At 45.4% G+C, this 141381-nt stretch overlaps 8 protein-coding genes across 10 annotated transcripts; 4 read left to right on the top strand and 4 right to left on the bottom strand.

The window, feature by feature from the left end:
* The first annotated feature begins 21677 nt into the window (after positions 1-21677).
* COX6A1 (cytochrome c oxidase subunit 6A1) lies at positions 21678-25040 on the top strand. Its single transcript, XM_081338793.1, has 3 exons — positions 21678-21833; positions 23225-23364; positions 24796-25040. The coding sequence occupies exons 1-3, from the start codon at positions 21734-21736 to the stop codon at positions 24874-24876; spliced, it is 321 nt and encodes a 106-aa protein (XP_081194919.1). The 5' UTR covers positions 21678-21733; the 3' UTR covers positions 24877-25040.
* Positions 25041-28229: 3189 nt separating this feature from the next.
* Positions 28230-32082, bottom strand: TRIAP1 (TP53 regulated inhibitor of apoptosis 1; the record flags this gene model as incomplete). Its single annotated transcript, XM_081339161.1, is given in 3 exon segments — positions 28230-30909; positions 31851-32031; positions 32033-32082. Coding segments are annotated over 3 exon segments (315 nt in total). The 3' UTR covers positions 28230-30825.
* On the top strand, positions 32005-34772 carry GATC (glutamyl-tRNA amidotransferase subunit C). The gene is made up of 4 exons (XM_081339160.1): positions 32005-32179; positions 32414-32580; positions 32937-33040; positions 33927-34772. The coding sequence occupies exons 1-4, from the start codon at positions 32081-32083 to the stop codon at positions 33986-33988; spliced, it is 432 nt and encodes a 143-aa protein (XP_081195286.1). The 5' UTR covers positions 32005-32080; the 3' UTR covers positions 33989-34772.
* A 976-nt stretch (positions 34773-35748) lies between these two features.
* On the bottom strand, positions 35749-45271 carry SRSF9 (serine and arginine rich splicing factor 9). The gene is made up of 4 exons (XM_081339157.1): positions 45005-45271; positions 39553-39722; positions 37940-38112; positions 35749-36702 (listed from the first exon to the last, which is right to left on the bottom strand). Exons 1-4 carry the CDS (start codon positions 45244-45246, stop codon positions 36559-36561), a joined length of 729 nt encoding a protein of 242 aa, XP_081195283.1. The 5' UTR covers positions 45247-45271; the 3' UTR covers positions 35749-36558.
* Positions 45272-52754: 7483 nt separating this feature from the next.
* On the top strand, positions 52755-59833 carry DYNLL1 (dynein light chain LC8-type 1). The gene is made up of 3 exons (XM_081339321.1): positions 52755-52947; positions 55646-55783; positions 57579-59833. The coding sequence occupies exons 2-3, from the start codon at positions 55652-55654 to the stop codon at positions 57714-57716; spliced, it is 270 nt and encodes an 89-aa protein (XP_081195447.1). The 5' UTR covers positions 52755-52947; positions 55646-55651; the 3' UTR covers positions 57717-59833.
* An 879-nt stretch (positions 59834-60712) lies between these two features.
* On the bottom strand, positions 60713-68754 carry COQ5 (coenzyme Q5, methyltransferase). Its single transcript, XM_081339238.1, has 7 exons — positions 68601-68754; positions 66300-66449; positions 65564-65788; positions 63748-63854; positions 62822-62910; positions 61290-61401; positions 60713-61137 (listed from the first exon to the last, which is right to left on the bottom strand). The coding sequence occupies exons 1-7, from the start codon at positions 68749-68751 to the stop codon at positions 61036-61038; spliced, it is 936 nt and encodes a 311-aa protein (XP_081195364.1). The 5' UTR covers positions 68752-68754; the 3' UTR covers positions 60713-61035.
* A 2855-nt stretch (positions 68755-71609) lies between these two features.
* RNF10 (ring finger protein 10) lies at positions 71610-99322 on the top strand. Of its 3 annotated transcripts, none has more exons than XM_081339345.1 (17): positions 71610-72174; positions 79329-79534; positions 80929-81128; positions 81731-81821; positions 85221-85405; positions 85509-85645; positions 86090-86250; positions 88584-88703; positions 89555-89807; positions 94002-94135; positions 94360-94477; positions 95143-95244; positions 95771-95908; positions 96395-96492; positions 96734-96794; positions 97257-97415; positions 98368-99322. In XM_081339345.1, the coding sequence occupies exons 1-17, from the start codon at positions 72048-72050 to the stop codon at positions 98439-98441; spliced, it is 2364 nt and encodes a 787-aa protein (XP_081195471.1). In that variant the 5' UTR covers positions 71610-72047; the 3' UTR covers positions 98442-99322. The 3 variants fall into 3 exon arrangements, with proteins under 3 accessions (XP_081195471.1, XP_081195470.1, XP_081195472.1); XM_081339344.1 differs by having other exon boundaries at positions 97254-97415; XM_081339346.1 differs by lacking the exon at positions 71610-72174 and adding an exon at positions 77430-77447 and having other exon boundaries at positions 97254-97415.
* Positions 99323-101245: 1923 nt separating this feature from the next.
* On the bottom strand, positions 101246-108596 carry POP5 (POP5 homolog, ribonuclease P/MRP subunit). Its single transcript, XM_081339418.1, has 5 exons — positions 108556-108596; positions 107395-107537; positions 106842-106991; positions 103416-103499; positions 101246-102080 (listed from the first exon to the last, which is right to left on the bottom strand). Exons 1-5 carry the CDS (start codon positions 108573-108575, stop codon positions 101974-101976), a joined length of 504 nt encoding a protein of 167 aa, XP_081195544.1. The 5' UTR covers positions 108576-108596; the 3' UTR covers positions 101246-101973.
* Between the last annotated feature and the right edge of the window lie 32785 nt (positions 108597-141381).

The following is a 141381-nucleotide window of genomic DNA, read 5'->3' as shown; positions in this document are numbered from 1 at the left end:
GCCTCTCAGGGCTGAAGCCACGCCAGGAAGAAGCGAGAGCCGGCGGAGGGCTGCTTCAGGAGGGCGGTCGGAGCTGCGGCCTGGGCTGGGGTCCTGGAGGCCACAAAGAACCAGCTCCCCCTTGCTCCTCCTGAACGCCCGGGACACCCCTCCACTCTCCTGCTCTGGGGAAGGGGCTCCGAAGGACGCCCTAAAGTGATGTCCAAGCAAAATGGCTTGCTTGGTGCCACCTGCTCAGAGTTCAAAGCTGCTTATTCTGATTTCCACCCAAGTAGATCTCAGCTGCAGCCTGCCAACAACCTTGCAAGGGAGACCCCCACCCCCCACCAATAAACACAGCTTCTTTGGCCTCCCCCCCTTCCTTCCCACGGTCTCCTCCTCTCTCGCTTGTCCTGCTTCGGTTTGAGTCCCAGGCCCGCAGCCAAGGGCAGCCTCAGAGGAGTTTCAGGTAGAAAAGCAGGGAAACCCCCCCACCCAAAAAAAATTCTGTTCTGCTGAAAGGCTGCACCTTTCCATTCAGGTGAGCATAAAGAGGCCCCTTTCTCTCCTCCCGCGGCCTGGGAGGCTTCGGGGCCAGCTGCGCGGTGAAAGCGCCGCCCGGGCTGCAATTAAAAACTTTCCCCAGAAAGGCAAAGAAAGGCGAGGGAGGGGCGCGCTCGGACCCCGCAATTACCGCTCTTGGCTTCGAGGCGCGGAGAGGGGGGCGATCCGGAATTCTCACTCTGAATTTGGAATGGCATAGGGTGTCTTGCCTGAGCAGGGGGTTGGACTAGAAGACCTCCAAGGTCCCTTCCAACTCTGCTGCTGTTGTTGTTACCGAAGTCGCCCCGCTCCCCGGACTCCGCGGGCCACTTGGCATCACCGGGCAGAGCCCCGCAGGCAGCAGCGGACGGGACCCCCAAGCCTCAGAGGGGTGCAGCTGGGTGTCCGGATGGGGCTCTGCTCGGCCACTGCCCCCCACCCCCGGTTGCCGGCAGGCTGCTCCTCCTGCGCCTTGGACCCCCGCTTGGCCAAGGGACCGTGCAGGTGGGAAGAGCCGCTCAACGCGGGGGGGGGGTTTCCGCGCGATGTCGGCCAGAGCAAGGCTGAGCTCCAAGTGGGGATGGAAAAGCGGTGGGGTCAGCCAGGTCACTTTCTCTTTCGCCCTTTCTCTTTTGGGAGGAGTTTTATTTTAGGCTGGCCCTACAGGTTTCCCAGGAGTTCTCTGCCTGAAAAGCGACAGGCACCGTCATCCTGGGTTTCCAGCAAATCTGTCCGGGGAAATGGGTGCTGGGGGCAGAGCTGCAGCACACACCGACAAGGGGGCCTTTGGTCGCACGCTCTCCCCTTTATCCTTTCTTCCCTGCCGATGCCTTTTGGGGTGGCTTTCTGACCCACTAATTTTTCTGCTTGGTGCCCATCGTGGTCCCTGACTTGGTCTATTTTCTGAGCGGCTCTGCTGGGGGTCAAATTTTGTTCCCTTCTCAAGCTCTACAACATCCCTTCGTGGATGAGCAGTAACTGCGAGAGAGACCTTGGAACTGCCGACGTGGGTATGACCGCCATCTTACCCTTGGGAATCCTTTCCTGTGGAATGACTTGTCCCCAGAACTAAGTTCACAGAATAGGCTAAGCCCTAAAACCCAGCATAGAAATACAGTTGCTGTTTCATATAATCCGTCATGCCTAGACAGACGGGCCCTTAGACGGTTTAGCACAATGGATTCACAGGACTCCAGAAATTTAACTACTATCCAGTCCATGTGGCTGAGAGTCTGTGCGTTGTGCAAGCCCAGCTAAAACATTAACATAGTTTAGTTGAAATGGGGCTGAAACAGAAATGGTCATATGAATCACTGTACCCCAAACAGCCAACCCCAGTTGATCTGAACTCCTAGTTCAGCATGTCATGTAATTCAAAAATTGGATTAATTCAGCAAACCACAGCCGACTTAACCAGCGGCAAACTTAACAGGTACAGCATGCAACTCCTGGGTGATGACAATTCTTCTTCCATTCAATGTTGTCGCAGTGAATTTTCTCATTAGGTTACTTCATCGGAATTAACTGTCAAAATATTGTCAAGAGATATTTACTGCAGGCTTCATGTTGTCAGAGTGTTCTTCTCCATTAATCAATTTAAAACACACTGCCTGAGTAAATCAGGACCTAAATTAATGGAAAATACCCAACAGTGAAAAACATACAAAGGAGTAAGAGCGAAGTTGCCAGACTGGAGGCTGAGAGATGCGGGCAGGCAGGACCCTTTGGGGAGGTGGATGGACTAGGAGCGAACACACACACACAAATGCACAGGTGACATATACACACACATTCTGCTGGACTCCAACTGTGAGAGGGATCGTGGAGTCCTTGTAGACAGTTACTTAAATATGAGCCAGCATATTTTTGGCAGCAGCCAGAAAAGCCCATACAATCCTAGGCTGCACTAACGGATGGATAGAATCAAGATGACATGAAATTCTAGTACACTTTACAATGCCTTGGTAAGACCACAGTTGGAATATTGCATCCACTTTGGGTCACCGCAATATAAAAAAGATGCTGGGACCTTAGAACAGACATGTCAAACACAAGGCCCAGGGGCCGGATCCAGCCCGCGAAGTGGTTTCATGCGGCCCGCGAAGCCATCCTGGAAACAGTGAGGGAACGGCCCCCACTGCCTTGGCCCTGGCCCAGAGACCCTCCTTCTGCCAGAGACCCTCAGATCTGTCCCACTCCTGCCCAGGCCCCCATAGGCACCCTTGATGCCAACGATGTAGAGCTGGCCACACCCACCCAGTAGGCCATACGCACTCTAGCCACGCCCACCCAGTAGGCCACGCCCACGCTGGCCACACCCACCTGGCCCCCTGAGGGCAACCGCAATGCTGATGCAGCCCTCAATGAAATTGAGTTTGACACCCCTGCCTTAGGAAGTATGCAGAGAAGAGCAACAAAGATGATTAGCGGGCTGGAAGCTAAAACATATTGTATAAAGAATTGGGTTTCTGGAATTGGGTATGTCTAGCGACAAGAAGGACTAGGACTGATGGGATAGCAGTGTTCCAGTATTTGAGGGGCTGCCACAAAGAAGCGGGCATTCAATCTATTCTCCAAAGCACCCGAAGGCAGGACAAGAAGCAACAGATGGAGAATAATCAAGGAGAGAAGCAACCTGGAACTGAGGAGGAATTTCCTGACCGTAAGAACAATCAATCAATAGTACGGCTTTCAGAAATTGTGGGTGCTCCAACACTGGAGCTTTTTAAGAAGGGATTGGACAGCCATTCGTCTGGAATGGTACAGGATCTCCTGCTCGAGCAGGAGGTTGGACTAGATAGAAGACCTCCAAGGTCCCTTCCAGCTCTGTTATTTTGTCGTCCTAACAAATATCTCCAGCATATCCCATCCACCAAATGCTCACTACTGCCTTCCATGATGCAAGGTAAGCACCATCATATGCTGTCCTGGCTCCTCACACAAATTTCTGCTTGCAGGTTGCAGATTTTCAAGGTACCATCAAACCTCCAGAACCTCTCTTAAAAACCACAAGCACAGAGACCATTTTTTGAAGTGTGGCCCTTGGTGATCTCCAAAAGCTCGTCGTGGGCCTTGAGCTCCTGGGAATGGTCTATTAATTTAAAGAAGTAATGGGCACCTCTGAAGAAAGAAAGAAAGAAAGAAAGAAAGAAAGAAAGAAAGAAAGAAAGAAAGAAAGAAAGAAAGAAAGAAAGAAAGAAAGAAAGAAAGAAAGAAAGAAAGAAAGATAGGAAGATAAAAAAGAAAGGAGAGAGAGAGAGAGAGATTTTTAAAAAATTTTTTAAAAAATTCCATTTATATCCTGCCCTTCTCCGAAGACTCAGGGCGGCTTACAAGCTTAGCAGTAGCCTTCATTCTATGTATATGCCTGCTTATTAGGGCTTTCACACACACACACAGCGGCATTATTACAAAGTCAGCTTAATTGCCCCCAACAACCTGGGTCCTCATTTTACCTACCTCGGAAGGATGGAAGGCTGAGTCAACCTTGAGCCTGGTGGGACTCGAACCTGCACTAATTGCAGGCAGCTGGTGTTACTTAAGGAGGCATTAGCCCACTGCTCCACCAAGGCTCAATAAATGGTGATCTGCAGTTCTCCACCTGAACCATGAACTTCAGCCCCACAGACTCTTTTCCCTGTCTGGGGGTGGGGAGAGCATCAGGGTGCACAGGGGGGAGAGCAGGACTTGTTTGTGACCATCCAGGTAACTTTGGAAATTAATGGGGTCCCTCCAAGGATACCTCATCTTCCCTCTCCAGCTTGCCAACACAGCCAAGTCCTCCTTGACTTGATTTCTGTATGAGATGCCCAGCCATCTTTTCTCCAGTGGTTGCAGACGATGTGCTGGAGACTTTTCCTCTGGGGGACAACCTGAGAGGGACGCCAGGCCAAGAGAGAGCTTCCGTGTCCAGCCCTTTCTCGACCTTCATTCCTCGCCCTGAGAGGCCTTTGCCGGCAGCTCTGCCGCGGCCTCCCTTCCCAGCTTGGGCTAATACTATAGTTACAAGCTTCGTGCTGGCCACAATTAATTTTTTTATATCCCGTTTTATTCCTTTTGACTAGAAAAGTAAGGCAGTTAATGCAGCGAGCCAGAGAAGTCTACTTTGAAGCCCAAAAGAATGTATTACTTTTTATAATAAAGTGCTTCCACTGTAATAGCTGAAGTAATTTCTCACTGCTGAGAAAGCTGACTTTAAACTGTTCATAATCCCTTCAACGGACAAATGAGTTTTAGCACCTTGAACAATTTATTTTAGACTAGAAATTCCCAATTGTAAAGGAACAAGGAGACGGGCGGAAGGCTAAGCTAAATAACTAAACTAAAAACCTAAATTAAACCCATCAAATCCTCCTAAGCCGAACAGGCTCCTGTTGTCTCTCTGCTGCTGACCAGTCCACCATTGTTTTCTTCCAGTCTCCTCCAAAGAGGACAATCTGTATTTCTGGTTTGCCATCCCGGTCTATTTATTTTAATTCTTCTTTCTTTTTGGGGTGCCTTTAGGTCTCCCTCTTAACAGTTTTTTAAGGCAGCTAGACCGGGAGGCCAGAGGGGGCAGCAAGCAGTCAGAGGAAGGCAGCTGTGCACTCTGCTGCCATCTATTGGTTGGTGGCTGCTCTCGCCAACAGAATGCAGGAAGAACCTTGGGGAGAGGGGGAAGAGCTGCTGCCTAGGAAACAATCAGAAAAGAGAGGAGCAATCAGTAGAAAGGGGGGGGGTACCTTCAGTTTTGCGAGGTTCTGTTAATGTAGCTTAGCAATAAAGTAGAATTAGCGCTTCTGGTTCTGTCTCTTGTTTACTTGGGTGGACATCAATCTTGCTAGTCTAATAGTACGAACTTCCCGGTGCCACTTGTAACTAACCCAGTTTCTTCCTCTTCCTAAGTTTCTTCCTCTGACTATTAACTAACTGGGGGGGGCTGCCTTTCTTCTCTGTTTCCTAGGCACCATCTTTCCCCTCTTGTCGCCCAAAGTCATCCATAGAGTCCATTACACAACTCCTGGTTTGGGGGTGCTGCTATTAAGTGCACAAGCACCAAACAAGGTGGTAGTGGGGGAGGGGGGGAGGGATAGATTCAAAACTCCCACAGACCAAAACCTCTGATAGGCTGGGATTGTGCCACATGTTAACCCAGGGCAGGGGTGTCAAACTCAATTTCAATGAGGGCCGCATGAGCATTGTGGTTACCCTCAGGGGGCCGGGTGGGTATGGCCAGGGTGGGCGTGGCCTACTGGGTGGGCGTGGCTAGAGTGCCTATGGCCTACTGGGTGGGCGTGGCCAGCTCTACATCGTTCACATCAAGGGTGCCTATGGGGGCCTGGGCAGAAGTGGGACAGATCTGGGGGTCTCTGGCAGAAGGAGGGTCTCTGGGCCAGGGCCAAGGCAGTGGGGGCCGTTCCCTCACTGTTTCCAGGATGGCTTCGCGGGCCGCATGAAACCACTTCGCGGGCCGGATCTGGCTCCCGAGCCTTGTGTTTGACATGTCTGACCCAGGGTAAATTCAACCCTGGGTCAGTTAATGGAGCCAACATACTGGACCATAGACCAACTCAACAGGGCTGAGATGTTATTGTGATCCAGTGGGTCATCTGAATGCAGCTGCTGAATGGCAATTTGGCCAATTACTGTCTCTCAGCCAAACTTAACTGAAGAAGAGAAAGATGCGATTGAATGTAGAGCACACCTGGAATACTGCAGCCAATTTTGGTCACCATACTACAAAAAAGATGTTGAGACTTTGGAAAAAGTTCAGAAAAGAGCAACTAAGATGATCCAAGGCCTGGAGACTAAAACATATGAAGAACGGCCGCAGGACTTGAGTTTGGCTAGTCTAAAGAAAAGGAGAAATAGGGGTGACGTGATAGCAGTGTTCCAGTATTTGAGGGGCTGCCACAAAGAAGAGGGGGACACGTTATTCTGCAAAGCACCAGAGGGAAGGATGAGAAACAATGATTGGAAACTGACAAAAGAGAGAAACGACCTGGAATTAAGGAGAAACTTCCTAATAGTGAGGACAATTAACCAGAGGAACAGCTTGCCTCCAGAAGTTTGTGGGTGCTCCATCACTGGAGATTTTTAAGAAAAGACTGGACAATCACTTGTCTGACATGGTATAGGTTCTCCTACTTGAGCAGAAGACCTCCAAGGTTCTGTTCTATTCTATTCCATTCCATTCCATTCCATTCCATTCCATTCCATTCCATTCCATTCCATTCCATTCCATATTCTATGCTATGCTATGCTATGCTGTTGTTTGAGAATAAGAGAGAAGACTTGCAAAAGTACAAAATCAGCCACACATTTTTATCTTTTCCAAAAACTTGAAACCCACAATGTGGTGCATTGCTGAACCCTATAGCTTTAGTGGATCATCAGCATTTGATCAAGAGTACATTGGAACATGCAGGCATATTCATTGCCCCACGAGTGAGAAAGCAGACATAAGAGCCTTGGTGGAGCAGTGAGCTAATGCCTCCTTAAGTAACACCAGCTGCCTGCAATTAGTGCAGGTTCGCATCCCACCAGGCTCAAGGTTGACTCAGCCTTCCATCCTTCCCAGGTAGGTAAAATGAGGACCCAGATTGTTGGGGGCAATAAGCTGACTTTGTAATAATGCCGCTTGGGGTGTGTGTGTGAAAGCCCTAATAAGCAGGCATATACATAGAATGAAGGCTACTGCTAAGCTTGTAAGCCGCCCTGAGTCTTCGGAGAAGGGCGGGATATAAATGGAATTAAAATAAAAATAAAAATAAAAGTGAACAAGCAATATTCCTTGCACCAAGATGCACTCACTGGGGCAAGGAATATGCCTGCTAGGAGGAGGAGGAGGAGGAGGAGGAGGAGGAGGAGGAGGAGGAGGAGGAGGAGGAGGAGGAGGAGGAGGAGGACCCTCCAAATGGATGGATGTTCCTGGGAGCTCCTGTAACACAGCCAGTGCATGCTTCTGCGATAGGAGAAATGGTAGCGTTGGAAATATTTGCTCAATGCATTTGCACTTCACTCTCCAGAGCAACTTACAAATGGATAACTGTACTCGGACGTACAGTTTTGGAAGATACCACACAAAAGGAGCAGAAAAGGAAAAATATGTGACACCTGTTTTGGTTCTCCTAAGAGATTGAGATTGAGATTTATTAAACTTATATGCCGCCCTTCTCCCCAAGGACTCAGGGCGGCTCAGGGGAAGTGGGGGCAGAAAAGGCCAGCTGCTTGTTCTCACCAGGTTGCTGATTCAGAGGGCACGGAGAAGAGGCAGCCGGAGGAAGCAAGATGGCAAGCCTTTAGCAAAGTGGTGCCAAGTAATTCAAGACCTCATGAATAATCTCATCAATGAAAGGTGCCATTCAGGTGTGCAAAGTTAAACCACTTCTTTGACTGCCCAGAACAATTTCTTCCTTGTTGCTTACTGTCAGTTGTGGCACTTCTCAGAGACAGACGAGGAAGACGAGATATAAAAGTCTCTCCACCTGTTTCCTCCATCTGGGATTTCATCTCTTCATTGTTTCCAGAGATGTCTGTGGGAGACGGTCAAAAGAATCAACCTGGCAGTGCAATTCTCCCTCTTTAGCTTTGAATTGCCATAAAGCTGATGGATCAGTTTATCTGGAGTTGCTATACCTCAACGTAACAACCTTTCACTTAAGTTTGAAGTTACAACAGAGTTGAAAAAAATGATTTATGACCATTTGCCGCATGAACTTTGCAGCATTCCCAATAATCACGTGCTTAAAATTCGGACGCTGGTAACTGGTTCACACTTATGACGTGTTTTTTTTAAATTCCATTTATATCCCGCCCTTCTCCGAAGACTCAGGGCGGCTTACAAACTTAGCAGTAGCCTTCATTCTATGTATATGCCTGCTTATAAGGGCTTTCACACACACACACACACACACACACACACACACACACACACACCCCAAGCGGCATTATTACAAAGTCAGCTTAATTGCCCCCAACAATCTGGGTCCTCATTTTACCTACCTGGGAAGGATGGAAGGCTGAGTCAACCTTGAGCCTGGTAGGACTCGAACCTGCACTAATTGCAGGCAGCTGGTGTTACTTAAGGAGGCATTAGCCCACTGCTCCACCAAGAGGCATGGGATGCCCTTTTATGACAAAAATCAATGGGGGAGGCAGATTCACTTAACAACTGCGTTACCATAGCTGTTAAGTGAATCCCTGCAGTTGTTATTAATCTAACAACTGCAAGTGATTTACTTAACAGCTGTGGTAAGAAAGGTTGTAAAATGGGGCAAAACTCACTTAACAGCTGTCTTGCTTATCAACGGAAATTTTAGGGTCAGTTGTGGTTCTAAATTGAGGACCACCCATATTGAATGAATCCAGATTGGAGCAGCTTGATTGTAATTTAACTTAATTGTTAAATTTTTACCACCAGAAGGGGTAAAATTAGGAAGTCAAGAAAAAGAAGTTAACTGTTGAAGGAAAAGTCTTCATCAGGGTCCAGTCCAAGCCGGGAATAATCAAACCATGGAGGCTGCTTTAGGAAGAAGGTTGCAGTTTATTGAAGAGGAGAGCCAGACAGAAAGATGGCTCCAGAAAAACTGATCACGTGTAGCAGAGATGGTGAACCTTTGAGAGACCAAGTGCCCAAAAACTGCCCCACCCCTCCCACACCCACCCCGCACCCCGCCACCCACCGCCTCCAGGGCCCACCACAGCAGATCACCCAGGCAGCCCAGCTGCGCTGTGGTGGCCAAGCCCTCTGCCTGCGCCCCGCAGCATCATCTGTGTGTGACGGGGCGCGAGGGCAGAGTCTTGTCCCTGCTGCCCGGCTGCCATGTCCTTGGCTGCACTGCTCTGCATGGGCCACGCCCGGGGGCAACTCTCCACCAAGGGGGCTGCAGAGAGAGGCGGGGCTGGGGCAACAGCACACAGGCCCACAGAGAGGGCGCTGAGTGCCACCTCTGGCACGCCTGCCATAGGTTCGCCACCAATGTTCTGAGGCTCTTGAGGTTGTTTTCTGTTCTTGGCCCCAACCTTCCTGGATTATTGAATTTGCATTTCTAAAAGCTGGCCTTTGCCTAGTTGGAGGGGGGGGCTGGGGCTGATTTCTGGGGGCTGGTTTCTGTCTTTTTTAAAGATCTTCTCTATTATTCCTTTGGGGAACTATATTCTGCCTTTTTAATATTTCCCAAAATATTTCTTTCTCTGCATTCTTCCCACAAAAGACCATAATGTGTTTGTGTGTGTGTGTGGGAGGCGCAGCACCATACTCTGGTTTCAGAGTATAGATAGATAGATAACCTTTATTGTCATTTTTCACTGTGGGCACACTGGCACACGTTAAAAATGAAATTTTGTTGCTTGCTCTCAAAAGTGTACACATACACAACACACATTTGATCATGCTATATACCGTAATAATAATAAACCTTTATTGTCAAAGTACAACATGTGTACATTGAGATTAGCTGAGCCTCCCCCCGTGCTCCCTCCCCCCAACACACAGTGACAACAAACCCTCCATCCCACCACACCATGTGAACCAACTACACCACACACCGGCCTCCCAAGTCAATTCTGCATAAGATTATGTCCCATTTAAAAGCCTAACAGCCCACATGCTATATACAACATATGTATAACCTACATCCTATTCCTTACATGATAACATATAAATATTAATCACTGCCCATCTTGAACACGTGGTGGAAAGAGGAAGAGTACACAAGGTCAATACCGTATGGAACAAAACTGTGACTGAATAAAGGGCAGCTTCTAAAAAAAGGCTCTCTCAGCCTTGGCAAGTTTAAGACAAGTGGACTTCAGCTCCCAGAATTCTATGCAGTCTAGAGAATTCTGGGAGTTGAAGTCTGCCTGTCTTAAACTTGCCAAGGTCGAGAGACCCTCTTCTAACTATTAGCAGTAAAAAAAAAAGCATGAATAAGGGAATCTGAGGGACAAATGCTAAAAAACGAAGAGGCAGACTCCTGAATCTTGGCAGGCTCTAAATTCTTCTCGCCCTTTCCCGGCATTTGGACAGGCAAAGTTGACCAAGCAGTGAATCCATCCTCCTTTCCCTTCCTTCTTCTCCTTCCGCCTTTGCCTTTTGAACAGGACACATTTCTAGCCCACCGGAAGAAATTTGGCAGGCTGGCAGAGGGACACCAAGCAGGGCATCACGGCAGGCTTGTAAGGAGTAGTTTCATAGATCCCCCTGGCTTCATTTTGGGGGCTGCCGTTTCCTGGGAGATACCTGGGGCCAGAAGACAACAGTGCCACAACTGTGATGTTTTCCTGCTTTACAGATCTGTGTTTTGTTTTTGTTTTTAGGAAAAAGCAAACAAACAAGTCAATTTCCTAGAGGGTTGTTGTTGTTGTTACTTTTCCCTGGATAGTTTAGTCTAGAGGGTTTTTTCCCTGCCAAAAAGGGATTCTTTTAAAACCATAAGGAGATAGGAAGAAGAAACAATTGGAGAATATTATCATTGTGCAGAAAACCTGTTCCCTTGCAAAAGTGAGATGGGCTGTTTCATCTCTCTCTCTCTCTCTCTCTCTCTCTCTCTCTCTCTCTCTCTCTCTCTCTCTGTCACACACACAGACAGACACACACACACACACACACACACACAGAGAGAGAGAGAGAGAGAGAGAGAGAGAGAGAGAGAGAGAGAGAGAGAGAGAGAGAGAGAGAGCAACCCTCTTCTCCTGAGGTTATGAATTAAAGTTATCCTGATTGAGATATTTCAAGGGAAATCCAAACCAGCTTCAGAGGAAGAAAAAACAACAAAAAAAATCTTTTCTTCTACATGACGTGGTTGCACCCTGTAATATTCAAGATCCTCAGCAATCTTTATGGACTACAAAATATTGCATTTGGCTACAAACTCAATCCTTTTGTTCTCCAGCACGCCTCTTAACCCTAACCCTAACCCTTCCCCTGCCTCTCTCCTCTCCTCTCCCTTCCCTTCCCTTCCCTTCCCTCCCCTCAAACTACAGGATCTGGGGAAGAGGTTTTAAACAATCCAACTTTCCCCAGAAAACTAGTCCTGGGATTCCATTACTGGGTCTCTTCAGCCACCTGTAAACAGGAAGGAACTGGGGCTGTCCCATCACAGCCCAATCAACGATGTCAGTTTTCTCTTTTACTCTGGACAGGAAAAGAGGGGGATTTCAAGGTAACCAGGATAGAATTAAGGTCAACACGGTCTGCCTTTGTCCTTCTTCGCTTAAGAGATCAGTGTGGAAGATAATTTTTCGCAATGGCCACAACGATGGCTGATGCAGGGTCACTGTTCATCCTATGACTGGGGAGAAGGCTGTTTGCTTTTTTCAGATCTCTGCTTCCGCAAGAGAACTTCTTCTGAAGAGGCAGGTCTCTATTCCCGGAAGATGTTTCCAACATTTTCTGTAATTTTTGGATCTTTGAGCAGCTCTGTTCCACCAGCACTTGTGGACCACTGCTAAGCCCAAAGGCTAAAGATTTTATGCTCTTCAAAGCATCAGCCAAAGATCTCCAGACCAGACCTGCCAGCCTGGCACAAGAGTGCCCTCTTGTGTGTCTGTGTCATGTGTCACAAGCTGCTTTCTCAACTCAAAGCCTGACAAAGAGGTTGGACCACACCCTGCAAAACTTTTCCATGCAGCTTTGAAGCTGATGGTGGGAAGTGTCTCCAGGCCACACCTTTTCCATAGCCACCTGCTTCCATTTTCTCCTCCAGCAAGTCCCCCTGAGGTCCAAGGTGCCTCCTTCATTGCCCTACAATGTCCTCCCCCCAACATAAGAAACCCCCACCCCCATATCCTAATATTCTTCTGCCAGCTTTGTTCTCAGCAGCTCAGCCAACCATTAGCAAGGGCCTTCCTTGACATTAGAGCAAAACATGAAGCCATTCTGCCAGCCCAGCCCAGCCCAGCTGAACACCAGCTCCGGTCTTGCAAAGATGAGCCGTCCTTAGCCTCAAGGGAATCTCTCTCTTCCATCTGCCAGCTTTAAACCCAGGTCAGCAGTCCTTAAGAAAAGCAAGAGACGGGAAGGATTTGCTTCCTTTCAGCGCACAAGGCTGCCTGACGTGAACTTCTTGCAAAAAGTGGTCAGGAAAACTACAACTTGCCTTTCTTATTTTTCTGACTGCTCGTCAGAGAAGGAAAGGAGAGGCCGGTGAAAAAAATGGAGAATGTGGGTGGCACATTGGCCTGCCCAGAAAGTTGTTTGTGGCCTGTGACTGAATGGCCATTAGAGATGTCACTTAATTCCTTTAGGCCAGGGCTTCTCAACCTTACAGACTTTAAGAAATATGGACTTCAACTCCCAGAGAGGGAGTTGAAGTCCATGCATCTTAAAGTTGCCAAGGTTAAGACGCTGCTCTGGATCTTATCAGCCATTCTGCAAGGAGAAAACCAGCCAGCTCATCTCAGAGCATGGGCCTTCAAAGCAATCTCTCTGCTTCAGCATTATCAACCAGGTCTCCTCCAGCCTCTGCTTTTCTGGGACTTAAGGTTGACTTCCACCATCTCCGATTCAGCCTTCTTTGTGTGGCTCTGTGTGTTTCAAGGCAGATTGGCAAACCTGTCTGCTAAAGTGCATTAATTTCTCCAGCCCAATGAGGCCACCGAAGGGAAGACAGCAACTGGGAAGCGGGAGGACAGTTACTTTTCAATTGATTTTTGCATGAACAGGTCAAGGTTTGGTGTCATCTCTCCTTCTGAGAACAAATTCCTGGGCTTAACTAGGGATTCTAACCTTTAGGGCAAATATCCAGGCAGGCTGGGCTAAGCAGGTCCTAAACAGAGTGAATTATAAAGATGTATATCTACACAGGGAGCTCTTATAAGAATCTGAAAAGCAAATCTAAGAATAACAGAGTTGGAAGGGACCTTGGAGGTCTTCTAGTCCAACCCCTTGCCCAAGCAGGAGACCCTACATCATTTCAGACAAATGGTTGTCCCATCTCTTCTTAAAGACCTCCATTGATGGAACACCCACAACTTCTGGTGGCAAGCCGTTCCACTGGTTAATTGCTCTCACCGTCAGGAAATTCCAACATGTTCTAACTACACCATCCAGCCTCTGCCCCCTGCCCCCATCTGGGTAGCTGATTTTGATGTTCTAGTAAAAGAAAAACAACAAGCAGAATAGGCTAGAGAAGACTAGGTTTCTCAGTTATTCTAAGAATACCAGAAAGACCGGAGCTCAGACGGCACGGGGTCAATTCTAGGCTTAGTAAGGTCAGGCTGGTGGGCTTCCCAAGAGTAAAGGAGGCTTCGGAATGTCCCCTTTGATCCTCTTTTGTTTCACTCCCGGCTGAATAGACACCGGTAACCAGAAGGAGTGTACACACCCACACATCCGCCATGGGTGGCGTTCTCTTTGAAAAGGGAGCAGTGCAAAGCAAAGAGCTCAGCCTGAATTGCTCCTGAAGTGGCCTGCCAAAGATCTCCCTCCTGCCCTCCACCCCCCCCCCCCCCGGCCTCTCCCCCTCCTCTCTGGAGACCCAGTTCCCAGGATCTTCCAATAAAGATTTGCATAAGATGCCCAGATTGTTCTTTAGAGAGGGACAATGGCATTCCACCCTCCCTCCCCTCCCTGGCAAAGGCATGGAGTGGTTTGTCAAAAGAAGGGGACTGGCGGGGGGGGGGGAGGGGGAGAGGACACAATGGGATGGAAGACATGCAAGAGTTTCCAAGAGGGGAGAAGGGGGATGTGGGGGGTGGGGGGGGAAAGAGATGCGGCCATGCCTGGTCCTCTCCTTTGCTCTGCCTGGTTCGGCAGCAAGGCAGATTAACGGCTGCAAACGGACCATTGAGTTTCTTCTTCTTCTTTGGTCAGCGTTGAAAGCAGCAGCGTGGGAGGTAGGCCTCCCCATGGGGTCTTCTCACACACCACCCTCACCTCTGGTCAAAAAGACTTTGCCCGATTTGCTTCTGGCTTTGTAAATCTTCCCGAGCAGAGACAAAAGGGAAGGCAAAGATGCAGAGTGACTTCATCCCAAATTACAGCAGCCCATTATGTGAGTTGCAAAGGAGGGAGCCACTGCGTGTTCCAGATCTGTTTCAGCACCAGATACATCCAAAGCAGAGAGAAATAATAGAGCAGAGTATTTATTAGAGGGCTGGAAGAGACTTTGCAGGTCTTTTGGAAATCTCCAGTGAAAATCTCCAGCACCCACAAGCCAGGGAAGCACATTGTTCTATTGATTCATTGTTCTCACACTCTCCCTCTCTCCCCCAGGTATCTCTTTCAAGGTCCACAAAGATTAAATCAATCAGAATCTATCAGAATAGACCTGAAAGGGACCTTGGAGGTCTTCTAGTCCAACCCCTTGCCCAAGCAGGAGACCCTATACCAGGGGTAGGCAACCTCGGCTCTTTTATGACTCATGGACTTCAACTCCCAGAATTCCTGAGTCAGCAATAGCTGACTCAGGAATTCTGGGAGTTGAAGTCCATGAGTCATAAAAGAGCCGAGGTTGCCTATTTTATTTATTTTTTTTATTTTAATTCCATTTATATCCCGCCCTTCTCCGAAGACTCAGGGCGGCTTACAAGCTTAGCAGTAGCCTTCATTCTATGTATATGCCTGCTTATTAGGGCTTTCACACACCCCCAAGCGGCATTATTACAAAGTCACCTTAATTGCCCCCAACAATCTGGGTCCTCATTTTACCTACCTCGGAAGGATGGAAGGCTGAGTCAACCTTGAGCCTGGTGGGACTCGAACCTGCACTAATTGCAGGCAGCTGGTGTTCCTTAAGGAGGCATTAGCCCACTGCTCCACCAAGGTTGCCTACCCCTGCCCTATCCCATTTCAGACAAATGGCTGTCTGGTCTTTTCTTAAAGAGCTCCAGTGATGAAGGCAGGTTGGTCCACTGGTTAATTGTCCTCCCTGTCAGGAAGTTTCTCCTTCGTTCCAGGTTGCTTCTCTCCTTGATTCGTTTCCATCCGTTGTTTCTTGTCCTGCTTTCTGTGGCTTTGGAAAATAAGTTGACACCCCCTCTTCTTTGTGGCAGCCCCTCAAATATTGGAACATTGCTACCATGTCACTCCTGGTCTTTCTTTTCTCTAGACTATCCATACGCAGTTCCTGCAACCATTCTTCATATATTTTTGTCTCCAGTCCTCGTTTTGTTGCTCTCCTTTGCACTTTTTCCAAAGTCTCAAATGGGGTCATTCCTGGGATACGTGAAGCTAACGCACACATTGGTGTGTGTCTGATAGTTACTCTGCTAGTCTTTCACAGGGGTGTTCAAAACGTGCGTTGAAAAAGATGCCAGCTGTGATTGTGCAATCGAAGTTCTGCTTGCTCTTTTTTATGTGCAGCCACCATCTGGAGCTTTCTGTCCATATCCTGAGGACACCCCTGGATTCTTCAAGGTGCCAGAATAATAATAATAATAATAATAATAATAATAATAATAATAATAATAATAATAATAATAATAATAATAATAATAATAATAATAATAATAATAATAATAATTTAATTTTTATACCGCCCTTCTCCCGAAGGACTCAGGGCGGTGTACAGGGCAATACAATAAAATACAATATAAAAAAGTTAAAAAAAATTAAATACTGCAGCTCAAATCCAATAAATTAGTACAATAATATTTAAAATACCCCAAACCCATCAGACCAGGCCGGCTTGTTCAAATAAATATGTTTTTAGGTCACGTCGGAAGGAGCGAAGATCGGGAGCCATCCGGAGCTCCACCGGTAAACGGTTCCAAAGGTCTGGCGCGCCCACAGAGAATGCCCTCCCCCTGGGGGCCGTCAGTCGACACTCTTTGACCGCCGGCACCCTAAGGAGGCCCTCTCTGTGGGAGCGCACTGGACGAAGGGAAGTTGATGCTGGCCGCAGGTGCTCCCGTAAGTAGGGTGTTGGGTGGCTTTGCTCATCCTTCAAAAACTCCTGCCTTTTTCTCACATTTTTTGGGCCAATTCTTGCCTCCAGAAGGGGTTTGAGGAATGGCTGCTGAGGCTGCTGTCGGAGCAGGGCTGACTACAGAATCTGAGTTTACACTCTAAGACAGTGTTTCTCAACCTTGGCAGCTTGAAGCTGTGTGGACTTCCAGAATCCACCAGTCAACAAAGCTGGGAGTTGAAGTCCACACAGCTTCAAGTTGCCAAGGTTGAGAAACACTACTCTAGGATTTTCTGCCAATATCTGCAGAGAGGAACATCAAAAGCAGCCAAATCTTGGAAGCTGGTCCTTGCAGGGTTCAGCAATCCACGTGGTTGGTGCAATTTTGTTTATCCAAAAAGCAGCTGCAAAGTCCCTGGGATGGGAGAACAAAGAGGAATGTTAACTTCTTAGCTATTTGCCTTGATAAGTAGATGGGCTCTAGTTCAAGAGAAAGTCCCATCTGCACTCCAAGAAACTTTTCTCTAATAGCAGCATCAAGAAAAGAGGTTTTGTCCAGAAAGAGAAAGAATGATGTTCTCACGCCTAAGCTATATATTCCAACGATAAATGTGACGGTAAAGTAGGTTCCAGAAAGAGCAGGAGACAGATGAACCACTGATGACTGTTCCTTTGTCTTTGATGTAACCTACAACAAATAATAAAAAAAAACATGTAAAGCAAATTACAACGGACTTCTGGTAAGTCAAAATAAACTGAAATATCAGTTCTTCCTTCATCCATCTGTTACACTCACCTCACTACATTTGTGGACTTCTCTCTGCTTCCCTCCCCCCCCTCTCACCCCTTATCCACTTCTTCATCCCTTCTCCTCCCTACAACTTTTACAACATTGCCTCATTGTCCTCCAAAATGGAGGAGCAGGATAACTGCTATCTTCTGTTGACTGTCCCTCCTTGGTGGAGAAGCTGGTTCTGCTCCGTTCTTGGGCCCAGCTCCTTTCTGGTTGCAGGAATCAATCCAGTTCTGGAAAACAGTCATCCCAGAACTGGGGGTTTGCTTTAGAAGGCCTTGCATGGCGCTTCTCCCATTGTGGCTTCTGCAGTTTGGTGTTCTAGCACAGCCTCTTGGCCCACGTATGCACCACCAATATGGCCCCTCCTTTCTATAGATTCCCAACACTCAGACAGATTTTTCTGACGATGCTGATAAATTCTTGCTGGGGTCACAAACATGAGAAGGACCAGGACCCTGTTGTGGGAAAGCAGCCTGAGCAGTTGGTGGCTCCTGGACCACTGTTTTGAACTGAAATACTGTGCGTTTCTTTGGGTGTTGCAAGTTATGTGAAGATGGGTGTGACGTTTTCTTCAGCTGGCTTTGATAACCCTTTTCTTGGCTCAGCAGCAAGAAATTAAAGGTCAACGTCTTATTCCACCTCTTAGATATTGAAACCTAATCCAGAAGCTTCCTTTAATAGCAACATCCTACTGTTAACATGCTGTAGGTAACAAAATTTATAAAATGTAACTTGCAGTTACATTTTATGCAGTTCATCTGTTCAGTCATCAGCTTCTTCCTTTTTAACCCTCACCCTTAATCTTAGAGAGAGTGAGAAACTGTTTCTAAGCAATTTGCCATTCAAATTAAGAGTGCAGTTTGCCGAAAGCCATCCCACCAAATTCCAGTTGCAAAGGGGAAGTCATGGCAACCTCGCAAGGAAGCCAGCCAGCTGCCTGCCCCATCTTGAAGGGAGAGTTTGGGAAGCATTTATTTAAATTCTAACAAACAAACAAACAAACAAACTTAAACAGTCTTTACTTGCTGCCCAGACTAGGAAGGAGACAACAACTGGAATATCTCACAGGGCTTTGCAGCCTGTGCGCCCCCCCCCCCAACCTGGAGTTGGATCAGAGTCCACCTGCGGAGAAAAACTGCAGGGCACCGAGGGCAATGTGGTTCTTTCAGGACTTGCAGACAGATGGACCATCAGATCCCCACACCGTAAGATTATCTGGGACACTACACATCCTCTTCACGCCCTGTTTTCCTTGTTACCTTCTGGGGGGATTGGGGCTCTGTGGTATCCGCAGCAGAACATCCAGATTCAGCCACAGTTTCATTCCATGCAGCATTAACCTTGTGAACTCTCAGGCTTCCTCCTTCCGTTATGTATTCAAGATGGACAGTATTTAATATTCATTTGTTATGTATATGTAGGGGTGTGGGTCTATACCAGTGGTGGCGAACCTATGGCACGGGTGCCAGAGGCGGCACTCTGAGCCCTCTCTGTGGGCACCCGCACCATGCCTCAGAGGTGGCAACTGTCTCTCTTCAACCAGCCACATGCTAACTTGCTGAGGTTCCACGTGGCTGGATGCATCCCAGCATGGCTGGTTTCCCTCCCCCCCCCACCCCGACCCTTTCCCAGGCACGACCCACTGCATCGCCGCCTCAGCTGTCGGCCGACCATCCATCTCGGAGGCGGCTTCTTTGAACTGCTGGCGATGGGCTGTGGAGCCCCAGAGTGCACCGATTGAGGGGCTGGCAGGCTGTGGCTATTGATAGACACTGTCGGCCCCCATGCGCTCGCTGGCTTCTGTGTGCGAGAGCCGATGGTGTCAGGCAGCAGCCGCCCCATCGCAATGGTAACCCCGCCCTACTTCGCTTTGTCCCACAGGATGAGCCTCCTGCCTACCGCCACACCTACCAGAGACCCCCTGGATCTCCCCCAACCCTGCCCCCCCACAGGTGTCCCTCCCCACGTGCGACATTGAGGTGACCACACCCACCTTGGCCACACCCACCCAATCTGCCATGACCATCACAGCCACACCCACCCAGTAGGCCACGCTCACCTGGCACCCAGCGATAAATAAGTGGGTTTTGGGTTGCAGTTTGGGCACTCGGTCTCTAAAAGGTTCGCCATCACTGGTCTGTACATATGTTGTATATAGTATGTTTAGGTGTGTATCGTGTATGTGTTTCACTTTGAGAGCAGGCAACTAAATTTCATTTTTGATGTGTGCCGTTGTGCCCACAATAAAAACAAATGACAATAAAGGTTATCTTATCTTATCTTATCTTATCTTATCTTATTTTATTTTATCTTATCTTATCTTATCTTATCATTTCCTTAGCCCCCTTTCTGCCTCATCCTGAATCACTGCAGACCCCAAATGTATATTTCATTCACAGCACTTTTGGACATCTCGAGAACGACATTCTCTGAGCAGAATACAAATCGGAAAAAAGGCACCTTTTGACTGAGTGCTGGTGAAGTGACATCAATAAAAATATCAAATTGCAATGAAGCAAAATCGGATGTCTTGATACAAATTCAATGCTCTTTCTATGGAAGTTTCAACACTCAGAGATCTGTGCCCCCGATATTCCAGCATTCTTCTATGCTGTTTTTGTCTTCTAAGTCTCTTTTATTGATCTTTTTACTTATTTCCCATATCTCTGCTGTTGGAAAGGCTGTGTTTTTATATGCTTGTTTGTTTATCTCCCATTGTTGCACTAATATAGAAATTAATTCGAGGTATTGTACTTGGATTAACCATAGAATCGTAGAATACTGAGACTGGAAGGGACTTTACAGGTCATCTAGTTCTGTCCCCTCCCAAGCTAGGAACTCCTGAAGTACAGGCAGTTCTCATTTAGTGACTGCCTCATTTAGCAAACATTTGCAGTTGTGACCGTCATGAAAAAGCAACTTTACTTCCAATTCTTTCATGTATGACCTTCACATGTCTGCAAAGCTAAAGTAAGATCATAAGCAGCACGTCACAGTTTCATTTAGTAATTGCTTCACTTAAGGAACACGTTGCCAGCCCCAGTTGTGGTTGCTGAGAACTACCTGTAGGATTGGTGAGATGAGCACTCTCTGTCTTGGCTCTGTGGCCTGATGTCTCCTGTCTAAGTGCACAACTCTACATTTCTCACAACTGAACTGCATATTGTTGGATAGGGGCCAATATTCAAGGGCCTTCTGAGCCCGTTTTCTGACTCGTTAGCAATCCCCTTCCTACTTTTTTTGTCTGGAAATTTGACGAGCATCACTTCTGTGCCATTGGCTAGTCATTTATGAAAATGCTGAAAAGAAAAAGGCAGAGAACAGATGTTTTCCTCCATGCAGACCAAGATCTATTAAGGTTGATTGAGCAACCAGGAATCGATCTGGCTGTGGGACCATCAGGGCTTTTTTTGTCATAGAAGGCTCAGAACGGAGTTCCGGCACCTTTTTTGGATGGAACCTTGTAGGGTAGGCAAGGCAGGTTGTATGACATGTGTGAGTTCCGGCACCTTTTTCTTTTACACAAAAAGCACTGGGGACCATCCATTCCACACGGTTCCCAAATGCCTTACTGAAGTCTAAGTACACCACATCCCCAGCATCCCTTTGGTCTACAAATGTATTTACTTTGGGAAAAAAATACAAGTCTGGTATGATCTATTTTTAATAAACCACTCTGTCTTTTAGCAATCCCTTTGTTCCTTTGCAAGGGACTTGCTTGCAAATCTACTGTTTGATATTCTGTTCTAGAACCTTCCCAGGCATTACTGTTAAGCTCATTTCCTGGTTCCATTTCCCCCCCCCCTTTTTAAAAGACTGGAACAATATTGGTTCTTCTCCCTTTTTCTGCCTCTGCTCCTGCATTCCAGGAGCTCACAGGTCACTGTCAGTATCCCCTGCCAACCCCCAGTTCTTTTAGAGGCACCCTGGGATGCAATCCAGCGAGTTGAATTCATTCCGGGGTTCTCTCACCGCTTCCTTGCCTATTTTGATCTGCCTTTTCCTTCTGCCCCCCGGCCCAGCTTCTGATAGGCTCAGCCACATTTGTGAAAAGGCAGATGCAAAGTTGGAATTAAACAGTTTGGCTTTCTCCTAATTGTCTCTTTCACCATCTCCTACCAGGGACTTTCTTCTTGCTCAGCACATCCTTCAAGAATCCTCTGAAAATGTTTTGGTGTTTGCTGCGAGCCTCGGCTCATTCTGGGGCCTTGATCTTCCTGACAACATGCCCCACCCATGACCATTATCTGACATTCTGCTTTTGTTCTATGTCCCTCTGCCCATTTTCCAAATTTGTTCTTTGGGTTTCTCAGTTTAGCAGAGCGATCAAGCAGACTCTACGCCAGGGGTCTTCAAACTTGGCCCTTTTATGACTTGTGGACTTCAACTCCCAGAATTCCTCAGCCAGCCCAGCCGCCCTCGAGAGGGACCCGGAAGCACCCCGCATGCGCGCGACTCTTCTTGGAAAGTCTACGCCTGCTGCGGGGCGCGTCTTTTCGGCGGGGCCGTGACGTCACCGCCCGTCCGCCCGCCCCTCTATTTCCGCTTCCGGGCGACCCTCCTGAGGACGCGGGAGAAGGTGGCAATGGCGGCGCTCGGCGGTCTCTCCCGGCGGCTGAGGGCCGGGCCGGGCTGGAAGCGGGCAATGTCGGCGGCGGCGGAGCCGGAGAAGCACCACGCGACCGGTGCGTGGAGACGGGCGGGTTGACCGGGTGACCTTGCGCTTGTTCCCTCTCCTCGTACCGGGGCCTTGGCCGGCGGGGCGCGGTAGGCCAGGCGCCCCCCTCCCCGAGAAGCTTGGACGGCCACTCGCACGGCCCAGGATCCCCGCTGGGCGAACCGCGGCCGGAGATTCCGCTCGCCGCCTCCCGGAGGCAGCCCTTGGGCGACGCCCAGCGGGCTCGGTGCTGCCTGGGACTAGAGCAGGGGTCGGCAACCTCGGCTCTTTTATGACTCGTGGACTTCAACTCCCAGAATTCCTGAGCCAGCATAGCTGGCTCAGGAATTCTGGGAGTTGAAGTCCACGAGTCATAAAAGAGCCGAGGTTGCCGACCCCTGGACTAGAGGGGCAGCCTGTGGACGATGCGCTGAACGTGGTCAGCTCTTCACGACTTGGCACGTTTGTGCAAACTGAGCCCGTGGAGCTAGTCCGTGGTTGAGGGGATTTTATTTATTTTTATTTTAATCCCATTTATATCCCGCCCTTCTCCGAAGACTCAGGGCGGCTTACAATCTAAAGCACAATGTGCTTAGCACATTGAATCTGGGGAACGGGTTAATGCAGTAAACCAGTTCGGTGAGGGTGTGTGTGTGTGTGAATATAGCCGTGGCTATATTCTTGTGTTATATTTACACAGCTGTTTAGGGCCTCCCCCCCCCAAAAAAACCCCCCTCATTAAAACAGGAAGCATTTTCACAGCACGCGCTGCAGACTATTTGGGAGTGGGCTGGCTCTAAGAAATCTAAATAACGTAAAATGGGGGAAATGTGAGACGCTAAATTACACAGATAAAGATGTTAGTGATTCCAGTTATCTTTATTCCAGAAATTACTATTTTGAGACTGATCTTTAGGACATCTATTTGTAAAATACCGACACTAACCCTAACTCTTTACCTGGATTTCTCTTGCTGATAATATTCTGGAAATGGTAAGGGAAAGGAGGGGCTGGGGTGGAGAAAAAATTATCTTCGCATTAAGCAGGAAGTTAATGCAGCAGTGGCTTGAGCTTTGAACTTCCTGGTCTAGATATGTTTTTGTTGAATTGCCATGTGGGAACTAAAAATAGGTCCTGGCCAAGTCATAGAAAATGCTAAAGCACAAAGCAGCCCAATTTTAGCTTAACACCTTTTTCTGAATTGGGCCGCTCTATAATCAAAAAGTAACTCCAAACTAATAAGCATCTTGCACTTTTTCCTCCTACTGGAAAGTTATGCTATCCTGCAGCACTTTTTCATTGCACTGTCTGTAAATTGAATTAAAAGGCTCAGATAGTTGATTCTATTGGTCCTGTATTTTCATTCATTGCAAAGAACATTCCTTGACTTTCTGCTTGTGTTTGAATTCAATCAATTAGATCGTTTATGGAAAATCTTGTCTTTTGTGGTTGCTCTTCCTTCCGTTGCTATCTGCCAGCTAAATTGTTACCTGAAAAGAGAAACGCATCATGAAAGGCCAGAATTTATTCCTTACAAGCATCTTTACATCCGGACCAAGGTACTGAATTTGCATTGTTTCTAGACTTCTTCTGTGCTGACTGTTGAGAGTCATTTGCAGACAGTTGCAAAAACTGAGGTTTAGATGGGTTGGATCAGATCCCAAAAGCATGGCCTAGACCAGGGGTAGGCAACCTCTGCTCTTGTATGACTCATGGACCTAGACGTCCATTGTTTCTCATCTAATACAGGTAGTTCTGAACTTACAACCATAATTGAGCCCAAGACTACTGTTGCTAAGTGAGATGTTTGTTAAGTGAGTTTAGCTCCATTTTAAGACCTTTCTTGCTACAGTTCTTAAGTGAATCACTGCAGTTAACGTGGTTGTTAAACGAATCCGGCTTCAATGTTGACTTTGCTTGTCAGAAGGTTACAAAAGGTGATCACAGGACACCCTGGGACAGTGCGACTGTCATAAGCATGAGTCAGTTGCCATGTGTCTGAACTGTGATCATGTGTCCATGGGGGTACTGAAAGTAACTGTGAACAATGGTCATAAGTCACTTTTTGTGCCGTTGTAACTTCAGATGGTCACTAAATGAACAGTTGTAAGTTGAGGACTACTCGTATTTCCCTTCTTATAACAGTCTCTCCTACACTTGGGTTTTGAAGTAGGGTGAGAATTACATTGCCTATCTATTGGGAAACTGGTTATAGTTATTTATAGTATCCTGAACTCTTATTGGCTCACAACAAATTTTAAGGGTGAGGCAAATATATAAAGTTCACAACTAAATTTTGATGAGAAGTGAGCTTCATTTCAACTACAGAAAAATCAGTTTCTCATCCAGTTTGTTGATTTATTGTACATTCAGTCCTTGTGCATGATCTTCATTGGACCAATTGCTGTCTGAGCCACATTGACAAAAATAGAAAAAGTTCCACTTATTTCTGATATATACCACAGTGGATGCCAAATTAAAAAAAATCCTTCCATTATTGCCAAACAAAACTATTGTTCTGCACATTCAGCTTGCCAACATCTTCAAGAATTGATGTTTGAAAATTATTTTTAAAAATCACCTACCATACTTAAGGCTCCCTGGTAATCTCTTGAAAATATCCATGCAGGTTTCTTGGCCGCATTGTGGAAGTAGTTTGCCTTCTGATCTCTCTCTCTTTTCTCTCTCTCTCTCTCTCTCTCTCTCTCTCTCTCTCTCTCTCTCTCTCTCTCTCTCTCTCTCTCTCTCTCTCTCTCACACACACACACACACACACACACACACACCGCCACTTTGACTTCTCAGCCTAGTCTACAACCTGGGATTTTTCTAGTGGTCCCCCACCTCTCTACTATTTACATCTGACCAAGTTTAGCTTTTTGAGATAATATTGGCTGGCTGCTGCCACTTTGCTGGTCAAAAAGCCATCACAGAGATCTTAATTTATGTAATTTAGGAAGCTAAAACTACCACCTCTTTTTTCTTCGCAGCCCTTCCCTTGGGGTGATGGGAACCATACTCTTTTCCATAATCCACATGTCAATGCACTTCCAACTGGCTATGAAGAGTGACCATTAGGCAAGTGGACCACAGCCACAGCATGGACCATTAAAGGTAGCTGGACCAGAATTGAAGCTGGGACCATAATCTGCATATGCTACATTGTTTATTCTGACTTCTCACAGTTGATGTTCTTCCTGTAGAAGTCTCCTGAAATAAAAATATTCTAGCCAAATCTTTCATTGATTTTTTTTTAAAAAACTTTGTATCAATGCCTATTATCCTATCACAAAGGGGGGGCATTGTTGAGCTTCATAGATTAAAAATTAAGTAGCACTGTTTTTGCGGGAAAGCAGCGGGCTCAAGTTTGTTAAGATAAGTGATACAAACGGATACCGGTCAAGATTGCTTGGTATTAGAACAAATTATTTTCTGAAGAAGTACGTTTCCAGAAAGGAAACTGACAAGATAATGAGTAACCTGTCATTTTAGTGAAAGCAGAATGATTCATCTTGCGATGGTTAATTCTTTCAGCAATATTTAGACCTGACTTGTGTAGTGCAGCTACTAAGGGGCAAGCGCTGTTTTGAGATGCAATAACAGGAACATAGAATTCACATTGCAGAAGTCCCTGCTCTTCTCTTAGAATAGTCTTCCCAGTTTAGGCGCTCCAATTTAAAACACAAACTGAAAACTGGAGTAAGTTCAGAGGAGAGCTGCCAAGCCTTTGGAATAGTTGAAAGACCTAGGTGAGTTTATCTTAAAGAAAAGAAAGAAAATTGAGGTAAAATACGATAGGAGGCTTCAGAGTTGTAAACCATTGTCATATAAAAGAGGGGCCAGACTTGAAGTTTGATAGCCTTGAGCTCAGAACCAGAATCAGTATGTTGAAAACTAGATTCTGAGTAAGTACATTTGATTAGATACCAGGAGGAATTTCTCGATGGTCACAGCTATCAGCCAATCTAATAGTTTTTTTTAAGTTTCCCTTCGCCAGAAGTCTTCAGAGAGCGAAGAACCCTTTGTCCAAAATTGTTTTGCAAATCAAGCAGATAAACTTCAAGATCCCTGAAGTCACTTTCAAATCTGTGATCCAGTACTGCTTGAAAAAATTCACAATGTGATAAATAGCTGTAGAGTGTGACTGCATCCTATAGCGATCTTGGTGGTGGGATATCCAGTGAGGGGAAAAAAATATTTGACCACCTGCTGATTTTGTACATTTGCCCACTGACAAATGATCAGTCTATAATTGTAATGGTAGGTTTGTTTTAACAGTGAGAGACAGAATAACAACAAAATACATTTCAAAAAAGTTATAAATTGATTTCCATTTTAATGAGTGAAATATTTGATCCCCCTATCAGTCAGCAAGATTTCTGGCTCCCAGGTGTCTTTTATAAAGGTAACAAGCTGAGATTAGGAGCAGTCTCTTAAAGGGAGTGCTCCTAATCTCAGCTTGTTACCTGTATAAAAGACACCTGTCCACAGAAGCAATCAATCAGACTAAACTCTCCACCATGGCCAAGACCAAAGAGCTTCTCCAAGGATGTCAGGGACAAGATTGTAGACCTACACAAGGCTGGAATGGGCTACAAGACTATCACCAAGCAGCTTGCTGAGAAGGTGACAACAGTTGGTGCAATTATTTGCAAATGGAAGAAACAGAATAACTGTCACTCTCCTTCGGTCTGGGGTTCCATGCAAGATCTCATCTTGTGGAGTTTCAATGACCATGGGAATGGTGAGGAATCAGCTCAGAACTTCATGGGAGGATCTTGTCAATGGTCACAAGGCAGCTGGGACCATAGTCACCAAAAAAACAATTGGTAACACTACGCCATGAAGGACTGAAATCCTGCAGTGCCCGCAAGGTCCCCTCGTTGAAGAAAGCACATGTACAGGCCTGTCTGAAGTTTGCCCCACCGTCAAACATGGAGGTGGAAACGTTATGCTTTGGTGTGTTTTTCTGCTAAGAGGACAAAACAATTTCACGACATCAAAGGGACGATGGACGGGGACCAAGTACCATCAAATTTTGGGTGAGAACCTCCTTCCCTCAGCCAGGGCATTGAAAATGGGTCATGGATGGGTATTCCAGCACGACAATGACCCAAAACACACGGCCAAGGCAACAAAGTATGGCTCAAGGAGAAGCATATTAAGGTCCTGTGGTGGACTATTTTATTTATTTTTATTTTTATTTTAATCCCATTTATATCCCGCCCTTCTCCGAAGACTCAGGGCGGCTTACAATTTAAGCACAAACCAATGTGCTTAGCAATAGCCAGTCTCCAGACCGTAACCCCATAGAAAATCTGTGGAGAAGCTGAAGGTTTGAGCTGCCAAATATCAGCCTTGAGACCTTAATGACTTGGAGAAAATCTGCAAAGAGGAGTGGGACAAAATCCCTCCTGAGATGTGTACAAACCTGGTGGCCAACTACAAGAAATGTCTGACAGCTGTGATTGCCAACAAGTACTAAGTCATGTTTTGTGAAGGGGTCAAATACCTATTTCACTCATTTTGAACTTTTTTGAAATGCGTTTTTCTGGATTTTTGTTGTTATTCTGTTTCTCACTGTTAAACTTACCATTACAATTATAGACTGATCATTTCTTTGTCAGTGGGCAAATCAGCAGGGGATCAAATATTTTCCCCTCATTGTATTATCTGTAACCAAAGTGCAGTATCAGTATTATTTATTTATTTATTTATTATATTTTTATACCGCCCTTCTCCCAAAGGACTCAGGGCGGTGTACAGGGCAATAAATATCAAAGCAGAATACAAAAGTTAAAAAACGATTAAATATAGTGCCCAAATTTAAAACAATAATTAAAAACATATTAAAACCCCTGCCCTAACCCATCAAACCAGGTCGGATTGCTCAAATAAATACGTTTTTAGATCGCACCGGAAGGAGCGAAGGTCGGGGGCCATCCGGAGCTCAACCGGCAAGCGGTTCCACAGGTCTGGCGCGCCCACAGAGAACGCCCTCCCCCTGGGGGCCACCAATCGACATTCTTTGATTGGAGGCACCCTGAGGAGGCCCTCTCTGTGGGAGCGCACTGGACGGAGGGAAGTTGACGCTGGCCGCAGGTGTTGCCGTAGGTAATCCGGACCCATGCCATGTAGGGCTTTGTAAGTCATTACCAACACCTTGAATCTCACCCGGAGGACAACCGGCAGCCAATGCAGCTCGCGGAGCAAAGGTGTAACATGGGAGTATCTGTAACCAAAGTGCAGTATCAGTATGTGGCTGTACTGTTGGCCTGTGCGAGGGATCTTTATACCAAGGGTATCTTGTCTTTGTGGCACCTTCAGAGGGCTTGAGGGCATCCACACAGCCTTAGCCAGACAGATGGGAGCGCTCCTTCTTTTTATTCAGACAGGCAGAATTCTTCAAGAGAGGCAACTGATCCAGGAGTTCACAACACTTCTACCTGCCCCCTCCGAAGTGTTCATTTTATTTATTATTGGGACATAACACGTTGGAATTGCAAGCTACAAATTGTCTACAAGCACAGCACACACACATACACACCCAAAATATGTTGCTTAGCCTTGATCCACCTGCCTTGGCCAATACAGGGAAGGTGATGAGCTACAGTCATGTGAAAAAGTAAATATACCCCATGTAGTTATGTGGACATGCCAATATTTTATCTTCAAACAATAGATGGATGATTTAATTGAACAAAATAGCCTATGAAAAATGGACTTTGCCATCATTTCTGCAATAATTAGCAGATACGGCCATTTCCTTGTGGGAAAAAGGAACTTCTCCCACCACCCACCACCCCCACAGCTCCAAGGCCCACCACTAACCCCTTTGGCAGACATTCCCTCAAGTGGGCATTTCTACCCGTCTCTAAGGTGGATGGATTTCTTTCCACTCCTCCATGCAGAATTTTTTCAGCTGGGGATGTTGGAGGGTTTCCTGCATGCAGAGCCAAGCTCAAACCGCCCCCCCCACTCAGCATCTTGGTGGGATTCAGATCCAGGTTTTGACTTGGCCACTTCAGAAACCCCCCAATTTCTCCCTTTCTCCAGGTATTCCATGGGGTTTAGGCTCACGGTCACATTGCATGGTCCAGTTGAGCCCTAACCTTCTGAGAGACACTCTCGCATGACCCTCAAGTGTCCAGAGTTCATGGGGAGCTGCTCGGGCCCGATGCAGCCCCAAACCGGAAGGTTTCTCCCACCGTGCTTTACAGTCGGTGTTGGGTTCTTGTGAAATTTTAACTTTGTGAATTATTCAGACAGGCAGCTATAAAAATGAACAAATAGTTGCTGTCCTTTGTTATTTGTTATTCACCACATTTCTTCATCCGTTTTATTATTTTCATTTTCATTTCATTTGTTATTCACGTTTCTTCATCCCAGTTTTATTATTTTCATAAATAACTCAAGGTGGTGAACGTGCCTTCAGCATTTTCCCCACTATACCAAACTCTTTTTGCTATGTCGTCTTCTACTGAAGCCAAATAACACTATCTGGACAATAATGGTCCAGAGGAAATTGTTCCATAAATTCTTTTCTTTGCCTAATGTTCCATTTTGGGTTCCAAAGACACACAGAGTTGCTTGGTGATAAGCAATTTACCTCAGCAGACAAAAATAACATAAATCAGGGTCTTTGAAGATAAAACTCGCCTAAGTAGCCTCACTCCACAGGACAGGCTAGAGCAAGATTCAGTCCAGAGGTCTGAGTAAATCAAGCTCTTCAGCCAGTCCTAGGGTTTCAGATTTCTTACATGAGCAAAAGACACAGGAATAACAGAGCAGGAAACCAGAGTTGTTTCCGTGAGTCAGAGCCGCCTGTTAAGCTAGGCTGCAGCCAACTACTTTTAATTAAGGCATACCCATTTGAGAAGGAGCCTTATTGAGCTCCGCTGTCTGCTCTACTTGCCAAGTGTTTGATGGAGGAGCACACCTCATGATTTGACTGCTCCAGTTAGTTGGATACTTTTGAACAGGCTTAGACTATTCCTGGGTTGCTGTCTCCTCAGGCTGACATTCCACTGGTTGAGTTGGAGCAGCTTGTTTAGACTTTAGTTGTCTAAAGTTGTCCAAGCCGCAGGCCACAACATCTAGGTATTTATGAGGAAAATAGTCTTGTCCTAATGGTGTTTCTGGAGGGCAAAGGTTTCCTGGCACACTTCCCATATAGATTTAATTTGTGCAGCTTCATTCTAATGGTAGTGCCATACACTTTAACATCAATAGTGAAGAGTTACCTGTTGGTCATGTGATAAAATTCTGAGGTTCTTAGGGATTTCTTTCAGGGTCTTGCATTTGCACTTGGGGTGAAGCTAAAAGGGACACCCTAGGCTGGACAATGAGTCATTTCATTTGGTCACTGACCACCAAAGGCCTGGCCAAATTGGCTGTTTTTGAAATCTTCTCCACCTGTGGATAATCATTGGCATGATTGCTGCTCAATTGTTTGGTGATCTCTGAAAACCCTTTCCAGGCTCAATGGCTTCTATAACCTTTTGGAAGGCCTCTGAGAATTCTTTCAAGGTAGGCAAGGTGACGCCACACATTTCAGCAACACAGGGTGTTGCTTTAAAAAGACAGGTTCCTCCAAGATTCCAACAACGTTCTACTCAAACCCTATTTTTAGGCATTTGAGGTAGTGATAAAGAGGGGTATACTTTTTCTACATGCAAAATTTGCATTTATATTTATTTAAATTCACAACGGTCCAAAAGATTTAAATAGCGCATGATATATATTATATTGTGTCCTTGGTCAAACATTTCAATAGGGGCATTTACTTTCTCACGTGACTGTACACAGGCAATCGTGATAAAACCTTTCCCAGTAACAATGGAAACGAAGCAGCTGTCACTAGATTGATGAGACAAACCTTGCAAGGAAACAGCACCCTGTATCTCCCCACCCACATTAGCAATATTAATGTGAGTTCCTTGTTTGGCAGCCAGTTCATTTTAGTTTGCCTCTTTCATAGTCTTTGGGGTGGGGGGAGGAGGTTGCATGTGTCATCAGATTTATGAAGAGTTCTCGGACTTTTCTTTGCTGGAGCCCATGAATTCCAAGCCTTCGATGGGTATGTCCTTCTCCTTAATAGCTTTCTGAAAGGGAAATAAATGAAAGATATTCTTAAGATGCCAAGGAGGTTCAAACAAACATATAGTAAACACTAAAAGGAGCCTTGGTGGAGCAGTGGGCTAATGCCTCCTTAAGTTAACACCAGCTGCCTGCAATTAGTGCAGGTTCGCATCCCACCAGGCTCAAGGTTGACTCAGCCTTCCATCCTTCCGAGGTAGGTAAAATGAGGACCCAGATTGTTGGGGGCAATTAAGCTGACTTTGTAATAATGCCGCTTGGGGGTGGGGGCGAAAGCCCTAATAAGCAGGCATATACATAGAACGAAGGCTATTGCTAAGCACATTGGTTTGTGCTTTGAGTGTAAGCCGCCCTGAGTCTTCGGAGAAGGGCGGGATATAAATGGGATTAAAATTAAAAAAAAATTAAAAAATTAAATTAAAAGTCCGGGACAACCTCAAGATAAATGACCAAACTGCAGAAAAGGAGCATAATTTGTTTTCGCATCTGCAAACAGAGCCCTCCCTAGTTCCCCTTTTCACGAGGCATTTGGCAACCTTTTAATAACCGCTCCCCGAAGCGGGTGGGCAGGACAGGATGAGCCACCGGCCCCCAACCCCATTTCAGCCTAGTTCAGAAACCTCCAGCTGAGACTCAGGGAAGCCCGTCGTGCAGCAGCCCAACCAGGCAGCCTCTGCTTGTCCGGTTCCCCGCTAGCCAAGCCAAAGCGCCCGGCTGCAGCCTCTCTCCCCGAGGCGCTCGCTGGAAAGGCCGCTCCCGCCCGCTGAAGAGGCTCGGCGGAGCTTCTCTCAGCCTCGCTCACTTGCTGGCCGGGGAATTCTGGGAGTTGAAGTCCGCCCGTCTTCCAGCGAGCAAGGTCGAGGGACGCCGGGCTCCGCTCTCCCTCGGCGGGGAAGCCTCCCCGGAGCAGCCCCGGCCTCTCTTCCGCCAGCGAGGCCCGCCTCACCTGGACGCAGAGCTGGTAGCGCTTGAAGAGCTGCACGCAGGGGTCTCCCCCGGCGCCGGCCTCGCCCTTCAGGAACTTCTCGGCGAACCAGCGGTTGAAGCACTGGTCGTAGTCGCGCTTCAGCTCCGTGCAGGCCTCGCCGACGCTGTTCATGGCGGACTGACGCAGCGCCCCGCGGGCCACCCTCGTCACTTCCGCCTCGGCGCCGGAAGCGGAAGCGGCGCGTCCCCATGCTGGCCGCCAGCTGGGCCCGGAGGGGCTGGAGCGCCTGGCGCGCTGCGCTCGGGCCGAGGGGCGCCTCTTCGGCGGGGGACGCCGGATCCGGCCGGGTGAGCGAGCGGGGCGGCGGGAGGGCGCAGCTAGGCCGTCCCCTCTGCCGCTTCGGGGCTGCGGCGGCACCCGCGGCGGGGCTTCTCCTCGGGGCTCTCCCGGCGGAATGAAAGGCGTCCCCGCCAATCCCCCTCCCTCCCCTTTCTAAGCGCCCGGCAGTCCAAGCGCGGCCCCGTAGCTTGCCGGGATTTCTTTGCGCCGTTTGAAAAAAAAACCAAAAATGTGTCCGGCAGACCAAAATTACTTTGGAGTTGCTGGATCACCTGGAGCGGCTGGCGCTGGTGGACTTCCGCGACTGGGAGGGCGTCCGGCGTTTGGAGAGCGCGGTGGCCTTTGCCGAACAGCTTCAAGCCGTGAACACCGAGGGGGTCGAGCCCATGGAGTCGGTGCTGGAAGGCAGGTGACTATCGGGAGCCCCCCGGCCGTGCCCCCTTGGCGGCTTTCCGGTTTGTCCAACGCACCGGGACGGCCAGGCGGATTTGGCCTTCTCGGGAAGCCGTTTAGGTCCGTTCGTCGCCCCTTCAGAAGCAGCGGAGTTTTTTTTGCAGGCGAAAGGCCGGCGAAGCGAGGCTGTCGTTCCTGCTGAATCCTTCCCCGTTCTGATGAAAAGCGGGCCCGCCTTGCGCCCGCGGCTCCTGCTAGGCTTGGCAAGCTGCGTAATTTCTCCTGGCCTCGCAGGGGGAAACGTGGTAGAGCTGCCGGGTTTCTAAGCTTCCCGGCAGGCTGATTGATGGCGAATGATTTTGTGTTCCTCAGGCATCTCTACCTCAGGGAAGACGGTGTCTCGGAAGGGAATTGCGCGGAGGAACTCCTAAATAACGCTGCCAAGACGGTCGAAGGATATTTCACCGCTCCACCAGGTAACGTTTTGCAGGGCGTGGGCAGGGAAGTCCACCTTGTAGAATTTTAAACGCTTTGTTCACGGTGTGAATGCAGAAGTACGTTAGAGAATTTAGCATCCAATTTCATTATATAGGAGGCAGTAATGGTGGGTATAAAAGGACACGGTGGCTCAGTGGGTTAGGATGCTGAGCTTGTGGATCAGAAGGTCGGCAGTTTGGCGGGTCGAATCCTGAGTGTCGCGTAACAGAGTGAGCGCCTGTTACTCGTCCCAGCTTCTGCCAACCTAGCAGTTCAAAAGCACGTAAAAATGCAAGTAGAAAAATAGGGACCGCTACGGTGGGAAGGTAACAGCGTTCCGTGCGCCTTTGGCGTCTAGTCATGCCGGCCACATGACCACGGAGACGTCCTTGGGCAAGCGCTGGCTCTTCGGCTTTGAAACGGAGATGAGCACCGGCCCCTAGAGTCGGAAACGACTAGCACCCGTGTGCGGGGGAACCTTTACCTAATGGTGGGTATATTGTATCTCTGCTAAGAAATACCATTCTGGATTTTGGGAACTTGCCTAAATTATTGAATTCAATATTGCGTGTTCTTAATTTCAGTTATTTTGCAGAGTATAATTGGGTCAGTAGTATGTTTGAAGCAACACAAAGAACTGTGCAATGAACATCCTTGAAAGCTGACATTTTCCGTTTAAAATTTGTAAGGTGTTGAAGTTCATTTTTACAATTAAGAGCACAATTGAAGCTTGTTTCTTTGGAAACAAGTCCTTTTTCCTTCATAAAATAATATATTCGGTAGCTGAATGATATATCGGATAATATGACCATCAATTTTTATTTCTAATAGAAAATACCAAAACTATCAAAGTATTTTATTCCTGCCAATTTTTGTTTGTACTAGGTAACATCCCTCTGCCAAAGGTAGAAGAGAGAAATAGTTTTCTTCACAAGGAAGACGCTTAATAGAAGATTCGACTTGAAATGCCATCACCAACTGCTTTTAGACACATTGTGCATTGTTATCTAGATCAAATTTTTATATCAGGTACCTCATGTAATGGGGGGGGGGCAGAACAGGAACTGAAATGACTGGTGTTGCTTAGCTGAGACAAAAATACTAATTACAGAGCTGTATGGTGTGAACATGTCTAGAACTTCTTTTAAACATCATACAAGAATTCTGATCACATTAAAATTTTGCACAAGTTTACTGGTACATTTTATGGTGTTTAAATATTTTAATCACTGAATCTCCATCAGCAAATTCCAATTTCTTTTCACCAAAAGAGACACATAATTGTGAAGAGACCATGATCAAAAGTCATGAAATGGGGAAGTTCATAGGCCCAAACCTCTAGAAAGTTTGGGAAACCGAATATAGAGGCAACACTGGCCATAACTGCAACAATTCCTCTATAAACTGAATTGCTGTGAGCAAATAATGACCAGCACTGCTCAGTCAGTCCAGGAGGAACATGAAAAGTATCCAGAACTGTTGTAGCTTAAAGCTTAAGTATAAAACTATTGAAATAGAGGTCTGAGTCAGCTACAGCTGGCAGACATTAATAAACAAAACATGTACTATCTTTGAACAAAAATCCTAACACAAAAGGACCACGTATTACTGAGGGCAGAACGTTCTGCAAAAAGGAATTCAAAAATTTGCTTTGTGAATTCAAATACAGTTGTTCAGTCATGAAACAAAATATTTTCCAGGAAAACTGAATAAAATGTATAATTGCTTTTATACTGTTTTTAATTACTGCAGAAGAAAAGGTATGGTACTGTGTATTAAGATATGATACAGCATTTAAATTTGTGAGGAACAATTTTCATGGTCTTTAGAGCAGTCTTCCAGAAGGGAATTAGTTGCTACAGAAGTGTAGCCCTTTTTTAGATGAAGGATGATGTTTAGGCTAACCTCTCTACTCATGTCTAGGACATACAATATTTTGTGCGCCCAGTAACAGCGTTTTATGGTTAGTATGGCATCTAAAGGCCCAAAAATGGCCAGCTAGTTTTTTTGTGCTTTATGGAGAGCAGGTAGAGGCATTTAAACCTTGCATAGAAAAGAGTCCAATTCAGGAGAGACGTTTATTTTAAAAGGAAATTGGCGTGTTAAGTCTTAAATCTCATCTCCCCTCAATAAAATCCATGTAATGCTATTCTGCAGGATGCAAAATAAGTGCAGACAAACCACATTAAGGGTATCTAATCACTAAGCCACAAACAAGCCATGTTTTTTTTAACTCGTCGCATTTGGAACTCCAGCCACTCTTTAGTAAGCAAAGCAGACTTTCTGACAAATATGCCACATTTGATTTTGCAATGGACATATACTGCTGTGTTTTTCTAGCCAAATGTTGCTACATACTTATTTTATTATTGTACATAAATTGTATTTCATATACAACACAAGCAGCTTAAGCCATTTGATACCAAAATGGTATTATTTTTATTCTCCCATTTATTCTCCCACTGTTCATATGACTGCAGCTATTAATATGATGCAATAAGGTATTAATTCAATAGAAGACCTGGGACTAGATCTTTGCAGCCATTCATATGAGCAAAATCTCAAAATATGATTCTCAAAGCCTAGATTGGCAGCATTTCCCCTAAACTAGCAAGCTGGCTAAAACAAATCTTTCCTTATAAGCTCTTAATATGTTGACAGTTACGGACACAGAATTCAAATAAAACATCTCATTTTACAAGTTAACTAAGCACAAAACCACTGAAATCCATTTTATTTTATGGATCAAATTAACGATGGGACTTCCATAAAACTTCCAAGAAATGCTAAAATTGGACATATTTTGCAATTAGTGAGAAGCACGGAACACACCCTCCTTAGTACATTTCCCAAAATTTTTAGCTTCTGCTTTTAAGTCATTAAATTGTATTAAACCTGGTCTCTCAATCCTTCCAGGCTTGATAAAAAAATTTCTGAAACTACATATTAAAACAACCAGTAAAAGTAATTGCACTGGCGTTATAGTAGAACAGCTTAAACATCTCTCTGATGTTTCCAGTATGACACCTGCAGAGAGCAAAAACTTTTTAAAAGCTTCTTTAACGTAGTAAGAAAGTAACTTTAAAACCAGGGTCAGCTGTTTTATCTTCACTTTCTACCCTGACTATGCAAAAAGACAGCCTCCCACTTATGAGTTACAGAAACACTGGAATATATTTCAAAACACCACCAACAGTCCTTGCTCTGCTGTTTTTAAAGCCCATCCAGCAGACAAACTATTAACATGTATGAGTCCCTTCACTGAGAAGGAAAGCAAAAACAACTTACATTTTTCAAATAAAATGCATTTTAAGTGGCAATGGTTCATAATACTTCATTACCAACACTTCCCTAGTAAAAACAGTTGTCATAAAAAAAAGATTTTATTGAATAGAAAGAAAAACAAAAACCAAAAAGCTTCCTACGAAAGACTATATCCATCCGTTTTGGAATGTAAACTCTTTGAGCAGAAATGACAAGCTCAGTTCACATTGTTACGAGTCCCTATTGGGTGCGATCAGAATGGCCTAAAGGGCGAAGAATAGCGCGGTGATCCCCTGCTTTGGTATGGAGAGTCGCGACTCCTTGAACCAGAACGGGAGCGCGAGTAGCCGTAGCTGATGCTTCTTTCGGGACAAACTCTGATATAGGCTGTTTCACCCTGGAATTCAGAACAGAGAAAATCCAAAGATTGGCACAACATCCTGCGGTCAGTGTTATGAATAAATGAATGCCAAAAATGAAGACGAGAAACCAATGCACAAAGTGGCTCAGAACTGAAGAGTTTTCGTATACAGGCAGGTTAAATCCTATTGCTGCCGTAGGCCAATTCAGATGTGGCCCATCAGGTCTGCAGAGAGAGTTTGTTACAGAACAGCTAGGCTGCGTAGGCCATCACAGGCAGGAGAAGGATTTTGAGTACTTCTCAGGTTATTGCATTAACCTTGCGAAAAATAATTACAGATAGTCCTTGTTGAACAACCCTCTTACAGCAACTGTTCAAAGTTTTGACAGAACTGAACAAGGGGATTTTATGACTGCTCCTAGTAATTGTGGCCATTGCAGTGCCCTTGTGGTCACATGATCGCTATTTGGGTGCTTGGCAATAAGCTAGCAATTATTGTTGCAGTGTTCTGTAACTAAGAAGGGTGATGATGTCAGGTTCCAAAGTTAATCTATCAGAAGGAGAGGATGCAGGCTAGTGAAGTCCTTCAGCACAATTAGGAAAGGTCTTGGTGAACTCTCACCAGTCCATCTTAACTTAATTCTGTTTCTGCAGTTCAGATTCTTGAAGAAAATTCCATAACAAACAGCCTCCATCTGTGATTGACTGGGTGGTTGAAGATCAAGCCAGCCACTAGGTGGTGGTTGCAAGCGTAGTAGCAATGCCCCAAGAATAATAACCTGGTTTATAGTAGAGATCAAACCACCTTAAGTAGGAAGATCCAAGCACTGGTGGGGAAGATTACTATTAAGTAAGCCACAGAGCTACACAGCTGCTCCTCTGGGAAATACCATTTCAGCTTGCCAATAGAAGGCAAGCTTATTGAAACAATCAGCTGGTAAGCCATCTTTGTTCACCCGCTGGCTGTCAATGGGAGAATGACAAATGAAATCAACTTGCTCAGATGTTAAAAGCAAGTAATCCAAATGCTCATTTTCCAGGAATAAAGCACAAAACCTAATTTCTGCTTCAGTGTTTTTAACCATACCGTCATGGGGTAGGTTTCAGACAGCCTTGGCAACCCTTAATCTTATAAAGTTTAAGCCACCATTTCCAAGACTACTGCTAGACTGTGCTCAGAAGCCTCTTGAGAAAGCATCACAAAAGGACAGGTTAACGTATGTTCCTCCATGACTGGCACACGCACATGCTCTTCACCCAGGCAGGAACCCACCTCATGAGATCGGAATTTGGTGTCATCCAGTTTACGCAGTGCGTATTCCATATCTTCTTTGCGAAGAAACTCAACCACCCCCATTCCATCTTTCTGAACATCTGCATAACATACATCACCAGCTTCACGCATATGATCCTTCAGGTCCTGCCAGCTGCCTGATGGAGGAAGCCCTGAGCAGTGAGAACACAAAACACAAGAGATTGTGTAAAGAGATGTCACTAGTTGCTGAGGCTACGCCAGGCATGGCTGTGCTCCACCATTTCCACAGAGTTTCTGTTCATTCCTGAGAGTCAGTGCTACAATTAGGGTCCGCAGAACAGCAATAAGTTCCACTCCAAAGGGTGAGCCCTCCGTGTCAGCAAGGCAGTCTCCTAGGTAGGTCTAGGATTCAAAGTACTGGGTAGTCAGAGGAATCCTCCTATTTGTCCAGTGTAAACTTAATGTCACCCCTAACTCTGACTGGATAGATTGTACTCCATGTACTCAAAATTAGATTCCCATCCAAGAATGAGGGTCCCACTCTAAGAGTGTTTGGGTCCTTAGATTCCAATAGCTTATCCTTGGGCAGCGAAGCAAGGATACCTGTGTTAACTATCCACAAGTTTGCTGTAAAGATAAAGGGAAGTGAGTTCCCTGTTCCACAGCATATTCAGAAGAAACTATAGCATGCTGCTGCTTCCTGGCAGTTTTCAAGAACGCTTCACAACACTCTCTAGTAAGGCAAGGTCTCCCCTTCAAGCCAACAGCCAGGGCAGATGTCCTCCCTGCCCTCCCAGGCTTACACCTGGGGTTGAGCCTTTCCGTCTCCAGGTCCTGCCGCAAAATTGAAGGGACTGCCATTCAGCCATTTCCTCACCGAGAATACTCCTATTTCTAGCCACGATGCCACAGTAACATGCAGACTTCTTGGCATTTTAGTTTAGTTTTTAGCAATATTTTTATGGGTTAAGTGGCCATTCCATATGTTTGGCCACAGCGTGCTGAATTCTCTTCAGAGATTTGATCACCATGGCAAAACCTCCAAAATACTTCCATTCCTTTCCAGTGAGATTAAGACTTTTTCCATTTGTCTCCCAACTCACTAGACACAGGCACCTATTCCAGGTATATCAAGGTTGTTTTGAGGAATCCATAAGGCTCTGAATAGAGGGGATCTAATTTCGGGTCAATTGCCTTTCATAAAGGACACAAATATTGTGCAGCTGTATTCACAGGTTTTAATAAGACACATTTTGATTGCACAGCACCATCTAAGGCCTGTTCCTTCTGGCGTGAACACTATAAAACTGATCTCTAGTTTTTCTTCCTTCCCTTTGCCCGCCCATATAGTGGTCCCTTTTTGCATCCGAGAGTTCAACTCCTGCCTCCATCTGGAGACGTTTTTGCTCACCATTCACCATGACGACTCCATAAGCAAGACGTCCTCCGTGGATTGAATCGGAATAGTGTCCTTTTGCAGTTCTAAAAAGCTCCTCCATAGGGACCGGTTCCGTATTAAGAAAGAAACCATATAATATGGTAACAGCAAGATAATCTTCTCTCCAGTACAACTGGAGATTGCATCGGAGGGATTCCAGTCACTATGAAGTCACTTCTAAAAGGGAACCTACCTGAAACAAGGACTCGAAATTCAGATCGTCGTGAGGGAGGGCCGTTCCTCCCACGAGGCCCCCCACCAAAGCCTCCACCCCGACCTCTGGAAGGTTTGGGAAACTCGACACGCAGACGACACTCGCCGTAATCGTAACCATTCCTCCCATAAACGGCATCTTCTGCATCTCTGTGAACAAACAATATGTAGCCATGTTTACCACTATCCCTCATTCTGAGGAAAACGTGAAGGGTTTTGAAAATGTTGCAGCTTAAGACTTAAAGTGCAAAATGCTGAAATACAAGCTTAAAAGAGCTAGAAGCTGGTAGTTTTTAAGCTGGTAGGCATCAGCAAATGCTCAAATTTATCTGATTAAATCAAAAATGGTTTTAAGATTAAAGTTTGCAGTTTTAGAAATATCACAAAAATATGAACTTCAGAGTTGTCAGGATTTTAGAAATAAGCCAAACATGTGAAATTGATAAATGACAGAATTGCTTCTCTTGTTCAACAAAAACCATAGCATAAAAGAGGGATTGTAAATATTATACATCCTCAATGCAGATTATTCTTCAAAAAAGAACTGAGAAATTTGGGGCTTTAAAAGTACATAATCACAGAAGCTGCTGTTAGTTTTACGAATATCAGCAGTTGCTACACTATTGTCTCTTGTGTATTCAAGAAGATAATACTTTAGCAAAATGTAATATTTAAGGTATAACTGCCTCAGGAATTACAATAGCTTCTCTATAAATCTACTTTAATGTGCTGTGTATGAGTGGGTGGCTACATAAATATGTTTAATAAATTAAATGACATTTTCAAAAGAAGTGCATGGAAACAATCATCATCAAATTTATGAAGAAGACAATCAGCTCAATTAATACTGCCTCCACAGAGAAAAACATTCAAATTTACCTCTGGATGGGGTAGAAAGGAAAACGACATTCACTAGAGATAACCACAGAACTCATCATTTAAGTTAAAAATGGGAGACAATGATTATATATTCCATAAATTGGAATGAACTGACCTAAATATAGTTATAAATAAAAAAGAATCAAATACTTATAATTAAATGTAAGCTAAACAAAGTTCAAAATTACAACGGAGATGGACAAAAAGAACCAGTGCAAATTTCAATTTGCTTTAATAGATCCCAATACTCAAGGCCCAAATTTAATAATTCTGCTTTATTTTATGAGATCTGGAATAGAAATCTCTCCCTTTTCACAGCTTGGTCAGGAGCACAATTAACAGTTTCATTATCTCTAAATCCTAAACTTTGCTGAAAAAATTAGAAGAGACTTCTTGATACTAAGAACAGAGACTTCTGATCCCAAGATGGATGGCCATCCATTTAGGTTTGTTCTGGGTGCCCAGCTGGAGTAAAAGGACTGCTAGGCCCCTTGAACTCTCGTTCTATAAATCATTCTGTCAGAATCCATTTATATCACAGTCATAAATGTATGTTTAAAAGATTATGCCCCCCTCCCATGGATTCTGCCATCTCCAGAGGAAGGAGGAGCGGATGTGGATTCAGCCTGCCTTAGGTTATTTCAAAGACCAAGGGAAACCTTTTGAACTGGGGGGATCAAAAGGGAGGGTTAGAGAAGAAGGTATCTGGGTTGTGTCTTCTTTTAATTCTGGAGAGGAAGAAGGCAATAACCATAAAGATTCGAAGTCCCCTTTTTTCCCTTTCCCACGAAAGCAATGACACAAAGTAGAAGGATGGGGGCTGACCAAATGGGGTTGAGGGAAGGGGGGTTGAACCGGGTACCCTTTATAAAATTTCAATTTTTCATTCTATAAAGCCTTCATAGAATGAAGGCTACTGCTAAGCTTGTAAGCCGCCCTGAGTCTTTGGAGAAGGGCGGGATATAAATGGAATTAAAATAAAATAAATAAAAATAAATTTGTAAAACAATACTAAGTCCTGTCTTGTATTCCCACAACCAAGCATGTCCTAGTAAAGATTCCTTTTGGACTAGAACTGACTCCAAGAGTTTTTGTCTTCCTAAGACGTGGTCTGGGGTGGGTCCCGACACATTCTAAACTTTTTTATTGAGATGCCAATACTACTAATTTTTCAAGGCTACTTTTATCAAATGTATGATCTTTATTCCAATTTCAGGGTGACGGTGGTGTTTGGTCATTCTTTGTTCTTAGTTTTGCCATGTTATAGATAGAGTGGCTTTTTTATCTGGCTCCGTCCATTCCATTTTTTCACTCAGAAAATCCAAGATCTTCATCTGCAGAGAATCTTTGTTTTTTTGCAGCTTATATCTGTCCATCTCCCTCAGAAAGGGTGGTGTGTAATAAAATGTTAAAATATAAAAACAGCATAGAAAATTTAAAAATTTAGAATTTAAAAAGCGGCAAGGATGCTTAAAATGTTAGAAATTAGTTTAAAAGTCAAAGGGGGGGGAACACTAACCAGCCCCTCAGTTGTGTGCTCCTCTGCACTCCCCACTTGAGGCCGTAGAGCCCCATTTCAATGCCTTTTTAGAAGTCCAGAATAAGGGCTTATCTCCCTTGGGGGGTGGGGGTGGGCTGCTGTGGTGTTGAGTAACAAATGGTATTTAAACCATTCAAATATAGAATTGGATTCAAATCTGGAATTGAATAAACTTCTACATTTGAAGTATAATGACATTACCTACTAAAAAATATTCAGTCAGAAAGCTGTATCTTTCAAAGCAAATTTAATACATACTGGTGAATCCACGTCCACGTTTCTGCTACACCTACATAGCAAAACTTGTCAGTACAGGTAATCCTCAACTTACAACCATTCATTCAGTGACCGCTCAAAGTTACAATGGCAGTGAAAAAAGTGACTTACGAATGTCCTCACACGACCATTACAGCATCTCTTCGGTCTCATGATCAAAATTTGGATACTTGGCAATTGTTATGTATTCTGGGGTCACGCGATCACTTTTTGCGATCCTCTGACAAGCAGTCAACGGGGAAGCCAAATTCGCTTAACAATCGTGTTACTAACTTAACAAGCACAGCGATTCACTTTGCAATTATGCCAAGGTCATAAAATGGGACAAAATTCACTTAACTATCTTGCTTAGCAACAGAGTTTGGGCTCAATTGTGGTCGTAAGTTGAGGACTACCTGCAAGTCAGTTAAACTGAATCCCTATCCACTCTAGCCACTGTTATCAGAGATTTAAAAGGAAAAAGATTTTTAATTAAAAATTGGCCACAGTATTTCCATTACTTTTTCATTGGGTGGAATCCAAATCATATTATCCTATTTTGATATCAAGTACTCTGTAAGTGATTAGAATGTACCAGATCAACAGACACTCCAAACAATAATCAAAACTAAATCCAGACCTCTATCTGTACAGAATTAGCAACAAATGGGCCATATTATATTTGTTTTTCTCTGACTGACCATGACCAAGGTAGAAATGACATATTTAGTCTGTATTTTCTTTAACTTGTAGCCTAAAAAGGAAACACTATTTTAACACTCTTATCATTGCAAGTTAAAAGCTACGGAATGTATTTCAGAATATGAGGAATAGAAAGAAGCAACTTCTGTAAGGTAACTGTTGTTATAAGTTCTTTATCCCACCTGTTTATATGTAAGTGAAGGCAGCAAACATACCTAACACTGCTGCTTCCCATTTTTTTGTTTCTTGAGTGGAAAAACATTGTGGTGAAAGAGTGGCAGCTCTTTCATTTCAAAACTACAGGATGCTAAGAGAGAATACTGCAGCATACAAATTATACTGCTAGGTACTTTTTTTCTGAAAAAGCTAGTTTCTAAGTAGAATATAGCTTTTAACAACAAGATGAGGCATGCTGTACAAAGAAAACTATCCTTTTCAGAGAAGTAGAAGACAAGCACATAGGAAATGCAACATACAATTCCCATTTTGAATGAGTTGTTTAAGCAATCTCACAAGGAAAAAAAGTGAGGGGGCATTTAAGGTTCAAGAATGGAAACTTCAGTGTCTCTGAGGAGGGCATGTCAAGGCAAGGTGGATGTGGGCAAAAACATCTGCTCTTATAATGAATAGACTATAGGGACTGTTTTCCTTGCCTGGGTCAAACTGTGAAGATAGTGGAAAAAGAACAGCACAGCCATTATAAATGTACACAGGACTGTGTTAAAATGTCCAAGGTTATTATTTCATATAAGCAGTATATTTCAACAGAATTAACTTTGTTTTTTTTAAAAAAAAAATCACTATGCTTGTATTATAAACATGGGCCAAAGAAGTCCTTTGTTAAAGGGCACAGAAGACTTCATGCTTCTGGCACAAGACTTACTAGACTGAACCCATGAGCTGCTTACTTGTGCAAGATGCTCCTGTAAAACAAAGAAACACCACTACATCACCATTATTATCATTATTACTCTAGAAGAGTCAAAGCACCTAGCTGGTCCAGAGAAAGGTAAGCAGAATCAATGGAGTCAAATCTGTTCAGTTCTTGGAAGACAGACCATCCCAAAACTCCCCAAAAAGGTCAATGGCAAATCAAGCTTAGCCTGGAAGATTGTCTACCACCACTACTTTTTAAGATTGTTCCAAGGACTGCAAAATAATCTGGGGTTAAATACATTGTATATTCCGCTGCATTACGCAGTACAAATGCCCATTAGCATCTTATTCTATCTCTATTGATTGTTGAAGGTTGATTGAATATACAGGTTTTTTCCCCCCCATAACCACCCTGCCAAACTGATATTGAATGATAGGTAACATATTTACTGTATGTAAAAACCACCCTACCCAATTAAAAATGCAGATACTGAGAATACATCAAAAAGTGAACGTCTGCCACAATCGGCTTTTGCAGCATTGCAATACAGATCAAAACAAGATGCAAAGATCCCCAAACTATTTTGGGAGCCAGGCCGTATTTCCTCCCAAGGAATTAGGGCTTCCCTAATTTTAGAATTCCTGTCAATCACCTGAAGGGATGGGAAAAGTGATATACATGTGTGTGTGTGTGTGTGTGTGTGTGCGCGTGTACACACACACACACACACAGACAGTCGGCCTATATTTGGAAAAGGATCGATGGCCTCGCTGCCTTTGGGGACGGAGCTTAAATGCCGGCTTTACTGCATTTTCCAGAGCCGCTTCCATGCACGCTGCCAGACGGCGAGCAGCCCCAGAGGCGGGCAGATTTAAAGCGCGCCCCTCCTCCGCTGAGCCTTCTCGGCGGGCCCTTCGTCCGCCATCCCGGCGGATTCCCCACCGCCCTCGGGTTCCCGGGCTGGCGGCCGACTCTCAGGCGAGGCTTCACCCGGGGCCCAGAGCAGCCGGCTGCAGCCCCGCTCGACCTCCCCCCACGCCCGCCCGGCTGAGGAGGAGGATGGGCGGCGCAGCCCGGGCCCGACGGGGGCCGCCCCCTCCCTCCCTCCCTCCCTCCCTCAGCCCTGAGGCGGGCAGCGGCGGGCGGGAAAGGCCGCCCCTCCCCCCCTCACGCACGCACCGCGGGTCCTCGAAGCGCACGAAGGCGAAGGGCACCAGGCCGCGCTTGCTCTTCAGCTCGATGTCGCGGATGCGGCCGTACTTGTAGAAGAGCTCCTCCAGGTCCTTCTCGCGCACGTCGGGCGGCAGGTTGCCCACGTAGATGCGCCCGTCGGCCCCGGCGCTGCCTCCCCCGCGCCCGCCGCCGGACATCCCGGGCCCGCCCCCGTAATCCATCATGTCCCGGCCCCAGCCCCCGGACATCGCGCCCGCTCGCCTCCCGCGCTCAGCCACCGCACCCGCCCGCGCGGCCTTCCCTCGCAGCCGCCTGACGGAGGGCAGAAAAGAGGAACGCGGCGCCCGCCTTAAAGGGGAGGAGGGAGCGGCCGCGCGCCGGAAGCAGGCCCTGCCTCCTCGGCCCCGGCCTGGCGGGCAGGCTCAGAGGGCGCATGCTCGGAGGAGCGCGCGCCCATCTCGCCCGAAAACAATGGGGGAATTGGCGCCGGGCCCGCTCGGCCGAGGGACGTCACTTCCGGGCCGGCTGGCTGCCTGAGCTGCGCGATGGGCCCGGCGGGGCCGCTCAGCCAAGCCACCGCCTGGAACCGCAGCCGCCCGAGGATGGTGGGAGACCGAGGCTCGGGCGTCGGTTTAGGGCAGGGCTCCACAACCTTATTAGCAACTTTGAAGACATGTGGACTTCCAACTTCCAGACGGCTGAGGAATTCTGGGAATTGAAGTCCACGAGTCTTAAGAGTTGCCAAGGTTGGAGACGGGAAGCCCTTGGACCCGCTCCGCCAGCCCTGCGTTTAGGCTCTGCCTCTTCCCGGCTCTTGCTTCTCTTGGGGACGCAGCCTGGGATCCCTGGGAAGGCAGCTTCCCTTTGGGGAGCGACATGAGAAAGTCGTTCAGATTGACTTCTTCGTGGGCTTGGTCCTCTCTGCATTTTGTCCATTAACAGAATGAGTATTACAGTCTGTAAGTTTAATGGCAATAATTGCAGCACAAAGATAACCGCTAACTTGCTGTCGCCAAGTATGTGGTTTAAGGGCAGGGGTAGGCAACCTCGGCTCTTTTATGACTCATGGACTTCAACTCCCAGAATTCCTGAGTCAGCATAGCTGACTCAGGAATTCTGGGAGTTGAAGTCCATGAGTCATAAAAAGCCGAGGTTGCCTACCCCTGTTTAAGGGGGTTGGCTGGTTCACACAACACACCAAACTAAAATGTACGTCACACAATGCAGAGTAGCAAAAGTAGCCTATTTGGCAGTTCTTGAATCACGTATTGGCTGTACGTATTTCACCCTATGCAGTCTGTAAATGGAGCGTAGGTGATTAATGTTTAACAACCAGAGGTGTGCTAATTAGTAGCTGTGTTTGTATGGCCGTAAATTAAAGATGTACAGTTTTCATTAGCAGCTTGACGGCTTGACTGTATAATGTTGTGACAGCTGTGCTCCAAAAATGAATGAAGCCAGTCAAATGTTTAAAGCATACCTCGTACTTTTTAAAATTAAACCATTCTGACTCATAATCACATACACACACACCAAGAATACGTTTTTGGCCTGGAGCCATATATTTTATACCATTTGTTAGCTACAAATTCTAGCTAACCAATCAGAACTGCTATTTTCATACTCCATTGTAAAATAAAATCTAGAAATCACATTATGACTGATGGGATCACTCAACTCATTATGTAGTTTGTTTGGATTTGGTATAGCCATAAAGATAATTAACCACAGTTTATTGTTCATAGCTTTGTAAATATTATTTTGGAAACATACTGGTAGTTGCCCATCTCAGCGAGTAACTCTGGTTGGCAAACATATTAAATAAAATCTAGACCTAGATTTAAATAAACCTAAATTTAGACATCTAGGAGTCCTAATGGACAATCTCTTAAGTATGAGCCAGAAGTGTACTGCAACTGCCAAAAAAGCCAATGCAGTCTTAGGCTACATCAGGGGTGTCAAACTTGCAACGTCATGTGATGTGTCACGACATATCGCAACTTTTTCCTCATTGCCGGCAATGGAGTGGGCGCAGTTTTGGCATGATACATCCGGCCCATGGGTTTGATGCCCCTGGCGCTACGTCAACAGAAGGATAGTATTAGGATCACATGAACTGTTAGTACCGCTTTATATCGCACTGGTAATACCACACTTGAAATATCGCATCCAGTTTTGGTCGCCACAATACAAAAAAAGATGCTGAGACACTAGAAAAAAAGTGCAGAGAACAGCAGCAAAGATCATTAGGGGGCAACTAAACTACCGTATTTTCCGGCGTATAAGACGACTGGGCGTATAAGACAACCCCCGACTTTTGAGAAGATTTTCATGGGTTAAAAAGTTGTCTTATACGCCAGAAAATACGGTATATGATGAATGATTGAGGGAATTAGGTATGTACAGTATAGTTTAAGAGGGGCTGTCAGACAGAAGGGGGTTAATCTCTTCTCCAGAGCACTTGAGGGCAAGACAAGAAGTAACAGGTGCTGAGAGATCCAACCTAGAATTAAAGAGAGATTTCTTGTCAGTGAGAACAATTAAAACAGTGGAAGGACTTGCTTCCAGAAATTGTGGGTGCTCCATCACTGGACTTCCTTGTTTTTCTTTGAAGACGTTTCTCTTCTTATCCAAGAAGCTTCTTCAGCTCTAACTGGATGGTGGGGAATGGAAGGATTTATACTCCTTGCAGATAGCTGGTCATTTGCATTCTTTTAGCAAGTTGTTGAAGCCCCTGGAGGCTTATTTGTGTCATCAAAGAGGCCATCTATGTAAAAATTGAACAGCCCTCTCAGGTAGAATAGAATGGAATAGGACAGGACAACGACATCATTGATCTCCAGTCTACAACACAGTCCTTTCAACAATTCCAAGAAGGCTCCACACCCATTTGTGGAGGTGACCCTGACAACACAGATAAGCTTCTTGGATGAGAAGAGAAAAGTCTTGAAAGAAAAACAAGAAAATCCAGTTGCCTTCTGAAAAAAGCACCTTTGGGACAACCACGACCTGGATGACTAAGAACCTCCATAGACATCCATCACGGGAGGTTTTTAAGAAGAGATTAGATAGCCATTTGTTTGAAATGGTACAGGGTTACCTGCTTGAGCAGGGGGTTGGACTAGAAAACCTCCAAGGTCCCTTCCAACTCTGTTATTCTGTAATTGATCAATAATAAAAACAACTGCAGTCATAAATACAAAAATGCATAGCAGCTGAGGAAAATATCACAGCCAGCAGCGTTAATCCAGCTAGGAGACAGGTCCCTTCACACAGTCAGGAGACCAGACCTGGGCCCAGGTCTTTTGGCTTCATGAAAGGCCAAAAAAGGTCAGGGTCATTCTAATCTCTGGTGGGACAATGTTCCATAGGGCAGGTTCTATGATAGAAAAGTCATGAAAAGACCTTAGCAATCAGCATTCTTAGACTAATGGGACCTGAAGCATGCCCACCTGCTGGATTGGATAGAATGAGCAGAAAAAACCATGGAGAAATGGTTGCTGAAGCAACCCAAGTTCCAATTTACTGTGTATAAACAGAGAGCAAATGCACACACGCATAGACCGATGATGACACCTAATTGGGTAATCAAACATCTGCAACCAAATCAAGCTCAGAGAGCACCAAGGATTCCACAACTAGCACTCTGAACCACATCTGGAAGCAAACCAGCAACCAGTACAGCTTGGAAAGCACAGGGCATGGACATACTGAGCCATGCCCATTACTGTTCGCACCACAGCATTCTGGAATTCAAGCTAAGGCGTTCGTAAATAGCCCATGTAGAATGTGTTGCAGTAGTTCAGTGACTAGGCCATGAGTGACATTCTGAAGGGCCTCCGATCTAGGAAAGGCCACAACTTGCTGCCAGATGGGGTTGTGCAAAAGGCCTTCCAGACCACAACTGACATTTGCTATTGAAGCCACAGCTGTGACTATAGGAAGACTCCCAGCTCGTGTGCCAATGTTGAAGGGGAACTGTGCTATCATCCAAGTTCAGAGAGAGAATTCTTAAAGTTTCTTTGCATTGCTTAATTTCCTTGCAGTGGCTCAAAAACTGCCACTGTTAATCCCCAACTTACAACCATAAATGAGTCTGGAATTTTGGTCATAGGTTATTGCAGTCATTAAATGAGATGCCCCTGTGACTACTCGGTGACTGCAGTCCCAGCTCTCCCAGTTGTGGTTGTTAAGCAGTTGTGCAGGTTGTTAAGCAGATGGAGCTAAAGAGCTGCCTGCCAAAGGAGTGCAGGCTTGCATGGAAGGGAACTCCCGCGCTGGCCTGGAGAAAAAAGCTTGGATCTTTAAGATGTGAGCTTCCTTTCGCCAACCTTTTGCAAAAATTCCCTTTCCCTCCACGTGCAGAAGAGAACTGCTACGCTGGGCTGGAGAAAGGAAGCTTGGATCTTTGGAATCCGAGCTTCCTTTCTGCAGCCCACCTCAGGACCTTCTGGGTTCACCTTTCTACCCTTCAGAAACATCACATTCATTTGCTTTCTGGCTACAGAGCCAGAGAACGCCACGTTTTGGAAGGGTAGAATTGCTGGCACATGGAGAGGAGGGGAACTGGCACTCTTGCAATGTTTCTGAAGGCTAGGAAGGGCCTCTTCAGAAACGTCAGGCTGTCAGGCTGTACCTTGGACTGGTTGCACACACCTGTCAGCAACTACACAAAAAGGCAAGTGGACCCGGGCAAGGTGAGGTATGGTGAAGGCCTGGGCGTGTTGGGGTGAGGAGCCGGCCCTGGACTTCCTGATATGGTGGGGCAAGAAGCACGCCAAGGATTCCACAGCTGTAGATGCTCTGCATATCCTGGTGGACCAAGTGGATAATAGAGATGGGGAGGGAAAAGGGGGTGGGCGGGTGCACTGCCAAGTGCCAGAATTTTGATCATGTGATCACAGGAGTTCTGCAACCACAATAGCTTCAGGCAGGAGTCGTAATTCTCTTTGTTCAGCGCCTGTCAAGCCCAGCCCAGGAACAACATAGTACAATTCACCCAAACTTCAGTTATTTATTTGCTTACATCTAGTAAACAGAAGCTTACGAGACTGTAAACCTTTATTATTCTCACTCAAATGGATGTACCCTGGGAGATTCCTACGAGTGGCTATCCCAGGGGTAGACAACCTTGGCTCTTTTATGACTCGTGGAGTTCAACTCCCAGAATTCAAGAGCCAGCCATGCTGGCTCAGGAATTCTGGGAGTTGAAGTCCACGAGTCATTAAAGAGCCAAGGTTGCCTACCCCTGGGTTATCCTGACGCTCTTCCTCCAACTCCTATCCATCTCCGAGCTGTGTTACCTCTTTTCTAACCTCTCTCCTGGGAAACCACCGCTTCACTGTACAGGTAGTCCTCAACTTACAACCATACATTTAGTAACCATTCAAAGTTACAGCAGCACTGGAAAAATGACTTATGACCATTTTTCACACTTACCACCCTCATAGCATCCCCATGGTCACAGGATAAAAATTCAGACAAGACGCTTAGCAACTGGTTCATGTTTATGACCGTCACAGTGTCCCAGGGTCACATGATTCCCTTTTGTGAACTTCTGACAAGCAAAGTCCATGGGGAAGCTTGATTCACTTAACAACCATGTTGCTAATTTATCAACTGCAGGGATTCCCTTAACAACTGTGGCAAGAAAGGCCATAAAATGGTGCAAAACTCGCTTAACAACGGAAATTTTGGGCTCAATTGTGGTTATAAGTCGGCCGCCTGTATTTCATCACACACATCTTCACAGATACGGCGCCATCATAATTGAGAACAGTCACTGAACACATGATCGTAAGTTGAAGACTACCCACACTGCAGATATTGTACAGATAAAACTATTAAAATGCAGACATCACTCTTGAGAACAAACGCCCATGTTGTCATGTTGCCTTTAAAACTCAAGTTTTGCATTGAATTGATAAACACTTAATTCCTGAATTTGGGAAAGAGACTAACTTTGCAAAGAGGCTTTTTCACCCCTCCTGCCAGCACGAATCTACTTCAGGCAAAGAAAAGCATTTATTAAGGAAGGTTAAGTCTTTAAATAAAGTAGAAAAACAAATGCTCCTTACATTCACTTTATGTGATGCATCAGAAAGCAACAAGTCAAACAAGATTAATTGGATACAATAATTAGACAATAGAAAATATTAATCTCAGATTACATTTCTCAAGGGGCAAATTCATGAATTACATCACCCTCTTTCCTAGTCAGGTTTCTATCTTTCTTAGTGCTTGCAGGTATACTCAAAGACATCCAGAATAGTTCCCTGTTGTTTCAGAATACAAAAGAAGAGTGTTAGAAGGGACCTTGGTGGTCTTCTAGTCCAACCTCATGCCCAGAGCAGGAGACCCTATACCAGGGGTAGGCAACCTCGGCTCTTTTATGACTCATGGACTTCAACTCCCAGAATTCCTGAGTCAGCATAGCATAGCTTAGCTGACTCATGAATTCTGGGAGTTGAAGTCCATGAGTCATAAAAGAGCCGAGGTTGCCTACCCCTGCCCTATACCAGGGGTAGGCAACCTCGGCTCTTTTATGATTCATGGACTTCAACTCCCAGAATTCCTGAGTCAGCTGCAGTCACCTGCCCTATACCATTCCACTATACCTATACCATTCCAGAAAATGGCTGTCCAATCTCTCCTTAAAAATCTCTAGAGATGGACCAGCCACAACTTGGGGGGGGGGGGGAAGACCTTCCGCTCCTTAATTGTTCAGTCAGGAAATTTCTCCTTAGTTTTAGGTTGATTTTCTCCTTGATTAGCTTCCCCCTGTTACTTCTTATCCTGCCCTCAGGTATTTTGGATAATAGATTGACCCCCTTTTTGTGGGTACCCCTCAAATGTTGGAAGACTAATGTCACCCCCCATTCCTTCTCCTTGTTAGACTATATACCGTATACCCGGTTCCTGCAACCGTTTGTGTTGCGGCTGGCTGGTTTAGTTTATGAGTGGATAGTTTTGCATTTAAAGAAAAATGCTTCTGGCTAGTTTCCTGAAGTTGAAGGGAAAGCATGAATGCCATGCTCAAATGCCAATATCACTTTAATTTTAAATATGATAAAGCCTAAAATTCCACTGACACCCACAGATCTTCAACTGAAAATTTTAACTGGGGTTTTATTTTCAGGGATAATTTAAACTTTTAATTCTTTTAACTTTGTATTTTCTATTGATGTGATTTTAAAATGCCCCGTAAACCGCCCTGAGTCCTTCGGGAAAGGGCGGTATATAAATCTAATAAAATCTAACATCTAAACTTGCTGAGGTTGAGAAGCACTGACCTAGAGAAGGACCTGGCGAAACTCATTGGGAGACCTTTCTCCGAGGAGGGGAATCTCTGCCTACGCTCCGAGAAACTCTACCTCTGGTATCGAATTTCTTTTTCGTATAACACGGCTGACAGATGGCTCACCAAAAAGGTAGAGGTGACCCAAAATAAAAGGAATTCCTTTTGAAGTATTGGTTTCGTGAGGATTCCATTCCGTTTCGTTCAACCGGTTCGCTCGGCGGCAACTCGGCCGCCACGTGCCCGGACAGGCTCTGGAACCGCCTGGCCCCGTCGCCACGGCAACGGACGCCGGCGCGGTGCATGCCGGCCCGCAATAAAATGCCACAATAAAACCCGGAGGGAGGCGGGGGCGCTCCAGCCAATGGGCCGCGAGGCGTATTGTTGCCGCCAATGACCGTTGCCTGCGGGACGGTGCGCGGCGCGTCGGGCGTGGCCGCGGGCCGGAGGGGGGGAGGGGCGAGGCCGGCGGCCGGGCGGCATTCGAGGCGGGCAGGGCTGCCGAGCGCGCGCGCGGGCTTTTCCTCAGGGCGACGGGGGAGCCGGAGGAGCGCCCAGCTGCCAGCTTGCTCAGCGGCTCCACCGACGTCCCTTCCCGCTCTCCTCAGAAGCAGCCCGGCAGCAGCAGCAGCGGCGGCCGCACCAGCGCACGGTGAGGGGAGCAGGGCGCGGTGAGGGCCTCCGGCGGAGTCTGGGGACGCTGGTCGCTCCGCTCAGATCCGCGGGGCCCTCTCGACACGCGGGGAACGTTTTCGCCGGTTGGGAGCGAGCGGATGAGGCCGGCCGGTGCCCGCTGCGAGGAGCTGGAGCGGGGGGGGCCTCCGCCGGAACCCGGCAGAAGCGCCTCCAACTCGGCCTCCCTCCCTGCCCGCCTGCCCGCCTGGCGGACGGTTTGGGGCTGCCCCCCCCCCCCGCAAAAAAAATCTGTGTGGAGCGCCGCGTTATTTTGCCCGGCACCCCCAGAGAAACGTATTGGGTTGCAAGGCATCTGCGGCTGTCCTGCGTGTTGGCCTCGTGGAGGAAGCGCGAGGGGTTTTTTTGTGGGGGGGAGGCGTATGGGGGGCAGTGATTTAATTTAAGAGCCTTGGTGGAGCAGTGGGCTAATGCCTCCTTAGGTAACACCAGCTGCCTGCAATTAGTGCAGGTTCGAGTCCCACCAGGCTCAAGGTTGACTCAGCCTTCCATCCTTCCCAGGTAGGTAAAATGAGGACCCAGATTGTTGGGGGCAATTAAGCTGACTTTGTAATAATGCCGCTTGGGGGGGGGGTGAAAGCCCTAATAAGCAGGCAGATACATAGAATGAAGGCTATTGCTAAGCACATTGATTTGTGCTTTGAGTGTAAGCCGCCCTGAGTCTTCGGAGAAGGGCGGGATATAAATGGGATTAAAATAAATAAAAATAAATAAAAATTCGGGGGCAAAGAATGGTCGTGCCCGCGCTAGAAGATCCTTGCAGGGGAACGAAGGGGAAGGAGGAGAAATGGTGCAGAGGGGGAAACAAATCTGAAGGGATTTGGGAAAGGGGATGGGTGGCCTGATAGCTCCTCAGCTGTTCTACCTAATGGCTAGATTTTGATGGGCAGTTTTGAAGCGTTCCTTGTGTCTAATCTGAGGCTTTGTCGTTTTTCTTAATAAAATATAGCTTTATTGTTTTATATAAATGGGTTCATAGTGCCTAGGTAGAAATAATCTTTATATAGTGCCTAAAGAATCTAGAGCTTTTCAGTAATAACATTCTGGTTTACAGTGTAATAACTGGTAACAAATCACTGACCAAATCAACACCAGGGTTGAGAGCCAGTTAGGTGACTGAGGAGGGAATCCTACTGAGGCAGCCTACTGCTAATACTAAAATAACAAGGTTTCTCCCCACTTCTTTCAAGGAATATTGAAATGGTGGGTGCTCATCCGTAGAAGGAAAGAATATTTGGGTTTGAAGGGAGTATTGGTGGGTGGTGGTTTGTGGCGTCGAAAATTAAGATACTTTTTGTGGGGGATAATAGCGGTTGAACAGTGAGGTAGGTCCATTAGGTTAGGAGACACGTTGCTAGATGGATTTGGTATGAAAGAGTTAACATTTGGGATATAGCACTGCAGGGGTTATTGAAATAATGGAGAATTGTATCTCTGGCGAGCCTGACCAACCAGCCTTTTTGTGCAAAAGGTAACTGCTCACCTGCAAGTGGGTGGAGTAAAAAAAAGACCCCCATGAGCAGTCAGATTCTGCTTATTACAAGGCAATGCATGAAACAAAAAGATACCTGTGCTTATTTTAGTAGTGTATAGGTTGTAGCTATGGTAGCAAGGAGAGGTAAAGAAGTCTCAACATCTCTGAGCACATAGACCACGGGTGTGAAACCCGCGGCCTGCAGGCCGGTTTCATCCACCCCATTGCCGGCAATGCAAAAAAGAGTTGCGATATGTCACGACACATCATGTGACGTGTCGAGTTTGACACCTGTGACATACACAGTCTGCTTTCTTACAGAAAGTGCATGTTTCAAACTTCCCAGGCTAGTCTACAGATGATATATCCTGGTGGTCTCCCATCATACGGAAATGAAATCCAACCATGCTTTTGATGTGAATGTTTTGTATATTGATCCTTTCCAGGAGAAGGATTCTGAGTACTTGTCAGGTTGTTGCATATTTTAAGCTTGCCAAAAATAATTACAGATAGTCCTTGTTGAACAACCCTCTTACAGCAACTGTTCAAAGTTTTGATAGAACTGAACAAGGGAATTTTATGACTGTTCCTAGTAATTGTGGCCATTGCAGTGCCCTTGTGGTCACATGATCGCTATTTGGGTGCTTGGGAATAAGCTAGCAATTATTGTTGCAGTGTTCTGTACTCACATAATAGCCATTTGCAACCTTCACTGCTGGCTTCTTGCAAGCAAATAGAATGAGGTCAGCAGCAGATCGCAAGTGATAAATCATGACCATGGGACACTGCAACTATGCTGGATTCAACACCTGGGAACTGCCGTAACTTGTCATAAATTGGCAGTCATGTGATATCATATTTTATGACCACATCACTTAGTGCAGGGGTGTCAAACTGGCCCAAGGGCTGGTTGCATCATGCGGAGGCTGCGCCCACCCCAGTTCCCGCAGTGCAGAAAAAGTTGTGATGTGTTGCAACATGTCACATGACATGGCGAGTTTGACTCCCATGACTTAGTGTATCATTAAACAATGACTGCTAAATATGAGTAGGTTTGTTTTTCTCTCTGGGCTAAACCTTTGTATTTTAAAAAAGACCCTATCACTGCTTCTAAAAATTAAGCTTTTGAACAATATTGTTTGCAGGACAGATGAATTAAATAATCATTTCTCATTCTTTGTAGGTAATCATGAGTGATCGAAAGGCAGTGATCAAAAATGCAGATATGTCTGAAGAGATGCAGCAGGACTCTGTGGAGTGTGCTACACAGGCCTTGGAAAAATATAACATTGAGAAAGATATTGCTGCTCACATAAAGAAGGTAGTTCTGAACCATCATCTCATACTACTAGCTTAGAATTTTAATTTAGAAAAGGAATTGTCAAGAATATAATCTAAACTGAGATTATAAATATTGAAGTAATACCAAGTCCTAGCTGGCAAAAAAGATATTACTTGAGTGAATAGAAAGAAATTTGTTGCACCATGTTGCACCATGCCAGATGTGTAACAGAATTTGCAGGGTGGGTTTGGTGACTTCAGGAAGTAAAATTCTCTGCACAGAAATTATTTGCTGCATTCTTATCCTGGACCATACAAGCCTGTTTCAAGGCCGGACAACTCTCAGTATATTTCAAGTTTGGGGTATTTACTTCCAGATACTTGGAAACTGTCTGTTGAATGACAAGGTCCTGAGGATGTTTGACATAAACCTAGAGGGAGGATGGAAGTTTCTGAACAAGTTCTTCAGAAAATTTGGTTCCCAAATTGGTGGGTTTTGTATAACTACACAGCTACAATCTTCTGCATTTAGCTGACTAGTAAGAGTCTAAGCATAGAAAAATACTAAGTGATGAAATCTTTAAACTTAATGCCTTAACAACTAGCAATGTAAATATTTTTTTTATTATCCAATGTAATATCCCAGGATGCATAGATTAATATGAGATAGTAGGTTTTTGTAAAAGATCAATTGAGTGAAAAGGTATGCGGGTACTCATAAAAATCAATTTAATGATGCTAGTCCTTTGTAACAAGGGACGCGGTGGCTCAATGGGTTAGGACGCTGAGCTTGTCAATCAGGTCGGCAGTTTGGCGGGTCGAATCCCGAGTGCCACATAACAGAGTGAGCGCCTGTTACTCGTCCCAGCTTCTGCCAACCTAGCAGTTCGAAAGCACGTAAAAATGCAAGTAGAAAAATAGGGACCACTACGGTGGGAAGGTAACAGCGTTCCGTGCGCCTTTGGCGTCTAGTCATGCCGGCCACATGACCACGGAGACGTCCTCGGACAAGCGCTGACTCTTCGGCTTTGAAAGGGAGATGAGCACCGGCCCCTAGAGTCGGAAACGACTAGCACGCATGTGCGAGGGAACCTTTACCTTTAGTCCTTTGTAAGCAAGATTCTCTGGTTCAGTGCATCAGTCATGGCTTTCAGTGATAATGAATGAATCTTTATTGTCAAAGTACAACTATGTATACATTGAGATTAGCTGAGCCTCCCTTTGTCGAGTCCTAGCCCTACTGTTACTCCTCTATGCTTTTTTGGTATATACAAATCCTGCCACTGTGGGATTACAACCTTTTCAACTCAACTATATTCAGCTGCTCTTCTGAACTATGCTGCTCCAGAACTGATCCCTGGTTTTCCAGACACATATCCTCAGAACCAAATGGGCCACTTCCAGTTCAGAAAATTGCTCCTGGATCAGGGTGGCCCAAAGGCATGGAAGATACCAGGATGTCCCAGAACCATAAGAGTTTGCATCTCTAATATTTTACATAAAGCTGAAAGTGTTATCAGTAGCACATACTGATTTAATTACTGGAAAAAATAATGCATAGATGCCTTTATAAAGTTTCCCTAGAAACTGCAGAATTGGCTAACATGGTCATATGAGTTCTTGCATTTTATTATCACTTCAAATGTTTAAGGGCTTGGGGTTGTCACCTTTTGTCTACACACCAAAAAAAAGGAATTGGTGAAGGATATGCTGGAACTAAAACTTGCTCAAGAGTTAGGTCAGTAACTTTGAATTAAGACATCCTTTCCAGTATAATGGAGTGAATGAAAATATTAACATCTATGATGCTAAGATTTTAAGGGATTCTCTTCCAGGAGTTTGACAAGAAATACAATCCTACTTGGCACTGCATTGTGGGAAGAAATTTTGGCAGCTATGTGACTCACGAGACCAAACACTTCATCTACTTTTACCTGGGCCAAGTTGCTATTCTCCTTTTCAAATCTGGTTAGAATTATGGGACTTTTTCACCCAAATATGCATTCGGATACAGGACTGCACGCTAATTCCAAATAGACTGAAGTCTTCAGCCTTCCCCAGGGAACATACTTTGATCTTCAAGCCTTTTGTTTTAATGACAGGTACTCCTATGTACCAATTTGTGTTTTTGTTGTGGCCATAAAAAATAGCCAAAACGTAAGCTTGTATGTATTTTCTTTCTAAAACAATCCATCCACGTTTTCTAATAAAACTGTTGGGTATTTATCCTTTAATATTTCTATATTTGGGGTAGCTCTTCCATAGAACTAGTGGAGTTCTACATTACACTGAAGCTGAAAATTGTTTAGCTTAAGCAACTAGTGTTTTCCAAGCTCAGCTCCAAAGTTTGGTAGGCTCAGTCAAATTATATTTGAGTTAAAATTTGAAAATGCTTTCTTGTATCAGCTAACATATCCAGGTTTCTTGCATTTAATTTTATCGGCTTCAAATGCTTTTTAAACACAGCTGTTAAGAGAGCACAAAATAGAATTCTTCTAACTCAAGACTTACTTTAGAAGCACATCTGTGCAAGAGAATGTCCTGTAATGGGATGATTTAAAAAATATTTGAAATCCTCCATATGCAGTTTATGAATGCTTAATTAGAGCATTTTTGGTTAAATATCTCTATATGTTAGATAAGCAAAATTGTACAGAGCTTGTTGCCTCTATACAGCTTCAGCTTTAAGTATTATTAACCTTACGTGCTAGATAGCTCAGTACAGTAATTGTGTATATTAACACAGTACTTAATAAAGACCTGAGGTTGAAAGAAAGTCTAGCAGATTATCTCAGGAAATGAGTGCTGAATGTTTCAGTACATTTTAAGGACTAGACTAGAGCATTCCACACTTGGAAAAACATGCTTCTCGCTTGATGAGAGGGATCTAATTGTCCTGCTTATACACCTCCGTAATGGATTAGTTGACATGTTGCAGCATCCAGCTCTGCTTCAGGTTGGGACAGACAAATAGCAGGTTTAATTGAGTACCAAGTTTTTCCTTCGTCACTGAAAGTTTATGGTCCAAAAGCAATGTGTATGAAGGAAGCACTAATGGAAATAATATGCATTTGTTAGATAAAGTTCAAATAGTACATGGGATATCCTTAAGTATCAAAGAGGGGATAACACCGATAGTGAATTAACCATGGAAATATTTTATGCCTTTTAAATGTAAAAATGTTTGTTACCAGTAGTTTTAAAAAGTTTTTTAAAACTAAAACAGCTTTTTTATCCTAGAGATTTGCTGGTTTATTCCTTCCTCCGTAGGTATATTGTGCTTGGAAGCAAGTTACCCTGCAGTAAACTTTTAACACTCTTAAACCAATGTAACAGTTTATATTAGAGGAACTTGGTGCATGATAGTACCCAACACGACACTGTCATATTATTAAACTGTGTGTATGTTCCAGGCTTCATACAAACCTTGTAATTAGCTTTTGTAAACCATGATTTATAACCAAATGTATGTGCTTGACCTCAGAAAGTGACAGCTCTCAGCTTGCTACCCAGAAGCTAAGTAAGATCACACTTGGTCTGTACCTGGACGATAGAATTCCAGGGTGGTAGACTGGAGAATTGCAAAAAAATATCCCAGAAAGCAGCAATGGCAAATCTGCATTGTTGCAAGGAAGCTGCGTGGATGTGCTCATGGAATCTATTACCTCAACTTGAAGGAGACTGCGTGTTAAAGTTAATCTTGGTTTGGTACCATGCAATTGGGTCATAAACCTCTTAGAGTTTTAACAGTGCATATCCCACTGAGCTAAGCTAGTTTTTCAGCTTGAGTGAAAGCTCAGCAGCATTACACCAGGATAAATCACTTGCTAAAACATTCTCTAAACCAGGGCTTTTCAACCTTTTCACCTATTGTACCACTTTTACGATATGGCAACATCCGAGTTCCACCAGTGACCTAGCAAGGTGTCAAAAACTTGATGACCAAAAAAAGAGGAAAAAAGTGATGACGTACATGTAGTCCTTGACTTACAGCAGTTGGCTTAGTGACTGTTCAGTTACAATGGCACTGAAAAAAGTGCCCCCCAAGCCACAGCCGAGCAAGACGCCTGCCTGCCCGCCTGGTGGCGCTCTTCCTCCTGTCCAAGGTTTTCATTGTTGTGAGCATTTCTGTTGAGGATTGGCAGCGGGGGTGGGGTTGTTTGGTTTTTATTCCCCCCCCCCCCCCCCGCTGGGTGGTTGCAGCAGGTTTTGGTCACTTCACATGACCCTGGGACACTGTGACCATCATAAATATGAATCAGTTGCCAAGCATCTGAATGTAGGACTTAGGACTGCCCCCAACCTTCGTTCATTCCGCCGGGACCTGAAGACCTGGCTGTTTGAGCTTTCTGGCCCAGGCTGAGAATTTTTAACTGGGGTTTTTATTTTAAGGGATAATTTAATCTTTTTAAATTGTTTTTTAACTTTTGTATTTTGTATTGCTGATTTTAAATACCCTGTAAACCGCCCTGAGTCCTTCGGGAAAGGGCGGTATATAAATCTAATTAAATTAAATTAAATTAAAATTAAATCACAAGACCTTGGAGATGCTGCCACATTCCAGCTGATTGGCGCTTCTTGGCTCAGCAGAAGCACCAGGATCAGCGCCGAGCTCCAGCTGGAACCTGGCACTGATCCTGGCACTTCCGCTGAGCCCTGACAGCCCTGCAGCTCCAGCCGTCTCTCGCTCAGGCTTGTGCGGTGCTGCCACCGGTTCAGCTCATTCCCTTCCCCCGCTACCACTTTTCTAGGATGATCGCGTACCACCTGCCAAGTGCCAATGTACCACAGGTGGTACCTGTACCACTGGTTGGAAAGCCCTGCTCTAAACTGTGTAGATGATGAGAGACTATTCAGTGGTTTGCAAACTTCCCAGTAATTGGCTTACAACTGCTACCACTAGAATGTGAAATTTCATTTTTTTTCTTGAAGACGCCTCATAATATAAAACATCCTGCACTTCAGAAAACAAAGATAAACAATTGAAAATTTAAATACTAATTCTAATACATCAAGTAATCCTACATCTCTTGATAGAAGGCTGGACCTTTAAAACAGTAAACGTGGCTTCCATTCACTTCTTCCATCTCTTCGGCCACAACATAGTTGGGTGACATGATTGAAACATTTCTGAAGGCTGCACAGTACTTCAATGGCCAGGTTTCAAATGAACTATATAGTATCCAGTAAAACTATTTTTAAAAAGTTTTAAATAAGCACAGTTGAAAATAGTTGCTTTGTTTTGTCCTGACTTGAAACTTAATGTTTTTCCCTCAGTACAAAAAAGGGTAATCACAGCTTGAAGCCAGAATGAATGGCCACCATGCCAGACGTCAGGTTTTGATAGTCCACCTTCAGAAAGCCTGCTTCCTCAATAATTTCCTTGAATTCCTCCTAAAACAAAGAAACGGTAAATGTAGCATTTAGTGCTGAACTTGGGTTACTGATGTTCTTAACACATTTTAGGAGCAAGTGCAACTGAACTTACTCTCTACATATAAGACCGAAATTTTAATGTTCAGATTAATATGAAGGACTTGTTTTACCTGAGCTGGAAAGCGCCTTATGCTTTCTACAAGATACTGGTAGGATTTCCAATCACCAGCAATAATTTCTCCCAGCACAGGGATGACTTGGAAGCTATAGAGATCATACAGACTGAAAAGAAAATATTAAAGTTAACAGAGGTACTGGATGCAACCTATCCAGACTAAACTTTCCACAAGTAGCTTGACTTCAGGGGCAAATTTTCACATGTTGAAAGTAAACTCTGAATAGGGGCCAATAGGCTTTTGTTTGCCTTTGAATTTTCTTGGGGAGAGGGATCTAATCTGTTCTAGCAACTAGTTTTTCACAGGGAGTACAGATAGTCCTCGACTTATCACTGTTCACTTAATAATTGTTTGAAGTTATGATGGCCCCGCAAAGTTACTTACGACCCACACTCACCCATGGTCACATCACTGCAGTTGGGTGCCAACAACCATCCCACATTTACAGCCATTTGCAACATCCTGCAGTCATGTCACCATGATTTAGGACTATTTTGCTGAAAACCACCATTTCTGGTATTCAGCAAAAATGCCACATGACAAACAATTGGTTTGCTTAATGAGTGCAGCATTTACTGCAGAACTGGATTCATTTTTAACAATCATGGTGATTCACTTAACAGCCACTGTAAAAACGGTCATAAAATTGGTCATGTGATGATCTGCTTTACAACATAATGGCAGGCTCTATTATGGTCATAAATTGAGGACTACCTGTACATGCCATGGAGGTGTTGCCGCAGCCATAACATTATGGACTAGGCATAAGTAGCATTCATTCAGTGCCACTGTAACTTCAAACAGCCACCGAACAAATGGTCATTAACCAAGGACCACCTGTATATCCTCTGCAAAGATGATAACCAGGCATTCTGTCCATCTCTTTCTCCTAGTCATTAATGAATTTGCATCATCAAAAATAAAGTGTCAATATAAAGTGTCATTCTTCCCTACATAGAATATTACATCCAGTTCTGGGAATTGCATTTGATTAAAGATACTTCTAGTTTTTCAGATCAAACGGTTAAATTATTCAACCTTGGCTAAGAAAATACTGTTACTCTATTTCTGCTTTTTACGGTTTTCCTAAACCAAACCTTTGAGTGTTGTCATCAACTGAAAGAGACCATCTTTGAATGAAATATGTACAGATAGTCTCACTTAATTGGGACAGGAATTTCCATCACTAAGGGACATTGTCCTAAGAGGCAGTATCACGTGACCACGCTGCTTAGCAACAGAAACTCCAGCACTTCCAGTTGCCATTAAGCAAGGATGTCCTGTGGTTGTCATTTGTGACCTGACGGCTTCCCTACTGATCTTGCGTGTAAAGAAGGTGGCAAAAGGCAACCTCATGGCCACAGGATAGTGTGATGTCATAATTGTGAGCTGACCACCACTCGGCCATTGAATGAGTAGTTGACCAATGACCCATGCTGTACTGCATTCAATAAACAGGAAATGTCTCACACTGTCACAGTACTTATTTACTTAAGGGGGAATGAAAAGAAATCCTTTATGTCAACCTGGAAAGAAGGGCATTGTTGACGTGACTGAATTCAAGGCAGAGAAAACGCCCTCCTGGTTTCAGGATTCGATAAGCCTCCTGAAGCGCCTGGAAGCACACAGGAAACAAACCCAGAGTAAGCAGGAATATTCTGATCCTTCACACGGCTGCATTCTGAGCTCATACGGTGGAGGTTTGGGGCGGAAGAGGTGACATCTAGATTAAACATGTCAAACACAAGGCCCGGGGGCCAGATCCGGCCTGCGAAGTGGTTTCATGCGGCCCGCGAAGCCATCCTGGAAACAGTGAGGGAACGGCCCCCACTGCCTTGGCCCTGGCCCAGAGACCCTCCTCCTGCCAGAGACCCTCAGATCTGTCCCACTCCTGCCCAGGCCCCCATAGGCACCCTTGATGCCAACGATGTAGAGCTGGCCATGCCCACCCAGTAGGCCATACGCACTCTAGCCACGCCCACCCAGTAGGCCACGCCCACCCAGGCCACACCCACCCGGCCCCCTGAGGGCAACCGCAATACTGATGTGGCTCTCAATGGAATTGAGTTTGACACCCCTGATCTAGATTAAACAATAGCCTATTAATTCCTTGAAATTTTGGAAAACTTTTTTTCAAGATTCTCCATTGAAAGGCAGTATAAGAGAAACTGCCAGGTTTGAGCAATGAAGATGATACGAAATGCTGGAGTGGTGTAACTGTTAGGGAAGGAATAAGATGATGATGATGCAGGTGCAAATGGCCACTGACTGGGTGACTTTGGACCAATCATTCTTTTTCCCCCAAATACCTGACCAGGTTATTGTTACCCGAGGTGGGTGGGTGAGATGGGACTAGGAGGTGAAAGAACACCACCTTGAGTGACTGGAGAAAAGACAAAAATATAAATCTAGCAGTCGCCCCCACCCCCCACCAATAGGACCACTCGCTCACCTGCTCCATATGAGTGACATTACGGATACCAAAAGCAATTGTATAAAAATCAAACTTGTCATCGTCAAAGGGAAGATCTTCAGCATCCCCCACCACCCAGGACAATCCTTCAAAGAATGAGAAATGGAATTGGGTCAGTGCCCGTTCAAAGGCAAAAGAGATCTTTCATTAAAGATCATCAATATTTTATGAAAATAAGTTGAAAGTATAAATGGTAAAGTTAACAGTACAATATGAAAGTGTGCAATTTTTGTTACTGTAACAACAGTAATCACTAATCAGTGACATGATATATACATGCATTTTTTCTAGACTTCTAAGAACAAAACAAGGGTTAGGTGGGGGTCTCCATTTTATCCCCCCAAACAATTTATGAGAGGTTAACTGTAATTTAGGGAAACTATACATTTTCTCCATTTCTGTATCATGATTTACAGCTTTATTTCTCAATTAAGCTAGCTAAAATCGGGGAGAGGGGGCACATTTCTCATTCTAATTACTGAAAAAAATGGGCTGGACCCTACTTATGCTTGATTTACATTGTCCTATCACTATCTTGGACAACATTCCTATGTCCATGGGGTCACGATGGTCAGACACGACTTCGCAGCCACCACCAACAAAAAACCACTATCTTACAGGGTATTTTACTCAGAAACCACAGCACACATTACATTCTGGCTGGGTTATACATAAGACCTGCTTGTCAATGATTATAATAGATTTATTGTTAGCCATCCTATTTCTGGTCAAGCAGAGTAACAGCATGTATTGAAAAGTCTGCCTGCAAAATGTAGAAACTGTCATATATGTGTAACGGGAGCCAATGGGGTCTGGCAGTAGCCGCAGCCCACCAGCCCTTTGGCACAGTGCAGGTAAGGCTGAGCACAGAGGCCTAGGCAGGCAATCTGGATGCGCTGTGCAGCCACGTGGCTTGCGGGAGGCTCGTGTGGCAGAGGCAGGCGATCCCAATGCACTGCCCACTCCGTTCCTGAGTGGTTCCTGAGTGAATGAGCTGAAAAGTTTCAGAGTCAAAAGGAGAAAAAAACAAATCTACATGCTCACTTATGCTTACAAGGGTTGGTCTGTGATGGAATGTAGTACAGGTAGTCTTCGACTTATGACTACAATTCAGCCCAAAATTTCTGTTGCTAAGTAAGACATCTGTTAGGTACGTTTCTTGCCACAGTTCTAAGTGAATCGTTGCAGTTGTTACGTTAGTAACGCAGTTGTTACGTGAATCCGGCTTCCCCACTGACTGCTTGTCAGAGGATCACAAAAAGTGATCACATGTTCCTGGCACACTGCAACTGTCATAAAAACATGCTAGTTGCCAAGCATCTGAAGTTTGATCATTTAACTATAAGGATGTTGAAAATCTGAAAAACGGTCATGTCACTTTTTCAATGCCGCTGTAACTTCAGTCACTAAATGAACTGTTGTAAGGCGAGGATTACTTGTACGATGAATTCCCAGGCGAGAGGGCTCGTTCTAGAGAAGGAGGAAGCCATTCAGCCCACGTATCGTGTGTGAAAGAGGCAGCCCTCCCTAATAGTTCCAGGAACATAGGATAGATGCAGATAGTGGAGCCTTCAGTCTGGCAAAATTTGTCTATAGGTGGAAAACAATCTAGAACTCAGCTGGGGAGAATCACGAGTCATTTTGGTTCTGAGGCCTCAGGCTTCCCTGTCCTACTACGCAGGGAAGGGGGCCCAGACCGCTTGTTTCACAGGAAATATCGGCCTACCAGAAGGAAACACGTTCACAAACACACCAGTCTTGATTTAAATCTTCACTGTTCAAATAATAACGTTACCTTCAGAGTAACCAAGCTGCTGAGATTTCTGCTTCCCAACCTTCACCATCTCTTTGTTAATGTCACAGATCACTGCGTGGGATCCCCCTAGTGAGCCATTCTCCTCTTCCTGGTAAAGCTGGGTAATCTCCTGCCATGATAAGTTCTGATGGTTTCTCAGCTTCCGCTGGATCTGATACTCCCGCTGGGAACGAACATAATTGATAAATCGAAAGGCGATGTCACCTGAATTTGTTTTGAAAAGAAGATTCAAAACGTGAGATTTCTTTCCCCTCGAAATTAAGTAATAGGAAGGTAGGGACGAAGGTATTGCACACAGAATCATTCAAACCACTCTTTCCAATAGCTTTAAGGTTGCTGATTGACCCGGATGTCAAACTCAATTGCATCACATGATGTATCGTGACGTTTTTTGCCTTTGTGGAGCCAGAATGGGCGTGGCCTGCATATGACCCATCTGGCCCACAGGCCGCCAGTTTGACACCCCTGCTGATTGAGAAGTACAGTCTATGCACACGCACATTACAATTTTGTTGTTGTTGTTGTTGTAATTATTACTGAGGTTCATCTGAGTGCTTCACATTCTCAAACTAAACTAAATTTGGATGGGGCTTGTGAATGCTGCAAAAGGCTGGACAACCATTTAGGGTGGAATAAGGATGCCTGCCTTGGGCAGGGGGGTGGGAGTAGAAGACCTCTGAGGTCCCTTCAAGTCCGAGGATTCTACGGCACTTACCTGTCCCGCCAGCAACATCAATTAATTGGGCTCCTGGATAAGGGTTCATCTGACGCAGCAGGGCGTCCTTCCAAATACGATGGATTCCCAGACTCATCGAATCATTCATTATATCGTACTTCTCTGCCACATTTTCAAACACCTGGTAAACTGAAATTTTCATTTTTTCAAAATAAGGTAACTTTTGTTATCTATATCAGGGATCCCCAACCCCTGGGCCATAGGCTGGTACTGGGCTGCAGCTGTTTGAAATTGGGCCATGCAAGCGGCAGGTGAGTGCGCGCATCCACTGCTTCCATGGAACCATTCCCTCTCCCCCCCAACCGTCCCCCCCCCGCCTGCCACCGGCCCTGGTTCACAAACCCGGAAAGGTTGGGTATCGCTGATATAATATCTATACCATTTTGACAGAAATCAAACTTACTAGGAATATCTATATATTTAAATAATATACCATAAGATGAGCTAAGCATATTTATTTATTTATTTTTGGGACTTATATACCGCCCTCAGGTCGGCTAACAACAATAAAAGCAACAATACAAAAGTTAAGAGAAATTAAATAAACAGCCCCAAAATAAATTAAACAATTAAAAATTAAAACATTTTAAAAAACCCTGTCGTCAGTCCAGGTCAGCCTGATGAAAAAGGAAAGTTTTAAGGCCGCGGCGAAAGGACCGGAGATCCGGGGCCATCCGGAGCACAAGGGGGAGTTGGTTCCACAGGGCTGGCGCTCCCACAGAGAAGGCCCTCCCCCTGGGGGTCGCCAGCCGACATTGTCTGGCCGACGGCACCTGAGGAGGCCCTCTCTGTGAGTGCACCGGGCGATGGGAAGTCGTCCCCGGCAGCAGACGGTCCTGCAAATATCCCGGGCCTAAGCCATGTAGGGCTTTAAAGGTAAGTACCAGCACCTTAAATCTGTCATATATATTTTATTTGTCAAGTTTCTAAATCCTCCAACTCCAAACAACTCACAAGATTAAAACATGATATGCACATTATAACACACAACAATATAAAGTAATTGGTACACTGAGGAAAACATAAAAAAGCAGAGTCTATGTCCACAAACCCTAGAGTCGGAAACAACTAGCACACATGTGCGGGGGAACCTTTACCTTTACCTTATAGGAGGGAGGGAAAATTATCCCGGTCAAGTTCACAGGCAACTTAAAGGCTGAAGTTGGCCCTTTCTCTCTAGAACACCCATTACACCGTCTGCCCTCAATCCCCTCTATCCCTTATGGGCAGAGACCTGCTTTGTACACTGGGGGCACCATTAAGTGCACTAAGAAAGGGCTCCACTTAGACATCCCACTCAAACACCCACATTTTACCATGATGTGCACAATTGAAAAAGAAATCTAGCTGCATGCAGATCTTAGGAGCCTACCAGCCTCTCTATCTTTATCTTTATTAGACTTATATACCGCTGGGGATGGGATCCCACCAAAGTGGGATTGTTAAAGGGAGCTACCCCAGTTACAATTCAAGTAAAGGCAGGACCACCACCATGCATCACCCAATACAGAATACAGCCAGAAGCGATAGAGCCCATTCAGAAAGTAATAAAAGCGTACCTGAAAAGGAGGGGGGGTTATTGCGCAAATGCACCTCCCCTTGTAACAATCTTCCCGGTTCGGAAACCCAAATTAGACAACGAAGGAAAGCTCGTTTATCGGTGTTTTTTTTTAATTACATTTATATCCCGCCCTTCTCCGAAGACTCAGGGCGGCTTACAAGCTTAGCAGTAGCCTTCATTCTATGTATATGCCTGCTTGTTAGGGCTTTCACACACACCCCAAGCGGCATTATTACAAAGTCAGCTTATTGCCCCCAACAATCTGGGTCCTCATTTTTGTACACGATGTGAGAGCCATAACCCCATGGTACCAAGAGCACCTATAGTACCGAACCCAGCCACCATAATCACAGAAGGGCCAGCGTCAGCCGCCCACTTTACAGTGGTAGATCTCTGTGCTCGCTGGGGGGCGTAGAACGCCAGAAGAGAGAATTAAAGACGCTCCCGGGCAAGCTGTGCCATTAGACCAGGGGTAGGCAACCTTGGCTCTTTTATGACTCGTGGACTTCAACTCCCAGAATTCCTGAGCCAGCCATGCTGGCTCAGGAATTCTGGGAGTTGAAGTCCACGAGTCATAAAAGAGCCAAGGTTGCCTACCCCTGCATTAGACACACCTACCCTGGCCCCAAGTATTACCCGTAGCCCTGTTCCATCTTGGAACCCGGCCAAGACGGGATCTGGGCATCCCGGGAGCAGCCAGGGTTGCTCGGCCCCCTCACCTTTTTCTCCTTTCTCCTCCTCCGACACCTCCTGGAACCCGAAGTGCGTGGTTCCGCCGCTGCACAGGCCCCGCCAAAGACCCCACAAAAGGCCCCGCGTCCCGCAACTGACCCAGCCGCGGCCCGAAATAGCCAGCACGGAGGCCGCCATCTTGCCCAGCGACGTGACGTCACTCTCGCTGCGCTCCCATATTCGGCCAAAGGGCGACGGGGGAAACAGAGCATGCGCGCGTGGTTTATCGCCGCCTGCGGGCGGAGGCAGCTGTCAACCAGCCGTGCAAGACTGCCCGAAGGGCGGAGCGCTGGCGGTCACGTGTGCGTAACCGAAAAGCCACGCCTCCTCCAATTTGCAGTTCCGCAGAGCCTGAGGGTCGTGTGGATGGTGGTTGGGGTTCCTTCTGTGAGGAGGGAGACGCTGTTGAGGTTCCTGGCTTGAGCGAACCCAACAGCAAATCTGGTTAGTCAGCATTGCCAGGATGGGTTGCAAACCTCCGGACGACTGCTAGGTGACAGTCCTGACTTTTCCTTTTGCCGGCACTCAATGGTCCTCTGATTTATTTATTTTTTACACTTTGGTATTATTTAAACCACGGTCTAGCACAGGGGTAGGCAACCTCGGCTCTTTTATGACTCATGGACTTCAACTCCCAGAATTCCTGGGTCAGCTATGCTGACCCAGGAATTCTGGGAGTTGAAGTCCATGAGTCATAAAAGAGCCAGGTTGCCTACCCCTGGTCTAGCACATTGTTTCTCAAACTTGGCAATTTAACGATGTTCATCTCCCAGAATTCTCTAAGTGGCTGGCTGGAGAATTCTGGGAGTTGAAGCCCTCACATCTTAAAAGTTGCCATGTTTCTGGTCTAGTGTGACATGCAGACCATTCCTATTGGTTTAGCATCATGTGGCAATGTGCCCTGTCCAAACATGGCTACTAATGATGGGGCTGGTAGTCAAATGCTGAATAACCAGTCAGGCAAGCTCAGTTAAACCCATGGCAATTTGTGTGAGCTCAACTCCTACGGTTACTTTATGCTTTGGGTGTATTGCAACAATTTGGAAAATCGGACTAAGGAAATGAACCCACCCAGGGGAACCGGCTGAACGGGGATGTTGGAAAGCAGGAAGCTGGACCAGATGGATTTGAGTTTTGCTCTATGAAGAATGCAGGTGCCCAAGAACTTTACCATTGCCTGCTCTTCAGACAACAATTTGTGTATGCACCAGGAAATTCTTAACAGCAACTGTCCTGCTAGACAGGCTCATGCCTGTCTTTCCCCCCCCCTTCAGATTAAAGAGGTATTGTTGCAGGTTCCAAAGAATAGTCATAGGGAAAGAATGATTGAGCCCCATGAATGCAACATCCATATGAAACCTCTGGGTGAAGGCATCTGTTAAGTTTGGGGTGAAGCACTGTATCATTTTAGCTGCATTCTTATCTGGGCCCATAATAAAGTGTTGTTTCAGGTACTGTATATATAAAGCTACTGTGCAAGTGTTGAGCCTATGTCTGAAGGACTGATTTGGTAGAAGCAATTTTAGACACGACCCAAAGAAGGGCAGAGGTGCCTTTTGTCCATAAACACATCAGGGAGTTCAAGAACAATGGCTCTAGTGATTGCTCCTGCTTCAGCAACAGGTGAAGGTGAAGGCCAGTCTTTACCCAACATCCACTGATGCACTAGTCAGGGTCAGTGACAATAATTCATGCCTATCATCACTGGGTCTTGACTTCTGCAATACACTCTATATAAGTGGATTTGAAGATACAGGGGTTGTAATCTGCTTCAGCACATACCTTGCAGTAGTTTCACTGATTGTCAGTAGGTTGCAAGGCCCAATTTAAAGTCAAGTACAGTCGAATGATTGAGGGATTTTGCTGCCATGGAACTCTGGTATTTGCTTTGGGAATTAAAAACACTCATCTTAAGTGGAATTAAATCCACTCATCTTAAAGTTGCTAAGGTTGAAAAATACTACCCCAGAGGGTGGGATCAAGAGCAATAGCACCTATTGTGCAAGGGAAGCTAAGTTATTAGGAGGAACTTCTTCAGAGAAAGAGCTGTCAACCAGTGGGATAGCTGGCCCTTTGAAGGGGAACATCGCCCTTCATTGGAGTCTTCAAAGAATCTGCCTGAAATGTTTTATAGCAGGGGTCTTCAAACTTGGCTCTTTTATGACTTGTGGACTTCAACTCCCAGAATTCCTCAGCCAGGAGTTAAAGTCCACAAGCCAAGTTTGAAGAGCCATTTTATAGCAAAACTCTGCTCCAAACACGAAGCTGAAACAGTTATTTATTTATTTATTATTTTAATTCCATTTATATCCCGCCCTTCTCCGAAGACTCAGGGCGGCTTACAAGCTTAGCAGTAGCCTTCATTCTATGTATATGCCTGCTTATTAGGGCTTTCACACACACCCCAAGCGGCATTATTACAAAGTTAACAACCCAGCCTTCCTAACTCTTTTCATTTTACAAAACAAACAACTTGCGCCTAGACCTGGAGCGATACTGCTCAAAAAGTTATGTGCCCTGGCCGGTTTAGCCACCATTAATCACTTCAGCAAAGGAGTTAGAATTTAGGTCATGCATATGGCAGGAATCTGGGAAATGGTCCTCCCTGCTAATCCAGCCACCTGACAGTTTCGGGGTGCAATGCGGAGTTTCGCGAGAAGTCGACGTAATGGACGCCATGGGGCTTTTGGCAGAGTTTCGAAGTCGGACCGACCGAGGGGGGGGCACCCCCTCTCTCCAGCCTCCCCAGGCGGGGGAAGCGAGGACGCCGCGACGTGTTTCGGCCCCAAATCTCGGCTTGCCAAACGCGTCCCAAAACTGCCTCTGTCTACGACGCCGCTGGGCGAGCCTCAACCGGAGCCTGTCGGGAGGCGTAGTTTTCTCTCGAGAGGAGGCCGGCCCGCGGCCCGTCCAGCCGCTGAGGGCGGAACCACCGCGTCCGGTATGCTTTGCGGCGGGGCGCGCCCCGCCCCCTGGAGAAAGGCTCCATCCGGGCCTTCCCGTCACGGCGGTGGGCGACGCGTCGCCATTACAGGCAGCGGCGGCGCTGAGGCGGACCGGGCGGCTCCCCTTGGCCGCGAACTCCCCTCCTCGCCACTCTCCAAGCGCCGGCCGGGCCTGGCTGCGGAGGCCTCGCGGACTCCCGCGCTCTCCCGAGGCCGCTCCTCCGTCCGCGGGGCGCAGGCCCGGCCGCGCCAGGCGGCCTCTCCGACTCGGCAGCGGAGGCCTGTGGTGGCCGCGCACCGGCCCGTTTCTTCCCTCGCCCGGGCGAAGCAGTGAGGAAGATGTCGCCATGAGGGTGGCCGAGACGACTGCGCTGCGCCGAGCCCGCCGCCGGGCCATGAGCCTGGGCCTCGGCCCCAGCCGCCAGCCGCCCTCGCCCGCCCGCCCGCGCCGTAGCGCCGCCGCCGCCGCCTCGCCCGCCCGCCCGCGCCATGGACAAGAACAGCCCCTGCGGCTCCGGCCTCGGGCCCGGCTCCTCCTCCGCCACGGGCGGCAAAGGGCAGCAGCCCCGCTCTAACTCCGCCGGCCCGGCTGGTGGGGAGTCCAAGCCCAAAGGGGGTAAGGCTGCGCGGGGGAGGGGGAGGCGCCGAGGGGCCCCGGCTGGGAGGGGAACGCTGGGCCGTGGAGTCCGCTGCTGAGAGCGAGCTACGGGCAGCCGGAGCAGCAGCGCCCTGGGTTGTTGCAGCCAGCCGAGCCCACCCTAGCCAGTGCAGGAACTTCCAAGCTTTATTGTATTTTTGATTTTCTTTATTTGGAATGCTTGAGTATTGCAATTAAAAATCCCAATATTTAAACATTCACAGCCTTTAAATATGAAACTTAGACAGATGGCATCTGTAAGTCTTCACTCCCATAACTTTTGTTGGCAGTGTTCATGATGATCAGTGAGGCATCCTTGTTTCCATTATTCTTGATGCAGTTGTTGTTCTAGGACAGGGGTCGGCAACCTAAAAAAGAAAAAGAGCCACTGGGAACCGGTTCCATCACAAATTAAAAAAAGAGGGAGCCGCGTGCGTGTGTCCATGCACGCGCATGCGCAAAAAGGTTTTTTGCGCATGCGCGGACGCACGCGGCTGCCATTTTTTTAAAAATGAGATGGAACCGGTTCCCGGTTGCCCGATGGCGACGGCCCGTCTGCAAAGCTGCCGCTTTCGGCAGCTTTGCAGACGGGCCGTGGCAGCTTCCTCAAAGAGCGGCGCCCCTGCCCATTCCGAGAGGTGCGCGCGCACCTCTCCGAACGACCGGAGGTGCGCGCGTACCTCCGCGCGAATGGGCAGCGGTGCCGCTCTTTCAGGAAGCCCGCCGCGGCCCGTCTGTGAAGCTGCCGAAAGCGGCAGCTTAGCAGACGGGCCGCGGCAGCTTCCGCAAAGAGCGGTGCCCCTGCCCATTCCGAGAGGTGCGCGCGCACCTCTCCGAACGACCGGAGGTGCGCGCGCACCTCCCCAAACCTTTGGGGAGGTGCGCGCGTACCTCCAAGGGGCAGCGGCGCCGCTCTTTCAGGAAGCTGCCGAAAGCGGCAGCTTCCTGAAAGAGCGGCGCCGCTGCCCCTTCGCGCGGAGGTACGCGCGCACCTCCGGTCGTTCGGAGAGGTGCGCGCGCACCTCTCGGAATGGGCAGGGGCGCCGCTCTTTGCGGAAGCTGCCGCGGCCCGTCTGCTAAGCTGCCGCTTTCGGCAGCTTCACAGACGGGCCGCGGCGGGCTTCCTGAAAGAGCGGCACCGCTGCCCATTCGCGCGGAGGTACGCGCGCACCTCTCCAAAGGTTTGGGGAGGTGCGCGCGCACCTCCGCCCATTCGGGGAGGTGCGCGTGCACCTCTCCAAACGGGCGGTGCCACTCTCCATTTGGAGAGGTGCGCGCGCACCACTGCCCGTTGGAAGAGGTGCGCGCGCACCGGGCGGCTGGGAGCCGCAAGAGACGGCTCAAAGAGCCGCATGCGGCTCCGGAGCCGCAGGTTGCCGACCTGTGTTCTAGGACAAACTGCCAATTGCCTTAGAAGAAACACTTCTTTGCCCTGGAGGCATCATCATTTTGCAGAGCTAGAAAAACCCATGAGTTGAGCTTGACTCCTGGGGACTGCCTCCATATACCTTTTTCTTGGGAGTGGTACGGAAGCAGTTTTGTCAGTATTTAAGATGTCTTCTAGTCTTCCCTTGTCTAGTGGCTAGTCCGCTGTGCTGTAGTGCCCAGGTCAGGGGTCAGCAACCTGAAACAGTGAAAGAGCCACTCGGAACCGGTTCCCTCACAAAATGAAAAACTGGGAGCCGCAAAAAAATGTGTGCGCATGCGCATACATGCAAGCATGCGCAGAACAGGGTTTGACTGAAGAGTGGAGCCAAGGCGAGATATGCACCTACCCTGCATATTTGAATTGATTGGCTGAACTTTTTTAGTCCCACTTTTTTTTTGGACTGCACATGGCAGAGGACTGGGAGCCGCAGGAGACGGCTGAAAGAGCCGCATGTGGCTCTGGAGCCGCGGGTTGCAGACCTGTGGCCCAGGTGATCTTCAGATGTTTGAAGACTATTCAAACTAACTCTTCTTTCTTTCCAAGATCAGCCAAGATCTATTAAGTGCTGCCACTGCTGAGATAGCAATGCTAGATACATTCCACAATATTTGAAAAATAATGCTAGCCCCTATAATTCTCTCTCAAATTTTCACTCTGTTTCTAAAACCTCTAGGCACATCAGTGTTTTACTGACATACCAGAGACTGGCCTTACTGTGGAGCAGGCACTATAAAATTAATGTCTCTGTGTGATTATCAGACCTTGCCAATCTACAAGCAATTTGGTGTTTCAGTGGAAGTAATTTGAGGTGATTCATGGGTAGCTAAGCTTCAAACCAGAGGTCTCATCTGGAATATCATGTCTATTTAGCTCCAGGAATGACATGGTCTAAGGGGAGGTTTGGCATATTCTGGAAGGAACTAAAATATTCTGGAATATTTTATTCCCATATTAACAGATTTTGATCATCCCTGCTATAAATAGCAAGGATGCTATATTTAGACAGAATCTAGACAGCATCATCCTCATTTTTGTTATCTTAAAAAGCTAAGTCAGGTTCTCCCAAAGGTGCTAACTATGATCTGGATATCTGAGAATCTCCATTGACACTAAGCCAGGTTGGTCCTTGTTAATTATTGGAGACCATAGAAAATGTCAGTGTAGGACCCTAGAGGAGATTGAATAAACATTCTGGAAGGAAGCAGTGGAAGCCAAACATGTTCATGAAGTCATCAATTGAACTAAATTCAGGGGTACCCCTTAATTAAACAAATCTGATAGTTCATATGGAGCTCATTCTGTTTTCTTCATGGGCAGGAATATGGTCTTTTAAAACTTGTCTGAATATTTTGCCCTGGACTCAGTGGTGAAAGTTTGTGAGCCCTTGAGAAATGTCCAGTATTGTGACCTACAGTGTAATCTGAGTGTCATTTATGTTGTTTTAATAGATAGAGATTCTGGCTAAAAACAACAACACAGAAGTTGGCTATGTCGTGGCTTTAGTAATGCACTGAGCCAACGTTTCAGTAATCTCACTGGAGAAAGTATGTGAAGTTTTAGATGTGATAACAGTGGTGCCTCTTTCAGCGCCAGGGACGTCAACTAAATGTTTTCCTGTATGTACCTGTTGATCCTGTACGTACCGTAGCAGAACATACAGATTCAACCATAGTTTCATTCCATACAGCATTAGCCTTGTGAACTCTCAGGCTTCCTCCTTCCATTATATATTCAAGTTGGACAGTATTTCATATTTTATTGTTATGTATATATAGGGGTGTGGGTCTATACATATGTTGTATGTAGTATGTTTTGGGGGTGTGCCATGTATGCATCTCACTTTGGGAGCGGGCAACTAAATTTCATTTTTGATGTGCGCCATTGTGCCCACAGTAAAAAATGACAATAAAGATTATTTTATTTTATCTTATCATTGGACAGCATGTCCCATGTTCACCTGGCATCCACTTGTAGAATTTGCTGGTGCAGTGGAGAATCCATTGTTCCATCAGTGATTGAGCTGTCCAGATCCAAATATGCTTCACATCTGAAATGATGTTGAACAGTGTTTTGTGTTTACCAAGCCTAAGGTTTCTCAATATTATCTGAAAGAACCACTTTTATCTCATTTGTCCTTTGAATATTGTTCCAGTTGCTTTCTGTATCATCCAGGTGGTCTTTGGCAAACTTGAGATGGGTAGTCCAAAGGTGCTTTTTCCAAAAGGCAATTGAACTTTCTTGTTTTTTTTCTTTGAAAACATTTCGTTTCTCATATAAGAAGCTTCATCAGTTTTGATGGACAGCACTGTATTTTGCAGAGTGTGATATTTCCTTGGTATTCTCCCGTACATGTTGCTCTTATTCAGTATTTTCTTTACAACAGTCTCAGACAGACTGACATCAGACAGTACAAAAGTGCCTGCAGTTTCTTTGCCATTATTCTTTGAAACCTCCTGGAGTGTTAATATGCTTTGTATTTGGTGATTTATTATTGGACAAATAATAATGTTGCATTTTCTTCATTTGTATCCTGTCTGCCTAATGGTGGAGGTCAAAGTCTTTGACAATGGTTATGTAAGTTCTTCTGCTCTTGAAGTCTTTTTTTCTGAGTTATTCAGAAAGTTCTTTTGACTGGAGTGGTAGTCATTTCCACAGAGAAGATTCACGAAGGCAGACTCAAGCGGTTTGTTTTTTAATGAAGTATGCCACTTAAACTCTACCTGAGTGTCATCTCATTGATGTGAACTTCTGACTCAGCTGCCTGGGTAAGAAAGCCTCCAGTGATGGAGTACCCACAACTTCTGGAGGCAAGGTGCTTCACTGGTTAATTGTTCTCACTATTAGGAAATTTCTCCTTAATTCCAGGTTGCTTCTCTCCTTGATTGGTTTCCATCCATTGATTCTTGTCTTGCCTTCTGGTGCTTTGGAGAATAGGTTGACCCCCTCTTCTTTGTGGCAGCCCCTCAAATATTGAAACATTGCTATCATGTAATCCCTATTCTTTCTTTTCACTAAACTAGACAAACCCAGTTCCTGCAACCGTTCTTCAGCTCCCTAATCATCATTGTTGCTTTTTTCTGCACTCTTTCCAAAGTGTCTACATCTTTTTTGATAATATGGCGACCAAAACTGGATGCCATATTCTAAGTGTGGTCTTACTAAGGCTTTATAAAGGGGTACTAATAGTTCATGTAATCTTGATTCTATCCCTCTAATCCAGACATGTCAAACTCGCGACATCACGGGACAGTTTTGCCCTTACCGGCAATGGGGTGGGCACAGCTTCCACGGGCCGGCAGTTTGACACCCCTGCTCTAATCAATGCAGCCTAGGACTGTGTTGGCTTTTTTTGGCTGCTGCTGCTGCAGACTTCTGGCTCATTTTTAAGTGAGATTCCAAGATCCCTTTCACAGTTACTGCTATTGAGCCAGGTTTCACCTAATCTGTACCTAATCAACATTTGATTTTTCTTGCTTAAGTGCAAAACCTTACTTTTCTCTCCATTAAATTTTATTTTATTAGATAGGGGCCAGTGTTCAACTCTTTAGAGATCCATCTGGATCTTCATCCTATCTTCTGCGGTTTTGGGTATCTCTTGCCAACTAACAACTAACTGGGCAGCTATCAGGACTAAATAGACTGCAGTTCATCCAAATGGGACTTTACTCATCCTGACCCAAATGCCTTGGAAAACATCTAAAAGCCTGCAGGATTGGGGTCAATTGTATCTGGAGAGAAGATCACTCCAAAAGGAAGAGGCCACTACCAAGAAGACATGAAAGAATATACTAATTATGTATAGCTTTAATTTTTGTGTGTGCCTGTAAGTCACTATTGACTCCCGGTCTCCTGGTCTCTTGCTTGTTGCTTTACCCACTGCACCAGACCGACTTATAGAATATCCTTAGTAACAGCTCTTAGATGAGGTTTTGATGACATTGCGGGTCATAACAATGCAGAACGGTTCTGTAGAGTCCCACAAACTTTCCATCACTACAGAAGGTGATATTCATATTGACCAACTATTTTCAACTAATTTTTTAGTGTAGCAGCTGGAGGCTCTCTGTAGATAAAAGGTTTGTGTTTAGAAAGTTCTGCTTTTAGTTTACGACAGCTGTGTGTGCAGACATTGATTATGTTCTAATCTGAACAGGCCATAGTGCAAATAGCTGAGGGTGCTGATACTATACTGTCACATTCTACAAAGCCTGGGGTAGCAGTCCTGCAGCAACAGAATTGCCTAGCAGTTATCCAATGATTTATTTTCAAGTACAGTTATTAAAAGTATATATGACTAATGTTTTAGAAAAAAGGCCTTTCTACACAAGAGCCAAGTTGCAAAAGTTCAGTATAGTACAGTACTTCCTAAGTTCTGATAATTTCCAGTCAACAATTAGCTGTTTTAAAGGGAGAAGTTCCTTGAATGTTAAGTAGGAAACTACAAATACCTGCTCTCCTTTTGTGGTAGTATCTATCATTTGTATATATAATCTTCTCATACATATATGAAAGCTGTTTCCAACTAAGGGAATTTAAATAACAAAGTTTTAAATTTTACATCTTATGAAATTTAAGGTTGCTAATACAGGTACTCCTCGACATACACAGTTCGTTTAGCGATTATCGAAAGTTACAACGTGACTGAAAAAAGTGACTTATGACCGTTTTCTATACTTACGACCATTGCAGCAGTCCCATGATCATATGATCAAAATTTGGATGCTTGGCAATTAGTTCACATATTTATGACGGTTGCAGTGTCCCAGGGTCATGTGATCCCCATTTGCAAAGTCAGTAGAGAAACCAAATTGACTTACTAACATGGTCATTAACAACTGCAGTGATTCACTTAGAAACTATCGCAAGAAAGTTCGTAAAATGGGACAAAATTCACGTAACTGTTTCACTTAGCAACAGAAATTTTGGGCTCAATTGTGGTTGTAAGTTGAGGACTACCTATACCCCCAAGTTTCCTATCCTGGTAGCAGCTTCTTTCTTGATTTACTGTTCTAATTATAACAGAACTTACAATGATGGAAATGTATTGCCTGCATTGGATAGTAATCACTGTTACTTTGGATTGCATACAGAATATTATTTTATTGGAAAAAGTTTGGATGTGTGCTAAATTGAATATTGCTGGAGGGAAGAGCTTGAGTGTACAAACTCAAATTTAAAAAGACCAATGTTTTCCTTGTCAGAAGTATTTGAAAAAAAATGACTATAGGTCATTTATTTGTCTAATTCCCTTGGGGTGATTCAAAGCATTAGAATAATGAAATTAGGCAACTGAACAAGTAATCATGTACCCAATGTTAATAAAATTTTGTTAGTCTGGAAAGGGGCTATCAGTCCTTCTGATTTTGGGCCACCGTAGACTAACACAGCTTTCTTCTTAAGTAATAAGAATAATCCTTTCATGTTACAAGTAAATGTAGTAATATTTCTATTAGTTCAGTATTTGTTTATGCTAGCACAAGGGTTAGAAAAAATATAGTTTTAAGATCAAAATATCTTCAGTTAGCAAGATCTTTAAGATGTTTGATTTCACCAGAAAGTCATGAAAGTTCCATGTGATAGGCTTCTCTAGATAAGCTTTTGCTTGTGTTGCCAGTCTGGCTGTCACTTTGGTGTGATATAAGTGCTCTGCTAGGAATTGCTTTTGACTTAATGCTGAACATTATTCCTTTAATGTTTATTTTAGAAGGGAAAAATGCAAGTGGATCCAGACAGCGTTATAATCGTAAGAGAGAAACTTCATATCCCAAAAATGAGACTTTCCCCAGCCAGTCCCGTCGCTCCTTTCCACAGAAAAGCAAAGCTTTTAACAAGATGCCCCCTCAGAGGGGGGAACAGAACAGCGGTGGCAAATCTTTTAGCCTTTTTTCTAATGGTGGAAGACGAGATGAGGTGAGATTCTGCCCTTACCAGGACATTGACATGCCTTCGTTAAACAAATATTCTGTCTTCTCTCTCTTTTCTGACACAATAGAAACTTCTATCTTCTCGCATTAAAAATGTTAAATAAAAATGTTAGAGATTAAAAATAAGAATCTAATTGAACTGAATGTTCTTACCTTCATGCTTGTGGGGGGGGGGAATCAAACAATAATGCCCTATCTTGGAAAAATAATGGCCAGATTACTTCTCATAATAGCAAGAGGTTACTATGGACTCTTTGCTTCTAAATGTGTACAGAAAGGAATGCGGGCATTAGCATGTACATTTTTTTCTTAGTTCTACAAACATGACAGGTCTGGGCATTTGTGGGTCACATCTGGTCCTTTGGCTGTCCCTGTCCAGCCTGTGGCAGGAGGCACAAGAAAGATAAATGTTCAGCATTTCCCAAATATATAAACTGTAGATGTTTAAGGCTTTACTTTATGTCTAAGGTAAAGGTAGAGGTTCCCCCCGCACATGCGTGCTACTCGTTTCCGACTCTAGGGGCCGGTGCTCATCTCCGTTTCAAAGCCGAAGAGCCAGCGCTTGTCCGAGGACGTCTCCGTGGTCATGTGGCTGGCATGACTAGATGCCAAAGGCGCACGGAACGCTGTTACCTTCCCACCGTAGTGGTCCCTATTTTTCTACTTGCATTTTTACGTGCTTTCGAACTGCTAGGTTGGCAGAAGCTGGGACGAGTAACAGGCACTCACTCTGTTACGCGGCACTCGGGATTCGACCCGCCAAACTGCCGACCTTCTGATCGACAAGCTCAGCGTCCTAACCCACTGAGCCACCTGATATTCAAGGATGACAGGCTCATTATCAAAACATGCATCTCATTGAAGTGCTACTTCAAATGTTTAATTCTTGAAAGAACCAATTAAAACTGGAGGGTTGACTGTTGATGTTGCTTCTATTTGTATATTTTAAAATATTACAGTGAATAGCAAATCCTCCTTAACCTGTACTTTGAGGGATGTATAAGCAGTTTTCCAGATCGTGATCTTTGAAAGCACAATATATTTTAAAAGATTTTTGATGATAATATAGAAAAAAAATGTCAGAGGAAAGTCCATTGTTGTTTTGCAAGTGAATAATATGCTGTCTGAGGTAAAGAGCTGAGAAAAAAAGCTCTTGACTTATAAGGAGAATAAAGCTTCCTTTGGTTTGAGCTCTGTTGCTAGATGGGACAGCCATGTAATATTTTTGGCAAAAGTAACGTCATTTGCTTTTCCCGTCCTCCCAAGAGATTGTTCCAAAGTTCTGGCCTAATGTTCATCTTCCTGGTAAAAATAACGGTCTTTATATGGCATAGTTTTTTTATTGCAATTCCTGCAAACTAATTTTATCTGTTTTCTCAGGTAGCAGAAACTCAGCGGGCAGAGTTTAGCCCTGCCCAATTCTCTGGCCCCAAGAAGATTAATCTAAACCATTTGTTGAATTTTACATTTGAACCTCGTGGCCACACCAGCCATTTTGACGGGAGCAGCCACGGCACCTGGGGAAAAAGAAACAAATGGGAAAATAAACCTTTCAGCAAGGAGCTTTTCCTTCAGGCCAAGTGAGTGTGAGATCCGCCTTCATCAGTGTCTGAGGGAGAGTTTAATTTGTACTCTTCCCATCTGCTGCTTTCAGCTGCTGTTTTATAGTTTTCATTTTCCATGTAAACGTTTTCTTTGGATTTATATTTTACATTGGAGGCTATTTTGATCATTTGACTCTCATTGCCCTGTTGTATTTGAAATGCATTAAAATTGCTGTTTGCATTTGAATTTATTCAAAACAAAGGGAAAGTGTCAGTGATGTGAATATAAAAGGTAAGTTTTATACAACATAGCTATACAAGCTATACCACATAGCTTTGTGAAATTGTTAATGCCAAGATCTAACCTGCATTGTTTTGTGAATTGAGAGCATTACTTGGAAGGTTAAAAAGCAGATACTTTCTGATTTTCTCTCCTTGATATATTTGATTTCTGAGAGTGTCCTTGGATTACGGTTAGACTAATGGAAAAGATAAAGTAATTTTGTTTTAAGATTGTTGTAGATAATTCAGCAGTTACTTAATCTGAATATCTGTCTTCCTGGATCATTTCTATATAATCAGTTTCAGGTGGCGGTTATTACGAGTTTTTAGTTTTAAATCCCTCATATTCTTTGCAGCTGCCAGTTTGTGGTGCGTGATGATCAGGACTACACGGTTCACTTCACTGACCCAGATACCTTGGTCAACTGGGATTTTGTGCAACAAGTGGTTAGTATCCTTCATCTTCTCTCTTTCTGAAACAAATACTGTGGTCAGCCTGGGAATCGGGATGGTGGGAGAGATTCAGGAAAGAAAAGGAAGTCCTCCACACAGCTCATTAGGTAACTTGTGAATTCAAAACTACAGTTCTCCAAAAGACGCTAGAGAGGAAATTAGCCCCCTCGTTTTTCTAGCTGATAAAGATGCCGTATGAAAACACCCTGTATGTGTGTGTGTGTGTGTGTGTGTGTGTATACAGATATAAACATATATTTCAAAGGCTTGTCCAATGTCAAACTGACAAACTTTATTTCCAGCTTTAAAGGAATCAAATTGCATTCTGACCCCTTCATTAGTTAAACGTTTATGTTATTGATATAGTCTCCTGCCAAACATGATTTCTCCTCTGGGCTCACGAACCAACTTCCATCTTTCTAATTGCTGATAATGCAGCCACCCATGTCCAAGAGAATACCGACAGATGAAACTCTTCAAAAGAACGTGGAGGCATTGTTGGGGGCAATTAAGCTGACTTTGTAATAATGCCGCTTGGGGTGTGTGTGAAAGCCCTAATAAGCAGGCATATACATAGAATGAAGGCTACTGCTAAGCTTGTAAGCCGCCCTGAGTCTTCGGAGAAGGGCGGGATATAAATGGAATTAAAATAAAATAATAAAAAAAATCTTAAAGGATCTTTTATTCAAGAAGCATGAAGTCGGCACTACATAGTTGAAGCCAAAAACTGAATTCCCCTCCCCTGGGCACAAAGTAGCAAAGCACAATTCCCTCCTCCAACTAACCGTCATAAATCACATTCCCCAATTAGCTTGGGCTCTCCCGCGGCCAAATTGTTATGAACTCTGGGCTCAGTAACCTTGAATTCCCATGACTTGAAATTATTGTTATGACTAACTGGACTCTCATCCATATCCCCTCTCCCAGTACCAATCAGCTCTAAAAGCAAAGGAGAAAATTGAATGCATTTCCATCTGCTGTCAAAGCAATAACACCTGATGTTAGCAGCATTGACTGTATTCACAAGGCATCACAATACACAGCTTCTATAAGTGGATAGTCAGGGGTAACCAAATCAAGCAGGTCAGGTTTTTTAAATATCTAGGCATTTAATTCTAGTTTTCCACCACTTGCAAACATCTCAAGTTGGAGCACCAAAGTCCAATACAGCTATAATTCCAGCTGTGATGGTAGTAGTTCTGTCGCAGCAATTAAGCAGTTTAAAGCCAACGGTGCACATAAGGAGACCTTTGCAGTAGAATCAATCCAGTCACCATTTCTGAGGCCTGTAGTGTTTCCTACCCCGCCTGGCGGCTTAAGCTTGGTTGTGCCCACCAGATAAGTTCTGTCAACGAAATATCGATTGAAATGGCATCTGAGGACAAAGCCCAGCTGACCCCGGCTGATCTGTTCAGCTTCTCTTGGAAGAACGAATTGCTGTCGCTTTGGCTCAGTGCAAACTCAATCCACGCTTATTTATCCTGAGTTTAGAAAAGTTGTGATTGCAGGGATGAATTGAATGATTTACAAAAAGATAGGGCTAAAATATTATTTCACTGCTGGAGGCCCTCATCACTCAAATTTGCAGACAACATCAAACAGGGGAATTGCCAACACTTTGGAAGATGGACTCAAGGTTCAAAAGGATCTTGACAGATTTGAGCACTGGGCCCCATCCAACAAGATGCAGTTCAGTGGCAAGAAAAGTTAAAGTCCTGCACTTAGGCAAGAAAAAAACAAATGCACAGGTATAGAATAAGCAGTTCCTTGCTCAGCAGCAGTAACAGAGAGAGAGATCTGGGTGTCCTAGTGAACCACCACTTAAGTATGAGCCAGCAATGTGCTGCAGCTGCCAGAAAAGGCAGTGCAGTCCTAGACTACATCAACAGTGGGATAGCGTCAAGCTCACAAGAAATGATAGTACCACTCTATACTGCACTAGTGAGGCCAAACATGGAATACTATGTCCAGTTCTAGTCAACACGATACAAAAAAGATGCCAAGACCCTAGGAAGAGTGCAGAGAAGAGCAACAAAGATGATTAGGGGACTGGAAGCTAAACCATATGATGAATATTTAAAGGGAATTAGGTATGAGTTGGACCATAAGAAAGGCTGAGCGCCAAAGAATTGAGGCCTTTGAACTATGGTGCTGGAGAAGACTCCTGCGAGTCCCTTGGACTGCAAGGCGATCAAACCGGTCAGTCCTAGAGGAGATCAACCCTAACTGCTCTTTAGAAGGCCAGATCCTGAAGCTAAAACTCAAATACTTTGGCCACCTAATGAGAAGGAAGGACTCACTGGAGAAGAGCCTAATGCTGGGAAAGATTGAGGGCAAGAGAAGAAGGGGACGACAGAGAATGAGGTGGCTGGATGGAGTCACTGAAGCAGTAGGTGTGAGCCTAAATGGACTCCAGAAGATGGTAGAGGACAGGAAGGCCTGGAGGAATGCTGTCCATAGGGTTGCGATGGGTCGGACATGACTTCGCAGCTAACAACAGCCTGAGGAAAAGAAGGATTAGGAGTAACATGATAGCAATCTTCTAATACTTGAAGGGCTGTCACAGAGATGAGGGGGGCAGGACAAGAAGCAATGGGTGGAAACTCATTAGAGAGATCCAACATGGAACTAAAGAGAAAGTTCCTAATAGTGAGAAGAATTAAACAGTGGAGCAGCTTGCCTTCTGGAGTTGGGTGTTCCATTGCTAGAGGTTTTCAAGAAAGGATTGGACAACTAGGATAAGGATTCCAGCCAGGGGGTGGGCAGGGTGTTGAACTAGAAGACATCCAAGGTCCCAACTCTATGATTCTATGTTTCTACCCCATGTAAATTGGTCATTTCTTATTTCTGAACTAACCAATCGCTTAAATTTTATTGGCCTAAAATCATCGGGCAGCAAACTTTGTAACCAGAGTCAAGAAATGGTATCAACATGTTAACATATTCTACAGTGGAATCGGGTTTAATAAAACCCTGCTGTCTGTTTTATGCCATGTAGAACTAGAGTGGAAATTGCAGGGGAGCAAATTTAAATTTTTCAGTGTGGTACAAGCGGGTTGATAGTGGAAGCGAAAGACTCAGATTGTGGGGCTGCTTTTCTCTACAAAACATCATATAAAATCTGGACAGTCACTTCTCAGGGATGTTGTTCTTATGTTCTCCATAGAAATTCCTAAATTGGGCAGGTGCTGGAATGACAATCCTCAGTGCTCTTGAGAGAAGCGTGTTTTTTAAAATAACTATAAATCAGATGGCCACCTGCTTCATTGTGTCGGTGGCTGGGGTTTTGAATAGTCAGCTCCCCACATTGCGTTGTAACATATTCTGCTCTTTAAAGAAGAATACCTTTTGAGAGTTTAATTTTATCAATGGGATTCTGTTGCACATTTCTAGCGGATTTACAGCCATGAAGTGCCCTCCTGCCCGATATGCTTATACCCACCCACTGCTGCCAAAATCACTCGCTGCGGGCATATCTTCTGCTGGGCCTGTATCCTGCACTATCTCTCCCTGAGTGAGAAGACCTGGAGCAAGTGCCCCATCTGCTACGGCTCCATTCACAAGAAGGACCTCAAAAGGTACAGAGGTTCCCTGAGTGAGGCGATCCTTTCCTCCTGCACCAAGCCAGTTGTCGTGGACCGCTTCTCTCTCTCTCTCTCTCTCTCTCTCTCTCTTTTGCAGTGTTGTGGCACTAGAAACCCGTCAGTATGCAATTGGTGACACAATTACAATGCAGCTCATGCAGCGGAAGAAGGGGGCCTTGATCGCACTGCCAAAGTCAGCGCTCGCTCATGTGGAGCAGCCTGTTCACCTGGGGGGTGAGTGTTGAGGATTCAGAGGTCTTGTGAATTGGGATTGCTTCGATTTCTGCAAACCGTGAGCCGCGTGCAGAAGGAAGGCCAATGGCTTTCAGAGTTATCTCACGTGAACCTCATTGAAAGGGACAGCTCTGATTCCCTTCAGAACTGATGCTCTTTAGCGGTTCAGCCTGTACATTACTGAAAAATCAACCTCTGCTCTCTAAAGGCACCACACAAGCTCCGATTAGACAGCCTGAAGCAACTAGGAAGTTATTTCTAATCATGCAGGGTTTCTTCTTCCTTGTAAATCTTTAATTATTTTGTCATTGAAGACAAACGTTTTAATGGAACTCTTAAAGAAGCCGCTTTAAGAACCTGAAGTGCATTGCGGGTGGTTGATGTGCAACACATCCAAATGTGACGGTAATGTTTGTCGCAACGTCTGGCTGTTTCTCCATCCAGATAAGCCGCACAGCCAGTATTCAAAGCTGCTCCTGGCCTCTGAGGGCCAGGTCCTCCAGCAAGTAATCCTGGAAGAAAAGGCCGCCCTTCTGCGCCAGTACCAGGAGGAAAAGCACACACCTGAAGCCTGTTTCGTTGAAGCAGCCCTGCAGGAACTGAAGGTGGGGAAACCCTTACACTTTGGAGAGGGAGTGTGGTGAACTGGCTGGTAGAGTGGCGCTCATTGGCTTGGAACACGTTCTCTGTTTTAATGGATGGGCTAATGTGGTCTGAGCCTGTTTGTTTCCAGTTTATACTGTGGTTTATTTTACAAGGATTGGAATGATTTGAGATCCACCCACCTTTAGTTCTTTGCTTGGTCATGACACGTACTGGGTTACTCCAATCTGCTCCACAGCACGATGAGTCTAAAAATAAAAATTAGAAATGACCCCATATGATTTTAACTATTAGAAAGAAGGAGTGTATATAGGCGATAAAGATGAATAAAAGCATCATCATTGATAGTGTGTATTATCACCCACCCACCTAAGTTGCTGCGAATGAAGCATTCCAGAAGGCATTTGCAGGTCTTCGAAATAGGCACACGGGGGACTTTCATTACAGTTAACATATTGGGAAACAACTGCCAGGAGTGGGCCTGCCAAGGAATTCCCGACTTTCCTCTCTGGCAACTTTCGCCTTCAGCGGGTAGAGGACCTGCTAAATGAAACAGAAATGTTAATCCAGAAAGTGGAAGAAGCAGCAATGCTGAAAATGCTGTGTAGTGCTGGATTTATTTGATAGAGAAAGGAATAAATCCGAAACCTTAGGAATCCAGATTTGAATTAACATAAAGTGATGGTAAGTTGGATTCCTTCATAAAAGAAGCAAATGAGTAAAATTATTGAAGACAAAAGGGAGTTCATAAAAAAGGATATGTGAAAAGGACAATTGTGAGTCCTTTCTGGAAAGAAAAAAGGGAAGACAGCAGGAGCAACTGTTGTAGGTTATTTAGCATATGATACGACATACTGTTGTAGGTATGCAAACGTTACTGAAATTCAAAAAGCTGCAAGTTCACTAAGGAAGAGCAGACTAGATATCAGGAAAGCTGAACTTAAGAACAAACCAAAAAGAGAGAATAGAATGGAATAGGAATAGGAATAAGCTGGAAGGGACCTTGGAGGTCTTCTAGTCCAACCCTCCACTCCAGCAGGACAACCTCTACCATCTCAGACAGGTGATTGTCTAGTTCTTAAAAATCTTCAGTGATGGAGCACTCATGATTTCTGGTGGCAATCTGTTCCACTGGTTAATTGTCCTCGATGTCAGCAAGTTTCTCCTTAATTCCAGGTTGCTTCTCTCTTTGATCAGTTTCCAACCGTTGTTTCTTGTCCTTCCTTCTGGTGTTTTGGTGAATAATGTGACCTCCTCTTCCTTGTGGCAGCCCCTCAAATATTGGAACACTGCTATCACGTGTCTCCTATTTCTTCTTTTCTTTAGACTAGCCAAACCCAAGTCCTGCAGCCGTTCTTCCTATGTTTTAGTGTCAAGGCCTTTGATCATCTTAGTTGCTCTTCTCTGATTTTTTTTCCAAACTTTCAACATCCTTTTTGTGATATGGTGACCCAAATTGGCTGCAGTATTCCAGGTATGGCCTTACTAGGGTTTTATAAAGCGGTAATAATACCTGAAATGGCCCTTCGGCCCTCATCCCTATGCCTCTGTTTATACAACCCAGGATTGTATTAGCTTTTTTGGTTGCTGCTGCACACGGCTGGCTCATGGTTAAGTGATCGTCCACTAGGACTCCCAGGTCCCTCTCACAGTTATGTTTTTAAGCCAGGTCTCACTCAATCTGTATTTGTGCCTTTGGTTTTTTCTGCCTAAATGTAAGACTTTGCTTTTCTCCACATTGAAACTCATTTTGTTGGATAGGGCCCATTGTTCAAGTTTGTCAAGATCTTTTTTGGATCTTGAGTTTGTCTTCTAGGGTGTTGGCTACTCCTGCCGGTTTGGTGTCATCTGCGAATTTGATGAGTTCCCCTTCAATTCCCTCTAAGAACTAATTGAAAGATGAAGACCGAGTTTGATAGAATCATATTCAGGAAATACCAGTGTGTTCAAATTTCTAGAGGTCTTAGCGAACATCACCGATGGTGTCTCCACATTTCCATTTATCATCTCTGAGAAGCCTGGGAGAATGGAAGACTGCAGGGGGACAGAAGATGCCACCAAGCAAGCAGCCAATCACTGCAGAAAGAAAGAAAAACACAGAAGTCGGAAAGCCATGTTTGTTTATTCAAAGTACATGACAGGATAGGGGTCCATAGAATAGAAGAAAGTATTCTGTAAAATACAAAGATTTCAGCATGTTAGCAAGAGAAAGTTATTAATACTTTTCTGATAATTTATGCATTACAAGACCACATTCCTAACCCAGTAATAGAAGAAATAAATAGGTTTACATTATACTGTTCTCTAAGAGTCACATAACTGGTTTTCCTTCTAGGATCGTGAAGGCAACTTGATGTGTGAGAGTGATGTTCCTGGTGTCACTGCAGCTGTGGAAAAATTAGTCATGACAGAAGCTTCCAAGAAAGAAACTGCAGCAGTACCTCAAGAGAAAAAGGTGAGTAGTTGCATAGTCTTAAATCGTGCTTCATCTGCCTCCAGAGGAGGCCAGGGGGACACGGAAGAGGGCTTCCTAGAATGGATTGGGACCAGGCCAGCTTTCTCTGGCCTTGCACTTGAGGGTAACAACAACTCTTGGATGTTCCACCCATTCTGGATGCTGCATTTTGGAAAACTACTGATTATCAGCCTGGAGGTATCGACAGTGAAGAAATGCACATCTAGAGCATGTCCGGAAAAGAGCAGCCGAGGCCTAATGGGCCTGGGCAACGGAGGGGAATCCTGTCAGCTGCAGTTCATCTTGAGATGGGGGCCAAGTCCGTGATCACCAAATTAGATGCTTTCCAGGGCGACCAGTGTCCATATCTGCCTCTTCCATTTCGTGCCAGAGTTCCCTGCTGACAAGGAAGTGGGTTTTTAAAACACGGGCGGACGATCTTTGCTGCCTAAAGGCCTCCTGCCATTTTGGTAAGCACTGAGCAGCCCATGAGCAGGAAGCTCCAGGAAGGATCTCCAGTGTCTTCTTGTGGGCTTGTTTGTGGGTTGCCTGAATGCAGGGGTGAGAGTTCGAGACTGCCCGGAAGTGAGGAACCGAGGCCCAGAGATTCCCTGAGAACCCTTTGTCTCCCGAGGCTGCCCATTTTGCAAGCAGTTTCTACTGAGTTTTAAAATAAAGACAAATTTGGCCATTATTCTGGAGTACTGTATGATTCTCCAATTTTCTCTTCCCGGCCATTGTTTCCCTTCCTTGTCTTTGTGCTAGCCTCTGCTATCTTGACAGAGGGAAAGAAAAGGAGAAATTAACTGGAACAGAACCAGGGGGTGCTAACTGCTTTTTTATCGTTGCAGGGCGCGCTAGAATATCTTTCTTCTTTCAATGATGAATTGCTGGAATTTCCCCCTGTGGGTCCCGCCAGTGGAAATCCCCCTGCTTTGGAAAGTGCAGAGGCAGCAGCGGATGACGGCATGGAGAGGAAGATGGATCCGGCAAGCCCAAGTGAAGCAGGGGAAGCCATTCTGGGTGCATCTGGCTCTGGAAAACCAAAGGCTGTGTTTGCCGGCGGACACACCCAGAGTCCTCCTTCCTATTACTTCTACCAAGGTCAGTCCTGTAGCGCTGGGTGTTGTGGGAAAGCTTTGTGTTTTAAGGTGGATGTCAAACAATTGTAGCATAACGGAGTCGGGACAGTGGGAGGGAAGGTCAGAGCAGAGGTAGCTGATGTTTCCATGCTCCCCAATTATCTCAGCTTTTCACTGAATACTCGGGTCCCGAATAGTTTGCAGTAACCTTGAGGGCTCTCCAGATGCTGGCTCCTATTGTAGGATGGGCTGCATCTTCCGAAGCTTATTTCAGTGCTACCTTGCTGTGTGTTTAATTTGGTAAACAGTCCTCAGCAGCTCGGCAGTAGAGTTGGAAGTCTTGCTTTTGCTGGTTCTTGATGTGGAGTCTGTTGATAATACTGTCAGGCGGAAGTTGAATTGGCTTGGATGCCTCATCAGAATCGCTCAGTGCGCCTTTCTGCTCCAGAATCTAACACGCGCGCACGCACACACACACACACACACACAAACACACACACAGAGTTTCCCTTTTCTGCAGCTGCCCAGATAGCCCTGCAGAAAAAGCTCCCTGGCCTTGGCGAGAGTGCTCTTTTTCAAAGCACTTTCACTTCCTTTGCTAGATATGGAATAATATTTGCATTTAATATTTGCATTTGTATACCGCCCTTTCCCTGAGGACTCAGGGCGGTTTACAGGGAATTAAAAATCAAAACATACAAAAGTTAAAACCAATTAAAAAGCATTAAATTCACCCTGTACATTAAAACCCCAGTTAAAATTTTCTCCTCAGCCTGGGCCCGAGAGCTCAAAGAGCCAGGTCTTCAGGCCCCGGCGGAATGATCGGAGGTCGGGAGCAGTCCTCAGCTCTACCGGCAGCTGGTTCCAGAGGGCAGGCGCTCCCACTGAGAAGGCCCTATCCCTGGGTGTCACCCGCCGGCAATCTCTCACCGGCGGAACCCTGAGCAGACCCTCCCTGTGGGAGCGCACTGGGCGAAGGGCGTTTGATGCCGGCAGCAGGTGTTCCCTCAAATAACCCGGACCCAGGCCATGTAGGGCTTTATAGGTGATAACCAGCACCTTGAATTTCACCCGGAGGGCAACCGGAAGCCAATGCAGCTCGCGGAGTAGAGGTGTTACATGGGAGTATCGGGAAACCCCCATTACAACTCGCGCGGCCGCATTCTGCACCAGTTGAAGCCTCCGAGTGGTCTTCAAGGGCAGCCCCATGTAGAGAGCGTTACAGTAGTCCAAACGGGAGGTCACAAGCGCATGAGTGACTGTGCGTAGGGCGTCTCGGTCCAGATAGGGACGCAACTGGCGCACCAGGCGAACCTGTGCAAAAGCCCCCCTGGTCACGGCTCCTATGTGATCTTCAAAATTGAGCCGTGAATCCAGGAGGACGCCCAAGTTGCGAGCCCTATCAACGGGGGGTAACACCTCACCCCCCATCGTTAGAGGTGGAATAACTTGGTTAACCGGAGACGCCGATATGCACAGCCACTCAGTCTTGGCGGGATTGAGACGAAGCCTGTTTCTCCCCATCCAGACCTGAACCGCCTCCAGGCACCGGGACATCACGGAGAGGGCATCACTGGGTTGGTTCGGGGTGGAAAGAAAAAGTTGGGTATCATCAGCGTACTGGTGATACCCCACCCCAAAGCCACGAATGATCTCGCCCAGCGGCTTCATGTAGATGTTGAACAGGAGGGGCGAGAGAACCGACCCCTGAGGGACTCCACAAATGAGAGACCTCGGGGCGGATCTCTGCCCTCCTGTCAACACCGACTGCGAGCGGCCCTGGAGGTAGGAGGAGAACCACCGTAGGACGGTGCCTCCCACTCCCAACCCCCTGAGACGCCGCAGCAGGATACCATGGTCGATGGTATCGAAAGCCGCTGAGAGATCTAATAGGACCAGGACAGAGGAGCAACCCCTGTCCCTAGCCCTCCAGAGATCATTCACCAGCGCGACCAATGCCGTCTCCGTGCTGTGTCCGGGCCTGAAGCCCGATTGGTACGGGTCCAGATAATCAGTTTCTTCCAGGAACAGAGGGAGCTGATGCGCCACCACACTCTCAACAACCTTCGCCAGGAAGCGAAGGTTGGAGACTGGACGATAGTTGTTTAAAACAGCCGGGTCCAAAGCAGGCTTCTTGAGGAGGGGTCTCACCACCGCCTCCTTCAAGGCGGCAGGGAAGACACCCTCCTTCAAAGAAGCAGTTATTACTGCATGGAACCAGCCTCGTGTTCCCTCCCGAGCCGCATAAGCTAGCCAGGAGGGGCACGGATCCAACAAACAGGTGGTGGAGCTCAGTCTCCCCATGATCCTGTCCACATCATCAGGGGAAACAGGGTCGAACTCAGTCCAGATAACGTGCTCAAGACCGCCTGATTCCTCCACATCAGACTCTGCCCAGTCAGAGTCCAAGCCGGTCCGGATCCGAGCGATTTTGTCCGTCAGATGATGACTAAACTCCTCGGCTCGTCCCTGCAAGGGATCCTCCCTCACCTCCTGGTTAAGGAGGGAGCGAGTCACCCTAAACAGGGCGGCCGGGCGATTATCTGCGGACGCGATAAGGGCGGCAAAGTAGTTAGACTTCGCCGTCCTTATCGCCGCAAGATAAGACCTTATGAAGGTTCTTAACTGCAATCGGTCGGATTCGGATCGGCTGGATCTCCAACCGCTCTCTAGACCTCGTCTCCGACGCTTCATCTCCCGGAGCTCCACAGAGAACCATGGAGCCCAACGGGATCTGCGTCGAGTCAGAGGTTGCATGGGTACAACACAGTCGAGTGCCCTGGTGGCAGCCGTTTCCCAGGCCTCCACCAGAGCATCGACTGGGCTGTGGGTAAGGGTGATAGGTATCGGCCCAAGCGCCCTCTGGAACCGGTCCGGGTCCATTAGGCGCCTGGGGCGGAACCACCTGGTCGGTTCCGCCGCCCAGCGGCGGGGGATGGCATGACGGAAAACCAGCCTCAGGAGGTGATGATCTGACCAAGACAGAGGGGTGATGGACGGAGAACCCCCTCCCAGATCATCCAACCACTGTCCAGACAGGAACACCAGGTCGAGAGTATGATCCCCCTCGTGAGTAGGGCCCTCAATAACCTGGGTCAGGCCCATGGCTGTCATGGAAGCCATGAACTCCCGAGCTAACTCCGACGACCCCCCCAGTGATGGCAGGTTGAAGTCACCCAGGACTATAAGCCTGGGGAACTCCACCGCCAACCCTGAGAGGGTGTCGAGCAGCTCAGGCAGGGCTGTTGCCACACAGCTGGGCGCCAGGTATGTGAGCAACAAGCCCAACTGAACCCGAGGACCACATCTCAAGAGGAGGGATTCACTCCCGGCCATCTGGACAATGGTGGCCTCCCGGGGACACAAAGTCTCCCGAATAACCACTGCCACCCCACCACCCTGAGCCCGTGGCTGGTGCAGCACCCGGAAACCTGGCGGGCATAACTCGGTGAGAGGCACCCCTCCCTCCGAACCCAACCAAGTTTCCGTGATGCACGCTAGATCCGCACATTCCTCCTCAATCAGATCACGGATGAGGGGAGCTTTGTTAACTACGGATCTAGCGTTAAAATAGACCAACCTGAGCTCAGGGGCCTGATCACCCTCATCCCCGGGTAGGAGGGTGCTAACCGGAGGGTCGGAGCGCGCCACCGCTCGGAGATAGCGGGGGCGCGATCCCAGATGTTGATATGGCCCTCCGCGCAAACACCTGCTGCCATACCCTATCGCCGTGGGGATTCGATGCCCCACCCCCACATTCCCAGCGCCAGCAGCCACCTCCCCCGACCCCGTCCCGTCGGGACCTCTAACAGGTCCAGACTGAGTGCCGGTTACAGATTCCTTCCCCACCCTCCCCTTCCTCCCCCTCCCTAACCTCTTAAAATAACCGGCTAAGAATCTTATCAGGGGCCTCTTAGCGCGTCTTAACTCGAGGCCCCTGTCCAAGCCCAACCACGGGGTCCTCGACTCAGCCACTTGTTCAGAGATGGTTCAGAGTTAACGACTGCAGGGATTCACTTAACAACCATGTCCAAAGCATTAAAATCAGACATGACTCATTAATGACTGCCTTGCTTAGCAAAGGAAATTCTGGTCCCAATTGTCGTCCTAAGTCAAGAACTACCTGCCATCTCACCCTGAGGGGTTGTTCTAAGTTCCTAACCTTAAATAACTGCCCTGCAACTTTTTCTTCTTTTTTTCCCCCCTGATGGTGCAGCTGAAGACGGGCAGTGTCTGTATCTGCACCCAGTGAATGTCCGTTGCCTGGTGCACGAATATGGGAGCCTTGAGAAGAGTCCAGAGAAGATCACAGCTACCGTGGTGGAGATCTCTGGCCACTCAATGACGGAGGTAACGAGTGGGCCTGGGGCCCTTGTGGATGGCCAGATGTTGCCTCTGGGGTGAGCATCATAGCTCCCTTCCGCTAGGAGATGTTTCAGTTCAGTCCGTGCTCAGGCTCTTTCTGGGAGCCTCTTGGCATTGCCTCTTCTGCATGCTGGCAATCGGAAGAGCGGCGTTGGGGGGAGAAGAGTTGGGAGCCCACTTCTTCTCTAAACCACGACTCCCGCCTGCAGGATGTGCGTCAGCGTCATCGTTACCTCTGCCATCTGCCCCTCACCTGTGAGTTCAGTATCTGCGAATTGGCAGTGAAGCCTCCTATCATTTCGAAGGAAACGCTGCAGATGTTTTCAGGTGAGATCAGAAAAGCGGATCTCTAGGAGTTCTGCTTTCTCTCATAAAAAAAGGATTTCAAAAAAAAAGTTAACGCTGTATTTGGCAGGTGCGGCACCTGACACACCCACCGGAGTACAGAGTTGAGCCACGCTTAGTTTTTTTTAGTTAGAAGACCGCTGGGGATGCTGCAGCTGGAGGCTGTTCTGGCACAGGAGAGAAAAGGTCCAGGCGCGTTGCTCTTGGGTCTAAGGAAGCTTGATGGATGCAGCCATGAAATGCTCAGGGACGGGGTTGGCAACTTTAGTCGACAGCTTTACTTTCAAGTTCCAACTTGCATCACCCACAAGAAACACTACCTAAAAAAACAGACAAAGTATCCCCTCATTTTTAAATTAAACCAGTGAGGAAAAACGAGCGGTCTGCTTAGAAAAATCTAGTATTTGAGATTTGGGCTGAAAAAAAGAAAGGCAGTTAACGGAAGTATTGAATTTGGAAATGAGAGATTGGATCCTTGAATGACTTCAGTTGTCAGTGAAATCTGAAGTTTGAGTGCTGGGTTGGGCTCCTGAGGGATAGGGAGGGGAGAGGAACCTGAAAACCCACTTCCCGGAAAGGCTGCGCCCGAGAGATTTGGTTGCCCACAGTAGCTCATCTCACCGAGACTCTCTTCCAACGGCCCTCAGATGACATTGAAAAACGAAAGCGGCTTAGGCAGAAGAAAGCACGTGATGAACGACGTCGAGAGCGCAGAATTGAGATGGAGGAGAACAAGAAGCAGGGCAAATGTGAGTGGCAGTGCTGAGCACAGCTCATCTGTGTGTCTTTTACTACCCAGTATGCAGGCATAGTGAGCCGGTTTGGTGTAGTGGCGAAGGCATCCAGCTACGTCAGGGAGAGCGTATGTTCTCATCCTGCCTTGGGCACAAAGCCAAGTGTCTAGGCACACTCTCCCCTCCCTGGGAAGGAGGCAGTGGCAAGCCACTTCTGAAAAACCTTGCCAAGAAAACTGCAGGGACTTGTCCAAGCAGCCTCTGAGAATCAGACACAATTGAAGGGAAGGGGGAAAGTCTAGGCCTAGTTTGGCAGAGATGGAAAGCAAAGTCCGTAGCGAGGGATCATTTGCACCATACTTTGGCAATGTTTGTTTGCCCAATGCAAAAATGGAACAAGCCTGTTTCAAGTAGCGAAGCCACAGTCCTGTTGAAGTTGCTCCTGGGAAGAAGGGAGGAGCCTAACTTCAGTTGACTAGTGTACTTGAAGAGAAAGCTATGGAGTTTGTTACGGAAGTGGAACTTCTGCTTTTATGTCTAGATCCAGAGGTCCGGATTGCGTTAGAGAACCTGCAGCAGTTTCCGGCCTTCAGCGCTGGATCTGGAGAGCCTGCTGGTCCTGAGAACGAGTGCCACATGCTGCCAGCTTGCGTTGGAGGAAGTCCCACTTCCCAGTCAGGTAAGCAGCCAAAGCAACTTCAGCCATCAACAGCATCTTCTAAAGCAGCAGTTTTGGACCTTGGCAGCTTTTAAGATGGGCAGACTTCAACTTCCAGAATTCCCCAGCCAGCATGCTGGGAGTTGACATCTTACACTTGCCATGGTTGAGAAACACTTCGGTAAAGGCTGATTTAATTCTGTTTCCTGCACCAGTCAGTGGTGGCACTTCACATTTGCATAATAACTCAGTCCAAGGGGACAGTAATGCAGCCGCAGGCCTGCCAGATGCTTTCAAAGGCAAAGCAGTAGACATTTGCAAACTGGAACTCTTAAGAGAACTGAAAATCAATTACAGGATGCCCATGTCTGAAAAACGAGGGTTAATACAAGTAATAAAAGTGGAATTTGGGGGGGCACAGTATCAAAAGTCTGTAACTTACATTCCCTGCCTCTTTAGTAACGCGTCTTCATTCTCACGCTCAATATTTAGCTTTGTGTCTTCCAGAGTCCTTGCTGACTCCACTGTCATCTTCCAGCCTTGGCAGCCCCCCATTCCTTATTGGGAGTCTGGAGGAAGACCCTGCCTGCCCCTCGTTTGCGCAGGTGGGTGCGGCTGTTTGCAAGACCTTCTCATTTTCTGGAGAGCAGAAGTTGAGACTGAACTTGGCCTACACAGCTGAGTAAATCTGAACTGTAGAAATTGCTGCTCCCTTTATCATTTATTACAAGCAGTTTTACTGGTAATCCCTTGGTAAACAGATGATCCAGCTTGATTCCCAAATCAATAAAAATCAGCATGTGAGGTGAATAATCTGGTTTCTGAGTCCATCTTGCAACTTTTCAGATGCTGAGGGCTGGAAAAGCCAAACCAGAAGTATGGAATAGTTCTCAGCCAAAGAAGAAAGGTAAGCGGGATTATTCTGTTGGGCTAGTTCTTGGTGCTCTCTGAGGTTGTTCATTTGCCTGAAGACGTTTCATCATCTAGTAAGATCACCAGTGTGAGGGAGCCGCTGTTTATATTCAGCAGTTTTTTTAAAGTAGTCCTTTCTAAATAATTGTGCAGTGAAGGTCTCAGTTGATAACCCTGTATTTCTTGGGCCTCACATTTGAAATGGCCAACCACAGTGATGAAATGCACTAAAAGTGAGCCTCTGTCAATAAGATTAAAAGTAAAATGAATCAAGGAAAGCCATAAAACGCTCCTGTAATATGCAGATGAGTTGTAAATTTTAGCACGTGAGCAACCTGGAGGGCCAAAGACCTGTCTTTTCCTGACAAATGAGCTCTGTCGGCGTTATTCCATCGTGGTGATGGTGTGGGAGCCTCTTTAGCCTTTCCGGGAATCTCAAAGCAACATTTTTCAGAAGAGACCCCCACTGCGGCACCTCCAGCTCCGGGAGACAGTGATGCGGAGAGCGACAGCTCGGACCGTGTGCCTGTGCCTAGTTTCCAGAACTCGTTCAGTAAAGCTATCGAGGCAGCCTTCCTCAAACTGGACAAACCGTCCGCTTCTGAACACCTCTTAGGTAAGTCAAGGAAAAGGGCGTCGCTGGCCCTTAATTCTGTGCAGAAACGCAGGTGTAGCTGGGTTACCTGTTTCTTTAGCCATCCTCATGACATCTCTCCCATCGTGGTCATTCCTGTCTTAATTCTCCAGCTTCACTTATGACCACGGTGGAGCCCGAACTTTCTGTTGCTAAGTGAGACATTTGTTGAGTGGGTTTTGCTCCATTTTACGACTTTTCTTGCCACGGTTGTTAAGTGGATCACTGTACGTGTTGTTAGTAACAGAGTTGTTAAGTGAATTTGGCTTCCCCGTGGACTTTGCTTGCCAGACGGTTGCAAAAGGGGATTTCTTACATGACCCCCCGGGACACGTGATGATTCAGCTGCCAAATGTCTGGATTTTGATCACGTGACCGCGGGGGTGCTGAAATGGCCGTTAAGGGTGTAAAATGGTCAAGTCACGTTTTTCAATGCTGTTGAAACTTCGAATGATCACTAAGGGTTACCTGTGCAGTGTACGAGTCATAAATCTTTTAGATGGGTTGACAGTGCCAGCTTGCACTAGTCTTGCTGAGGTCATAAGTTGTACGCTGCCTCAGGCAGCACGTTAAACAAACCAATCAATCAACCAACCAACACATAAATAACAATGTTTTTTTTTAAAAAAGTGCCAGGAAATAATATTTAGCCAACTCTACATGTCTGCTGGCAAGAGCGGAATTTTTTAACAAAATAGAATTGGGATCATTATGCATCAGACAGTAGGCAGATATCGCAGGAGTCGCAGCTTGTTTGCATCCCCAAGCACAGCTGCCCAGGAATGTTGGCTTGGGGGTGGGAGGGGCACCGTTCAGAACTGCCGCTGGGCTTGAGGGGAGGTTCCTGCCCAGTTAGGGCTACCATCTCTTGCAGATAGTTCAGCTCCAAGGGAGGTTGCCCCGGAAGGCCCTGATGGCTCTTTTTCTTTTGCAGAGGAGAAGCGAGGCAAGAAAAAGAAGCAGAAGCAAAAACTCCTCTTCAGTACTTCAGTGGTTCATACAAAGTGATTTTTATTAATAGGCAAATTCTTCCTCCTTTTGATTTATTTGGTTTGCTTTTGTGTTTTTGCTGCTATAGGTAAATTATTTTAGTTCGGACACAGTCTGTTTCTGAGAAGCGGGGTGGGGGTGGGGGTGGGGGCGCTAGGGATGATTAAAAATGGGCATATGTTGTTTGCTTGCTGATAACCAAACTGAAGTATTGCAACACACACACACACCTGGCCAAAAGGATGTGTGTTATGCCAGGCTGACTCGGTTTACCTGGCTTGCCACTGGGCTGTAGGAAGTACAACATCTGGTGGAGGGTGCACAGCTGCTTTTGCCATTTGGGTGACGGGTTGAGTGCGATCAGCATGGGGCTGCAGTGGGCTAAGCGCAACCAAGTTGCTGGAGGTAGGGGAGACAGCAGCCGATACTTGCCCATTGCTGTGCCCACTTAAGTAGCACTTGGCTGAGCAGTAGGTCGTGGTGCACGTAACTCAGTCCCTGCCTCCCTGGCTGTTCTTTGTCTTTCTGCGAAGGCCAGCTTTTGCAGACGTTTTGTTGGATGAAGCCTACCGCGGTCAGTCCGTGTGCAGGGGCTGCTTTTGGGGTGAAGGTGCTAATTCCTGGGGGAAGCGAGGGATGGGGGCAGCGTTTCCCTTTGCACAGAAGGGGCAACCCAGAGGAGGCTGGCATTTGCTGGGCGCCCAAATCCAGTTGGATGTAGGAGGATGTGTGTGCTTTTCCCACTTTTGTTTCTCCTGTTTGAGAAAATATCTCATTCCGCACTGCTTTTGGCTTGATCTGAAATTAATTCGTACTAAAGTGTCATTTCCATTGACTACAATAAAATTCAGTGTAATATACCAGCAAAGGTGAATAGTTGCAATAAACCATATGCACGAGTTGGTATTTCTGCAGCGTTTCTTTTTTTCCCCTCATTCTGATTTTGATTGAGTCACACTCATTTGGAATCGGCTTGCTTCATTATGAACAAACATTACCTGGGTCAAAAACATGCAGCTGATCTTCCAGAACAGGAAGCTGTGGCTTTGTTACTCCATTGCAGACCAAATCAATAACGCATCCGGCAGCAACTTAAAACTAACACACCAATGATCTGTGTGATCTCTTTTAGTAGATGCCTGAAAGACTGTATACATTCCTCACTGAGGAGAATATTCCCTCGGTATATGGTGGGCTGGTAGAAACTTGTTTTTGGTAGCACCAGTGGTCCTAGTTGTTACGTGAGTCACCAGGGGACTGATTTTATAACCAGTTTTACCCTGGTTCTTAAGATAAGACACACACCCTCCCCTCAGTGTGTATCTTGCTCCCCTCCTTCCTGTCTTTGTCAATTTTAGTGTTAATATTCTTTTAACGTTTTATCTTGTTTTTATTGATTGTAAGCTGCCTAGAGTCACCTTTGGACGAGATGGGTGGCATAGAAGTTTAATTAATAAATAATGACCGCAATTGTTAAGTGAGTCACGTCATTAAGTGAACCATGCACTTAAGTAAACCTGGTTTCTCTGATTCACTTGGCTTGTCAGAAGACGACTGGGAAGGTCTTGGGTCATGATCGTCTGACTGCAAGACTCCTGCAACAATCACAAATGAGTTGGCTGCCAAGTGCCCAGTTTCTGATCTCGTGACTACGAGGGTCATGTGACATGGTAACTTCAAGGATGGGTCATAACGTCGCTCTTTCGAGGCCGTCATAACTTTTGAACCATTATTAAATGAATGGTTATATAAGTAGAGGGCTACCTGTAGATGCTACTTTGGCTTCAGATACAAAATAGTACAACTATTTGTACTTCAACTGACTGGAATTGTATTATAATTGCACACAAGATGACATGGTAGCAGTGTGTCTCATATCTGTATCATAGAACCCTGGAATTGGAGGGCTATTAAGATTGCTCCCTTGCTTGGGGCAGGGATCCAAATTATAGCAACCCAGCCTTCCTTGAACATGCATAATAGCAATAGCACTTCTATACAGCTTCACAGCCCTCTCTAAGCAGTTTACAGAATTAACCTTTTTGCTCCCAACAATCTGGGTTCTCGTTTTTACCAACCTTGGAAAGGTGAGGATTGAATTGCTAGCAGTCGGCAGTCAGCAAAGTAGCCTGCAGTACTGCGTTCTAACCACTGTGGCACCACGGCTAATGAGGGAAAGTCCACCACCTCTCTGGGGAACAGGTTTCGCTGTCCTCACCGGTAAGCATATTTTTCTACCTGTGACTCCAACACAGGGGTCTTCAAACTTGGCCCTTTTATGACTTGTGGACGCTGGCTGAGGAATTCTGGGAGTTGAAGTCCACAAGTCATGAAAGGGCCAAGTTTGAAGACCCCTGCTCCAGCACCTTGTTCCATGTACAGCACTCAGGAACAAGAGAACCGGCCTCGATATCCTTTCAGAGTGCTGTTGCATCTGTGTCTTAAAGGTCTGTGAATTTTACTTCTCTTGGAAACCAGAGCTTACCGTATTTGCAATGGCATATTTCATATTTTCAGTTTCCTACAATTATGCCATTTTACAACATTTAGCAGAGTAGTTTTGTACTGCACTCAGGATGATATAAGTTATTCCGGAAGGTTTCCTTTGCAACCCAGAACACTATGATTAAAGGTAGAATTGAAAGACTGGTTCAAGTATGGGTCATGTACAACTCAAATGCAGAGTAAATAAGTTGAAAGGAGTTGTTTATCCCATGGATGGTGGATGATAAGATACCTACATATTTGAATGCCCTCTAGTCCTGAGTGGATGGCTCACTTCATCCACCAACACACACACACCCTTGAAAATAATGCACTCGTGAAATTTTGGTTTTTTATTTCATTGTTTAGCCCCTTAAGAAAAGTATTCTACAAAGAATTCTAGTCTTTGTTCATAGTATGCCTTCAAAATAATAAACCCAACAACAACATGAAATTATCAGAATGATTCAAAAAAGGAAAATATACAAGAACGTGCATCTTCCAAATTCAGATCTTGTTAACTCTCGCTAATTACATCCCAAACAATCTTCCGGATTTGCTACTGCTCGTCAACTGGGATTTCACTTGGGTAGCCTTTTGCTGCTCCTATCTGAGAAGGAAGGACACCGTTTTGCCTGCTCCATGGGTGGTTGGGTGCTGCCAACTGTGCTTACTTGCTGCCCAGACTGCCATCTTTGCAGACTTGCGAACTGCACTCTGCAAATCCACCAGCGGACCCCACTGTTGGGCTGTCCTTGTGCACTCACAGTCTTAGTTTTCTAGGAAATACACTAAACAGACATCATGCTACACCATAATTTCCACTCAATGTCCAGCTCCCTCTGGTTTTCCTATGGGTCAAAAGCTTCCCTCCCCACCTCTGCCCTTGAGCAAACAGCAAAGGCCTGTGGGAGGCAGACTGGCAGATACACATAGCTTCAGCTAGTTTTATAAACACAGACATGTAAAAATCTGGGGAAAAAATAGAATTGGGGGGGGAGTGCTGATCCTTGCCCACGAGAAGCACACAAGCCTTCTTGCCTAAGGATCTCAGGGGTGATGTAGTTCAGTCCATCTCCATGTTCTCCTCACTCTCTTCATCTTCACTCCGGAATGGCTCCGCTCCCACAAGCACACAGCTCTGGACCGACTTCTGGATAGCTTCTCTATCAGCTGGTAAAAGAGATGAAAGGAATTTGCAAGACACCCTCACTGGCATGTTAATAAAGGCCTCACCATCTTCCAGTGGCCCTCATTTAGTTGAAATAATGGCCATGGAATGTCTAGTGTTTTTCAATCCTGGCAACTTCAACAAGTCTTGTGGACTTCAAATCCCAGAATTCCCCAGCCACTCACTTTCTGCTGGCTGAGGAAGTCGGGAAGTTGAAGTCTTACAGTTACCAAGGTTGAGAAATACTCCTATAGCATTCCTTCTTCCCCCAACTTGGACTGCAGCACCCAGAATTCCCCGTCCAATGAATGGCGTTCTTGATTGCCTAACCCTGTTGGTCTTGAGTTCAAGCATCTGGAGCAACAAACCAAATGGCTGCCACCCACCTTTGGCTTTAGCGTGGCTTTGACTATTCATACACAATCCAGATTTAACTCTTTGAGCATTAGGAATTAGAAATTAGAACAAGTTCAGATTTCCAGGAAGCTGGTATTCTGCACAGGTTTTCAGTACTCCCACAGTAATGTACTCACGGGTGATATTCAATCTTTACGTAAAATATACAGGGGATTTGATTTAAAGAAAAAAATTAAAGTAGCACTCCCACCCCCACCCCCAAAAAAGGGAAAGGAAGGCCAAGGAAGCCCCCAGTGCTTAGTAATTAGGTAATTAGTAACCAATTCTTGGTAATGTTAGATTCAATCTTTTTAGAAAGCATTCTGATCTCAGACTAGCTAGGACAGTGTTTCTCTACCTTGGCAACCAGCGGCGGGGGGGGGGGAGGGAATGGGATTCTAGGAATTGAAGTCCACATATTTTCAGGTTCCCACCAATCTAGGAGATATACAAGGATTTGTCTTCCTAAAACTAAGCTTGTAAGCCGCCCTGAGTCTTCGGAGAATGGCGGGATATAAATGGAAATAAAATAAAAATAAAGAAATAAATAAAACTGGGATCTGCATAATTCCTGGGTTGGAGGCTGCAGTTCATTTTTTTTTTGGAAAAGCAACCACTACAGACAATGTAGCTATAAAGGATTGATTTATCAAGGTATGGCCTGCCACTGCCTCATTCCTCATTTTATTGAAAGCTGATAGGTCTTACTTGGGATTCAGAGAGATTTTTAGAAAGGTTAAGTTGTGGGCGCTCCATCACTGGAGGTTTTCGAGAAGAGACTGGACAGCCATTTGTCCAAATGGTAAAGGGTCTCCTGCTCAAGCAGAGGGTTGGACTAGAGGACCTCCAAGGTCCCTTCCAACTCTGTGATTCTGTTCTAAGTCAGAGGCTGCAGCACTTTGCTCAGGGGTACGCCAACATTCCAGATTATGATTAATTACCTTCAGTGGTACAGTTCCGTAAGAGCAGCAGTAACTGGTCCCTGTTGTACTGAATGAGGAATTTCTGACACGTGCGTATTGTTGCTAGAAGCAGAAAAGGAAGACATCAGGACTCCGCAGGCAAGGAAATACTTGCAGCCTAAATATTCACTCAGAGTAATGGATTTTTAAAAAGCCAGGAAACAGATTGTAGCAGGAAATGTCAAAAATATTCATCAAATAAAAATCTTATGGACACCAAATATATGGAAGGAGACACAATGGAAAAAGTAACAGAGTAAACCACAATGAGATATTCTTATGGCCCATTTTTAACAGATAAGAAATGAAGACTACATCAAAGACTCTTTATTAGGCTACAATATCCATGCTGCAACAATCCAGATAACCACTAGAGGACAGCAAAACACTAGTGCTCTCTATCTCTGCTGCTATTTGATGACTTGGAACACTGTATTTACTATTTATGAAATCCAGAAATTATTATTATTATTATTCGGTTTATATACAGGGATTTTAATTATGTTTACAATTCTAACTCTATTCTTTAATTTATTTTAATTTATTTCAAATTTTCATTTTTAATTTACTGTACAGAGACCTTTAAGTTTTGTTGTTGTTAGCCGCCCTGAGTCCCTCAGGAGATAGGGCGGGATATAAGTCCCATTAATAAATAAATAAATAAATACCGCCCTATTCCCGAAGGACTCAGGGCGGTTTACAGGGCAGAATTTAAAAACAATACAATATAAAATTAAAATAAAATTAAATTAAGTATAGCCCCAAAAAGTCAAAATCACAATTTAAAATCATTAAAACCCCTCAGTCCAGGCCAGATAGCTCAAAGAGCCAGGTTTTTAGGTCCCGGCGAAACGAACAAAGGTCGGGGGCAGTCTGGAGTTCCGTTGGCAGTTGATTCCATAGGGCAGGCGCGCTCACAGAGAACGCCCTTTCCCTGGGGATCACCCGCCGGCAATCCTTGACCGGCGGTACCCTGAGGAGGCCCTCCCTGTGGGAGCGCACAGGACGATGGGAAATTGACACTGGCAGCAGGTGCTCCCTCAGATAATTTGGGCCCATGCCATTTAGGGCTTTATAGGTCATCACCAGCACCTTGAATCTCACCCGAAGGGCAACTGGAAACCAATGCAGCTCGCGGAGTAGAGGTGTTACATGGGAGTATCGGGAGACTCCCATCACAACTCGCGCGGCTGCATTCTGCACCAGTTGAAGCCTCCGAGTGGTCCTCAAGGGCAGCCCCATGTAGAGAGCATTGCAGTAGTCTAGCCGGGAGGTCACAAGCGCATGGGTGACTGTGCGTAGGGCATCTTGGTGCAGATAGGGCCGCAACTGGCACACCAGGCGAACCTGGGCAAAAGCCCCCCTGGCCACGGCTCCTATATGATCTTCCAAACTGAGCCGTGAATCCAGGAGGATGCCCAAGTTGCGAGCCCTATCAACGGGGGGGGGGGGGTAACACCTCACCCCCCATAGTTAACAATGGAATAGACTGGTTAATCCGAGATGCCGGTATGCACAGCCACTCAGTCTTGGCAGGATTGAGACGAAGCCTGTTTATCCCCATCCAGACCTGGACCGCCTCCAGGCAACGGGACATCACATCGAGGGCATCGCTGGGTTGGTTCGGGGTGGAAAGAAAAAGCTGGGTATCATCAGCATACTGATGATACCCCACCCCGAAACCACGAATGAGCTCACCCAGCGGCTTCATATAGATGTTGAACAAGAGGGGAGAGAGGACCGACCCCTGAGGAACTCCACAAACGAGAGGCCTCGGGGCAGACCTCTGCCCTCCCGTCAACACCGACAAAATTAGGGCAAAATTAGGGCTTAATTTGTTTTCAATATCTGTATTTGTGCATTCTGATATTTATGTCACTGTTCACCGCCCTGAGTCCTTAGGGAGAAGGGCGGTATACAAATCAAATCAAATCAAATCAAAAAATAAATAAATAAAGACTGCGAGCGGCCCAAGAGGTAGGAGAACCACTGTAAACCAGTGCCCCCCACTCCCAACCCCCTGAGACGCTGCAGTAGGATACCATTTATAAATCAGTTTATAATATTTAAAGTGCATTCTATTTTAGCATAGAAATAACATGTACACATAATTCTTATTATTATTTAAGAGTGCTTTCTCTCAAAAGCAGGATCCTCTATTTTCAGATCAACCAAGTGTTGATCCACTGGTTGTGAAAGAAATTGACTGACTGGCTTGTTGCCTAAGTTATGCACACATAACTGTTACCCAATACTTGGTGGAGCCTTGGTGGAGCAGTGGGCTAATGCCTCCTTAAGTAACACCAGTTGCCTGCAATTAGTGCAGGTTCGAGTCCCACCAGGCTCAAGGTTGACTCAGCCTTCCATCCTTCCGAGGTAGGTAAAATGAGGACCCAGATTGTTGGGGGCAACAAGCTGACTTTATAATAATGCCGCTGGGGTGTGTGTGAAAGCCCTAATAAGCAGGCATATACATAGAATGAAGGCTACTGCTAAGCTTGTAAGCCGCCCTGAGTCTTCGGAGAAGGGCGGGATATAAATGGGATTAAAAAAAAATACTGGTGCAAAAGAAAATAAATGTTCTGAACTGCTTCCAGCATGATTTCTGGATGGAGCCCAGCTACACTAACAGCACTTGTGGAGAATTTGTGCCTTTGAAAAAAACCCTTGATATTGATTTAATATATCCAGATCATAGAATCCTTTTGAGTTGCTTCACAAAAAGGTAGAGAGACCTTAGATTGATGCCCATCCCTGATGGCTACATCAAAGGAGGTAATGTTGGGAAACTCCACCCCCTCCCCATTTATTTTATTTTATTTTTATTTTAATCCCATTTATATCCCGCCCTTCTCCGAAGACTCAGGGCGGCTTACAATTTAAGCACAAACCAATGTGCTTAGCAATAGCCTTCATTCTATGTATATGCCTGCTTATTAGGGCTTTCGCCCCCCCCAGCGGCATTATTACAAAGTCAGCTTAATTGCCCCCGACAATCTGGGTCCTCATTTTACCTACCTCGGAAGGATGGAAGGCTGAGTCAACCTTGAGCCTGGTGGGACTCGAACCTGCACTAATGGCAGGCAGCTGGTGTTACTTAAGGAGGCATTAGCCCACTGCGCCACCAAGGCTCATTTATCCTTTCGATTCCCGCCCCCCTCCTGTTCAATCATGTCTGATTCCCAGAGGCCGCCTGAATAAGTAAAACCCGTGCAGTTTTTCTGGTTTGCTTTGTCCTTTTCCTGGTCGGTCTGTGTGGCAGGCCCAAAGTCACCCAGGTGTCTTTGTGCCTAAAGCAGGACTAAAACTCACTTCCTCTCAATTTCTACTGCAGTGCACAAGGGAAAGGTTTTTTTTTTAAAAATACACCCTGCTAAATGCAGACTCTTACAAGAGAAAGCTTACCTCCAACATGAAGGGTGTTAAAGGAACAGGGGCAGTGTTGGCTCCTATTTTCTAAGTGAGTAATAAAGGGAAGGGACGACCAGAGAAGTCGATAAAAATCTTTCCGGCAGCAGAAGAGGACCACTCCCGTGTAGGCATTCAGGTATTTTACTGAAGAGAGAAACCAGGGAAAATTGTAAGGGGAAGTGATGGGAGGGGCTGCACGCAGTTTCCCTCCTTTCAGGAAAAAAGTGTGGCTTCCTTTAGTACACAGCAAGGGTTTTCAAATCTGACAACGTTAAGACTTGTGGAGTTCAACTCCTAGAATTCCCCAGCCTGCATTGCCAAAAACCTCAGCAAAAATGGCTCATAGCAAACAATGGATTTGCTCAATGACCATGCATTCACTTAGGGACCATGGTGATTTCTTTAACCACCATTGCAAGTCATAAAATTAGGTTGGTGACATGGTGACTTATTTTACAACCTTCGCGACTTATGAGTGCAATGAACGGGTTCCGTCACAGCCCTTAGTCAAGGAGAACCTGCACTAGCAAAACCCTGGAAACCAGACCTGAAAAAGCAATCGAGCAACAGGCGACTCCAAAGTCTCCATGTATTCTTGCAACCGCATTCTTCACCGCATTGTGCACTATGCGCTCCTCAATGAACTGCCGACAGCGGGGGTCTTCGGAAATGATCTCACAGAGGAAGTACCTGGAAAAGCAGAGCAGAAGATCAAAGAAAGGACACCACCAGCTTTATGCAGCAGCAGACCTTCATAAGTTCCAGATCGGACATATGCATTGTGTTCTTTCCATACTTTGATAAGACGCATGTAAACAGATGTTTTAATAGCTGAGGAAGCGATAACCACAGACAGTAGCATCAATTCCTCCCCTTATCAGGTAAAGCCATACAAGGACTGATTTGGGGCCTTTGAGATCAAGTCAACCAGGGCTGCTTCCTTTGGGCAGCAATATTATTTATTTGAAACATTCTGCATTATTTTCCATGAAAGGGATCTCAGAGCCGCAACAGTAAAAGCTTCCCATTACAGCAACAAGAGAATTTAGTGGCTAAACCAGAGCAAATACAGCCTTCTCCTTTACACATAATAATTGAAAGCCTAGAAGCAAAATATATTTTTTTTGCAAAAGTATTCTGCTTAAGTTTTACAAATGTGCTTTATTTGCCAATGCATCCAGTTCAACCCCCAAAATCTTTTGCACACTGTTTAAACAAAAATAAGCGCTTTTCCAGCAGGATCAATCTAAGTTTTATCGTCGTTTTCTTAGTGGGCACACTGGCACACATTAAAAATGAAATTCTATTGCCTGCTCTCAAAGTGTACACATACACAGCATAAATATAAACATGCTACAGTATATACAAGATATAACTATATACGTGTATATACTATACTACTTGGTTCCGTTGTGAGTTACACAACGACAATACAGATATTCTATTCTATAAACCTTACCTATAAATATTAATCACAATAAAGCAAAGCGCTCCTCTTTCTCTCCCCGACTCCCCAGCTCTGCTTTTCCATTACTTCCTAATTCCTGCCTGAAACTCCCTGCCAAGCCTCAGCTCGGACTGGCTGCGTTCACACGAGCTGCCCGCCTGGCCTTCGGCACAATCCGCTCGACCCGCGTTTGCACGCGTCGTGGGAAGGCAGCCGCTGTCTCGGCCGGACGTGGTCACCGCCCGCCCGGGGAAGCCTCACCGGTTCTTAAACCGCACCATGGCGCGAGTCTCTCCGGAAGAAGAGCCAAGCGGCGTTTAGGTGGGGGCGCTCTAGCCCGCGGCATCTCTATCGCGGAAGCGCCCTCGCCCACAGAGATAAGAAAAGGAACGGGCATTTTGTCCTGTTCATCCGCTTTCACTGGAGGAATATTGACTTTTCACGATTTCTAAGCTTACAGAGGCGTCTGCGGACATTTGCACTCCCTTGTTTTGCTCTAAAATAGACAGAAATAGACAGACGGGCACTCTCTGGGCGGAGGACGACTCTCCTCTTTTTCGTTTCTCTGAGGTTAACCGAGAAGGGGGCGTGGTGGCAAGACTCGCTTTCCCATTGGTCCCGCCTCTGAAGTCACGTGCAGATGTTTTGGCTCTCTCGCCTTCTCTCTCGCGTTCGCCGTTGGAAAGTTCGTTTTCGCTCTGTTTTTTTTTCTTCAGTGGACCAATCAGCGCTGTCAGACGTCCTCCTTTCCTTTTCCCCCTCCCACAAATGGTTTACCTTCCCTGTCTGTAATGTACCACACTCTTTCATTGGCTGTTTGAGAGGGAGAGGTGGGGAGAGGACAAAAACGGAGTCTATAAAAGCCGTTGCTTTTTTTTCTCCTGCCGGTTTTTAATTGTCTTTATTAAATTTATTATTTAAAACATTGGACACGGTACAAACGGACTGACATACCTTCTTGTCTACAATATTCATATATGTATATGTACACATAAAATACACTTAAGATACAAATCAATTATATATAATACAATACTTAGAATAATCAGCCAATCTATAAATTCTAATAGAGACCTTCCTTTTGTTCCTGCCAAAGATAAAATTTATTCCAGATTTTGTAGTAACCTGATTGGTCTTTATTTTTGATTTCCAAAGTTAATTTATCCATTTCTGCGCATTCCCAAATTTTCCTTATTACCTCGTTTTCTACTGGGATTTCACTCCTTTTCCAATTCTGGGCAAATGACATTCTTGCTGCTGTAATAATGTGAATCATCAGATACAACTCGTCTTTGGGGTATTTCTCTTTTGTTATGCCCAATAAGAAAAATTCTGGACTGAACTGCCGTTTTTAGGAATAGTTTTTGCCTTGTTTGTGGAGATGAGTTCCTTGAGGCATCTCGCTTTTGTAAATAAATGCAAATAGGATAATGGGATGTCTGCAAGTGGCACGCCCATTGTCAGCTCAACACACAACCCGGCAGCGGATAATTCCGCAGACACACAGAACCTTCTAAGGATGGCTGGCATAACAATACCCATCATCCCCACCGAGAAGGCGATGCAGCGAAGCCATATCCTGACTTGCAGATTTGGGATGGGGTGGGCTTGGCTAACTCAGCAGAGTGGCAGCACTAAACAGCATTTAGAGTGGGTCAGTCTTGGATGAGAGACCACCAGGAAAGCCCAGGGCTGAATGAAGTTGGAAAACTTCATAATAGTTTTGGGGTTCTTGCAAGGATGTGTGTCACTAGGGAGGAAGATTCTATGAAGAGACTGAAGTGCTCAGTCATGAACATAGAATCGGGTCAGGACTGGAAGGGATCCTTGGAGGTCTTCTAGTCCAACCCCCTCAGTCTTAGCAAGAGACCATATATCATTCCAGAGAAACGGTTATCCAGTCTCTTCTTAAAAACCTCCAGTGATGGAGCGCCCACAATTTATCACAATTTATGTTAATTTATTCAGCTAATTATAGGACAGAATAAGGAGAGTTGGAAGGGACCTTGGAGGTCTTCTAGTCCAGCCCTCCTGCTCAAGCAGGAAACAATTTCAGACAAATGGCTGCCCAATCTCTTCTTAAAAACCTCCAGTAATGGAGCACCCACAACTTCTGAAGCTGTTCCATTGTATTTAGTCACATTTAACGGCCCTTTCCAGACAGTGAACTCGTAAAGTACCTGGTTCATCTGAAATACCTTTATTTTGCATGTAGAAGGTTACAGCAGAGAAGGTGTGGTCAGGTGAAGTCTGGACAGTACTTGAAGGTCAAAAGACAGTAACAGGATTACTGTCTGCATGGCTTGTGTTCAGATGTTACAATGGAGGATGGAACACAAGGGAACAAGGAGAAGGGGGAAGTCCAACCCAGAAGGGGTGGATCCTAGTGCAGCATCATGAGCAGGATAGGAAATACATCACAAAGGGGAAAGGTACTGGCAGACCCAATTAACATATTATAATTTCCCAAAACAGCCATGTGGTGGCAGCACACTCCCCGTCTGGTATTTCATAATACCACCATATAAAGCCCATAACGGTAGTTATGTGAATGCAAATACACTTGTAGTTCCTGTTGTCATAAAACACCTAAGAAATATAAGAAATCTGAGAAATATATATAAAAATAAACATGCATACATATAAGACATGAATCTGAGAGATACAAAATAAACATGATATATATGAGGCATAAAACTTGAGAGGTATAAGAAGGAAACATGCATCCATATAGGACAACAAACCTGAGATATATAAGTAAACATGCATACATATTGCAATAATAACACTGCCATTACAGGCTGAGCTTTTGCTTGTTGCGTTCAAGACCTGAAAGATATAAAAGAACATGCATATATATTGCAACAATAACAATTGCCTTTTCAGGCTTCAATAGTCTGGATCAGGTTGAAGGCACTTTTCTTCTTGAAGGCAGGATTCAACAAGGAAAACAACGAGTTCAGTCTTCAAGAGGTAAAAGCAGAACGAGTTCTGTAATGGGTCTGATGAAGGTTTTTATGGTGCCTTGCTTTGCGACCCTTACTTCCACTTTACGTACCTTCCCATCATCGCTAAGAATGGCCTTCTCGATAAGTCCCATGGGCCACTCAATTCTTTGAACTTGTTGGTCTTTGAGCAGAACAAGGTCTCCAACTTGAAGATTGGGGTGCTGATTTTTCCATTTTCTGCGACTTTGCAAAAGAGAAAGATATTCCATCGATTCCAGAAGCAGTTGGCAAGGTGTTGTACTCTTCTCCATTGATCATGATACAGAGTTCCTTTTCCGAAATCTCCAGGTGGAACAGGAACAGATCCGAGCTTTTGAGTGAAAAGAGTAGTTGGAGTGAGGATGGTCGGGAATTCTGGATCAGTAGACACTGGAACTAGTGGCCTTGAGTTGATTACAGCAGACACTTCTGCTAATAAAGTGGTCAAGACCTCATGAGTAAGCCTTGTGGAGTTCAAGTCAATTAACATAGAGTCCAATATTCTACGTGTGATTCCTATCATTCTCTCCCATGAGCCGCCCATGTGGGAAGAGTGTGGAGGATTAAAGATCCAAGTGCAGCCCTTTCCAGCTAAAAAGTCCTGGACTGACTTAGAATTGATTTCTAATTCTCTACAGGCTCCGATGAAATTAGTTCCACAGTCAGATCTTAATGAGTTTACTGGTCTTCTTATGGCAAGAAATCGCCTTAGAGCATTAATGAAACATGAGGTATCCATGGATTCCAAAACCTCAATGTGTACTGCATGTACATTCATACAAGTGAATAGCACTGCCCAACGTTTGCTATTTGCTTGGCCACCACGTGTTCTACGTGCTGTTACCGACCATGGGCCGAAAACATCCAGACCAACATGAGTGAATGGTGGGTCAGTACTTAGTTTGTCGGCTGGCAAATCTGACATTTGTTGTTGCTGATGCCTTCCTCTTAATTTTTGGCATTGAATGCATTTGTGCAGTATAGCTGTAATCTGTCTTTTTGCTCCTACAATCCAAAAGCCTGCCGCTCTTATGGCACCTTCTGTGAAATGTCTGCCTTGGTGCTTAACCTCTTCATGGTGATAGCGTATGAGCAAGGTGGAGAGATGATGACGACCAGGTATAATAAGAGGATGCTGTTCTCGCTCTCCCAGTTTGGCCTTATTTAAACGTCCGCCAACCCTTAGCATGCCGTGAATGTCTATAAATGGGTTCAGGTTGGCGATTGGACTGGTTTTTGGAATGTTCTGTTTGTCCTGGATGCATTTGAATTCTGCGCTAAAGACATTCTGTTGTACACAGCGTATGATGAGCAGCTCACTGCTAGCAATGTCTTTTGCTGATAGAGGGTTTTTACACAAGTGCCAGCCTTGACATTCAATGCCATTGGGCTTGGTGTGATAACATCGTGCAATGTGGACTAACCTTGAGATGGTGTGTACAAGCTTTTTCCACTCGGAGAACCATTCAAAGCGTTGACAGTCGATGATGGTTCTCTGCTCAGATCTGGTAAGAAGAGTCTTATCAGGGTCGTCTGATTGAACCAGCTCTTCTGGATCAATGGGACACTCTGCCATGGCTAGGATAGATGCAGAAAATTTCCTAGATATTTTTTGACTATTTTTTTTAATCCCATTTATATCCCGCCCTTCTCCGAAGACTCAGGGCAGCTTACAATGTAAAGCACAAATCAATGTGCTTAGCAATAGCCTTCGTTCTATGTATATACCTGCTTATTAGGGCTTTCCCCCCCCCAAGCGGCATTATTACAAAGTCAGCTTATTGTCCCCAACAATCTGGGTCCTCATTTTACCTACCTCGGAAGGATTCTTTGACCACCAGGGGGCGCCTTCTGTGGGGTCAGAGACTTCAGGTAAGTTCACCCTTTGGCCACTAGGGACACCTGCTGCGTGGTTAGGAACAAGCCTTTTATTTTTGAGCAGCCACTTGGGTGCTGCTTGCATAGATGGGTACTAGTGGGATTGGGTAGGATTGCTTTGCTTTGCTACTTGCCTTTCAAATAAAAACACTTGATTGGCTTGACATAGGTGTGAATCAGTGCTTCTCTTTCTGACTATACTTCTGCTGACAGTTTAAACATTTCAGTTTGGTCACCATCTGTCTCCTGCATTCCTAGGGTGGGGGCTCTTTCCCTTGGCAGACCCAAGATTTTTTTATTATTGTTTTAATTCCATTTATATCCCGCCCTTCTCTGAAGACTCAGGGCGGCTTACAAGCTTAGCAGTAGAGTTGGTTACCAGTGACAACTAATAGCTTTATTGCCTATTTTTATGGCTGTGTTCAGCAGTCATAGGAAACAAAGAGAGCTTAACAAAACTAGCAGACTTTTTCCATTTGAGTAAGAATTCAGCTTTGAAACAAATTGGTTTGCAAAGGTAAATCACTGATCTTCTGAGACAAGACACACAGGAAATTTTAAAACTTGCATTTGGTTTTACAAACTTGGAGATTGTAAACAAACAGCCTCTCTTTCAATTAAACATTGTAACATTCAAGCAATCCGTCTGAATGAGCAGAGGCTCATTTCTTTTTCAAAGCTTTTCCAAATCACTTTAAATCACTAGAAATCCAATGGCAAATGAGGCAGTAAGATTTTAACAGGCCTTTTGCCTGGCTTCCTTGGGAAGACAGGAAAAAACAAACAGTTCACAGAAGCTTAATCCTGAAAACACGGCTCTGCCTCTTACAGAGTCAGCTTTTTTACTGTAGACATGCACATTTTAGAAGCAGATTTTAGGAATTAAAGCACGTTGTCTAACTGGACTTTAAACTTGATTGCAGTAAACACATGCAGCCAGTAAGAGTTAATAGCTATCTTTGACTTCTTACTTACAGACAACACACACAATGCAGCCAGTAAATTTAATGCTGTTATTTAACTTAAGCTTGTTGCAGATAACATGCATACACAATGGATTGCAGGCAGTAAAATTATTAAATGTCTTTTGACTATTCTGGAACAAAGCTCGTTGTGCTAGTGATTTAATTCCTTGTTAAGACACTTGCGCTGGTCTGTATAAGCGAATTTAGTCACATTTAATGGCCCTTTCCAGACAGTGAACTCGTAAAGTACCTGGTTCATCTGAAATACCTTTATTTTGCATGTAGAAGAAGGTTACAGCAGAGAAGGTGTGGTCAGGTGAAGTCTGGACGGTACTTTAAGGTCAAAAGACAGTAACAGGATTACTGTCCGCATGGCTTGTTTTCAGATGTTACCATGGAGGATGGAACACAAGGGAACAAGGAGAAGGGGGAAGTCCAACCCAGAAGGGGTGGATCCTAGTGCAGCATCATGAGCAGGATAGGAAATACATCACAAAGGGGAAAGGTACTGGCAGACCCAATTAACATATTATAATTTCCCAAGAACAGCCACATGGTGGCAGCACACATTGATTGATTGTTCTTCCCTGCCAGGAAATTCCTCCTCCCACATTGGAATTTCATTTTAACGTGTGCCATTGTCTATACAGGAAAATGACAATAAAGTTTATCTTATTCCACTGGATTGGATCTCACTTTAATGAGCTTCTAGCAATTACTTCTTATCCTGCCTTCTTCAAAGTTGGGGGGGGGAAATCAGTGCAATGCAAGCTGTTGTATGTAAAAGAAATTGAATTTTGTGAAAGCGAAGAATCAAAGCTAAAATGCTGAGTCGGTGGCAGTGGAAGGTCAAGCAGCCCAAAAGAAAGACACAGACCAAGGCAAAGCAGGTGGACAATTGAAGGCTTTACCATGTGTGATTTACTTGTTGATGCATTGCTATTGAGGGGCTTTGAGGAGAAAGTTGATACTGCTAAGGTATGAAAAAGCAGTTGGAAACACTGAAGCATCATCATGCTATACTGTCCCTTCTTTGCAGTGGAATCAAGAAGAAACAGCAGTGAAATCTTTACTGCCCTTCGGAATTGCTTTGCTTTTAATGTTAAACAGAACAAAATAATGTGTGTAAATATGGCATTAAATTGAGTACAATATGTGCCTTTAATGTTCCAGCAGTGTGCATATTATTAGGAGGCAATTGTGCCTCAAAATTAAATAGCCATCTGGAATGTATATGTAAGCAGAAAGATGGAGTATATAATTTAAAAGAAATAAAATCAATCTGAAAGAGACATTTATGTTATTGTAAACCACTGTACTGGATAAGCAGAGTAAGGTTGACAGATATTAAGATTCTCTGATCTTTCTGTAGAATTGTACCTCAGTCAAATCAGTTAATGTTTTTCCTAATAAACTGTCAAAATTTTGAGGCGCTTCAATTCATAACACCAAAAGATTAAAAAACAAGCACAAGGATTCTTTGGCCACAGAGTGTATGTAGCTATAATTTATTCAACTGTTCTTTTTTTCCTGAGACAAGAGAAGATAAAATTTCTACTGAGGCTCTGTTCCTATTCCTGCGCTGGCAGTCCCCACTGCTGCAAGATCCACTCTCCACCCAGTGGAAATTGGAGAAATTGAAGGAAGAGAATGGATGTGACTGTGGCTTTCTATTTTCCTTTCCTATTTTCTGCTCTCTGGAAATCTCATTTACACTTCAAATCCTGGCCTGCCAGCACTTGTGGGAGAACGTCATGAGTGCAAAAGATGTTACGCTGACACTTGGGCATAAGCCTCATCTTGGCGGGCTTGTTCAAATATTGGAAATGTCAAAGGATTAGAACATTTCTAGGATGTTGGACCATCCTGCCCCTTCAAGGACTGTTCAGCTTTGTTGGAGAGAAACAGACCAGCCCCTTCCATGCTGATGCCTTGCTAGAAAATCCACGTGTCCAGCAAACAGAAGAGACCAGATTTGACAAGGTCAGGGAGAAAATGGCTAAAACGGATGTAATGCGGAGCTCAGGTGGGAAGGAGGTAGGATTAAATTTTATCCCTTGCGCATTCCTTTAAATGTGAACAAAACTAACTACTCTCATGCTTGAAGACTTTGGTGAGTGATGGGCCCAGGGCTCTTCCAAACTGGGAATCAACGGGCTCTCCTTTTTCTCCTTCAACTTCAACAGTACAATAAATACTGATTGTGCAACAAAAACGTATGAGGAGGGGGAAAATATTTGTAAAAATGTGGGAATGCTTATGGGAAAAAATGACTGCCCTTTTAACTCTCAATCTCCTTGAAATGCCACTTCCTTTTCTAACAAACATTTTTAAAAACTTGGCTCGAATTGCAGCTTCTGCATTGTGCTGCAGGAAATGTACATAACTGCTTCCATGTAATCTCCCAAAAACCTTTTTATGGTTATGAGTGTCCTCCAACTGCGTTGCTAAATTTGCTAGTGTGTTTGCCAAGACTTAACAGCAGTTTCCTGTAATGCTATAGAAGGAAGCAGCTAAGTGCTCTTTACAAAAAAGCTCTGCCCTTATGTATGTTAAGATGTCCAACGTTAAATTCATAAACTAATCACATCCCTGCTTTTGGAGTCTGAAAATTTCTTGCGTGCCACAGTGCCAAATAACCCTTCAGGCATCTAAAACAGTATATAGTCAAAAAAAGTTGAGATGGCGAAGGTTCAATTTTGCCATTGTGGTCACCATCTTGACTTTTTTTGACTATAACAACCTGGAATGTAACATGTATAAACTGTAGAGAGGAGAATGAATTTTAGGAGGAGCCCTTTTGAAATAAGAATAACCAAGTTGGAAGGGACCTTGTAAGTCAACTAGTCCAAACCCCCTCCCAAGCAGGAGACCCTACACCATTTCTGATGGATGGCAATCCAGTCTCTTCTTGAAACTGTTCAACTGGTTGATTGTCCTCACGGTCAGAAAATTGCATTGGCTGTTTTGGCTACTGCCACACAATATTGGCTCATATTTAATTACTAAGACTCCATGATCCCTCTCACAGTTGCTGCTATTAAGCCTGGTTCTCCCAATTTATATGTGTATTTCATTTTGTTAGATAGGGCCCAGTGTTCAAGTCTGTCAAGATCCATCTGAAACTTGAGCCTATCCTCTAGGGCAGAGGCCCCCAACCTTTTGGGCACCAGGGACCAGTTTTGTGGAGAGAGGTTTTTCCGCGGAGCAAAGGGTGCCTGGTTTTGTGTGCTGTCTGCATCTTGTGGATGGGGCTTTGCTTGTTTGTGCGGACCGTTGCTGGCATGCTGCGGCCCGGTACTGGTCCACGGACCGGGGGTTGGGGACCCCAGCTCTAGGGTGTTGGCTGCTCCTGCCGGCTTAGTGTCATCTGCAAATTTGATGAGTTCCCCTTCTATTCCCTCATCTGGGTCGTTTATGAAAATGCTGAAGAGTACTGGGCCTAGGACAGAACCTTGTGGTACCCCACTGGTTATTTCCATCTATGTAGATGTAGTACCATTGAGGACTACTCGTTGAGTACGGTACCCCCTCTTAGTATTTTCGACAGCACAGTCTCAGCAGTAGAGTCGTTCAGGTTTTTGCATCCTATAATAACCCAGGACTTGAAATGGATGCTTAACATTTAGAACCATCATTGAAAAGGAAAACAGAGAATGTTTTTTCCACATCAACTCAGGAAGTTCAGAGGAGCTGTTGATACAGTTTTACCAAGGAATTATTAAGTCTGCCATTTGTACTTCTATAACTGTCTGGTTTGGCATAGCAATGAAACAGGACAGGCACAGACTCCAATGGATAGTTAAGACTGCAGAAAAAAAACAATTGCAACCAACCTTCCATCCATAGAAGACCTGTATATTGCAAGGGTCAGAAGGAGGGCTGAGAAGATGTCTGCAGACACCCACACACCCACACACCCCACACGCATCCTGGACTCTGTTTCAACTCATTCCCTTGGTACGGTGCTATAGGGCAGGGCTTTTCAACCTTTTCACCGATTGTACCACTTTTAGGATATGGCAACATCCGAGTACCACCAGTCGCCTAGCAAGGTGTCAAAAACTTGATGACCAAAAAAAAAAAAAGAAAAAAACTGATGAAGTACAGGTATTCCTCGACTTATAACAGTTCACTTAGTGACTGTTCGAAGTTACAATGGCATTGAAAAAAGTGCCCCCCAAGCCACAGCTGAGCAAGACACCTGCCTGCCTGCCCGGTGGCACTCTTCCTCCTGTCCAAGGTTTTCATTGTTGTGAGCATTTCTGTTGAGGATTGGCAGTGGGGGTGGGGTGGGGGGTGTTTGGTTTTTATTCTCCCCCCCCCCCCGCTGGGTGGTTGCAGCAGGTTTTGGTCACTTCACATGACCCTGGGACACTGTGACCGTCATAAATATGAACCAGTTGCCAAGCATCTGAATGTAAATCACAAGACCCTGGAGATGCTGCAACATTCCAGCTGATCGGCGCTTCTTCTGGGCTCAGCAGATGTGCTGGGATCAGCGCCGAGCTCCAGCTGGATCCTGGCGCTGATCCTGGCGCTTCCGCTGAGTCCTGACAGCCCTGCAGCTCCAGTGGTCTCTCGCTCAGGCTTGTGTGGTGCTGCCACCGGTTCAGCTCATTCCCCTCCCCCGCTACCACTTTTCTATGATGGTCACGTACCACCTGCCGGGTGCCAATGTAGCACAGGTGGTACCCGTACCAGTGGTTGAAAAGCCCTGCTCTAGGGCATTGTATGCCAAAACCATTAGACACAGGGACAGATTTTTCCCTCCATGCCGTCACTCTGCTGAACACTTAATTCTCTCAGTGCTGCCTAATGTCTACTAACTCAGTGTGCCTGTAGTATTATTCATCCTTATTATCTTCTTCCCCCCTTTATTGGTATCATTATTATTATTATTATTCTGTTGCTTTGCTGAGAGCTTTCATATCGGAGTCAAATTCCTTTTGTGTCCGATCGTGTTTGGCCAAATAAAGTATTCAATTCAATTCAGTTCAAGCTGTGGAGAGGTTTGTACGCCTTTGAGTCTATTGGAGTCTCAGCACAGCACTCCTGCTTCAACCCTCGTTTCCTTTCCTGGCTCTAAGCTTTGTGATTAATGTGTATTTCATCTGGTTGCATTCTGGCTGCATTCCCTCTCAGAGATTGGTTAGCCTTCCCGCTCAGGATCCAAACAGGCTTTCCACCGCATGGACATTTCTCCAGATACGGAATGCTGTCTTGCGCCTTACGAAACCCCGAACACAGGTTGTGTTTTTCCATGTGACAAAGATGCAGCTGAGGCTTTGGCACCCTGTCTGCCTCAGTGCGCTTGGTCGGGTAATCGGATAGGAAGGGTGCACTGAGCCAGGTCCATGGAGTAGCAAAGGGCTTCTATTATTGGCTCAGGAGTCTGATTAGGGCTGACGTGGAAGGCAGAAGCTGGGCATCACGAAGAAAGAGTGTGCGAAACAGACCAGTGTCCTTTGTTTTTAAGCAGGAAGAGACCACTTCAATTGCCTTCACCTGCTACCCCTATGGAAATCCCACAGAGGTATTGCCATCAATGCCACCTTCCTTAATTCCTTCATCTAGAAAAAAGGGAAATGATACGGGTAGCCCAAAATTTCTGTTACTAAGTGAGACAAGTGAATTTTGCCTCATTTTATGAACTTTTTTTGTCACAGTTGTTAAGTGAATCACTGCAGTGGTTAAATTAGTAACACAGCTGTTAAGTGAATCTGGCTTCCCCATGGACTTTGCTTGTCAGAAGGTTGCAAAAGGAGATCCCATGACCCCGGGATACTGCGACTGTCATATATATGAGTCAGTTGCCAAGCGTCCGAATTTTGATCATGTGACCAGGGGAGATGCTTGCAACAGTCACAAGTCTGAAAAATGGTCATAAGTCACGATTTTCAGTGCCATTATAAATTCAAATGTTCATTAAATGAATTGTTGTAAATCGAGGATTACCTGTAGTCTTGTATTGTCCATACTGTCTAGCATAAGAGCATATTGAGTGCATATCACCTAAGCACTTGGATCGTGGACAAATGCAAATTATCGTAAGCTGCCCAGAGTCGCTTGATAGTGAGATGGACAGGATGTAAATAATGTCTTGCTTGTATAACTATTGTATGTATATACACTAAGAGCTTCTGCACTGGAGACAAATTTCTTGTGTGTCCAATCATACTTGGCCAACAAAGAATTCTATTCTACATAAATAAGTAAATTCAGGTGAGAGGGGGAAATGGGTCCCTGGTGCTCAGCTGGGAAAATAGGGCTTCAGAATCTGCAGGAATTCTGGAAGGAGAACCATCCTGATGGTTCTAAGTAAAAGAATTTTCCCCCTCTAGCATTCTAGACCAGGGGTCCCCAACCCCTGGTCCATGGACCTGCCCTGGGCCACAGCATGTGTCAGAATCCATTTATATTTCATTTCTAAATCTGCAAATATAAATCTCACCCCCTTACTGGATTCTGCCATTCCCAAGGAGGAGAAGAGAAGATGTTAATTGGCCATCCCTATCCATTAGATACAAGGTTGTTTATTCAGCCTGCCTGGAAGCCATCATCAAAGACCAGGGAAAGAACCTTTGAACTGAGAAGAACAAAGAAGAGGGGGGGGGATTCTGGTTTGTATCTCCGATTGGAATTTGAAGGGGAGGAAGCAACGATGTTGTAAATGCATGAAGTTTCTCTTTTCCCACGAAGGGCTTTGACACATGAAACTTAACTGATCCGGGACTGACCAAATGGACTGAGGGGAGGGGTTTTTACTCGGGGACACTTTAAAAGTATCGACCTGTGGGACAGTTTCCAGATCCTGTCTAGATTATCCACTGTCAACCATGTTTTAGTAAAAGTTCCTGTTTGGACAATCCTGTCTCCAAGAGTTCTTCTTTCCTAAGATGTGGATTGGGGTGGGTCCTGACAGCATGCCAGAAACCGGGCCGGACAAATAAGCAAACCACTCTCTGCAGGATGCAGGCAGCACATGAAACCAGGCCCCATCCGGTTTGTGCAAAAACTCCGCAGAACCAGTCCCTGGTGCCCAAATGGTTGGGGGTCGCTGTTCTAGACCAACAAACTTTGTCCAAACTAGAGGAGGCCTTAATGATATTATCAATATAGTAGAGGGAGCTTTTTATAATAATTAATGAAGAGGAGAGAAGACTTAGACTGAAGAGGGGCTTTTGACCTTGGGAGGAACCTCCCATTGGAGTAATGAAAGCTGTTTTGCCCAAGAGCTAATGGCAGGGGAAATTCTGTGGTCTTTTATAAGACAAAAATGGGAGGTAGATCAATGATGCAGAACAGGGGTCTCCAAACTTGGCAACTTTAAGGCTGGTGGACTTCAATTCCCAGAATTCCCCAACCAGTAAAGCTCACCGGATCACCAGATGTAAAGTTGTAATTTAGATTTCTGATTCAATAGAGGGATGGTGTCAGGAGCCTTGTTGGCATCCTGCCATCAAAGGGGAAGGGAGGGGGGAGGTATTTGGGGCAATCCACACCTGTGTATCTAATCCTAATGGTGGGAAATGAGGAGGTGGAGCTGATGTGAAGAAGACCAGAGCTATTTGTACCTGTTACGCTGGGCATCTTCAAGGCCGCTTGCCCTGAGTGTGAATATTCCAGCAGCCTAAACAACCCAGAGTTTCCCACAAGATCACAGCAATCCCAGATTGGGTGGCAACAGACTGGACATTGGGGGGGGGGCAGCGGGATGGGGAACGGTGGGTTTGGTTCTTTGTATCAGTGAGTGGGAACTTCCAATCCTGCCTATCCTTCCTGCAACCAACATCTTTACTAAAAGTCCTTTTCACTTCGATCAATTGGAGAGTCTGCTTTCCTAAGGGATTGTTTTGGGGCAGGTCTGACAGATGGAGTCACGGTCTCTTTGCAAACCTCAATGCTTAGCGCCTCTTTGTTTCAAATCAGAAAGTGGGTACTGTTAAATAGCAGGTTCTTTGGTGCAGGAATGACGACACTAGGCTGAGTACAGGATAACTCATTGTTTATTTTGTGCTGGAACTGTACTGGAGAATTGTCTGCAACTAGCCGCAATATATTGTCTAGCCCCTAGGCGGCAGCCAATAGGTTTGAAACAACCATTGCCGCCTGGAGATAGCCAATTGCAGCACAGGAGACTAAAAGTCTGGGTTGCTGGAGAGCCGTTAGCTGCTCCAGCAACCCACGTGGTGTTACACAAAAGCCCAGTACATAACAGGTACTGTGGGGGTTCCATGTTTCATTTGGATCAGATTTGTCCCTCCTTGACTGGCAGGATAATTCTCTCCGCTCAATTTGTTTGACAGAGCTGCTGTTGTGGAATCAAATGAAGGGAGATAAGAGGGGGATTTCGACATAATATACGCACAAATACATGTGTTCTATTGTTGAAGAGCTCTTAACATTACTGTAGTAAGTTCTTAGTGATGCCCAGCCCAAATCTGCTTTCTTGTAATTTAAATCCTTGCTATCTTTTGTTTGTTTTGTTTATTGTCACTGTGAGTTGTGTGTGGGGGGGCATGAAGGGAGGCTCAGCCAGTCTCAATGTATACATGTTGTACTTTGACAATAAAGGTTCATTCGTTCATTCATTCGTTGATGTTTCTTTGACCGGTATGATATCAGTTATTGTATTTCCATGTAATTCTTGGGCAATCCGTATCCAGCTCCTCTAATTGTTCCTCCCAAATTTTTCCTTCCAAGCCTCTTGGGGTTTAACAGGTGCTCAGAGTTCATGCTGTTGAGATTTGACTTAGTAAGGCTTTTCCTCCCTCCCTCTCTCCCTCCTTCTCTTTTCACTCCTTCCTCCCTCCTTCTTTTTTCACTCCTTCCTTCTTTTCTTCCTCCTTCCTTCCCTTTTCCTCCCTCCCTCTGTCCCTCCTCTTTTCCTCCCTCCCTCCCTCCCATCCCCACAACTTTACAGATTAAAAACAGCTTTTTTTTCTTTGTCCTGTGAAGCAAACTGTTCCATCTTTGATCTCTTACCCAGAAATCAGAAATTTAGAGATCAGAAATCTAGTGGCTAATGATGCTAGATGGACGGATGAAAGCATCATCTACATTCACCACTTGGATTACTGTAATCATTAGTGGAGAAGATTTGGTGGTGGTGGGGAGAAGCTGAAGTCCATGTATTCAGCCCCTCCGCAGGGGCTCCACTTATGCTCTAGAGGGCGCTCTTGTGCCATAACGGAAACTCTCCGGGGGATACATAGCTGGTTTGCGAAGGATATTCAAACTGGAGGAGGTATCAAGTGCAGTTTTAGCTCTACTTTGAGCATTTTTATTCATGACTTGGGTAAGAAGGTGGAAAGAATACTTAGTCTGATTTGCATATCATGAAAAAAAATGCATGGGATAGATAGTGAAAAATGAAAATTCAAACCAGTGTTAATAGATTAGCGGAAGGGTTAAAAAGGACAGTTTGAATGAAGGGGAAACCAATCAGATTGTCAGCTACAAGATGTACAACTCCTGGCTTGACAATGGTTTTTGTGAAAAAGATTTTGGAGCAGTAGACTGCAACTTTATGTACACGAACCAACAGTGAGTTGTGGGTGTGCAACAAAGCCTTGGTGGAGCAGTGGGCTAATGCCTCCTTAAGTAACACCAGCTGCCTGCAATTAGTGCAGGTTCGCATCCCACCAGGCTTAAGGTTGACTCAGCCTTCCATCCTTCCGAGGTAGGTAAAATGAGGACCCAGATTGTTGGGGGCAATTAAGCTGACTTTGTAATAATGCCGCTTGGGGGTGTGTGAAAGCCCTAATAAGCAGGCATATACATAGAATGAAGGCTACTGCTAAGCTTGTAAGCCGCCCTGAGTCTTCGGAGAAGGGCGGGATATAAATGGAATTAAAATAAATAAATAAATAAATAAAATAAAACAACAGAAACTTTCAGCCACATCCATAGATATTTCGTTTCCAAATCACAAGAAGCTAATGGTTCTCCTTGCAGTCCATTGGTCAGGGCTCACTTTGCATATGCTATTCAATTCTTGGTGCAAGCTGCATTTAAAGGAGAATCCAGGCTATAAAACTAAGCAGGGAGTGCTTACATAAGAGCTTTGAGTAGAGAGCAGGGAGACCATTCAATATCTGAAAGCATCTCGTGCAGAAAGAAGCCAAGATCTGTTCTCTTTTGTTCAAGAATGCTGGGCAGAAAAAATCTACTCTGAGTCTGTGTAGGCAGAGAAGACTCAGCCAGGCTTTCACTCGTTAAAGTAACCAGCCCGGTTGATGCATGGCCATAAAGCTGCTTGGGCGACACACTAGGTAAGGGCCAGTGTGGCCCAATAACTTAGTGGGCACTGACTGGTAGACCACCAGAGGGCAGCAAAGGACACAGCAAGATCTAGCTCATTGCTGCTCCCTAATGATCATCCAGATTTTTCCTGTTCATGCCAGCATTGATAGTTACGATATTGTTGTTGTTAGTTGCGAAGTCATGTCCGACCCATCGCGACCCTATGGACAATGTTCCTCCAGGCCTTCCTGTCCTCTACCATCTTCTGGAGTCCATTTAAGCTCACACCTACTGCTTCAGTGACTCCATCCAGCCACCTCATTCTCTGTCGTCCCGTTCTTCTCTTGCCCTCAACCTTTCCCAGCATGAGGCTCTTCTCCAGTGAGTCCTTCCTTCTCATTAGGTGGCCAAAGTATTTGAGTTTTAGCTTCAGGATCTGGCCTTCTAAAGAGCAGTCAGGGTTGATCTCCTCTAGGACTGACCGGTTTGATCGCCTTGCAGTCCAAGGGACTCGTGGGAGTCTTCTCCAGCACCATAGTTCAAAGGCCTCAATTCTTTGACGCTCAGCCTTTCTTATGGTCCAACTTTCACTGCCATACATTGCAACTGGGAAGACCATAGCCTTGACTATACGCACTTTTGTTGACAGGGTGATGTCTCTGCTTTTTAGTGTGCTGTCTAGATTTGCCATGGCTTTCCTCCCCAGGAGCAAGCGTCTTTTAATTTCTTGGCTACAGTCCTCATCTGCGGTGATCTTGGAGCCCAGAAAAATAAAATCTGTCACTACCTCCATTTCTTCCCCATCTATTTGCCAGGAACTGAGAGTGCCGGATGCCATGAATTTGGTTTTCTTAATGTTAAGTTTCAACCCAACTTTTGCACTCTCCTTCTTCACAGCAAGCAAGAGGCTCTTTAGTTCTTTTTCACTTTCTGCCATTAGAATGGTGTCATCTGCATATCTTAGGTTGTTGATATTTCTCCCGCCAATCTTAATTCCAACTTTTGATTCATCTAGCCCTGCCTTTCTCATGATGTGCTCTGCATATAAGTTAAATAGGCAGCGCAACAGTATACAGCCTTGCCGGACTCCTTTCCCAATTTTGAACCAATCAGTGGTTCTGTGTCCAGTTCCCACTGTTGCTTCTTGATCCAAATATAGGTTTCTCAAGAGACAAATAATATGGTCTGGTACTCCCATCTCTTTAAGACCTTGCCACAGTTTGTTGTGATCCACACAATCAAAGGCTTTAGCATAGTCAATGAAGCAGAAGTAGATGTTTTTCTGGAACTCCCTAGCTTTCTCCATGATCCAGCGTATGTTGGCAATTTGATCTCTAGTTCCTCTGCCTCTTCAAAATCCTGCCTGTACTTCTGGTAGTTCTCAATCCACATACTGCTGGAGTCTAGCTTGTAGGATTTTAAGCATAACTTTACTAGCATGTGAAATGAATGCAATGGTGCGATAGTTTGAACATTCTTTGGCACTGCCTTTCTTTGGAATTGGAATGTAAACTGATCTTTTCCAATCCTGTGGCCACTCTTGAGTTTTCCAAATTTGCTGGCAAATTGAGTGTAGCACTTTTACTGCATCGTCTTTTAAGATTTTAAATAGCTCAGCTGGAATACTGTCACCTCCACTAGCTTTGTTGTTGCTCAGCTTTTCTAAGGCCCACTTTACTTCACATTCTAGGATGTCTGGCTCGAGATCAGTGACCACCTCATCGTGGTTATCAGGGACGTTAAGTTCATTCTTGTATAGTTCTTCTGTGTAATTTTGCCATCTCTTCTTAATCTCTTCTGCCTCTGTTAGGTCCCTGCCATTTTGGTCCTTTATCATGCCCATTTTTGCATGAAACGTTCCTTTAATCTCTCCAATTTTCTTGAAGAAATCTCTGGTCCTTCCTATTCTATTGTTTTCTTCTATTTCTTTGCACTGTTCATTTAAGAAGGCATTCTTATCTCTTCTAGCTATTCTCTGGAATTCTGCATTCAATTGGGCGTATCTTTCTTTTTCTCCCTTGCCTTTCGCTTCCCTCCTTTCCTCAGCTATTTGCAAAGCTTCCTCAGACAGCCATTTTGCTTTCTTGCATTTCTTTTTCTTTGGGATGGTTTTGGTTGCTACCTCTTGTACAATGTTGTGAACCTCTGTCCATAGTTCTTCAGGCACCCTGTCTATCAGATCTAATTCCTTAAATCTATTTGTCACCTCTACTGTATATTCAACAGGGATATGATTTAATTCATACCTGAGTGGCCTAGTGATTTTCCCTACTTTCTTCAGTTTAAGCCTAAACTTTGCAACAAGAAGCTCATGGTCTGAGCCACAATCAGCTCCTGGTCTTGTTTTTACTGACTGTATAGAGCTTCTCCATCTTTGGCTGCAGAGCACATAGTCAATCTGATTTCAGGGTTGACCATCTGGTGATGTCCATGTGTAGAGCCATCTCTTGGGTTGTTGGAAAAGAGTGTTTGCTATGACCATCACATTCTCTTGACAAAATTCTATCAGCTTGTGCCCTGCTTCATTTTGTACTCCAAGGCCAAACTTGCCTGTTATTCCGGTTATTTTTTGGCTTCCTACTTTAGCATTCCAAGCCCCCATGATGATAAGGACATCATTTTTTGGTGTTAGTTCTATAAGGTGCTGTAGGGCTTCATAAAGGTAAAGGTAAAGGTTCCCCCACACATGCGTGCTAGTTGTTTCCAACTCTAGGGGCCGGTGCTCATCTCCGTTTCAAAGGCGAAGAGCCAGCGCTTGTCCGAGGACGTCTCCGTGGTCATGTGGCCAGCATGACTAGATACCAAAGGCGCACGGAGCGCTGCTACCTTCCCACCCTAGTGGTCCCTATTTTTCTACTTGCATTTTTATGTCCTTTTGAACTGCTAGGTTGGCAGAAGCTGGGACGGGTAACAGGCGCTCACTCTGTTACGCGGCACTCGGGATTCGACCCGCCAAACTGCTGACCTTCTGATTGACAGGGCTTCATAGAAGCGGTCAATTTCATTCTCTTCAGCACCGGTGGTTGGGGCATAGACTTGGACCATTGTGATATTGAATGGTTTGCCTTGGATTCGAACTGAGATCATTCTGTCATTTTGAGGATTGTATCCCAGTATTGCTTTTCCTACTCTTTTATTGTTCTGTTCCAGCCTACAACCGGCCCTGCAGAAATGTCAGGGACAAACCCTTTGTTATATTCAAGAGGCTGGAATTAAGCCAACCAAATTTATTTACAAAAACTAAACGAAACAGTTCAAAACAGAGTAAAACAAATACAGAGCGAGACTATATCAGAAGCTCTGCAAACGGTTGCCTTCAGCAACCAGCACCTCCCACACATTCCCCTTTTAAACAACAGTCTCAGGGCGTGGCTTCTCTTTGCCTCCTCCCGAGGTGCCTCATTGCTTTTCTTTGTTCACTTCTACTTGTCTGCCTCCTGCTTCAAGCGTCCTTGAACAAAGCCAGCTGTGGATCGTCTTCATCTAATCTTTCAGGCTCACACAGCTGGGTCTGAGGAGGAACAAGACGGGAGGGGCCTGGCTGAGAGCTCTGCGATGCATCTGCAATCAAAGGCTCTCCAAACCCCTCCTCCTCCTCCTCCTCCTCCTCCTCAGAATTGTCTGATTCAGCTGCTGAAACCACAGGCTGACGCTGAATCACAACATTTATTGACTATGAAGGCTACTCCATTTCTTCTGAGGGATTCTTGCCCTGATGGTTATCTGAATTAAATTCACCCATTCCTGTCCATTTTAGTTCGCTGATTCCTAAGATATCGATGTTCAGTCTTGTCATCTCTTGTTTGAGCACGTCCAGCTTGCCTTGATTCATGGATCTTATATTCCAGGTTCCTATGGAGAAAAAATCTTTACAACATCGGACTTACCTTTCACCACCAGATACATCCACAGCTGAGCGTCCTTTGGCCCAGTTGCTTCATTCTTTCTGGTGCTACTAGTACTAGCCCTCTGCTCTTCCCCAGTAGCATATTGGATGCCTTCCGACCTGAGGGGCTCATCTTCCAGGGTCATATCATTTTGCCTTTTGGTACTGTCCATAGGGTTTTCATGGCAAAGATACTGGAGTGGTTTGCCATTTCCTTCTCCAGTGGATCACATTTTGTCAGAACTCTCTGCTATGACCTGTCCGTCTTGGGTGGCCCTGCACGGCATAGCTCATAGCTTCATTGAATTACGCAAGCCCCTTCGCCACAACAAGGCAGTAATCCATGAAGGGGAGTTACGATATTATACACACATCATCATCATCATCATCATCATCATCATCATCATCATCATCATTATTATTATTATTATTATTATTATTATTATTATTATTATATGTGGATGTTTGATGGTATTACAGATATCATCACAGGATGGAAGCAGTTCCTAGTAAGGACACCTTTTGCAATTGACTAATGGTGAATTTGTCAATGCCGATGATGGTGTTCAAGTGGTGCTCCAGTTGTTTTGGGATTGCACTCAAGGCACCTATTACTATTTGTACTACCCTTGCTTGCCTTTGCCACAGTCTTTCTGTTTCTATTTGTAGGTCTTTCTATTTTATTATCTTCTCCAGTTCTTTCTCATCTATTCTGCTGTTTCCAGGCATTGCCATGTCCACTATCCAGACTTTTTTGTCTTTCTTATTGACAATTGTTAAGTCCAGGGTGTTATGTTGCAGGTGCTTGTCTGTTTGAATTCTGAAGTCCCAGAAGTCCCAGTTTAACTTTCTCATATTCTATGACTTTCTCTATTTTATGATCCCACCAGTTCTTGCTTACAGGCAAATGAAATTTCTTGCAGATCTTCCAATGCACCATTGTTGTTACTCTGTCATGCCGCTGCTTGTAGTCAGTCTGTGTGATCTTCTTGCAGCAGGTGTTTCTTCAGCTTCTTTGCATAGGTGGCACTTATTGTCTGTTGCTGTCTTCTCAATTTTGACTTTGTATGCATTTGTCCTTAAGGCTTGGTCTTGTGCAGCCAGAATTAGTCCCTCGGTCTCTTTCTTCAACTTTCCTGCTCTTAGCCATTGCCAGTTCTTGTTATTATCTGCTTTCCAAGCTATTTTTTTAATGTACTGACCATATAGTGCTTTGTCTTCCCATGCCTCTATTCTATTCTTTCTTCATTTGGTCTTTCTTGTAGGCCAGTTTGGTCTCTCCAGTAGTCAGTAAGCCTTCCTGATATATGTTGTGATTCAGTGTCAGCCTGTGGTTTCGGCAGCTGAGTTGGATGATTCTGAAGAGGAGGAGGGGTTTGGAGAGCCTTTGGTGTCAGAGGAAAGGTCTGATGCACCACAGAACTCTCAGCCTGGCCCCTCCCATCTTGTTCCTCCTCAGACCCAGCTGTGTGAGCATGAAGGATCGGAAGAAGACAATCCACAGCTGGCTCTGTTCAAGGACGCTAGAAGCAGGATGCAATCTAGCAGAACTGAGCAGAGGAAAACAATGAGGCAACTCGGGAGAAGGCAATGAGAAGCCACGCCTTGGGACTGCTGTTAAAAGGGGAATGTGTGGGAGGTGCTGGTTGCTGAAGGCAACCATTTGAAGAGCTTCTGCGAGAGTCCTGGTCTGTTATTGTTTAACTCTTGTTTAACCTTTTTGGTTTAAGTCTTGTTTGAACTTTTCATTTAATTTTTGTAAATAAATTTGGTTAGGTTAGTTCCAGCCTGTTGATTATAAAAAGGGGATTGCTAGTAATTGTTCTCTGTAGAAGAGGCTTTCAAATTATTTCAGGCTGTGGAACTTGAAAAACTAAAAAGGGACGCTAGAAGCAGGATGCAATCTAGCAGAGCTGAGCAGAGGAAAGCAATGAGGCAATTAAAAATCCCAGAAGCCCTAGTCAAGAGGCAAATTTTAGAGATAGAAAATGGCCAATAAAATGAACCTTCTGCTTGTTATTTGTGCAAATATATATATATATTATTTAAATCTCACACAAATGCACAATTACTTGCTTAGAAAGTTCCACCGCTTATTAGCATTTCCAATATACAGAAATTAAAACTTGAATTACTTGGAAAATAAATGTTTTGTTCAGTGATTGGAATGTGTTTGTTCCAAAGACCATTGAGGGCATCTGATATTATACTTTTAAAATGATAAACTGGATGCAGTTTCTGGCTATGCTTTCCATTTTATCCCAGAATCACCCTGTGCATTCTTCTCTTTAGAGACAGTTTAATATATTTTTTGTACACTTCTTGGAACAATCATGTGATGTTGTAAATGTTGTATGATCCCACAATTTTCTGTAAAAAAGAAAAGAAAAACAGCTCCTGTAAATCCTGTAAAATTATTATTAACAAAACAAGATAACCACCTGGTTATCATCTGTATTTTAAAATATTGGGCATGTTTTTTATTATAAGGAAGACACATCCCAGTTGGATTTATTTTATCTTACTTTATTTATTAAGATTTTTACAAATCGTGTTTCATTCTTTGACAAAATAAATAAATTAGTGGATCAACAAAATTCTGTGGACATAGTAAACTTAGATTTCAGTCAAGCATTTGATAAAGTAGATCATAACCTACTTCTTGGCAAGCTAGAAAAATGTGGGATAGACAGCATCACCACCAGATGGATTTGTAACTGGCTGACAAATCCTACTCAATGTGTGGTCCTCAACAGAAGTACTTCCACACAGAGGGAAGAAAGCAGTGGTGTACGGAAGGTTTAGTTTTAGGTCCAGTATATTCTCAATGACTTAGATGAGGGAGTAGAAGGGGATCTCATCAAATTTGCAGATGATACTAAGCTGGTGGGAATAGCCATCACTCCAGAAGCCAAGCTCAGGATCCAAAAAGATCTTGACAGACATCATTGAATAAAATTCAGTGTAGATAAAAGTAAGATTTTACACTTAGGCAAGAAAAAAACAACCATATAGGTATAGACTAGTTGAAACTTGGTTCAATGCCAGTAACTATGAGAGGGATCTTGGAGTCCTAGTGGACAATCACTTAAATATTAGCCAACAGTTGCTGCTGCAGCCAAAAAAGCCAATGCAATTCTAGGCTGTATTAATAGAGGGATAGAATCAAGATCACACAAAGTTCCAGTATGCTTTACAAAGCCTTAGTAAGACTGCACTTGGAACGTTGCATCTAATTTTGGTCACCACAAAATGAAAAAATGGTGAGACTCTGGAAAGACTGCAAAGAACAAAAACAAGAAAGATTAAGGGGCTAGAGGCTAAAATATATGAAGAATGGTTACAGGAATTGGGTATGTCGAGTGCCACGTAGCAGAGTGAGTGCCTGTTACTCGTCCCAGCTTCTGCCAACCTAGCAGTTCGAAAGCACGTAAAAATGCAAGTAGAAAAATAGGGACCACTCCGGTGGGAAGATAACAGCGTTCCGTGCGCCTTTGGCATCTAGTCATGCCGGCCACATGACCACAGAGACGTCCTTGGACAAGCGCTGGCTCTTCGGCTTTGAAACGGAGATGAGCACCGGCCCCTAGAGTCGGAAACGACTAGCACACATGTGCGGGGGAACCTTTACCTTTGTTTAGTCTAATGAAAAGAAGGACTAAGGGAGCAGTCTTCCAATATTTGAGGGGCTGCCACAAAAAAGAGGGGGGTCAACTTATTTTCCAAAGCACCAGAGGACAGGACAAGAAACAATGAATGGAAACTAACCAAGGAGAGAAGCAACCTGGAATTAAGGAGAAAATTCCTAACAGTTGGAACAATTAATCAGTGGAACAGTTTGCCTTCAGAACTTGTGGGTGCTCCATCACTGGAGGCTTTCAAAAAGAGTGGACACCATTTGCCTGAAACGATATAGGGTCTTGTGCTTGAGCCGGGGGTTGGACTAGAAGACCTCCAAGGTCCCTTCCACCTCTATTATTCCATGTTCTGTATGTTCTGGGCTTTCTGTCAGCCACTGTGTGTCCCACTATTGTCCTTCAGGCAGCCAAGCTCTCCGATTCCCTCCCTCCCATTGAGTTGGTGCCTGATTTTTTTCACATCCTCATCAGTCACCACCCACTGAGAGCCAAAGAAAGGAGGCCCAGAGTACTTAACATCACTTAACCTTTCAGATAATAGAGAGAAAGAAGACCTGGCATGGAGCTGATGCCTCACTTGAAGATGGGGCAGGAAACCAGATTAGCCAGCAGTGGCATTAATTAGCAACCCAAAAAAGGGACCAAAAAGTGGCTTTTGTTTGAGATCTCAAAATGGACAATAGATGGCCAGCCTACAGAGGATCCAGGTCTTCCCAATATCCTGATCTCCATCATTAATTTCCTCTAACTTTATTTGGAAAGATGCCCAAAGAGCAAGTGTGAAAAGGCTTTCCTCGGTTCTGCCGCAGGCTTTGTGTCTGTCCAGCCTCTCTTTCCTCAACCACCATCTTGCTTAATCCAGGATTCGCTTTAACAGGAAGGGCATTTCAGGCAATCTGGAGGGTTTTTACTCCTGCGTCACCAACCCCAATAAACAGCACGTGCCTTTCGTCATTGCGAATTCCTTGAAGAGCTCTTGGTCTGCGCTCTTCACTTAAACCCTGAGTCTTCGGAGAAGGGCGGGATATAAATGGAATTAAAATAAAATAAAATAAAAAAATAAATAAATAAATAAATAAATAAATAAATAAATAAACCTTTTAATTTTCTTATGAGTTCCAATCCTGCAGCCGTTAGGATACACATGCTCTCCGCTTAAAGAAAAAAGCCTAAACAAAAGGTGAAAAGCTCCAGTTGAAGATATAAACAAACATGGAAAAATAATGAAAGCCCAATGAGAATCAAACCAAAATTAGCACCTGGAAATGGCCTTATGCCAAGTCAGCCCAGACTTACTTGCTAAAAGGGGTTTGGCAAGATTCTTCTCTTGCCTAGCTTGGAAAACGCCAGGGATGACAGCCGACAGGCACAGCACCTACAAATAATCTTAAACTGGGCAGAACCAGAGACTGCCTTGCACTGGATTCCTGCCATTCCTTAGTTACTCCTCTCCCATCCCAGCCCATAAACTCTTGGCATTCTCTTGAGCTATTTTTCAGTTTTCTCTTTGCAGGAGATGCTTTGGAACAAGCTAGGATGAGGGGTCCTTGGTGTTCTCTGAACTTGATTGTTTTCTTGTAGATGTTTCATTACCTAAACTAGGTAATATCTTCAAGGAGGAAGTGGTGTTTGCAGAAAGGAGGAGCAGGAGGAGGAGGAGGAGCAGTAGGAGGACTCTGGGATCTCTGGTGCTCTTTGAGCTTGGTTGTTTTCTTGCAGACATTTCATTACCCAAACTAGGTCATATCATCAATGTTAGAAGGAAGTGGGGTTTGCAGGGAGGTTACCTCATCAGTGCTAGTCAGTGTCTCGCACTGATAATGTTACCTACTGTTGAAAGAAAAATCTTCATCAGGGTCCAGTCCAAGCCGGGAATAAACAAAATGGAGTCTGCTTTAGAAACAAGGTTCTTGTTTATTGAAGAGCAGGACCACAATAGCATGTGGCTCTGGGGCAGCTGACCACATGGTGCTGGGAATGGTGGGCTTTTATATCTTCTTGGGCTTTTGTGTTTGGAGTTGTTCCTGTCCCTGTGGCATGAACTTTGACCTGAGGTTCAGTGTGCCCTTTTTGTATTCTGATGGTGGTGGGTTAATTCTATTATGTCCTAAAGGTCATGTCCTGCTTCCCTGGGGCAGTGGCCGATGGCTGTGTGCTGTGTTGGATTTTTGGGTGAGGGGCTTCTGGTTCTAGGGGTCTTTGTCTTTCCAAACCCATCAGCTCCAAGCTTCCTGGCTCCAGTCTTTCTGAAAGGATGATCAAATCTGCATTTCTACAGAGCTGGTTTCTGCTTGGGACAGAGAGACTTGGTGGGGAGGGGTTTCTGCCTAAGATTTTCTATTATTCCTTTGGGGAAATATATTCTGCTTTTTTTAATATCCCCCAAATTATTTTTAATTATTTTTTTTAATTTTAATTCCATTTATATCCCGTCCTTCTCCGAAGACTCAGGGCGGCTTACAGGGCGGCCTTCTCTGTCTTCCCATACTACTTTGGCTAAGGAAACCCGTATAAGAAAACAACCAAAGACCCCTCAATTCAACCCTGAGCTACAAATATTTTCCTTTTTCACAAGCCAGAATATAAGCACAGCATCTATAACTTGTTTCAGGCTTCACATTTGGGTGTATGCTGGAGCATCTCTCAAACTCGTTTTCAAAGCATGCACAGCTTCACACAGGCAGAACTGTTTGCTGCCTGATTTTACATTCAGTGATCTACAGAATTCCTTTGAAGCCTCTCTTCCCTTCTGATTTTGCTCACTCTTGCACAGCTTCAATTATAGCCAGTGGGCTGAAGGGGCCGGAGGGCCCCTGCCTCGTTCTCAAAAGACCTGCTGTCTCTCATAACTTCCCAGCTATCAATTGGTGTTTTTAAAAAAATAAAAGTAGCATTTTCTTTTAGTCATTCTATAACCCATGTTGGAAGTCAGCACCCACCCACCCACCCTCCCGGAGAAGAAAATATTTGGGGGGATATTAAAAAAAGGAAGAATATTATATTTCCCCAAGGGAATAATGGAGAAAAATCCTAGGCAGAAACCAGGCCCCAGGCCGCTTCCCCCAAGCAGGCCAGCTTTTACAAATGCAGATTTGGAACCACCTATTCATAAGCAAAGTGCCTTCAGCCCCAGAGAAGGTTTGAGATGATGGGATTAGAAAAACAAAGACTCCAAGGACAGGAACATGGCTTTTAGGACGTAATAGGATTAACCCACCACCATTAGAATACCAAAAGGGCACACTCGAGCTCAGGTCAAAGTACATTGCACAGGAACAGGAACAACCTCAAATACAAAGCCCAAGAAGGTGTAAAAACCCATACTCACTCCCAACTCCATTTTGTCAGCTGTCCCAGAACCACATGCTGCTGGTTCTGTTCATGAATAAAGAGACCTTCTTTCAAAAGCAGCCTCCATTTTATTTATTCCTGGCTTGGACTGGACAACATCCACATTGCAAAATATCCAGGAAATATGCCCATTGATTTGGGAAGAAGGAGCTTACTCTCAGGTTAACCAGTGTATAAAACTAATAATGACAATCTCAGACCCATATTAACTATAAAAATGAATATGAAGGGTGTTATGTATGCAGGCACCTGCATAGCAACAGCCACCAGGGGGCGTTGGCCTGGACAGTTTCGGTGGGAAACCTAGGGCCAACCCCATTGGCTGTTAGCTTACCTGGCCAGGTATATAAGGAGGCCAGGTAGCCCTCATTCCCCAGTTCACTTCCCCTTCCAATAAAGAGCTGAACTCACACACTGGCTGGCGTCTCTCTTGCGTCGGACCCACTACACAATAAAGGGGGCCCTGGTGTGGAAATTGGTCACCCCTTCCCCCAAGGCCAGGAGGACCTGGCACTGGAGATGGTGGTGTCCAGTTGCCAGAAGAGGCAGCTAACTCACTTTCCCCCCCACCCGGACACTCAGACAGGGCCTGTTAAAGGAGTGGCATTCAGGCTTACATAAACCTGGTGATGTGACAAGGCAGCCAGCATCCTTCTGTTGCACTTGCCTATGAAAAGCATATTTTCATCCTAAAATAACCTCCTCCGCTGAATGTACAAAACAATCTGGCTAAAATTAAAACAGCCATTTGAATCTTTGGCTGCTCCTGCCTGGGGCTTTCTGTTCTCGGCTCCCCCCCCCCTTCCCCCAATCTTTCCTTCATTTTACAAAGTCACTGAAACAGAAATGAGCATTTTTGGCACAATGGCCTGGAGCTCAGAGCAGCAAGAAGGCCACTTGTGCAAGCTGAACCCCCCCCCAAAAGCTCCCTCTGGAACACACCGCTGAATATCAGCGTTTTGCCAAGAGCTACACAAGCTACCAATGCCTTTCCAAACCACTTGCTCATTAAACCAAAATAATTCAGGGCCATCTGAAGAGCGGAGGGGCTCCTCTGTTTATGCCCAGCCACAATTCTTGAGGGTTTTCTTTCGAAAGAGCCTCTGCCATCGGCGCTTACAAGGATCAGTTCTGCCAGCTACCCCCAAAGGATTTTAGTGTACGGAGTGAATCTCCTGCAAAAGCTATTTGGGGATTTCAGCTTCTGTTGGTGCTGCGCTTGAACTATACCTTTTTTCCCCTGACATCTGCCCTGATTCTGGGCTAACCAATTGTTCTGTACCAGCCTGCTACCGGCCTTGCAGAAAAGGCAACCCCTTTACAGACGGCAAGAGGCTGGAATACCTCTGCCAAATTTATTACAAAAACAAACAAGACACGAACCAAGATACCGGAGCTTTGAAACACTATCTGAGCGGTTGCTTTCAGCAAACCAGCCCTCCCCACACAAGTCCTTTATAAAGAGTTCAGGGCGTGGCTTCTCTCTCCCTCCTTCTGAGAAGCCCCATTGCCTTCCTCTGTTTACTCCTACTTGACTGCCTCCTGCGTCGGGCGTCCTTGAACAGGGCCAGCTGTGGGTCATCTTCATCCACGCTGTCAGGCTCACACAGCTGGGTCTCCACCAGGTGGGAGGGGCCTGGCTGGGGGCTCTGCGGAGCCTCAAAGCCATCATCAGCAAGTTCTTCAACAGCCCCCTCCTCCCCCTCATCTGAGTCATCCGACCCAACTGCCGAACCCACAGGCTGACCCTGAATCACAACACCAATGTCATCTTCGAGAAAATGTTCAAAGGCATCCCATACCTTCAGATTACTAGTAGCATTAATAGTCAAAGTATAATATCCAATCAAGATGTCCAGGGGTGTCTGTGTGGATGGTCAAAGCAGTCCAGGGGGCAGCCACAACAGGGCAATTGAAGCCATCTTGACTTTTCTTGACCATTCATGCAGACAACCGTGATGATATCTTTCATAAGCATGGAAAATGACAGGTAGTGCCATTAAAAAGCTTTAAAACTGCCAATGGATGAGTAAAGCAGTAGGCCAAAAACAGAGTGCAAATATATGGGAGAGAGAATGCCAGTTGATTAGGCAGTTAATTAAAGTTTTTAAAAATCTGAAGGTTGTTTCCCAACCTCATAGGGGAAGGGCTTCAGGCCCAGACAGCTGCCCCCTCCTCCCAAGCATTTCCCCCAAGGTTCAACTGAGAGCTGCCAGCCTATCGTTCTTAAGAAGTCGGGTCTGCAGGGATCAAAACTTCAGCTTGGTGGACAGAAGGTCACAAAGCTGACGTAATGATCAGTGAGGGTGACTGTGGGAAACAGGAGCAAGAACTGCTGACGAGGCAGTGGCCAGAAGGAATGAGGGTGTAGCAAACGTCACAGGAGAGACCTTTCCTATTTCTTGGGCTGTAAAAGTGAGGGGGCAGAGATGTACTTTCAGACTTGCAAGATTGTGTTCAGGTAATTTTACAACAAAGAGAGAGGTGGAAGCAGCTGAGGAATTCTGGGAGCTGAAGTCTGAAAGTTGCTGAGGTGGGAAACACTGCCTTAGATTATCCCCCTTTCACATGTGGCCATTCAGCAGAGCAGGTGCAGCCGTAGGAGGAACATAGAATAACAGAGATGGAAGAGACCCCGAAGGTCATCTAGTCCAACCCCCTGCTCGAGCAGGGGAGTCTATATTCTATAGCATTTCAGACAAATGGCTATCCAGTTTCTTCTTGAAAGCCTCCAGTGATAGGGCACACATAGCTTCTGACTGATTATTCTCACCTTTAGGAAAGTTCTATGTTGCTTCTCTCCTTGATTAGTTTCCATCCATTGCTTCTTGTCCTCCCTTCAGGTGCTTTGGAAAAGAAGTTGATCCCCTCCTATTTGTGGCAGCCCCTCGAAGACTGGAATACTGCCATCATCTTCCTCCTAGTCCTTCTTTTTACTAGACCAGACATACCCAATTCCTGCAACCGTTCTCCATATGTTTTAGCCTCCATCCCCCTAATCATCTCTGTTGCTCTTCTCTGCACTCTTTCCAGAGTCTCCACATCTTTTTTATAATGTGACAACCAAAACTGAATGCAGTATTCCAAGTGTGGCCATACTAAGGCTTTGTAAAGCAGTAGTAATACTTCATGCTGTCTTGATTCTATCCCTCTATTAATGCAGCCTAGGATTGCATTGGCTTTTTTGGCTGCTGTCACACATTATTGACTCGTATTTAAGTGATTGCCCACTTGGTCTTTAAGATCCTTCTTACAATTATTGGCACTGAGCCAAATTTGACCTAGTCTGTACCTGTACATTTGGTTTTTCTTGGCTAAGTGTGAAATCTCACTTTTATCTGTGCTGAATTTCATTTTGTTAGATAGGGCCCATTGTTCAAGTCTGTCAAGGTCTTTTGGGTTCCCGTACTTGTCTTCTGAGGTGTTGGCTATTCCTGCCAGCTTAGTGTCATCTGCAAATATGATACGTTCCCCTTCAATTCCCTCATCTAAGTCATTGATAAAGATGTTGAAGAGTCCTGGGCCTAAGACGGAGCCTTGTGGTACCCCACTGCTTACTTCCTTCCATGTGGAACAGTGGCGTAGCGTGGGTTGTCAGCACCCGGGGTGGGGCAAGGCAACCGGAAGCGGAAATAGAGGGGCGGGCGGGCGGTGACGTCACGGCACTGCTGAAAAGACGCGCCCCGCAGCGGCGTAGACTTTCCAAGAAGAGTCGCGCGCATGCGGGATGCTTCCGGGTCCCTCTTGAGGGCGGCTGGGCGGGGCTCCGACCTGCAAGAGCCGCTGCATTCAAGCTCGCCGGCTATCATGGAGCCGAACCGGGCGACTTTTAAGGAAGGCTCTTATTCTGGAGCAGTCCGGTGCGTTGAGAAAGAAGGGACCCCAGTTTCTTCCTTCGCGGAACTGGAATCCAAAGTCACCCTGCCGCCGCCCTCCCGCACGCCCGTCCGTCCGTCCACTACCCTTTCTGGCTCGCTCTCCCGGAGCGGATGAAGGAGACACGGGAGGGGGCGGGGGCTGGGAGAGGGGGAGGGCCTCTGCAGCAGGGGGCCTCTCCTGGTTGGGCCCGCGTGCGCCGCCTGTCACTGGGCGGCGTGTATGTCGGCGGCCTGGCCCCGCCCCGCCTCTTCGCAGCCCGCGGCGCGGACAGAAATGACACAGAGCCTCGGTGGCTACCGAGCAGCTCAGTGCGAGCGCGCCCCCCCCAGATGTTGCGCCCGGTGTGGCCGGCCCCCCCTGCACCCCCCACGCTACGCCACTGATGTGGAAGTAGTTCTGTTGAGGATTACACATTGAGTATGATTTGTCAGCCAGTTACAAACAGCCAACTGAGGGGAGAATGATATATGTGGCGTCCATGATAACTAGCCAAAGTACCTTACAACTTCTTGTGCAGCCACCAACACAATGTGTCTTGGATGCCAATCCTTGACAGCCCAAGAGGCATAAATATTACATTTACAATTCATCAGCCTTAACCAAAATCTGTCAATCTCAGGTTAAATTTTAACTCTTACACACCACCCAGAACAGAAAGTCCCTGAAAAACAGTGACAGGATGTGGTCTAAAATATCAAGTAGGTGGCTACAGTAGTGCAGTTGAGGATCCATGTTGCACATGAAAAATGGGAGAGCTTGAATCACACCCACACAGGCAACACCTTGACTTGGGGAAAGGCACAAATGTTACAGACCTGAGTTTGTGCAGTCCTCCAGAGCCCTCTGAGGTGGAAATTGGTAGGACTAATGTTTGCCTTGCCTCCGTCCTGGTGTCTTTTTGCATGCTCAGACTTCGTGGCTTCAATTAAAATCAAGGATGGCTTTTGATAGACTGCCATTCCCATTTTCTTCCTCCCTACTCTAGTAAGTTTACTTGAAGGTGACCTTTGTCGAGCTGAGCTTAACTTTGTGATGTTCATATTGATTCTGTGGGTGAAATATGACATTGGCAGGGGTGTCTATGTGGCGCAGTCAAAAAAGCCAAGATGGCTGGCACAACTGTGTGACTGATGCTTCACCCATTTTTATTGTGTGTTGCAAAGACAGATCTTTGACAGCACGATCCTGGTTGCCATTTTGATTTTTCTGACCACACCCTACAAACACACCTGGGATGTGGGTTTGTTTTCAATTTCCTGGCACTAGTTTACGAATCTACAGTTCTCTGGAGGATTCCCATTCTAGGCCCAGTTCTACTTGCCTTTTTCATATATACCAAGCCTGGGCTGATCCCTCCATTTCAGCTTGTTGAAAACATTCAAAAGATCTAGTTTGACACCAGATGACAAAGAGCTGCAATGGAACACTGGATGGACTCACTTCAATTCTTTTGGCAACCGTAGTTCAACAGTTACCGGATTAATGACTTTCACAGTTTAGAAAGGTTCTATGCACTTAGGACTCTTTCTTACAAGGTTGCCTCAGTTGAGATACTTGGTAGATAAGTACACATGGTCCTCAATCCTCTAATTATCTTGGGGAACCCTCTTCTGACCAGCTTGCTTCTTATACAATTTCCTACCCTTATCCAATGCCTTCTGTACTTCCCCCCATGTAGTTTTCAGATTATCCATCCAATCGGCTAAGGACAAGAAGGAGGGAGATTCCCTCGGGTGCTCTGGCATTGGCACAAAATCCACTCCCGTAGCTATTTTGAATGGGGTGAATCCAGTGCTACTATGTGCAGAATTATTGTATGCTACTTCTGCAAAAGGAAGAAGTTCCGCCCAATTGGTCTGTTGGAAGTTCACATAACATAGCAATGAAAGCATTGCTCTATCATTGAGATACTCTCTCAGCTGATCCATTAGTACTCAGATGGAACCCAGAATTAAGCCTCTGTGAGGAACCTGTCAGGTGGATAAACTAGCAAACTCAAAATCAAGGAATCTTCAAGGCTTTGAAGCACCATAAAAATAAACTTTATTGAATACACATCTCGGAACTGAAGAAGCAAAACCAGCTCTGGTTTTCCCGCATGAAAATCTGCCTAAACAATAACCCCCACCCACTGAGTGTTCGTGTTGCCTAATCATGTGTCTTTGGTTTGTTATGAGAAGGGTCCACTTCTCTGTCAAACACCTGCGTTAGTGACCTTGGCATTCTTGTACGTTTCCATACTTAGACTCCCGTTT

Source organism: Vipera berus (assembly GCF_964194415.1).
Source record: "Vipera berus genome assembly, chromosome: 14".
Classification (NCBI taxonomy): Eukaryota; Metazoa; Chordata; class Lepidosauria; order Squamata; family Viperidae; genus Vipera; species Vipera berus.
This window is presented reverse-complemented; position numbering and strand designations above follow the sequence as displayed.

Coding starts and splice junctions, on each gene's coding strand:
- POP5 (XM_081339418.1), bottom strand. CDS start 108,575: ATGGTGCGGTTTAAGAACCG. Junction 103,500..106,841: donor TAACACCCTTCATGTTGGAG/GTAAGCTTTCTC, acceptor TTCTGCTTCTAG/CAACAATACGCACGTGTCAG. Junction 102,081..103,415: donor ACGGAACTGTACCACTGAAG/GTAATTAATCAT, acceptor CTCTTTTACCAG/CTGATAGAGAAGCTATCCAG.
- RNF10 (XM_081339344.1), top strand. CDS start 72,048: ATGGACAAGAACAGCCCCTGCGGCTCCGGCCTCGGGCCCGGCTCCTCC. Junction 96,795..97,253: donor TTCTCAGCCAAAGAAGAAAG/GTAAGCGGGATT, acceptor AACATTTTTCAG/AAGAGACCCCCACTGCGGCA. Junction 97,416..98,367: donor CGCTTCTGAACACCTCTTAG/GTAAGTCAAGGA, acceptor TTTCTTTTGCAG/AGGAGAAGCGAGGCAAGAAA.
- DYNLL1 (XM_081339321.1), top strand. CDS start 55,652: ATGAGTGATCGAAAGGCAGTGATCAAAAATGCAGATATGTCTGAAGAG. Junction 55,784..57,578: donor TTGCTGCTCACATAAAGAAG/GTAGTTCTGAAC, acceptor ATTCTCTTCCAG/GAGTTTGACAAGAAATACAA.
- COQ5 (XM_081339238.1), bottom strand. CDS start 68,751: ATGGCGGCCTCCGTGCTGGCTATTTCGGGCCGCGGCTGGGTCAGTTGC. Junction 66,450..68,600: donor GGAGGAGAAAGGAGAAAAAG/GTGAGGGGGCCG, acceptor TGAAAATTTCAG/TTTACCAGGTGTTTGAAAAT. Junction 61,402..62,821: donor AACAATGCCCTTCTTTCCAG/GTTGACATAAAG, acceptor TTTTCTTTTCAG/TCTGTATGATCTCTATAGCT.
- SRSF9 (XM_081339157.1), bottom strand. CDS start 45,246: ATGTCCGGGGGCTGGGGCCGGGACATGATGGATTACGGGGGCGGGCCC. Junction 39,723..45,004: donor GTGCGCTTCGAGGACCCGCG/GTGCGTGCGTGA, acceptor GTTTGTTCACAG/AGATGCAGAAGATGCCGTTT. Junction 36,703..37,939: donor CCAAATTCCGATCTCATGAG/GTGGGTTCCTGC, acceptor TCTGAATTCCAG/GGTGAAACAGCCTATATCAG.
- COX6A1 (XM_081338793.1), top strand. CDS start 21,734: ATGGCGGCGCTCGGCGGTCTCTCCCGGCGGCTGAGGGCCGGGCCGGGC. Junction 21,834..23,224: donor GGAGAAGCACCACGCGACCG/GTGCGTGGAGAC, acceptor TCAATCAATTAG/ATCGTTTATGGAAAATCTTG. Junction 23,365..24,795: donor ATCTTTACATCCGGACCAAG/GTACTGAATTTG, acceptor TTTTCTTCGCAG/CCCTTCCCTTGGGGTGATGG.
- GATC (XM_081339160.1), top strand. CDS start 32,081: ATGCTGGCCGCCAGCTGGGCCCGGAGGGGCTGGAGCGCCTGGCGCGCT. Junction 32,581..32,936: donor GAGTCGGTGCTGGAAGGCAG/GTGACTATCGGG, acceptor TGTGTTCCTCAG/GCATCTCTACCTCAGGGAAG. Junction 33,041..33,926: donor ATATTTCACCGCTCCACCAG/GTAACGTTTTGC, acceptor TGTTTGTACTAG/GTAACATCCCTCTGCCAAAG.